We start from the raw sequence: 142,160 nt of genomic DNA, 5'->3' as shown, positions 1-142,160 counted from the left end.
CCTAGCCAGGTCCTCCAGATCTTTGGGTTACCACATCTAAAAAGCATTGAATTGAGGGATAATTGTTGATACTTGGGCAAATTTACTCTTGGCAGGTAGATTACTCACGGGAGTCCCCATCTGCACCACTCCGGTGCTGTTTTCATCAAGCAGAGAATTTAAAACATCAAGAGCCAATTCATCTCTCTCATAGGCTCTCCTATTAGTCATGGTTGGTGTATTCATAAACTTATGTATTGCTAATTTACGGGCAAAGAGGTTAACATCTTTCACTGTCTCGAAAAGGTCAAAATTGGGGGTGGGGACAAAAGATAGTCCTTTCGTTAAAACTGAAATCTCAGCCTCATCTAGTGTCTGCTCGGTAAGATTGATGACTAACATTTTATCTTCATATACATTTTTGTCTACCATTCCTCCTCTCTTTCCCTCCTCGGGTTGGGCTTGTATCCCCATCTGTTCCTGCTCCTTAGAGTTCTGGGGGTATAGCCAGGGGTAAATCTTGTCCCTCGGTTTGCCCCTCCCCTTCGGTTTTTTGGGTTTTGCGACCGGCTCCCCTGATTCTGACCCTGTACTCTGTTCACCTTCCGACTCAGTACCTGTTTCTGTACCTGAGTTATTGGGATCATGTGGAGGATTTTTAGGTGGGTTTGGGATGCGTTTCCAATTGTAAACCTTCCCATATTTAAAATCATTTGTGTCACGTACATATTTCTTATGTTTTTTTGTTTTAATCATCTCTTTATGCGAGTGGACTTTATTTTGTAATTTTTGTTCAAGTTCATTGAACACAGGGTTGGTTTTGAAACTCATGATTTTTTTGTGTTCTTCTGCCAGATTTTTATTAATAGTTTCCAGGTATTTTATTTCAAAATCCCTGAGGTATGTCATGAGTTCCAACGTCTGTTTGGTTTTTAATTTGTTCCACCCCTTCATAAAGTCCTCATTCCCTGCATGTTTATGTGGTATTACAAGGTTGCGCAGGCCCCGTACCGTGATATTTTCCTTAAGGTACGTATTAAAACTAGAAATTTCCCACCAACTGCGATTATGGTCCTTATATATATTAAAGATCTTTTTGAAGGCTTCATTTATTTCAGGGTTAGGTGTTATAGTCGTGTCTGGGACCGGATCGCTTACTTCATTGTGATTCGAAAAAACCTCTTTTGCCTCTGCAATAAGTTTATTAATATCAGGTATAGAGTCCAAAAAACCCGCCATGTTGCTAAAACAGTAAATATTCCCCTACAGAGGTAAATGGTGTCAGGCCACCTAGCTAAATCGATATAACAACACAGATCCTGAGTTAAACAACTACTAACAAAATAGTTCCCTACCGGGGGAATAAAACTTAACATTTAATAGTCCAGTTAAAAATCGAGTAGGACTGTCATACTATTAGCTACAATCAAAGTTGATGCAGTAGGTAAGTAATATTTGGAGAAAACTCTCCCCCTACTTCAACTAGGAGTACTTGGTTACAAATTACAAAGACCCCCCACCATATAAAAACCCGACATGTTTCACTTCCTGATGGAAGCTTTCTCAAGGGACAAAGTGCAGTGCATTAGTGCATATAGTGAAAAGATAGATTACAGAGTAATTAAAACATTGTAGATAGTAGCAAAGCGTATAGGCCTATGACAGCAGCCTAGCCAACATGGCGAGAGAGCCCTCCTTTTATACTGTTCCAAGGTCACATGAGGTGGGTGTGGAGTAGGCGTCCATCCACTCCCCTTCATTCCCATTCCCTCATAGGTGCAGACACCTGTCAATCACAGCATTGTCCAATCAAGGGTGGGCTCTATACATCCCCATGGACCCCGAAAACAGCCCTTATAGAGAGATTTGGGCTCCTACGAAGATAGGGCGCACAGCACATTAGCTTACCTATCTGATATTTACTTGTGGTAACTTATATTTCCTTAGAAAGACGTGAAAACTTAAAAACTCTTCCAAGCCGCAAAAGCAGCGTGCCAATTGGTCCGCCTGAGTCACGTGGGCTGCTCCGAGGTCGGCCAATGGGCGCACAGCGTAGTGGTATCATCACCAGGCAGGCGGCGTGATTGGCCTCCGCACACGCGACCAATCAGCAGCATACTAGCGCGGACGTCCCTCCGCGTGCGTACCTGCCATTGGGCGGCGGCAGTGCGTGGAGACAGGGGGCGGGCCTCGTAACATAAACAATAGCAGCCTGTATACCATATCACATTGGACTACTCAGGTGACGCCCACCTCGCTGCCATTGGTGGATACGTGCGAAGGGAGGTGAGGTGGCAGTGTAAACACATCACGCCCACGACTCCACCGCATAAGCTAATATCACTGTATCACTTTGTTACCCCATAAAATCCAGGGCTATATGCATGCAGAGAAGGTTATTTCCTCCATGAACTAAGGGAGACGGACATAGACATATATAAATATAATACACCTTACCAACCCATCAAATTTACCATTCCAATGGCCAGAGACACAGAATATTAATAGAGAGTGACCTTTTATCCTCGGGGACTCATTTAGCAGCAGATCTAAAATTCCGCAACTCCGCACACAGGTAAGTATATACAGGGCATGGCCAAAGTGCACATGAAGCCTTTACAGAGACGGCGATGGAGTAAACTCAAGGGCACTGATAAATATGAAGCCATACAACTATAGAACGCACTACTAAGAGTGAATATTTCTACAGAAATGGTGTGTAGGTAAATCCTTCATTCAGACCTCCCGGAGACAGCGTGCCCATCCTATAAATCCATTGGGCCTCGATTTGCCTTAATTTCTGATCCAGATTTCCACCTCTTGGGCCCATTCTCCACTGTTGAACCACCCAATATCTTAACCCCTCAGGGTCGCCCCCATGATGTTCCAGGAAATGTCGTGCAACAGGTGTATTGCGTTTATGTTTAATGTCTCCAATGTGCTCCAGGATACGTGTTTTAACTGCTCTAGTTGTTTCTCCAATGTATATATATGAACAGGGGCACTTCAGTGCGTAAACAACCCCCCTCAGTATTGCAGTTGTAAAAATCCCAAATGTCAAACACCCTTCCATTTCTTGGTGCCCTAAATTGTTTGCACTTTTCTACATAATCGCAGGCCTTACATTTTCCACACCTGTGCATACCATTCATATCTGTGCTTAGCCATGTTTTCTTTTTCCCTCTTATGGTCTTCTGGGCCTGTGGTAAATAGGAGTGTGTCAATGAGTCCCCCAAGTTTCTACCCCTCCTATAGGTAAATTGTGGGAAATTTGGTAAGATCTCTTTTAGCTGTGAGTCCAGAAGTAACAAGGACCAGTGTCTCTCCATGATTTTTTTCACATTCTGGGATTGATTGGTAAAGGTGCTAATAATTCTCGTCTTACCCTTATCTGTCTTATCTCTAGTTCTTGGGACAAGGAGTTCACGCCTCTCTGTCTCTCTTGCTTTCTCCTCTGCTCTCAGCAAAACATTTTCTGGATACCCCCTTGCTTTAAACCTTCTCTTCAGGTTACAGCATTCATTTTTGAAATCTTCCTGCCTTGAACAATTTCTCTTGGCCCGTAGGAACTGTCCCTTTGGGATCCCCCTTTTCAACGGTACAGGGTGATAGCTCTCCCACGCTAACAGAGAGTTTGTGGATGTTGCCTTTCGGAATATTTTAGTATCCAGACCACCATCCTGGTTTTTCCATATTTGTACATCCAGGAAGTTTATTGTACTTTGGTCTATTTCATAGGTAAAAAACATTCCGATCTGGTTGTTGTTGAGCAGAGATACAAATTCAACAAACATGTCTCTGGGGCCGTCCCACAAGATGAAGACATCATCTATGAAACGGCCCCAGAAGACTATGTGGGAGGCATAAATTGCCAGGTCTTCCCCAAACACACAGGTATCCTCCCACCACCCAAGAAATAAATTTGCATAGGATGGGGCACAAGCTGTGCCCATGGCACAACCCCTCTCTTGTAAATAGAACTGGCCCTGGAACAGGAAATAATTATGTGTCAAAATGAATTGTAATAACTGCATAAGAAAGATGGAGTGTTCCCTCATGTGTATACTTCTAGTTTTAAGATAGTCGGAAGGTGAACAGAGTACAGGGTCAGAATCAGGGGAGCCGGTCGCAAAACCCAAAAAACCGAAGGGGAGGGGCAAACCGAGGGGACAAGATTTACCCCCTGGCTATACCCCCAGAACTCTAAGGAGCAGGAACAGATGGGGATACAAGCCCAACCCGAGGAGGGAAAGAGAGGAGGAATGGTAGACAAAAATGTATATGAAGATAAAATGTTAGTCATCAATCTTACCGAGCAGACACTAGATGAGGCTGAGATTTCAGTTTTAACGAAAGGACTATCTTTTGTCCCCACCCCCAATTTTGACCTTTTCGAGACAGTGAAAGATGTTAACCTCTTTGCCCGTAAATTAGCAATACATAAGTTTATGAATACACCAACCATGACTAATAGGAGAGCCTATGAGAGAGATGAATTGGCTCTTGATGTTTTAAATTCTCTGCTTGATGAAAACAGCACCGGAGTGGTGCAGATGGGGACTCCCGTGAGTAATCTACCTGCCAAGAGTAAATTTTGCCCAAGTATCAACAATTATCCCTCAATTCAATGCTTTTTAGATGTGGTAACCAAAGATCTGGAGGACCTGGCTAGGAGTTCTATAACACAATCCTGTAGAAAGATGTCAAATTTGAATAAAGAGGAGGAAGATGCCCTAGAAAGACTGATGAAGAATGACCAAATTGTAATTAAAAAATCAGACAAGGGGGGTAATATTGTGATTATGACCCGTGACAATTATGTACAAATGTGTCAAAAATTATTAAAGGACTGTAAGCAATATAAAAAACTCGATAATAACCCCACTGAGATCTTCCATAAAGAAATGGAGGATTTCCTTAAATTGGCAAAAACCAAAGGCATTCTCGACTGTACAGATTTTGACAAGATTCTTATTAAATTCCCTACCATACCTACATTTTACGCCCTCCCTAAAGTGCATAAAAATATTACATCACCCCCGGGACGTCCAATAGTTTCGGGGAATGGGAGTCTGACAGAAAATGCGAGTAGGTATGTCGATTACTTCTTGCGTCCGTTCGTGGAGGCCCTGCCATCGTATCTGAGGGACACAATGGACTTGCTTAATAAACTCAGTGACATCAAGATCACCAAGAATACGTGGCTGGCAAGCCTAGATGTAGAAGCCCTCTACAACAACATCGGGCATAATTTGGGCATACAGGCGGTCGACTATTATCTTTAAACTAGAAGTATACACATGAGGGAACACTCCATCTTTCTTATGCAGTTATTACAATTCATTTTGACACATAATTATTTCCTGTTCCAGGGCCAGTTCTATTTACAAGAGAGGGGTTGTGCCATGGGCACAGCTTGTGCCCCATCCTATGCAAATTTATTTCTTGGGTGGTGGGAGGATACCTGTGTGTTTGGGGAAGACCTGGCAATTTATGCCTCCCACATAGTCTTCTGGGGCCGTTTCATAGATGATGTCTTCATCTTGTGGGACGGCCCCAGAGACATGTTTGTTGAATTTGTATCTCTGCTCAACAACAACCAGATCGGAATGTTTTTTACCTATGAAATAGACCAAAGTACAATAAACTTCCTGGATGTACAAATATGGAAAAACCAGGATGGTGGTCTGGATACTAAAATATTCCGAAAGGCAACATCCACAAACTCTCTGTTAGCGTGGGAGAGCTATCACCCTGTACCGTTGAAAAGGGGGATCCCAAAGGGACAGTTCCTACGGGCCAAGAGAAATTGTTCAAGGCAGGAAGATTTCAAAAATGAATGCTGTAACCTGAAGAGAAGGTTTAAAGCAAGGGGGTATCCAGAAAATGTTTTGCTGAGAGCAGAGGAGAAAGCAAGAGAGACAGAGAGGCGTGAACTCCTTGTCCCAAGAACTAGAGATAAGACAGATAAGGGTAAGACGAGAATTATTAGCACCTTTACCAATCAATCCCAGAATGTGAAAAAAATCATGGAGAGACACTGGTCCTTGTTACTTCTGGACTCACAGCTAAAAGAGATCTTACCAAATTTCCCACAATTTACCTATAGGAGGGGTAGAAACTTGGGGGACTCATTGACACACTCCTATTTACCACAGGCCCAGAAGACCATAAGAGGGAAAAAGAAAACATGGCTAAGCACAGATATGAATGGTATGCACAGGTGTGGAAAATGTAAGGCCTGCGATTATGTAGAAAAGTGCAAACAATTTAGGGCACCAAGAAATGGAAGGGTGTTTGACATTTGGGATTTTTACAACTGCAATACTGAGGGGGTTGTTTACGCACTGAAGTGCCCCTGTTCATATATATACATTGGAGAAACAACTAGAGCAGTTAAAACACGTATCCTGGAGCACATTGGAGACATTAAACATAAACGCAATACACCTGTTGCACGACATTTCCTGGAACATCATGGGGGCGACCCTGAGGGGTTAAGATATTGGGTGGTTCAACAGTGGAGAATGGGCCCAAGAGGTGGAAATCTGGATCAGAAATTAAGGCAAATCGAGGCCCAATGGATTTATAGGATGGGCACGCTGTCTCCGGGAGGTCTGAATGAAGGATTTACCTACACACCATTTCTGTAGAAATATTCACTCTTAGTAGTGCGTTCTATAGTTGTATGGCTTCATATTTATCAGTGCCCTTGAGTTTACTCCATCGCCGTCTCTGTAAAGGCTTCATGTGCACTTTGGCCATGCCCTGTATATACTTACCTGTGTGCGGAGTTGCGGAATTTTAGATCTGCTGCTAAATGAGTCCCCGAGGATAAAAGGTCACTCTCTATTAATATTCTGTGTCTCTGGCCATTGGAATGGTAAATTTGATGGGTTGGTAAGGTGTATTATATTTATATATGTCTATGTCCGTCTCCCTTAGTTCATGGGAGGAAATAACCTTCTCTGCATGCATATAGCCCTGGATTTTATGGGGTAACAAAGTGATACAGTGATATTAGCTTATGCGGTGGAGTCGTGGGCGTGATGTGTTTACACTGCCACCTCACCTCCCTTCGCACGTATCCACCAATGGCAGCGAGGTGGGCGTCACCTGAGTAGTCCAATGTGATATGGTATACAGGCTGCTATTGTTTATGTTACGAGGCCCGCCCCCTGTCTCCACGCACTGCCGCCGCCCAATGGCAGGTACGCACGCGGAGGGACGTCCGCGCTAGTATGCTGCTGATTGGTCGCGTGTGCGGAGGCCAATCACGCCGCCTGCCTGGTGATGATACCACTACGCTGTGCGCCCATTGGCCGACCTCGGAGCAGCCCACGTGACTCAGGCGGACCAATTGGCACGCTGCTTTTGCGGCTTGGAAGAGTTTTTAAGTTTTCACGTCTTTCTAAGGAAATATAAGTTACCACAAGTAAATATCAGATAGGTAAGCTAATGTGCTGTGCGCCCTATCTTCGTAGGAGCCCAAATCTCTCTATAAGGGCTGTTTTCGGGGTCCATGGGGATGTATAGAGCCCACCCTTGATTGGACAATGCTGTGATTGACAGGTGTCTGCACCTATGAGGGAATGGGAATGAAGGGGAGTGGATGGACGCCTACTCCACACCCACCTCATGTGACCTTGGAACAGTATAAAAGGAGGGCTCTCTCGCCATGTTGGCTAGGCTGCTGTCATAGGCCTATACGCTTTGCTACTATCTACAATGTTTTAATTACTCTGTAATCTATCTTTTCACTATATGCACTAATGCACTGCACTTTGTCCCTTGAGAAAGCTTCCATCAGGAAGTGAAACATGTCGGGTTTTTTATATGGTGGGGGGTCTTTGTAATTTGTAACCAAGTACTCCTAGTTGAAGTAGGGGGAGAGTTTTCTCCAAATATTACTTACCTACTGCATCAACTTTGATTGTAGCTAATAGTATGACAGTCCTACTCGATTTTTAACTGGACTATTAAATGTTAAGTTTTATTCCCCCGGTAGGGAACTATTTTGTTAGTAGTTGTTTAACTCAGGATCTGTGTTGTTATATCGATTTAGCTAGGTGGCCTGACACCATTTACCTCTGTAGGGGAATATTTACTGTTTTAGCAACATGGCGGGTTTTTTGGACTCTATACCTGATATTAATAAACTTATTGCAGAGGCAAAAGAGGTTTTTTCGAATCACAATGAAGTAAGCGATCCGGTCCCAGACACGACTATAACACCTAACCCTGAAATAAATGAAGCCTTCAAAAAGATCTTTAATATATATAAGGACCATAATCGCAGTTGGTGGGAAATTTCTAGTTTTAATACGTACCTTAAGGAAAATATCACGGTACGGGGCCTGCGCAACCTTGTAATACCACATAAACATGCAGGGAATGAGGACTTTATGAAGGGGTGGAACAAATTAAAAACCAAACAGACGTTGGAACTCATGACATACCTCAGGGATTTTGAAATAAAATACCTGGAAACTATTAATAAAAATCTGGCAGAAGAACACAAAAAAATCATGAGTTTCAAAACCAACCCTGTGTTCAATGAACTTGAACAAAAATTACAAAATAAAGTCCACTCGCATAAAGAGATGATTAAAACAAAAAAACATAAGAAATATGTACGTGACACAAATGATTTTAAATATGGGAAGGTTTACAATTGGAAACGCATCCCAAACCCACCTAAAAATCCTCCACATGATCCCAATAACTCAGGTACAGAAACAGGTACTGAGTCGGAAGGTGAACAGAGTACAGGGTCAGAATCAGGGGAGCCGGTCGCAAAACCCAAAAAACCGAAGGGGAGGGGCAAACCGAGGGGACAAGATTTACCCCCTGGCTATACCCCCAGAACTCTAAGGAGCAGGAACAGATGGGGATACAAGCCCAACCCGAGGAGGGAAAGAGAGGAGGAATGGTAGACAAAAATGTATATGAAGATAAAATGTTAGTCATCAATCTTACCGAGCAGACACTAGATGAGGCTGAGATTTCAGTTTTAACGAAAGGACTATCTTTTGTCCCCACCCCCAATTTTGACCTTTTCGAGACAGTGAAAGATGTTAACCTCTTTGCCCGTAAATTAGCAATACATAAGTTTATGAATACACCAACCATGACTAATAGGAGAGCCTATGAGAGAGATGAATTGGCTCTTGATGTTTTAAATTCTCTGCTTGATGAAAACAGCACCGGAGTGGTGCAGATGGGGACTCCCGTGAGTAATCTACCTGCCAAGAGTAAATTTTGCCCAAGTATCAACAATTATCCCTCAATTCAATGCTTTTTAGATGTGGTAACCAAAGATCTGGAGGACCTGGCTAGGAGTTCTATAACACAATCCTGTAGAAAGATGTCAAATTTGAATAAAGAGGAGGAAGATGCCCTAGAAAGACTGATGAAGAATGACCAAATTGTAATTAAAAAATCAGACAAGGGGGGTAATATTGTGATTATGACCCGTGACAATTATGTACAAATGTGTCAAAAATTATTAAAGGACTGTAAGCAATATAAAAAACTCGATAATAACCCCACTGAGATCTTCCATAAAGAAATGGAGGATTTCCTTAAATTGGCAAAAACCAAAGGCATTCTCGACTGTACAGATTTTGACAAGATTCTTATTAAATTCCCTACCATACCTACATTTTACGCCCTCCCTAAAGTGCATAAAAATATTACATCACCCCCGGGACGTCCAATAGTTTCGGGGAATGGGAGTCTGACAGAAAATGCGAGTAGGTATGTCGATTACTTCTTGCGTCCGTTCGTGGAGGCCCTGCCATCGTATCTGAGGGACACAATGGACTTGCTTAATAAACTCAGTGACATCAAGATCACCAAGAATACGTGGCTGGCAAGCCTAGATGTAGAAGCCCTCTACAACAACATCGGGCATAATTTGGGCATACAGGCGGTCGACTATTATCTTTAAACTAGAAGTATACACATGAGGGAACACTCCATCTTTCTTATGCAGTTATTACAATTCATTTTGACACATAATTATTTCCTGTTCCAGGGCCAGTTCTATTTACAAGAGAGGGGTTGTGCCATGGGCACAGCTTGTGCCCCATCCTATGCAAATTTATTTCTTGGGTGGTGGGAGGATACCTGTGTGTTTGGGGAAGACCTGGCAATTTATGCCTCCCACATAGTCTTCTGGGGCCGTTTCATAGATGATGTCTTCATCTTGTGGGACGGCCCCAGAGACATGTTTGTTGAATTTGTATCTCTGCTCAACAACAACCAGATCGGAATGTTTTTTACCTATGAAATAGACCAAAGTACAATAAACTTCCTGGATGTACAAATATGGAAAAACCAGGATGGTGGTCTGGATACTAAAATATTCCGAAAGGCAACATCCACAAACTCTCTGTTAGCGTGGGAGAGCTATCACCCTGTACCGTTGAAAAGGGGGATCCCAAAGGGACAGTTCCTACGGGCCAAGAGAAATTGTTCAAGGCAGGAAGATTTCAAAAATGAATGCTGTAACCTGAAGAGAAGGTTTAAAGCAAGGGGGTATCCAGAAAATGTTTTGCTGAGAGCAGAGGAGAAAGCAAGAGAGACAGAGAGGCGTGAACTCCTTGTCCCAAGAACTAGAGATAAGACAGATAAGGGTAAGACGAGAATTATTAGCACCTTTACCAATCAATCCCAGAATGTGAAAAAAATCATGGAGAGACACTGGTCCTTGTTACTTCTGGACTCACAGCTAAAAGAGATCTTACCAAATTTCCCACAATTTACCTATAGGAGGGGTAGAAACTTGGGGGACTCATTGACACACTCCTATTTACCACAGGCCCAGAAGACCATAAGAGGGAAAAAGAAAACATGGCTAAGCACAGATATGAATGGTATGCACAGGTGTGGAAAATGTAAGGCCTGCGATTATGTAGAAAAGTGCAAACAATTTAGGGCACCAAGAAATGGAAGGGTGTTTGACATTTGGGATTTTTACAACTGCAATACTGAGGGGGTTGTTTACGCACTGAAGTGCCCCTGTTCATATATATACATTGGAGAAACAACTAGAGCAGTTAAAACACGTATCCTGGAGCACATTGGAGACATTAAACATAAACGCAATACACCTGTTGCACGACATTTCCTGGAACATCATGGGGGCGACCCTGAGGGGTTAAGATATTGGGTGGTTCAACAGTGGAGAATGGGCCCAAGAGGTGGAAATCTGGATCAGAAATTAAGGCAAATCGAGGCCCAATGGATTTATAGGATGGGCACGCTGTCTCCGGGAGGTCTGAATGAAGGATTTACCTACACACCATTTCTGTAGAAATATTCACTCTTAGTAGTGCGTTCTATAGTTGTATGGCTTCATATTTATCAGTGCCCTTGAGTTTACTCCATCGCCGTCTCTGTAAAGGCTTCATGTGCACTTTGGCCATGCCCTGTATATACTTACCTGTGTGCGGAGTTGCGGAATTTTAGATCTGCTGCTAAATGAGTCCCCGAGGATAAAAGGTCACTCTCTATTAATATTCTGTGTCTCTGGCCATTGGAATGGTAAATTTGATGGGTTGGTAAGGTGTATTATATTTATATATGTCTATGTCCGTCTCCCTTAGTTCATGGGAGGAAATAACCTTCTCTGCATGCATATAGCCCTGGATTTTATGGGGTAACAAAGTGATACAGTGATATTAGCTTATGCGGTGGAGTCGTGGGCGTGATGTGTTTACACTGCCACCTCACCTCCCTTCGCACGTATCCACCAATGGCAGCGAGGTGGGCGTCACCTGAGTAGTCCAATGTGATATGGTATACAGGCTGCTATTGTTTATGTTACGAGGCCCGCCCCCTGTCTCCACGCACTGCCGCCGCCCAATGGCAGGTACGCACGCGGAGGGACGTCCGCGCTAGTATGCTGCTGATTGGTCGCGTGTGCGGAGGCCAATCACGCCGCCTGCCTGGTGATGATACCACTACGCTGTGCGCCCATTGGCCGACCTCGGAGCAGCCCACGTGACTCAGGCGGACCAATTGGCACGCTGCTTTTGCGGCTTGGAAGAGTTTTTAAGTTTTCACGTCTTTCTAAGGAAATATAAGTTACCACAAGTAAATATCAGATAGGTAAGCTAATGTGCTGTGCGCCCTATCTTCGTAGGAGCCCAAATCTCTCTATAAGGGCTGTTTTCGGGGTCCATGGGGATGTATAGAGCCCACCCTTGATTGGACAATGCTGTGATTGACAGGTGTCTGCACCTATGAGGGAATGGGAATGAAGGGGAGTGGATGGACGCCTACTCCACACCCACCTCATGTGACCTTGGAACAGTATAAAAGGAGGGCTCTCTCGCCATGTTGGCTAGGCTGCTGTCATAGGCCTATACGCTTTGCTACTATCTACAATGTTTTAATTACTCTGTAATCTATCTTTTCACTATATGCACTAATGCACTGCACTTTGTCCCTTGAGAAAGCTTCCATCAGGAAGTGAAACATGTCGGGTTTTTTATATGGTGGGGGGTCTTTGTAATTTGTAACCAAGTACTCCTAGTTGAAGTAGGGGGAGAGTTTTCTCCAAATATTACTTACCTACTGCATCAACTTTGATTGTAGCTAATAGTATGACAGTCCTACTCGATTTTTAACTGGACTATTAAATGTTAAGTTTTATTCCCCCGGTAGGGAACTATTTTGTTAGTAGTTGTTTAACTCAGGATCTGTGTTGTTATATCGATTTAGCTAGGTGGCCTGACACCATTTACCTCTGTAGGGGAATATTTACTGTTTTAGCAACATGGCGGGTTTTTTGGACTCTATACCTGATATTAATAAACTTATTGCAGAGGCAAAAGAGGTTTTTTCGAATCACAATGAAGTAAGCGATCCGGTCCCAGACACGACTATAACACCTAACCCTGAAATAAATGAAGCCTTCAAAAAGATCTTTAATATATATAAGGACCATAATCGCAGTTGGTGGGAAATTTCTAGTTTTAATACGTACCTTAAGGAAAATATCACGGTACGGGGCCTGCGCAACCTTGTAATACCACATAAACATGCAGGGAATGAGGACTTTATGAAGGGGTGGAACAAATTAAAAACCAAACAGACGTTGGAACTCATGACATACCTCAGGGATTTTGAAATAAAATACCTGGAAACTATTAATAAAAATCTGGCAGAAGAACACAAAAAAATCATGAGTTTCAAAACCAACCCTGTGTTCAATGAACTTGAACAAAAATTACAAAATAAAGTCCACTCGCATAAAGAGATGATTAAAACAAAAAAACATAAGAAATATGTACGTGACACAAATGATTTTAAATATGGGAAGGTTTACAATTGGAAACGCATCCCAAACCCACCTAAAAATCCTCCACATGATCCCAATAACTCAGGTACAGAAACAGGTACTGAGTCGGAAGGTGAACAGAGTACAGGGTCAGAATCAGGGGAGCCGGTCGCAAAACCCAAAAAACCGAAGGGGAGGGGCAAACCGAGGGGACAAGATTTACCCCCTGGCTATACCCCCAGAACTCTAAGGAGCAGGAACAGATGGGGATACAAGCCCAACCCGAGGAGGGAAAGAGAGGAGGAATGGTAGACAAAAATGTATATGAAGATAAAATGTTAGTCATCAATCTTACCGAGCAGACACTAGATGAGGCTGAGATTTCAGTTTTAACGAAAGGACTATCTTTTGTCCCCACCCCCAATTTTGACCTTTTCGAGACAGTGAAAGATGTTAACCTCTTTGCCCGTAAATTAGCAATACATAAGTTTATGAATACACCAACCATGACTAATAGGAGAGCCTATGAGAGAGATGAATTGGCTCTTGATGTTTTAAATTCTCTGCTTGATGAAAACAGCACCGGAGTGGTGCAGATGGGGACTCCCGTGAGTAATCTACCTGCCAAGAGTAAATTTTGCCCAAGTATCAACAATTATCCCTCAATTCAATGCTTTTTAGATGTGGTAACCAAAGATCTGGAGGACCTGGCTAGGAGTTCTATAACACAATCCTGTAGAAAGATGTCAAATTTGAATAAAGAGGAGGAAGATGCCCTAGAAAGACTGATGAAGAATGACCAAATTGTAATTAAAAAATCAGACAAGGGGGGTAATATTGTGATTATGACCCGTGACAATTATGTACAAATGTGTCAAAAATTATTAAAGGACTGTAAGCAATATAAAAAACTCGATAATAACCCCACTGAGATCTTCCATAAAGAAATGGAGGATTTCCTTAAATTGGCAAAAACCAAAGGCATTCTCGACTGTACAGATTTTGACAAGATTCTTATTAAATTCCCTACCATACCTACATTTTACGCCCTCCCTAAAGTGCATAAAAATATTACATCACCCCCGGGACGTCCAATAGTTTCGGGGAATGGGAGTCTGACAGAAAATGCGAGTAGGTATGTCGATTACTTCTTGCGTCCGTTCGTGGAGGCCCTGCCATCGTATCTGAGGGACACAATGGACTTGCTTAATAAACTCAGTGACATCAAGATCACCAAGAATACGTGGCTGGCAAGCCTAGATGTAGAAGCCCTCTACAACAACATCGGGCATAATTTGGGCATACAGGCGGTCGACTATTATCTTAAAACTAGAAGTATACACATGAGGGAACACTCCATCTTTCTTATGCAGTTATTACAATTCATTTTGACACATAATTATTTCCTGTTCCAGGGCCAGTTCTATTTACAAGAGAGGGGTTGTGCCATGGGCACAGCTTGTGCCCCATCCTATGCAAATTTATTTCTTGGGTGGTGGGAGGATACCTGTGTGTTTGGGGAAGACCTGGCAATTTATGCCTCCCACATAGTCTTCTGGGGCCGTTTCATAGATGATGTCTTCATCTTGTGGGACGGCCCCAGAGACATGTTTGTTGAATTTGTATCTCTGCTCAACAACAACCAGATCGGAATGTTTTTTACCTATGAAATAGACCAAAGTACAATAAACTTCCTGGATGTACAAATATGGAAAAACCAGGATGGTGGTCTGGATACTAAAATATTCCGAAAGGCAACATCCACAAACTCTCTGTTAGCGTGGGAGAGCTATCACCCTGTACCGTTGAAAAGGGGGATCCCAAAGGGACAGTTCCTACGGGCCAAGAGAAATTGTTCAAGGCAGGAAGATTTCAAAAATGAATGCTGTAACCTGAAGAGAAGGTTTAAAGCAAGGGGGTATCCAGAAAATGTTTTGCTGAGAGCAGAGGAGAAAGCAAGAGAGACAGAGAGGCGTGAACTCCTTGTCCCAAGAACTAGAGATAAGACAGATAAGGGTAAGACGAGAATTATTAGCACCTTTACCAATCAATCCCAGAATGTGAAAAAAATCATGGAGAGACACTGGTCCTTGTTACTTCTGGACTCACAGCTAAAAGAGATCTTACCAAATTTCCCACAATTTACCTATAGGAGGGGTAGAAACTTGGGGGACTCATTGACACACTCCTATTTACCACAGGCCCAGAAGACCATAAGAGGGAAAAAGAAAACATGGCTAAGCACAGATATGAATGGTATGCACAGGTGTGGAAAATGTAAGGCCTGCGATTATGTAGAAAAGTGCAAACAATTTAGGGCACCAAGAAATGGAAGGGTGTTTGACATTTGGGATTTTTACAACTGCAATACTGAGGGGGTTGTTTACGCACTGAAGTGCCCCTGTTCATATATATACATTGGAGAAACAACTAGAGCAGTTAAAACACGTATCCTGGAGCACATTGGAGACATTAAACATAAACGCAATACACCTGTTGCACGACATTTCCTGGAACATCATGGGGGCGACCCTGAGGGGTTAAGATATTGGGTGGTTCAACAGTGGAGAATGGGCCCAAGAGGTGGAAATCTGGATCAGAAATTAAGGCAAATCGAGGCCCAATGGATTTATAGGATGGGCACGCTGTCTCCGGGAGGTCTGAATGAAGGATTTACCTACACACCATTTCTGTAGAAATATTCACTCTTAGTAGTGCGTTCTATAGTTGTATGGCTTCATATTTATCAGTGCCCTTGAGTTTACTCCATCGCCGTCTCTGTAAAGGCTTCATGTGCACTTTGGCCATGCCCTGTATATACTTACCTGTGTGCGGAGTTGCGGAATTTTAGATCTGCTGCTAAATGAGTCCCCGAGGATAAAAGGTCACTCTCTATTAATATTCTGTGTCTCTGGCCATTGGAATGGTAAATTTGATGGGTTGGTAAGGTGTATTATATTTATATATGTCTATGTCCGTCTCCCTTAGTTCATGGGAGGAAATAACCTTCTCTGCATGCATATAGCCCTGGATTTTATGGGGTAACAAAGTGATACAGTGATATTAGCTTATGCGGTGGAGTCGTGGGCGTGATGTGTTTACACTGCCACCTCACCTCCCTTCGCACGTATCCACCAATGGCAGCGAGGTGGGCGTCACCTGAGTAGTCCAATGTGATATGGTATACAGGCTGCTATTGTTTATGTTACGAGGCCCGCCCCCTGTCTCCACGCACTGCCGCCGCCCAATGGCAGGTACGCACGCGGAGGGACGTCCGCGCTAGTATGCTGCTGATTGGTCGCGTGTGCGGAGGCCAATCACGCCGCCTGCCTGGTGATGATACCACTACGCTGTGCGCCCATTGGCCGACCTCGGAGCAGCCCACGTGACTCAGGCGGACCAATTGGCACGCTGCTTTTGCGGCTTGGAAGAGTTTTTAAGTTTTCACGTCTTTCTAAGGAAATATAAGTTACCACAAGTAAATATCAGATAGGTAAGCTAATGTGCTGTGCGCCCTATCTTCGTAGGAGCCCAAATCTCTCTATAAGGGCTGTTTTCGGGGTCCATGGGGATGTATAGAGCCCACCCTTGATTGGACAATGCTGTGATTGACAGGTGTCTGCACCTATGAGGGAATGGGAATGAAGGGGAGTGGATGGACGCCTACTCCACACCCACCTCATGTGACCTTGGAACAGTATAAAAGGAGGGCTCTCTCGCCATGTTGGCTAGGCTGCTGTCATAGGCCTATACGCTTTGCTACTATCTACAATGTTTTAATTACTCTGTAATCTATCTTTTCACTATATGCACTAATGCACTGCACTTTGTCCCTTGAGAAAGCTTCCATCAGGAAGTGAAACATGTCGGGTTTTTTATATGGTGGGGGGTCTTTGTAATTTGTAACCAAGTACTCCTAGTTGAAGTAGGGGGAGAGTTTTCTCCAAATATTACTTACCTACTGCATCAACTTTGATTGTAGCTAATAGTATGACAGTCCTACTCGATTTTTAACTGGACTATTAAATGTTAAGTTTTATTCCCCCGGTAGGGAACTATTTTGTTAGTACTTCTAGGCAGCTGCCAAGATGTGTTGCTCCTGCATTGTAGTGGATGAGTGGAATAATACAATTCCTTAAAAGCTGTTTAATATTCAATAAAAACATGTTTTCCTACTTTTTATATGCCATATGATTATCATATTTGCATTTGTGCATAAGTATTATTATTCATTTAGAAATTATAGGTTCCCAAAAGTACAGTTTTTTGCTTTGTGAGCTGACTTTGCATTTTATTAATAACTGGTTTTATTCATTATGTATTGAAGGCAGACATGCTTTGACTCTCTGTCTGTGTCGAGCTGCTTCTCCACAGTCAGAGAATGTCACATTCCTCACTTGATACATTTAAGTAAACACTAGATAACATAATCTACAACTTCGGATGCGTCCACATTTCACTGCACTGAACTTTCAAGCTCTGTGTGTAACCCTTCGAAATGCTGGTCTACTAAAAAAAAAAAAAAATCCGGGTTGCTGTAAATAATGTTTTAGAGCAAAGATGAAATGCTGGGCTATATTCCACAGGAAACCAGAGCTGATAAAAGATTAGTAGTGGGATGTGGGTGTCAAAAACACCCTCTAGTTAAAAGATACAGGAGACAAAAGTGGGAGCCCAATGGTGTAGTATGTCAAAAACAATGGAACGTAATAAAGGTAAGACACTACTCACAAAGGTGGGTTGCAGAGGGGCAATCGACCGCAGGAAGCAGGTGGAGACAACAAACCCGACTCCACTCGGGGTGGTCTCTAGGGACCTGGATGCGGTCGCTCTCCTTGGTAAAAGAAAGGGGACAGATATCCGCCGTGGTCGAAGCCACGTGTGGTCTGTACCCACCCCTCAGACGGGTGAGGTAAGGGGGTATGATTGCACAATAAGGGTGTAAGAGGCGCCCTGGTGTAATAAAAGCATCTAAAAGCAGTTTAAAAACGGAAAATAAATTTGAGGTAGCTTACCTCAGTGACTCCCTTTGCTGAATCTGTCATTTAGTTTGGCACTGTTATTGGCCTGAGGAAGCGGGCTCTGAACCGCGAAACGCGTTGCCTGTGCTACTAATAAAAACCTTTGTAAAATACAAAGATTTTTTCGTCACTGAGGTAAGCTACCTCAAATTTATTTTCCGTTTTTAAACTGCTTTTAGATGCTTTTATTACACCAGGGCGCCTCTTATACCCTTATTGATAAAAGATAAGTTTTATTCATACCTGGGGCTTCCTCCAGCTTCATAAGCACAGATCACTCCCACACAGCCTTCAGCAGGTCCAGGACCGGGTCCCGTAGCTTCAGACGGTCACGGCCAGTCGGACATAAGAGAAGTGTGCTCTTTACGTATCTCTCCAGCAGTCGCTGGAGAGGTATGTAGAGGGTGCTCTTCCCTTGCGCAGACTGGCTGTGACTGGCTGAAATTACGGGACCCGGTACTGGAGCTGCAGAAGGCTGAGGATGGCGGCATGGAAGCGATCCGTGCTTGTGGGCTGGAGAAAGCCCCAGGTATGTATAAATCTTTTGTCAGCTCTGGTACACTTTAACCCCTCTGGGACCGCCTAACGCCGATGGGCATGGCTGCGGCGGCAGCCCCAGGACCGCCTAACGCCGATTGGTGTCAAGTCCTGGGGCTGCATGTTGCAGGAGATCGTGCGCAAGCTGCGCACGCATCTCCTGCTCGGGGGGTGGAGTTCCACCCCACCTTCAGTCTCCGAGCGAGACTGTTGGCGAAACTGCTGTCTACATATACAGCGCTGCGATCGGCAGCAGCGATGTACTGGGGACAGCCGTGTGACATGGCTGTCCCCTCCATATGCTGGGGATTGATCAGCTGTCATAGGCTGAAGCCTATGACAGCTGATCACGCTGATTGGCTGGCGGGAGGAGGGAGGGAGCAGGAAATAAATATTTAAAAAATTGTCATTTTTATTAAAAAAAAAACCCAAACATAAATATTGATAAAAAAAGAAATAAACATGGGGCGATCAGGCCCCACCAACAGAGAGCTCTGTTGGTGGGGGGAAATCACTCGTGTGCTGTGTTGTGCGGCCCTGCAGCTTGGCCTTAAAGCTGCAGTGGCCATTTTAGTAAAAATGTGCCTGGTCTTTAGGGGGGTTTACCACTGTGGTCCTCAAGTGGTTAAGCGCAGGTTCCCTCTTCACTTGCTTCTTACAAATCTTACTCAGGAGTTTGAAGACCTCATCCCAGAATTTACTAATTTGGAGGACAATCCCACATACAATGCTTTTTAGATCTGCATAATCTACTCCCATTATCTTTAGCTTGCTATTATTTTCCTCAAGGTATTTTTGCCCTCTATAATCTCTCCCCCAATTTGCATATCAGTGAACACTTTTTTTTTTACTTTTTCCTTGACATTAGCTTCTGCTTTAGCTTTGCCTCCATTATTGTTTTCTGAAGCTCTGAGAGTGATGGCCTTTCTTTACCTGGCTTCAGGAAGTGATCAAATAATGTTAACTGCAGTACAAGCAGTACATCCATCAAATTTCTGCTAACAAACGATTTAACCTGCACGTACATCAAGAACTGGTGTTTTGGTATCCCATAATTCCACTGGAAAATCCAGAAAACATAACCAAGTGTGTTCATGGAGATTCAGTAGATTGCTTAATTTAGTCATAGCGTATATTTTTTTTAACAATTTCTTGCACTGCCCTTAAATGTTCCTTCTTACATTGCCTTAGGGGTTATTCAAACCTACCCACACAGTAAAACTACATTGCCGAGACAAGTTTGAGAGACATATTCATAGTTCTTAAACAGCAAAATACTCCATGCACACCTTGGTAGAATGGTTCACCTTAAACGTGTAGAACACGCCTGTATGTAAACGTCAGATTTATACATTTTTTTTAATCACTTCATCCCGCGGATTGATTTCACCTTATGGACACAAACAATTTTTTACATTTCAGCGCTCCTCCCATTCATTACCCAATAGCTTTATCACTACTTATCACACCAAATGGTCTTCATCTTGTTTTTTCGCCACACATTTGGCCTAATGCAGGTAAGGTTTTTTAAGTCATTTTTTATTTTCTATGAATTTTAAAAGGGAAGAACGTGGGAAAAAATACATTAAATTTCTCAATTTCCATCAACTACAGTTTTAAAATAAATAATGCTATCGTAGATAAAACCCACACAATTTGCCCATTTGTCTTGGTAATCCCAGCATTTACATTATGTTCCTTGTGCAATGAATGGGGGTAATATATTTGGAATTAAAGGTGTATTTTTTCTGTATTGTATTCTTTTGTTTTCTCAGTATACTCCAGCGCACGCTACCACAATTTTTTATTTTTTTTTAGACTAACCAGTGTTACTCACTGTAATAGCAGTCGTTCTCACTAAATTAGCATGGATTGGCTCAGGGGACACATGTCCCCTTCAAACGATCCTCCATGCTCCGGGGGCCATTGGGAACGCGAACGTACACATCACCCAGCTGAGTGCATGTGCTAGTCATAGCTGTAGTAATTGCGGCTGCAGACGTGACTGTCAAGTCTGTATGTGGCGTAGTTAATATAATAAACTTATGCCCGCCTATTCTGTCACACTGAACTGGTTAAATTTGCCATCTGCAACAACAAATGTCTTTTGATGATTACAGGGAAACTAAAACTAGGAAAAATAAGTGATGTGAAACTTTCAACGATTGGCACATTGAGGAAGTTTCTTTTTTTTGTTTGGCTGACGCTGAAGAACCTGGACATGGCTTTTTTCATATCAACGCATTGAGGGCTGCTACAGTGACAGCATTTATCCTACAGTAAATGTCCTAGTGTTCTTCTGTAGAACACTACCTGTCTATTCCAGTTTATTCTGCTTTGTAATTTGCGCTCCGGCTGATGGTCTTGCGAAGTACTATCTTTCTTGAGGTTGGGTTGAAGCTTCTTGATACCATCATCCTAACATTGCCTGTTATGCTGGGAATACACAATGAGTTTTTTGGCAGATTTACTTCCCGATCGATTCACCAATTGTTTTTGTGATCGATTGATTACCATTCACTTCTATTAGAAAATCGATCAGAAAAACTATCAAAATCAGATTGGACCTGTCAGAAATGATCTATTGAGCCATCTATCTGCCCCCAAAAAACGCATAGTGTATCCCAGCAAAAATGCTGCATTTTGGAGTGTCACAGAGCTGCAGTGAGAACTTACTGGCACAGCTTTATGCCATAAATTTACAAATGATAAACATGTATGTACAGTCCTAAAGCTACTATATCTGGAGCACTAGATGAGTTAGGCCTCTTGCACACTACATGCGATTCCGATTTTTTTACCTGATCCGATTTTTGATTCCGATTAAAAAACGTACTGTATGCTGCTACGTTTTTTAATCCGAATCAAAAATTGGACGTATAAAAAATCAGAATCGCATGTAGTATGCAAGAGGCCTGAGGCTGGCCATACACTGGTCGGTTGACCCATCGGTTCTTAGAATCGATTCCACATAAATGAATTGATCGAACGTGAATTGATTTTTTTTTTGCCCATACACTAGTTTTGTTCAATTTTTCCACCTTTAATCGATTGGATGCTATCTTCAATCACAAAATAAGCACCCTGATGATTCAAATCGAGTAAAGGTCGATCAGACACATAATGAAAAGCTCTCCATTCTTGATCCATCGATTGAAATAACCTGACATATTTGATCGATTCATTTTAAGAATTCGATCGAATGTCGGTCGATAAGAATCTTTTCTACATCAAAATGACAATTCGATTCTTGATCTGTTCAATTACTTTATCGAGTATAATTGATTGTAGTAAAAAAATCAACCAGGGTATGGCCACCTTTACTCTGCAGTAGGTAACTTTCACTGATAAATAATTAGAAGTTGTAAAACTTCTTTGTGGCTGCGGAAAAGAAATCCGAAGCAGATAAAGATTGCAATAGTTAAAGATTTGTCTCTGTGGGAGCTGAATAACATAAAAAACTGCCTCAGCATGGTGGTGTTGTGGATAGCACTTTTGCAGTCCCTGGTTCAAATCCCAGCCAGGGCATTATCTGCACAGAGTTTGTATGTTCTCACCATGTCTGCGTGGATTTCCTCCAGGCACTCTGGTTTCCTCCCACACCTCAAAAATATACAGATAAGTTAATTGGCTTCCCTCTAAAAATGGCCCTATACTATTATGGCCATATGACTATGGCATGGATTAGATTGTGAGCCCCTCTGAGGGACAGTTAGTGACAAGACAATATACTCTACAGCGCTGCGGAAGATGTCAGCACTAGAGCTGCCCCATCCTGTGGAACTCTCTCCCACTGCCCATCAGGCTTGCCCCCTCCTTCAACACCTTCAAATAAGCACTCAAAACTCACTTCTTCAAGGAGGCCTACCTCACTTCGACAAAATATTCAAAAACCGGTGCACAGGTCCCTTTAAATAAGCTTAGTTCACCTCAGAACACTTCCGAGGGAAGGCAGGTTGACATTCTCAACATATGCAAAAATTCCAAAAAACAACCGTAACTCACTGAACTGTATGCAAAAAATGGGTAATGGGTTGGTTGCAATGATTTTCCTACAATAAAGTGATTTTTTGCATACAGTTCAGTACCTCACTTCGACGCTGCCCTAACTCTCTCTGCCAAGAACTTCTTGATGCACCCCACCTCCTTTCGTGCCACCACCTCTCCCTCTAGATTGTAAGCCTTTGGCAGGGCCCTCTCCACTTGTGTATCATACTTGATCGTACACCCTACCCAGAATAATGTGAACCTGTATTATTAGCACTACCACTCCAGTGTATGATTTGGCATTATACTACCTGTATTGTATTGTGTATCTTATTGCTTTTTATTACCTGTATTGTTGTATCTATTGTCTATTATCTGTGTTGTGCTGTCAGTCACCCCTGTTATCATTGTCTGTGATCTTATGTTATTTGTTGTTGTTGTTGTTATGTATTGTACAGTGCTGCATAATATGTTGGCGCTATATAAATCCAATTATATAAATCCAATAAATATTAATATATAATAAAAAAAAAATAACTACCCTCGAGTATCAGAAACAGTCAAAACTTGAAACACAGATTTAACCTTTAAATACAAAATAAGCCTATGGGGTTGGAGGGAAGTCCTGCTGTATTTAGGAGTAGGACGATAGATACAGTTGTTTAGCTCAACAGACGCCATGACTAACAGATTGTTCCTCAGTACAGAACAAAAAGCATGTCTTCTCCACTGACTACCATTTAAATTGTAATCTACTACAAAATGTTTAAATTTCTTAAAACACATTCGCAAAGACAGATTACACAATGACTACACAGCAGGAATAATATTTAGTGGTAAATGTAACTGGAAATGTTGCCTCTGAAGACGCATTTTAGTTTAATTTTGTACAGTCAGTAAACTTCTCTAGTTTTGTATGCTCCCGGTTTTTGGGTATTAACAACCATAACTGTGTGATATTACAGAACTGATGGCTTTGTTCAGCTGTGTCCTGTGACTAGATCATGAGAAACAGTATGGACTTTAATGATTCTAGTTATCAAACAGTCATAATCTTTCAAGAGTAATTAATTTGTGAGTGACAGACCTAGTACTGCAACAGATGTACAGCTGTCCCACACTGGTAAACTATGATTTGTGGTTTTCCTGTTGTCATCATTATGCCACTCTTTCCCTCTTCTTGTCTTATTTTCAATTTATGTAATGTTAGGCCTCTGATTATTCATATACAGACAGCCCCTACTTACAAACGACTTGAGTTGCTAGTCGTTTGTTAGTAGGGGCTGTCTATGAATAATCATAGAGGCCTTACATACATGGCATTTCTCAAAAATTTGAGCAAAGCCTGTGAATACTTATGTATATATTTTTTTTTTTTCATAAATTTCCAAAAATCTCAAGTAAGCATTTTTCATGTTGTCTGTAACGATCGGTGTCAGCACACAGAGAGAATCTGATTATTGGCGATCTGCAGTATCACCAAGAATACAGATATATAACCGATTATTGGCGATCTGCAGAATCACCGATAATACGGATATATCGCTAACCTCTGGACACCCAGCAAAGGGAACACAATAAATACAGTAATATCACAAAAGTGTGGAAATATCCACCTCACGGCAATTCCTCAGAGGTGTGGTTACCTCTGAATGGGAACCCCGTGAGTGAGATCCTCTAACCAGGCAGAGTGAGGAATCTCGACCCCTAGCAGTAATCGTCTGCTTGGGGCAGGCGTCTCGGAGAGGCAAGCCTCAAAGATAACCCTCCAGTGGGAGACGTTCCACTGAAGGGAGGAAGGTCAGACAGGCAAGGGTTCGGCAACAGAGATGACGGCAGCAGTACAGGAACGGAAGGCAGAAGAGTAATTGGTAATCAGGCAGAGGTCGGCAACAAGAATCAGATAGGCAGAGGTACAATAGCGTAGAGAGAGAGAGTAGCCAAGGATAGCCGGAGTCAAAACACAGATACAATATCAAATACAATCCTAACTAAGGTGTGAAATCCTTAGTATCAACACCAGGGTACTGAGCTAAGGTCTGAGCGCTAACACGAGTGTATTCACGACAGCAGACAACTTGCTACTGACAGGCAAGTTGTATTTGTAGCTAGAGAGCTACTCAGCGCCGCTCCCAGAGCCCAACCAATCAGGGACTCTCCTGATGTCAGCTGACAGGAGAATCAGCTGACCCTCCTACGTAGGAGGTAAGAGTCTTGTCTCCTTGCGCGCGCGCGTGTGACCCTCTGCCTCAGAACATCCGAGAGGCCAGGCCCCGAGTCCACGCGCGCCCGCGTCCCAAGCTCTGCTGGCCGCACTGTGGGACCCGCCGCCGTGTTGCTAGTGGCGGTGGCGCCCGCCCTGCTCTGTGCTGGCGGTTCCGTGAGCTAAACGGAAACCGCCGGCTGGGATGCGGAGGCCGCCGCCACGCTGCCCTGCGCGGCGGCGGCTCCGCTATTGTTTACAGTACCCCCCTTTGAGGAGTGGACTCCGGACACTTCCTACACGGTTTCTCAGGATGTAATTGATGAAACTTCTTTCTCAACCTCTCAGCATGCATGCGATCCTCTGGAACCCAGGACCTTTCCTCCACACCGTACCCTTTCCAATGGACCAGATACTGCACTGAATTCTGCACCAGGCGAGAATCCAAGATCTTTTCAACTTCATACTCCGTCTGGCCCTCTATTACCACGGGGGGGGGGGGGAGAGGAATCCACATACACTGCTAGTGAGACGTGGAATGATCTGCCACATCTCATGCTGACAGGAAGATCAATGATCAATGACATAAGAGAAAAAACCTAACCCAATCGGTTTGTGCATCCGCTACATAGCATCTCAGGAACTGCTCCAGGGCTTGATTAACCCTCTCGGTCTGCCCATTAGTTTGTGGGTGATACCCTGATGAAAAAGACAGGTTCATCCCTGTCAAAAGGCCCTCCAGAATTTTTATACAAATTGGACTCCTCTATCTGAAACCACATCATCCGGGATACCATGTAACCGGAAGATATGTTGTATGAAGAGGTCGGCCAATTCCTGGGCTGAGGGAAATCCTTTAAGTGGAACAAAGTGTGCCATTTTACTGAACCTGTCTACGATTACCCAAATGACTGTCATGCCCTCGGACCTGGGGAGCTCGCCAATGAAGTCCATGGAAAGATGGGTCCACGGTTCATTTGGCACTGGCAGAGCTGGCCCATCTTTCTTTTGGACGAAGAAAAAACCTGCCCCCGGCCGGTGACCGGGAAGGACGGATGAATCCTTTTGCCAGGTTGTCCTTAATGTATTCCCGCATTGCCAGCTTTTCTGGTCCTGACAAATTATAGAGATGACCTCTGGGGGGCATACAACCAGATCTTAAATCAATAGGGCAGTCAAAACTCTGATGTGGTGGGAGTTTATCGGCTGACCTGGGACAGAACACATCCGCAAACTCAGCGTACTGCACTGGTACCCCTTTAATCTCTATCTTGGCAGCACAACAGGCCATCTTCCCCAAACAATAATTGCGGCAGTAAGGTGACCAACTGAGTAGCTGACCTGATGCCCAGTCTATCTGTGGGGAGTGAAGCTGTAACCAGGGCATACCGAGGATTATGGTGGAGGTTGCCATGCGTAAAACAAGAAACTGTAAACTTTCTTTGTGTAAATCCCCAATCGTGCATGATAACCTGGGTGTTTGAGAAAGAGGTTGTCTGCACTGTAAAGGAGAGTCATCCACTGCGGTAACGACTACTTGTCTGTCTAAACGTTGTAAAGGTACACCCAGCCCCTTTACAAACTCGTAGTCTATAAAATTAGCCGCAGAGCCAGAATCTATGAAAGCCTCAGTGCAAACAGTCAAATTCCTCCAAGAAATGGAACACGGGAGAAGTAACCGATTATTCTGATTGAGAGGTAAGCTCTGTGTGTCTAGGGTATTACCTCTAACTACACCTAGACTGCAGCGTTTCCCGATTTCTTGGGGTAATTTTGAGCGATATGGCCTTCCTCTGCGCAATATGGACAAAGTCTTTCAGCCCTTCTGCGCTCTTTCTCGGCCTGAGTCAACCGAGAATGTCCGATTTGCATGGGCTCATCAGTGAGAGGGGTTGGTGACGAGGATGCAAAAGAGAGAGTTCTCACTGCATTCTTGCCCCTCGACTGACGCTGATAGCGTAACCTGCGGTCCGCCCGAATTGCCAAGGAAATGGCGTCATCGACGGACTTTTGTTCAGGATGCCCTAACAGAAGTTCAGAGACTGCATCTGATAGGCCTGACAGAAAACAATCTAATAGGGCGTAAGACCCCCACCTGGACGACACAGCCCACTTTCGGAACTCGGCTGCATAGACCTCGACCGTGTCTCGACCCTGCCTGAGAGTCTTGAGCTTCCTCTCGACAGTGATTGAAGCATCTGGATCATCATAAATTATGGCCATTGCTTTGAAAAATTCCTCAACTGTTGTCAGTGCCGTATCCTCGGGTGAAAGACCATATGCCCAGGTTTGTGAGTCTCCGGACAGTAAGGTCTTAATAAAGGTTACCCTTTGCTGCTCGGAACCTGACTGAGTAGGCCGTAACTCAAAATAAGATAAAACCCGATTGCGGAAGTTCTGGAAGTCAGATCTTTTGCCCTGAAAACTTTTCGGGCACTGGTATACGGAGATCTACGACCGGAGGGGATTGCACTGTGGCCACAGTCGTCTGCGAGACCCGTACAGACCCAGCCATTTGGTTGATCTGAGTCTGTTGCGAATTAACCACCTCAGTGAGGTTATTAAGTGAGGTGGTTAGAGTCTCGATCTGACTGCGTAGTGCTTCCATACTAGTGGTCTGCTGTTCTGTAACGATCGGTGTCAGCACACAGAGAGAATCTGATTATTGGCGATCTGCAGTATCGCCAAGAATACAGATATATAACCGATTATTGGCGATCTGCAGAATCACCGATAATACGGATATATCGCTAACCTCTGGACACCCTGCAAAGGGAACACAATAAATACAGTAATATCACAAAAGTGTGGAAATATCCACCTCACGGCAATTCCTCAGAGGTGTGGTTACCTCTGAATGGGAACCCTGTGAGTGAGATCCTCTAACCAGGCAGAGTGAGGAATCTCGACCCCTAGCAGTAATCGTCTGCTTGGGGCAGGCGTCTCGGAGAGGCAAGCCTCAAAGATAACCCTCCAGTGGGAGACGTTCCACTGAAGGGAGGAAGGTCAGACAGGCAAGGGTTCGGCAACAGAGATGACGGCAGCAGTACAGGAACAGAAGGCAGAACAGTAATCGGTAATCAAGCAGAGGTCGGCAACAAGAATCAGATAGGCAGAGGTACAATAGTGTAGAGAGAGAGAGTAGTCAAGGATAGCCGGAGTCAAAACACAGATACAATATCAAATACAATCCTAACTAAGGTGTGAAATCCTTAGTATCAACACCAGGGTACTGAGCTAAGGTCTGAGCGCTAACACGAGTGTATTCACGACAGCAGACAACTTGCTACTGACAGGCAAGTTGTATTTGTAGCTAGAGAGCTACTCAGCGCCGCCCCCAGAGCCCAACCAATCAGGGACTCTCCTGACAGGAGAATCAGCTGACCCTCCTACGTAGGAGGTAAGAGTCCTGTCTCCTTGCGCGCGCGCGTGTGACCCTCTGCCTCAGAACATCCGAGAGGCCAGGCCCCGAGTCCACGCGCGCCCACGTCCCAAACTCCGCTGGCCGCACTATGGGACCCGCCGCCGTGTTGCTAGTGGCGGCGGCGCCCGCCCTGCTCTGTGCCGGCGGTTCGGTGAGCTGAACGGAAACTGCCGGCTGGGATGCGGCGGCGGCTCCGCTATTGTTTACATTGTCATTATGGGATGTTGTGTGTAGAATTCTGAGGGAAAAAATGAATTTAACTGGAATAAGGCTGTGGCTAAGTTCACAGAAGGACATTGCTTTGTAAAGTTGCAACGCAACATTACAACGCAACGAAAAAGTGGCTACGCCGAGAAATGCCGCATTACAGTTGCATAAAGTAGGTACAGTAAAGCATACAATCAATGAAAAGCATGCTTTCCTGTACCTGGTAACATGTGCGTTTAGAGGTAACGCACTGCAGCAGTGCGTTACCATAACACGTTATAACACAGCACTGCAACGTCCTACTGTGAACCTAGTTTCAAACATAACAAAATATGGAAAAAGTGATGCGCTGTGAATACTTTCTGGATGCACTGTATGTAGTGTTTAGGGCATCTATTATATTTTGTGCCAACTATAAAATAAGCATGACACTGATACCGATATTGAATGGTAGTGTACGGGTTATGATGATGCTTACCTATTGTTTTATAATACATAGCGTATCTAAATTATATATACTGTTTGCAGCTCATACTGTATTTTATATTTTGTATTTACCGTACATAAAATTTCAACAAAAATATTGAAGCAGAAAACACTTGAAAACAACAACAAAAAATAGTTTATACTATATGTACAATCCAGAGTTGTCCGAAATTAATTCATTTATCTACTTTTCACCATGTTTAACACAAGACTCCATTTACAAACAATCTCCAGTATGATAAAATACAGAGAATGAGCACATACAATCACCTAAAAGATTATTAGGAACACCTGTTCAATTTCTCATTAATGCAATTATCTAATCAACCAATCACATGGCAGTTGCTTCAATGCATTTAGGGGTGTGGTCCTGGTGAGGTGATTTAAGCAATTTTGAGTGTGGCATGGTTGTTGGTGCCAGACGGGCCGATCTCTCACAATCTGCTCAGTTACTGAGATTTTCACGCACAACCATTTCTAGGGTTTACAAAGAATGGTGTGAAAAGGGAAAAATACCCAGTATGCGGCAGTCCTGTGGGCGAAAATGCCTTGTTGATGCTAGAGGTCAGAGGAGAATGGGCCGACTGATTCAAGCTGATAGAAGAGCAACGTTGACTGAAATAACCACTCGTTACAACCAAGGTATGCAGCAAAGCATTTGTGAAGCCACAACATGCACAACCTTGAGGCGGATGGGCTACAACAGCAGAAGACCCCACCGGGTACCACTCACCTCCACTACAAATAGGAAAAAGAGGCTAAAATTTGCACAAGCTCACCAAAATTGGACAGTTCAAGACTGGAAAAATGTTGCCTGGTCTGATGAGCCTCCACAGAGTCAGAATTTGGCGTAAACAGAATGAGAACATGGATCCATCATGCCTTGTTACCACTGTGCGTGCTGGTGGTGTAATGGTGTGGGGGATGTTTTCTTGGCACACTTTAGGCCCCTTAGTGCCAATTGGGCATCGTTTACATGCCACGGGCTACCTGAGCATTGTTTCTGAGCATGTCCATCCCTTCATGACCACCATGCACTTGATGGCTACTTCCAGCAGAATAATGCACCATGTCACAAAGCTCGAATAATTTCAAATTGATTTCTTGTACATGACAATGAGTTCACTGTACTAAAATGGCCCCCACAGTCACCAGATCTCAACCCAATAGAGCATCTTTGGGATGTGATGGAACGGGAGCTTCGTGCCCTGGATGTGCATCCCACAAATCTCCATCAACTGCAAGATGCTAACCTATCAATATGGGCCAACATTTCTAAAGAATGCTTTCAGCACCTTGTTGAATCAATGCCACGTAGAATTAAGGCAGTTCTGACGGCGAAAAGGGGGTCAAACACTGTATTAGTATGGTGTTCCTAATAATCCTTTAGGTGAGTGGATATGCACCATACATATTTTTAAACAGTGTAAATAATGTTGTTTAAATCTTTATGCACATCTTCCACAACACTTAAGTGTTGTGTAAACATTGTCAAGAATGGTTAGTTTAGTGGCAGATCATGTTACAGGACAAACACGCACATTAATGCAAATCATAGTACTACTTTAGGGGATAAGTATATATTGTATTAAGTGGCAGTTTAGTGTTTTCCCCCTATCTTAAAGGACAACTGACCTTAGAGGGATATGAAGGCTGCCATATTTATTTCCTTTTCAACAATACCCATTGCCAGGCATCCTACAGATCTTCCATGCATCAGTAGTGTTTAAATCACACATCTGAAACAAGCATGCGGCAAATGCAGTCCAACTTTGTCAAACATCTGATCTGTATGCTTGTTCAGGGTCTATGACTAAAAGTATTAGAGGATCATAAAGACAGCCAGGCAATGTGCATAGTTTAAAAGGAAACCAATTTGAAAGCCTCCATATCCCTCATAGGTCAGTTTGCCCTTAAAGGACAGCTGAAGTGAGATGGATATGTAGACTGCCATATTTATTTCCTTTTTAAACAATACCAGCTAGTCTATTTGGCTGCAGTGGTGCCTGAATCGCACCCCTGAAACAAGCATGCAGCTAATCTAATCAGATCTGACAATAATGTCAGAAACTCCTGATCTGCTGCATGCTTGTTCAGGGTCTAGGGCTTAAAGTATTAGAGGAAGAGGACCAGCAGGTTAGCCAGGTAACTGGTATTGTTTAAAAGGAAATAAATATGACAACCTCCATATCCCTAAGGTCAGTTGTCCTTTAACCCAGATACTGCAGAGAGAGGTAATCGGATGCCCCAGGAAAACTAATATTAAATTCCCTTAGGCCTCTTGCACACTGCACGTGATTCCGATTCAGATTCCGCTTTTTAATCAGTTTTTACATCCGATTCAGATTCCGATTTGCAGTGTGCAGGGAGCAAACTGCAAATCGGAATCTGAATCGGATGTAAAAACTGATAAAAAGCGGAATCTGAATCGGAATCACTTGCAGTGTGCAAGAGGCCTTAAAGTGGTTATCAAGATGCCCATATTGTAGAAAAAAACAGCATCGCAACAATGATTTTAGTTTGTTTCTCTGAAATTCAGGCTTTGAATAGCTTTGGCAAGTAAGCAGTATGTATCAGGTGAATGGCACAAATCTGACCTTCTCCCCGGCCACTCCTGTTCCCTGCTGGGCATCCCGGTATACTGTCCGAGTCACACTTCATCACAAATGCGCAGCCCCGTTCTGCTCCCAGCTGCGTGCAGGACAGGATACTGGATGGGGAACAGGAGCAGCTTGGGGAGACGGTGAGGGACCGAGCGGCCTCCAGAGGGCTGGAGGAAGCCACAGGTGAGTATAAAACCTGAGACGACTTTTGTCTCAGGTTCATTTTAACTCACCTTACAGCCCAAGTCCAGTGCTGTCTGTCTATTCACTCCACCTCCTAGTGCATGGCACCGCTTCCTGTATGTCATGTAACATATAAGAAGAAATGCAGTGCACAAGAGCAAGCAGGTGGTGGAGAGAGGTGGATGGACAGCGTTGAAAATCAGTTTGGAGGTGTGGCTTGCGCCGGTACATGGGGGAAGTTTAAAGCTGCTCCGTCACACTTCCCTCCCCCAGGCCCTCTCTCCGTGCCCTCGGTCTACTGCTATCCCTTAATTGAAGTGATTCAACCAACTGGTTGAATACACCTTTGGGAAACCTCGTGAAGGCTTTGTAAGGATTTGCATCCCTGAGTACTTCCAAAGATGAGTGGGTCCGTACTGCACAGAGACGCGAGTGCTTCCCAAAGCATTCTAAGGAGTGCGGAATACAGGGGAGGGCAGCGATGGAAGTTTTGGGGATTTTTTTTGCTTACCTTCAGATTTGCTTAAAAGGGAGTCTGAGGTCTTATTCACAGTGGGATGTTGCGTTGTGATGCCATGTTAAAGTCACAATGCAGCATTACAAAGCAACGCAAAAAAGAGGTAATAACGCACATTAATGCTGCATTACCGCTGCATACAGTAGATACAGTACAGCATAAAGGCAATGAAAAGTATGCTTTCCTGTGCCTAGTAATGTGTGCGTTCGGAGGTAACGCACTGCAAGCAGTGAGTTACTATAACGCTACACGTCACAATGCAACGTTAACGTCGCACTGTGAACGTCTCATAGGCTTATCATTGCAGTGCAGTAAGCTGCGTTACAAGAATTTATAATGCAGCTCGGCAACGTCCCACTGTGAATAAGGCCTGAAGGGAAATTAAAAACAAAAAACATACTTACATAAGAAGAGGGGAGGCTCTGGGTTTATAGAGCTTTCTCATTCTCCTCACGGTCCCGCATTTCCCCGAAGGCTCCCTCGTTAGCAGTCTACGACCGATGGGTCGTAGACTGCTTTCTTTGGCTTTGGCTGGCTTTGGAAGTCTTCAGAAGCACTCGGGCTCCCGAAGACGGGCTGCTGCGCATGCGTGAGCATCCTCTCGCTTGCACTCGCACATGCGCAGTACAAAGCCACCGGTCTTCAGGAGGACTTGGGCTCCTAAAGATTCCGAAAACTCCTGCGGCGGGAGATTTGAATGGAGAAGCCTGCGGGGGAACGAGGGGGCCATGAGGATAATGGGCCTTCCCTCTCCTTAGGTTAGTATCTGTGAATGTGTTTTAGTAAAAATCGAATCGCGGTAGTGGAAAGTACCTACCGCGATTCCTATGTTATTTAGCAAACCCTATCGATTTAAAAATCGCTAGCGATTTGCTATTCAGCATCGCAATCGCCGCAAGTGGAAAAGGGCCCTTAGGGCTCATACACATGCTTGACTAGAGGCGGCTGAGCCTCAGCCTATTATCAAGTGTGTACGGTGTGCCCCTGACTCCCAACTAATCAGCCAGGTGTATAAACTCAACCCCCCCCCCCCCCCCCCTTGTCCACGTCGCTCCCAAGCATGCCTTAGGCCTCTTTTCCATGAACTGTTTACAGGCAGTGAAATGCCTCTCAAACTCTCACAACTGCTTGCTGCTGCCTGGTAACTGCTCACTGCTGCCTGGCAACTGCTTGCTGAGCACAAAGCTCAACAGTTCGTGGAAAAGAGGCCTCACACACGCGCCGCTCCGTTGTCCCTCCACCTTCCCGTAATCATCATCTACACAGCTGGCTTGAGTCTGTGCAGCCTAGCCCAGTGATGTCGACAGGTGATATCCATCAAAGGTGTGTACACACATTTAGCATTACAGTCATCCAAGAACAATCAATAGAGATCATGTTGGGTGGCAGTTTCAGAACAAGAGCTAAGTAGACATGCTCCCAGCTGAGCTACATGTCTTGCTCTACTCCTCAGAAGAAACCTTAAAGCGGACCGCCAGATTAAAGATGAAAATCCTGCAGCCTGCAAGTAAAACAAAAGTTATATTTACCTGAGAAGCCTTGTCTTGAAGACCCCGTATCACTTGACTTCTGGCGCCTGGCCCCGACTTCCCTTCTGTCCCCGGAGAAAAACGCCAAGACATTGGTGGGACAAGGCTTCTCAGGTAAATATAACTTTTTTTTTTACTTGCAGGCTGCAGGATTTTCTTCTTTAATCTGGAGGTCCGCCTTAAGGCCGGGAGCAAACGTATTTGGGCTTAGCCAAAAAACGCTTGCGAATTTGCATCTGATGAAAGTCTTGGGGTTGGAGAGTAATTCGCATTAGTCTACGATTCGCAATACACATTTTAAAATCACTCAGCATGTTCCTGTTTTCACAAAAATGATGCTTTTTGGCGTAATACTGATCTAGCAGAGCAGGGACAAGGTCCTCCAGCACCCAAGGCTGAGACACCAAAGTGCGCCCCTCCATCCCTCCTACCCCAGCGGTCACACACTGATTGCTATTAGACTAAGAGGGCCACAGGGCCCACAACCTCCCCAACACCTTAATATCTAGTTATCTGGCTTGCAGTCACTGCTATGTATCCCCTTTTCTTATTTATTTCTGCTTCATACACAATTAGGAATGACAACTGAATGAATTGTGCGCCCCCTCCTACACTGCGCCCTGAGGCTGGAAAGTAATGTACTTTCTCTTCTGTTCTCTCTTGTTGAAAAGCGCATACCGGTATTAGTAAAAATGCAAAACACTAATTCATGAAAAACTATTGTTTTGGCATAAGAAAATGTAAAAGTGACTGTATAAATTAAAGGTATCTGAGATAGCATTTTTTTTAAATGGTGGGAGATGCTGCAAGGTATTGCCAGCTGTAAATGAAAGGGGGTTCCACAAACACAAACTAAATAGTACATAAATCTAGTTCAGAGGAGAAGATACAAATAGCCAGTAAATAATAAAAATAGTATGTTGAATAAAAAGTGAAACGACCCTTAGAAATAATACTATGAGTGGAAATAGTGTATACATCTACTGCTAGGGTGCTACTACCTGCCTATTGGTCGTAGCTTGTGATTCCCGCCCTTTAGGTGGGAGTGGGAAGAGCTACAAGCCTACCATGCTTCAAAGATACAAAACTATACGCATGCGCAGTACAACAGAGTGTATTAAATGCCCTGAACTGCAGCTGGCGGCGATCTGGAGTGAGGATATCGGGTTGCTGTCATGTCTGTAGATGGGGAGCACTCGCGGCGCCGGAGAAATACACATGACACATTCGGTAAGGGCGCTGGTTTCGTATGTCTTGTTTGAGGAATGTAATCTGTCATTATTGGCGGCATGCGTTTTGTTTTATCTGCTCGAGATTGAATGATACTGAATGATGCTATCAGTATACATGCCGTATTATAGGGATACTGTGTTCTCAGCGTCCATTTCCTTCTGTGGGTCAAACTGCGGTGACCGGAATGGCAAACGAATGATTAGCGCTGATGTGACTCTGTCTCCTCTAGCAGCCAATCGCGTGCAGATAATTGGTGGTTGTTTTTTGTGTTTTATGCTCCAGCTCTGTAAATTCTGTGATTATATTGGCATGCATGTTTACTGTGCATTACTATTTGTATAGTATATATTGCTTTACTTGGTTAATTGGCTGTAAACATTGGTAGCAATGTGAAGCCTGGTACACTCATCCAATTTTAGAGCTACTTACACAATCTGTTCATAGTATTCAAAATATGTTAGCCCTCATGCTACATGCAGATGGTAAAATTGGCCATTGACTAGCCAATCAAAGTTGGATGTGTACTGTAGGTTTCAACCATTTAGAGGATAAATACCATCTGAAATCTTTCCTGATCAATGTAGTTGGCATTTCCCCCATTCAGTGTACATATGGGCTGCTCATCTCTCTGCCAAGAAGCCACTTCTGCCCTATGGAGGAAGATGGGGAGATCAAGCAGGTGGTGTCCTTCTATAGCTCACAGTGGGAACTATTATGATAGTTGGTGAAATGTTGATGCAAATTTGGTGCTAATTTTGCCACTGCTGCAATGAATTCATTTCCAAGCTGGGAGGCATTTCAGCCTCCCATCTGCTGACTGCAAGTGCTTTTCTGCTGCAGTTCCATGCAGTGGCAGTGTTTGTAACCTCACCTGTGTCAGCATTTGACATGTGGTGGTTTTACGTGGCAAAAAAAAGCATGTCATATCTGAAAACAGCCACCACCAGGCTGATACGCCTTTACTCAGGGCTGGATTTACCATAAGGCACTGTAGGCACGTGCCTATAGGCGCATGATGGAAACAGGCGCATGATGATGGAAAGGTGGCTCACTCCCCTCCCAGAGTGTTTCTTTCCCTCCTTCCCTATACAGAGTCCTGATGAGTGTAATGGAGAGGTTACTCACCCAGCTCTTGGCATTCCACTGATGATCTCAGGGGCACCTCTAGCTACCTAATACTTGAGGGCACTTCTAGCTACTTAATATTGATGGTACTAAGAGGCACCTGTAGCTACCTATGATTGGTAAGGGAGAAGTAAAAGCTGGGACAGCCAACACACTTGCGCTGCAGTTCAGAGGGGGTCTGTAGGTTCAAGGAGGGTGCAGTGTAGGGTGCCAGGACATCTGTGCCTATAGGCTCCTGTGATGTAAATCCAGGTCCTGCCTGTACGAAGCACCTGGCTGGTGCACAGTAGCAGCTTACTCAGAACACGATATGATTTGAAAAATTATACATACCTGGGGCTTCCTACCCACAATGCAAAAGCGCCAAGAAACTTCCAGTGGCATGCTAACTAATGCATAGAATCAACTGACATGTAGAAATGTACATCTGTTCCTTGTCATAGATTTGCATTGTGCATGTCAACATGTGCTTCTAGCAGCGCTCTGTTCTGCATTGTGACAACAGAAGCATTGCATCACAGAGCAACTGATGAGGTGTGAACTGGTCAATGACATTGAATTGCATCTTGCCACAGTCTGCAAAAGGGTGTCTGTCACAATGCAACATGTGTTTGAACCCTATCGCACCAACTGAACCCTATCGCACCAACAGTTTTCCCAACAGATTTTCAGAATGCTTATGTTTTGACAATCGCATGGTTGGCACCATTATCATGGGAATAGTGGGAACCTATTTACACTGAATACGTTCTGATTTTCCCAAAAAGTAATCGCTGACCCTTGAAACCAATGGAAGAAGAAAGTCCAAAAGAAAATTGCATGTTAGAGGGACCCTGAGCGGTGACAAAAAAAACCCAAACAAACTGGACTTACCTGGGGCTTCCTCCAGCCCATTGTAGCATGCGAGGTCCCCCTGGCCCCTTCCGCGATCCCGCTGGCGGAAGACGTGGGGGAGGCACGGACGTGTGACTTTACTCAAAGTTGCCGCATTACCGGAGTCGCCAGCGGGACCCCGCAAGGGGCCAGTAGGATGCAGACGGACCTCGTGGGTTACGGTGGGCTGGAAGAAGTCCCAGGTAAGTCCAGTTTTCCTATTTTTGCAGCTGCTCAGGGTCTTTTTAAAATGCCAATCGATTTGAAGCAAAATTGTGTTGTGATTGCAATACAAGTAATGATAGCAGAAAAATGGGAGAGATCATAGGTATATGCAAAAATAGAAAATTAGCTTTATTGTGACACCAAATCCACAAATCCATACATATGTAACCAAATTAAAATCAATTAAAAGTAACCTGTATTGAGCACACCACCTTCCGCACCTTCATCACGCACCACACACTCAGACACCCCTAACGGTACCGGTACCAATATAGCAGTGTCTTCAGAGAGGGGGAGAGAGCTGTACGTGCACAATAATGAAGGGCAAATGGAATCCTCTTCAGCTTGCAAGCTAGTTGTAACAAAGTCCAAGTAGTCTCACCACAAGTAGTCCAATCGTTCAGTTACCGTCACTGCGATGTCACCTGAACAGTTCACCACCAAGGTACAGATCATCGAACAGCATAGGCTCTCAGGCATCTGCTCTACCCGCTCTGCTGTATTGCAGTACAGCGGGGAACGCGCACTGATGCCATGTCCTGCTAGCGTGGTAATGCAGCCGTGAGGAGCGCTCCAGGTCTCGTGATTCAGACCCGCCCACCGACGCGTTGCGCCCGCCCACTTGCGAGCTTCGTCAGGGTGTACGTGGTTTGCCATTGGTTACACAGTCTGTCTTTTCTACCCATTAGCTACGGGGCGGGGAGTCCTTCAGTATGTCGTCATTCCGCGTAACATGCGGAAGTCTATGCGCACCACCTCAACACCGTCACACGCTACTGATGGTATCCATGGCAACTCTTATATACCAATATAGCTTCAGATCCGCGTTCAGGCGGCATCTTTTCCGCGTTTGAGCTCACGTATTGCTCCTTTCTTCAACGCATTCATATGCACCCATAGATAGGTGAGTTCAAGGAAGGAATTTTATGTGTCTCGTTTCCCACAATTAGGTTATGTAGGATTCCATGCTTAGATTGTTTGGGTTATATTTCCTCTGCTTACTAAAAAGGTCAACAATTAGAGTGTCTCATCCCCCTCTCCCTTTTCCAGTCACAAGTGGCTTCCCAAAACCTCAATGTGGAGGTCGCCGCCAGTTAGGGCAGGAATGGAGCATAACTAAGTTCACTATTGAGTCCTGCTGGTCCCATAGCCCCCAGAAGGTAAATCCACCGGCTTTCTTGCTGCTTCAATAGTTTCTGTCTCCCCCTCTCCTATTCATGGGGATTAAAGCAATCCCCATTGCTTTCAGACCTCTTGGATCGCCATCATGTTCCTGGCAGGAATGTTCCGCAACGGAACTCTTATATTGTCCGTTGTCCTGGAGACGTGATTGAAATACAAACCTAATGGCAGTGATCTTACTGCTGCGATTGCCGCCGATCGCGGGTGATTCGCAATTGGTGGAAAACGCAATGCTTGCAGCATTTTTCCGCAGTTCTGGAGAGATTGTGATACAGTGCTTAAATAGTTGATGGCAAGAGTTTACAGCAATTTTACCATGCTAATCACGCTAGAAATTATCAGTGTAAAACTAGTGTGAATGGGCCCTTAGTCTACACTCACAGTGTGTATTGCGTTTCCGGTCCTGTGCGGTTTTCTACCAATTTTACCTGACTGGACCAGATATGTTATGTACACCTTTTATGTGTGAACACAGCCATAGAAACGCATACAAAACTGACAGGACTGGAATTGTACAGATTTATGTGTGAAACTCATGCCAACTATCAAACACCTTTTTTATTTGTGAACCAAGCCTTAGTAGTGTTTTTTTTCAAGCACAAACTTTTCAAGTCTTGTGCATTTCTGTTTGACTTCTGTTTGTTTTCATAATAGTAGAAGCTGGTTCTGCTAATGTGAGACAGTGCTCAAACTGGCTTTATGCTCGCCTCTTCCAGTTCTTTTATTTACAAAATATACTTGTGTTTCAACTTGAGCTGGCTGTGCGCTTGAGAAGGCAGCTGGGATATGTAGACACAATCCACAAAAAATGTATGTATTATGTACTGACATTTTCTAACCGTAATCATCATTTTATTGTTGTTGTTTGCCTTTCATCAGAGTAGGCTGTACAGCGTTGCAATGCAAGGAAACTCTCTAATGCTGGATACACACCATGCGTTTCCGCGTCTAATGCGTCCGTCGATATGCGTCGATTCGATTATTTCCGAACGCATTTCGATGATTTTTAGGTCGATTGCCATGTAAAGTATGGCAAATCGACCTAACGATCCATCGAAGCTTGAATCGGACATGTCGGAAATAATCGATTCGATGCGCATCGACTGACGCATCGAACGCGGAAACGCATGGTGTGTATCCACCATAAGACCTCTCTGAATTGGATCAAAAGTGATCTTTGTAAACTTTCCTGTCTTTAAAAACTTGGCCATGCAGATCCTAAAAGGGAAACTAAAGTGAGAGGGATATGGAAGCTGACATATTTTGTTTTTAATAATACATATGGCCTGGCTGTCCTTCTGAACCTCTGCCTTGAAGACTTTTAGCATTAGACCCCAAACAAGCATGCATATCAGATGTTTCAAAAATCTTGACAAGATTTTGCTTCAGGTGTCTGCTTCAGGCATTACTGTTGCCAGAATGATTAGCAGGATTGTCGGGCAACCGGTATTGAATAAAAGATATTGAATATGGCAGCCTCCATATACCTTTTGCTTCTTTTTAAAGAGAATCTGTATTGTTAAAATCGCACAAAAGTAAACATACCAGTGCGTTAGGGGACATCTCCTATTACCCGCTGTCACAATTTCGCTGCTCCCCGCCGCATTAAAAGTGGTTAAAAACAGTTTTTAAAAGTTTGTTTATAAACAAACAAAATGGCCACCAAAACAGGAAGTAGGTTGATGTACAGTATGTCCACACATAGAAAATACATCCATACACAAGCAGGCTGTATACACCCTTCCTTTTGAATCTCAAGAGATCATTTGTGTGTTTCTTTCCCCCTGCAGCTATCTTCCACTGAAGTGTCAGGCTGTTTCTTCCTGCAGAGTACAGACAGCTCTGCCTGTATGTAATTCCTCAGTATGTGAAAGCCCAGCCAGCTCAGAGGAGGATTTATTCAGCTTGTTAAAGATAATAGAGCAGAGAGAAGCTGCACTAATCTAAATAACACACAGGCAGTGTGCAGAGAGGGGCCTGGAGGGGGGAGATGCATCACAGAACCACAACACTGAAGAACTTGGCAGCCTTCCAGACACAGGCCGACAAGTCTGACAAGAGAGAGATAAGTTGATTTATTACAGAGATGGTGATAGTAGAACGTGCTGCAGTAAGCCAAAACACCTTAGAATAGCTTTTGGAACGTGTAGGATGGAAGAAAACCGGATGAAATTTTTGTTACGGAGTCTCTTTAAGGTTACTTTCACAATGACCCATTGAGGTACGTAGCCTCTAAAAAACTGAATCGCATACATACCTCCCAACTTTTTGAGTTGAGAAAAAGGGACACTTAGGCCACGCCCCTGGCACACCCCTTGTCACGCCCTCACCACGCCCCTCATCACGCATACCATAAAAATTTCATAAGCAAAATATGTTGCTTTATAATTCAAACCACACTGGTCCTTTCTATCCTGGTTAATTTTCCTTCATAGTAACATTTTAAAATTATTAATATATCAATTTTAAGGATGGAAATAAAGTTTCGAGTCAATTAAACACGTTTTTAGCATATTAATATACATATTTATATAGAAAGAAGGACAAAGTCCTGAAAGAGGGACAAATGAGGGTGAAAAAGGGACAGAGGGACAGGGCTCCCAAAAAGGGACTGTCCCTCCGAAAAAGGGACAGTTGGGAGCTATGCGCATACAGTGCATACATACCGGTAGTATGCTTCACTGCAACTGATCATGTGCATACTATGTGGTACTGCACTGCATTATGTCTAGAGATTCCATTGCACTGCTGTGTACCATTACAATATAATTGCATTGCATTAGCAATGCATCTATATTATTCAATGCACTACAATGTGCCACTGTGAACGTAGCCTAAAGAGCAGATGCTCATGTTAAAAAGGGGCTCTGCAAAAGCTTGTGGGCTTGGTCAAAAAGTTGGTGGAGCTAAACTAATGTGTGCATTTCCCTCACAAAGACCATTCCATACATGCCCATATTCTGTACATCTTGCTGTTTAAGTTGTTAAGCACTCCTAGCCTTAGTGCTGTTTGCATGGACTTTCTCTGCCCTTGTAAGCATGTTAACTCTCAGGGCAATGTAGAGACAGAAACTAACTCACTGGTGTCAATGTTTACTACCAAGGCTGATGGTGGCGAGAGAAGGAGGGGTATTTCTAAATAAGAACTTCTGTCCTTCAAGAGGACAGCCTGCACCAACTAGCTGATGGAACAGTTAAATTCATATACCTCAGTTCCAGTGAACACAGGGATCTGCCTTTGACAGTATACTATGTAGCTGAATTTAGGGTTGTGAATAAGGACCTTGATACAGATTGTTGGAAACGAATGTCAGGCTGGCATATGGCTTAAAAATTAAGATTATTGAAGGTTCTTTTTGAAACTGCAAAGTTAATGCAGATTGTGATATTTCTGTGTAGTAGTTGTGATCACAATTTTATAACTTAGTAACTAGATTTGCAAGCTAATAGCACATGACTAGATTTTCTACATGGGCAAAAGCAAATCCAATTGGTTACTCGGTGTGTAACGTTAAATTTGTTTTGCTTTTGACGTAAGAGATTCTGACGTAAGAGCCAATCTTTGAAGGTAAAGTTGTTTTGGTTTTGTGTTTTTTGTACGACTGTACCTTAAGAGGTTTTATTTAATTTGTCAGATGCCTTTCATGAAGGTTGAAAAATAATCTGATGTCATACCAAATACCTTTTCAGCACCTGGCAACTGAAAGAACCCAAGGTATAAATAAACTGAGATCCAATGGAAGCCTATAGGATTGTCATGGAGTCCCACATTCATTATTTGGTTTTAATGGCCCATACTCACGGGCAACTTTTTGGTGCTGTCTCTAGCACACAGGAGCGTGTGCGCGACAGTTCGGCGACAGCTCGTCGCCAGGTCCCTCCGCGTACACACGCGGAAGAGGGATTAGTGCAGCAACGGAAGCTGTCGCCGACGCTCCTCCCCCCCACCCCCCGCCGGAAGCGATGTGGATCTTCTATTATGTTGCTGTCGCTAGTCCGCATACTCACGCGGACTAGCGACAGTTGTGGCGAAGATGCGGCGGCATCACCTGGCGACAGCAGCGACGAGCGACGGTTCGGGGTGCGCGCCAGTGTTGCGCCTCATACTCATGGGCGACCTGTCGCCGCAACACGCGCGTGCCGCGTGTTGTGGCGACAGTTGTAGCCCGTGAGTATGGGCCATAAGAGTTAAAGTTAAAAATGTGGGTTTGAAGATTTAAAGTGTGCCACAGCATTTTAATTGTTAATCTTGCATACAGGCTAAATGACCCTTTTAACTTCTTATATTGGCCTCAATTCACTAAGATCATGCTAGAGATAATAAAGCAAGAGAAAACTTACCTCCACATGTGAGAGAGTTATCTTACCTCTTCATTCCTTAAGTTACCTCTCCTGTAGTTAATTTACCTCCTCTGTAGTTATTTTCACATGCAGCTAATTAACAGCCTGTCTTTAACTCTGGAGTTATTTTAAGGATTGGAGAGTTAATTTAAAGACAGAAGAGTTAACTTTAGGCTTGCCTGAGGTAAAATGTTTCCTGAATACTACATGCCTTATCACCATGGTAACAACTCTAGAAGAGTTAATAAAGACAGGAGATAAGCTTAGTGAATGGAGGCCATTGTCTGCTTTCAGCAGTGTTTGCACAACAACCAAAAAAACTTTGGAACTCTTATTAGTCAGACAAATGCAGAGAAACTGCGATTTACAGCCCTGGATTAGTAACTGTTACAATGGAGAAGGGGGAACATGGGCAGGTTATAAGTAGGATTGGTACTGTTTATATACATAGCTTATCTGCATGTTACCGTATGTACACTGATGTAAAATTTGGGACAGCTACAGTATTTTGTATTTTTCATTCGCTGGAGGCTGAAAAACATACGAGAAGCTTATTTAATTCAGAAATGATACAGCAAATGATTATAAAGTTCAAAGCCGACACACACAAGCAATAGAACACAGCAATACATGCATGCAGCTTTTACTGCAACAGTCAGTGTATGGCCAGATTACCCCACTGATTTTAGTCATATGCGGAGATCTTTCTAGTATTAATTAAAGCCAATGATGGAAGATGGAACCGGATATTTCTATTTCCTGGGGCTCGTGGTAGAACAAATAGAAACTTATTTAGTGAGGCTACTGCTCTGAATCACAGTGCAGCCCAGGAAATTAAGAACTGGAGTTCATACAGCAGTTACCTCAAAAAATGTTCTGGCTTTGAACTTTTAAAAACACGCGATTGGTTCGCACGATGGCCAGGGGCCCCGGACCTCTCTCACTGGCCGGGGCCCCAAGGCCAATGCGCCCCGGCCAGTGAGAGAGGTCCGGGGCCCCTGGCCATCGTGCGAACCAATTGCGTGTTTTTAAACTTTTTTTTCAGCTCTAGGACATGGCGGACAGGTGAGCGGTTAGGGAGGGACCCCTGTGGGAGGGATGCCTGCACGGGGCGGTCCTGCTAGCGACGCAATCTTGCGATTTGCGTCCAACTGAAGCCTCCCACCTGAATGCTAATGGCTGCTAGATGTGGTATGGCAGGTAAAGGGTGTATGACAGTGCATCCTGATTGGCTGACGAGCACCTGCTAACGACTCAAATGTAGCTGCATGCATGTATTGCTGTGTTCTATTGCTTGTGTGTGTCGAATTTAGCATTCAGTATGGAGGCAGTGTTGGTGGGTTTGCTGGATGTGAGAGGTCCAGAGCCTGGGTGTGAGAGGTCCAGGCCCACCTGCACTCCCCTCCAGGTATCGCGCATTGGCCTTGGGGCCCCGGCCAGTGAGAGAGGTCCGGGGCCCCTGGCCATCGTGCGAACCAATCGCGTGTTTTTAAACGTTTTTTTTTCAGCTCTAGGACATGGCGGACAGGTGAGCGGTTAGGGAGGGACCCCTGTGGGAGGGATGCCTGCACGGGGCGGTCCTGCTAGCGACGCAATCTTGCGATTTGCGTCCAACTGAAGCCTCCCACCTGAATGCTAATGGCTGCTAGATGTGGTATGGCAGGTAAAGGGTGTATGACAGTGCATCCTGATTGGCTGACGAGCACCTGCTAACGACTCAAATGTAGCTGCATGCATGTATTGCTGTGTTCTATTGCTTGTGTGTGTCGAATTTAGCATTCAGTATGGAGGCAGTGTTGGTGGGTTTGCTGGATGTGAGAGGTCCAGAGCCTGGGTGTGAGAGGTCCAGGCCCACCTGCACTCCCCTCCAGGTATCGCGCATTGGCCTTGGGGCCCCGGCCAGTGAGAGAGGTCCGGGGCCCCTGGCCATCGTGCGAACCAATCGCGTGTTTTTAAACGTTTTTTTTTCAGCTCTAGGACATGGCGGACAGGTGAGCGGTTAGGGAGGGACCCCTGTGGGAGGGATGCCTGCACGGGGCGGTCCTGCTAGCGACGCAATCTTGCGATTTGCGTCCAACTGAAGCCTCCCACCTGAATGCTAATGGCTGCTAGATGTGGTATGGCAGGTAAAGGGTGTATGACAGTGCATCCTGATTGGCTGACGAGCACCTGCTAACGACTCAAATGTAGCTGCATGCATGTATTGCTGTGTTCTATTGCTTGTGTGTGTCGAATTTAGCATTCAGTATGGAGGCAGTGTTGGTGGGTTTGCTGGATGTGAGAGGTCCAGAGCCTGGGTGTGAGAGGTCCAGGCCCACCTGCACTCCCCTCCAGGTATCGCGCATTGGCCTTGGGGCCCCGGCCAGTGAGAGAGGTCCGGGGCCCCTGGCCATCGTGCGAACCAATCGCGTGTTTTTAAAAGTTCAAAGCCAGAACATTTTTTGAGGTAACTGCTGTATGAACTCCAGTTCTTAATTTCCTGGGCTGCACTGTGATTCAGAGCAGTAGCCTCACTAAATAAGTTTCTATTTGTTCTACCACGAGCCCCAGGAAATAGAAATATCCGGTTCCATCTTCCATCATTGGCTTTAATTAATACTAGAAAGATCTCCGCATATGACCAAAATCAGTGGGGTAATCTGGCCATACACTGACTGTTGCAGTAAAAGCTATAGATCCCTCTCAGATCATTATCTGATCAGAGAGCAATCTTTCTGGTTGAATCCCTGAACACGTAAATTATATATGATCAGCGCAGAGTCCAAAAACAAAAGACAAGTCTTCAACAAAGAATAAGAGCAGGTAAATCTCCACCGCAATAAGTATGGGGGTCACGGCACAGCTCTGCAATCATGGATCCCCCCAAAAAAGAAGAGGCTTACCAGCTGGTGACAACCCACATTCTAAGGTTGTATCAACGATTTGGTAGGACATCAGGAAGCAACAGTCTGTCCAGGATCCACCAATTCAGCAATGATTCATCTCACTAATGGATATCAGTAAAAATCATAAAAAAAACAAACGGCAACTCTAAATGTAAAGTTGCATGTTGTAAAGACACTGGAGCTGCTCCGAGGGACTGCCAGGGGCTGGAGGAAGCCCCGGGTATATATATATATATATATATATATATATATATATATATATATATATATATATATATATATATATATATATATATATATATATATATATATATATATATATATATATATATATATATATATATATATATATATATATATATATATATATATATATATATATATATATATATATATATATATTATATTTACCAGTGTCTTTACAATACATTCAGTTCCAGGTTAGAGTGTACTTCCTGTAGTCTTCACACAGAAAATCGCAAAAGCGCTTACAAAATCGCTTGCCAAAAACGCAAATCACACAAAAAAGCCTCTAAAATCGCAAATGACAATCGCTCACGATTGCACTTGAGATTTATAATGTGATATGCCCATATATTTGCCAGTGAGTTAAGGTTAGTCAGGTCATTCCTAGAACAACTTATTGGCTTCAGTAAGGTAAAGTTCCTTTCTGAGTTAAAAATGAGTCTACACTCGAACACCACATATCATGGGAAGAATGGTCATGATGTAGTATCAATTTTCTAATGTTTCTGTTTGCATTACATGTTATGTAAGGGTTTGTTGCTGGGTTATTTATTTTTACTCTTGAATATGTTTCACTGCAGACTTTCCTCGTGACTTTGAACATCGTGGTGAAGTACAACACAGGCGGGGATCCCTCTGCGACCGACATTGTAGTGTAAATCTCCACAATGATTTACTGGACACCCATTCTGGTTCCCATCAGCATAGTCTGCTCACACCAAGACTGCTGCCTAGTAGGTTATAGGGGTCACTGCCACTCCAATTCTTATTCTGTTAGGTATTGTTCTATAAGTGGTCATTTCTAATGCCAACATTTTGGCCCTTTTTTGACAGCAGTTTAATTTCTTAAAGGGAAAAAACCCAGGCCTACCTTATCTGGTGCTTCCTCCAGCCCATGGCATCTTATTATTATTATTATTATTATTATTGATTTATAAAGCGCCAACATATTCCATCCTATCTGTCTCGTGCTGCAGCTCCGGTCTCCCAGGATCCCCTCTGTTGCAGATCCCGACCTTGCCAGGGGATTCCGGGAGACGGGAGCTGCAGCGAGACACATGGGCTGCCAGGGGCTGGAGGAAGCCCCAGATAAGTAGATCGTGGTTTCTTTGGAGCTTGCACCTTCCCTTTTGAAAATGATGTACTTTTTTTTTTTTTTTTTTTTGCAACCTCACAATAAATGTACTGTACCTGTAGCTCCTTTTTCCTGTTTCTGAAACCTGGCACCATGGTAAGTAGTTTTCTTTATGCTCATCCTGGTTGAGCATCCAGCTTAGGCAGGGGACACATGCACCTTTTCCTGCATGCGTTTTCTGAAAACTGTGTGCACATTTTTTTTCACACCATCTACTTCAATTGATAGAGAAAACTGATAAAATGTGCAGAATTATCCTACACAATGTCATTTTTTTTCCCTGTGCGCATGAAAAAACATTAAGGTCTCGTTCACATCATACACGGTTCCATGTGCATTTCGGCAGACGTCTGAACCAACCACCCGGCATCTCACTTCAGATCCTTTTCTGCAAACGAGCTGAAAAGCATTTTGTAACTTCTGACAGCTCTCCCTCTCATTTGATTTTTTTTTTTGCGTAGCATCTTTGACCCATACTGGTTTACATGGGACCCTTGAGAACCCCTCACGATCACAAAACCTCTCAAAAAATGGAGGAATGGCTCCATACTTCATGTGGATCCCTGTTAGACTATCCCTTCGACCAGTGTCTTCACATGATGTGCCTTATACCCAGAGTGGTTTGTGGCAGAGGATTAGTTCTGGAACTTTGCTGAGCGGTGCCATTTCTTTCTCCTCTTATTTTTTTTTTTTTTTTATATGTTTTGTTTGTATGGGTTTCTCTTAATTGTTTGTTATTTTTTTAGGGTATTATACCAGTATGGCTGATTTTGTATTTGTGTGCTCACTAATCTGGTTTTGGGAATCTCAACATTTTGATACTAATAAAAGTATTGTAACTTTTTCCTTTTTTTTATAGTCACATGTAGAGGTGTTTAGGGTTTGCTACAGGCATCAAGAGATTTGATTAGATATGCAATCATTGCCCAGTCTGATTGTAAACCATAAATCTAACACTAGCCCTTTGTGTACAATGAAGTACTGTATTGCTTTTTAGTGTTGCATTCAGACTTTGATGCCTTTCTGCTACTGATGAATGTTGTTTACAAAGCTTGTGTTCTGTATATAATTGTCTTATTTTGTCTGAGCTAATATGTATTTTATTTTTATTTTTTTTAAGCCGCATCCACTCCATCCTGTTGCCCTCACCACTCAGAGGAGATTGAGCCTTGTAATATTTGTCTTGTTAAAACAACTATAACAGCCGAGAATGAAGTGGAGGCTCTAAAACTGTCTAACAATTACAAGGTAAGCCCCTGAGTATTGGGTGTAACCTTCTATTTCAAAGCGTACACACTCTCCAGGTTTGGATTTGAGTCTCCAATTAGCTTCATGCACACTTGCAATGAAGATGGGACCAACAGCCAGCAACTTCCATCCAGAAAAAGATGCATCAGATCTTCTTCTTCTCTTTTTTGTAAAATTGTCATTTATCATTCCCATTGATGGTTATGGGTTAGGACTTTTCCTGAGTGGCTTTCTTGGTGAGATCATTGGTGTCAAACAACTTTTGTCGCATGTGAGTAGATATTTGTTGCAGTTCCTTCCTGAAATCTGATGTTCCTCCTATATAGTACAGACAAAAGTATTTTAGGGGTCCATGGAGAAAATGGCTGAGACAGACTAGAAAAGGAAAATACATGCCCTTGCCCATTTAAAAAAAACAGATTAAAAAATACAAGTCATTAGAACTAGAACTACTATGATTATTGAGCAGGAAAATGTTTTTTTCTTTTGGGGGGGGGGGGGGGAGGGGGTATTGGTTCGAAACGAAATGTATGCTGCACAAATAATGTTACGGACTTGAATATTCCCATCCAGTGTAATCAATGGGTCATAGGGTCTACAGTTGCCATGATTTTGAGATCAAAAAAAAAAAATTCGAATTCTACACGAACAAGCCTTTGTTTGCAGAGTACTGCTCGCCGGCTCTACCTTTTACCAGTGATAGGTGGTTATAGCAGCAGCAGACTGAAACAGGATCAGTTTTAACAAAATGTATTTACAAAATGTGTAGGAGTATACCGTACATTTAAATTATTTAACAAGGATTTGGGGATGTTTTTAAAGGGGGTTGGGGTGGGCAAATGGCTACACCCACCTAGGTAAATTAGTAAAGGGGGTCATTTTTTCTCATCTCTTGACATGAGGGTCAAGAGGTTGTTCAAAATAAAAATTCACACCATGCAGTGGTTCTGAGAGGATGTTATTAAAATCCTGTGTTGTCATCCATGTGTTACACATTCTCTATTATCTTGGCTTTGAGTTCTTGTCTTAGGACGCTGGACTAGTGGGATCCTCAGTCTAGCACAGTGATAGGCAAACTTGTCTCTGCAGCTGTTAAGGAACTACAAGTCCCACAATGCATTTGCCTTTATGAATCAGGACTGTGGCTGTTAGACTCCTGCAATGCATTGTGGGACTTGTTCCTTAACAGCTGGAGAGCCAAGTTTGCCTATCACTGGGCTAGCAGGAGAATTGCAAAAGTACAGAACAGATGAGAACTGGTTTTTAAAGTCCACCTGAGGTTTAATATTTGTAAAGCTATGACTAGGTACGGAGTCATAAAAGTACCCCAATTTACCCTTTTCACCTGGCGGGACTGCTATTAAAGAGACACTGTAACAAGAAAAACGTCCCCTGGCGGGTATTCGCCTCGGGAGGGGGAAGCCTCAGAATTCTAATGAGGCTACCCGTCCTCCTCTGTCCCACGGGGGTCTCGCTGCAGCCTTTCAAATCCGACAGCCTGTTAAATATTTGCCTTTCCAGGCTCCAGTGGGGGCGCTGTTTCGGCTCTTCTGACGGAGAATAGGCGGAAATGGCCAATCTCCGTCGGATCCGCTCTACTGGGCAGGCGGAGGAGACTTGCGCCTGCGCAGTAGAGCGGCCCGACGGAAGTCGGCTATTTCCGCCTATCTCCGTGGGAAGAGTGGATACTGCCCCTCCGCTGGAGCCACAAAGGTAAATATTTACATTGCCGCCACCATGGGACCGAGGACGGGGGAAGCCTCAATTGGCTTCCAGGAGAGTATTTTGTTACAGATTTTCTTTAAACAAATTTAAAGGATACCCGATGTAGAAAATTAATGAAATAAACAATTGTATCTATGCTCCTTCTCCTAAAAATGACTTTTTTAAGATAATCATTTTTTGTAATTGTGTTCTACTTTTTTAAGTTTTTGTTTTATTGTTTTTGCTCAATGACACATTCATTGATGTGTGCCAGAGCTAAAATCTATGAACAATTGACCCTTTTATCGCTTTCCTGCTCTCAGAAGCCATTTTCTGCTAGGAAAGTTTTTTTTGTTTGTTTGTTTTTTTGTTTTTTTTACACAGTTGTAATTTATTATCATTGAGGGTCACACTGTAGTCTGACTCAGGCAGGAACTGCCACTTACATACCTGATTAACTCTTTTAGGCAGAGAAAGGAACACAGCATAGTTGCGTGTGCTAGGCGCTGTACATACACATGTCTATCTCATGTCACATCACCTCAGATATCCTTTAAGGAGTTGACCATATTACACCATAAGCTCATGCGCGCGCATATTTTTTCCCTCATAATTGGACAAGGCTTTGTGGAGGGTGGGATAGTAAGGTGTTGTTTCTCCTCCCTCATTTTGATCAAGCTTTGAGTTATATTTTAATACTTAAAATCTTTATTTTTTTTTTTTTCATTCATTTTTATCTTATCAGTTTGGCTTTAAAAAATGGAAAAGCCATATAACAGAACGTCCATGGGAAGATCGGTCTGAAATTGTGAGGGAATTGTACTCTGATCTGAATGTGGTGAAAGCTACACGTGGTAAGAGCCTCTCCTGACCTTAATTGCTCTGTAAAAGCATGATTGATTTTATAATCCAGAATGACAACAAACCACTAATGAAAATGCTGCAAATGCATTTTAAGATGTGTACCTAGCCTCCCTTTATGGACTTGGAGTTAAGCATTCATGAAGTAAAACAGTGTCCCAGTTTATAGCCAGGTACCTGTAAGTATAATATACTGTAGCATTTTAATATAATCCTACTATAATCAAAACTATTTTTATCTGCAAGATTAAATTATGATTTAAAGTAACCCTAGTCAAAGTAGGGCCAGGATTGTGCATTATGCTGGGAACACACAATGAGATTTTCAGTCTATTTACTGTCCGATCTTATTTCCGATCCATTTTCTGATTTTTCTTATCAATTTTATATTCACTTCTATGAGAAATCAATCAGAAAAACGATCAAAAATAAGATCGGACAGGTCGGAAATTATCTATCGAACCATCTATCTGCTGAAAAAGTGTCCCAGCATTAGCGTTTGCTGTAGCACAGTTTGCTTTTTTTGTTTTGTTTTTTTGTTTGTTTTTTAAGCATTGTTGTAGATTGCATACTAGTCTCTCAGAGCCACAATGTTAATGTTTGTTCTGTCATTTATGTTTTTGGTATGATCACCATTTCTGTATTTTCCTAGCTTCTCATATAACATTTGGGAACATCGTTTATCTGATTCTCTTTGGATGGTGGATCAGTTTGTTTTACCTCCTTGTATCAGTCCTAATGTTTCTCTCCATACTTTGCGTTCCATATGGTAAGTTTTTTTTTTACCTGCAGTTTTGTGTAAACTTGATTGACCTATTTCTGCAGAATCCGTTCTTTACCTAGTTTAAGGCCTCTCTATTTCTGAATGCGTATGACTTCATGTGGACTTCTTGCTGAGAGATTATGAAATCTGCTATTACTGTCCTGGTTCTAAAATGCAAATTGCGGAGTTATCGCACTGATCCCTTGGCTTCAGTAACTTCAGTCAAACACTGATTTCAGTCGCTTACCTGCAACAAGCTTCACTCTAATGTAGGTACACGTTGCTGCTGTAAACAGGATCAGTACTAAACCTGGATAGCAACTTTTTTTTTTAGATCAAAGTCAGAAAGGGCAGCTTCCAGAATCTCTCAATATAGGCCCACTATAATGCAAAAGGAGCAAAGACAAAATATCTTTAGGCTGATGAAATGCTTCGTAATTTGCAATGCAGCCAATCCTCTTCTACAAATATAGCAACTGTTTGGCATTTCTATACGCAGTAATTTTGTGTTGGGCTCTTTATGTTATCAGGTACAAATATGACAGTATGGGAAAACCTCTACAACTAAGGGCCTGAGCCTACGGACGCAGTTACACATTAGTGTTACAGATGCTGAAAAGCAGACACAACTGCGTCAGTAGGCTCAGGCCCTAAGCAGTTATTAATTAGATGGTAATAGGAGCAAAAATAAGAGGTGGTGTATGGTACGTCTTATTCTGTTGCGTTAATTGAGCAGCACTGCTGTTGTAGTTCTGATTGTAACGTGGTGATCTTGTTTTGTACTGGGCAGTGTGGTAGATAGACCATTCTCTCCTAGTGGATTTTAATGTAGGTATTCTGCTATATAGACTACAGAATTGCATAGTTGAGGATATGTTTACTCAGTGATGCTTTTTTTACGCCTGTGTGCTTGGTGTTTAGGCGTCCTGTGTTGGAACCTTGCAAGATACTTTATTTGGCCATTTGGAAAAGTAATCTTAAAGGTAAGCTATAGCAATAAACTGTGAGTTGTGCTAAGCTCCTGAAGACTGGGGTTTATCCTACTGTGTGATTACTTCCAAAGCATTTAGGTTTCTTGTGTTCCCGGAATGCTTACTATATAAAGGTATTGGACTCTAAGTGAAGTAAATCAATGTCCCAAGGTGATATCAAAGCTTGTTTTAATGCTGAAGCATTAACAAGTGAGTGGCATCAGTCATGGATCTGAACTCTGGTGTATCCTGCAACTGATATTTGAGGACTTTATCAAAACCACTGGCCCAGATTAAGAGCCTACATTGTTCAATAACTTATTTGTAGATCAATAATTTAGGTGCAATAAGTAAAGCAAATCTTAACCGAAATTAATTTTGAGATCATGAATTTGTAGTATCTGAAAGTGTAGTTCAGATAATAAATAGAAAATTAATGGCAAAGAAAAGTCTCGTATTTTCCACTACAGAAAGAGTTAAAAAAAATTATTTGCAAAATAATTTCTCTGAGCTGGTCAACTCTGTTCTGTTTTCTAAAAAACAGAATTTTACCTTCTTAAAACAGAAGGTATTTGCAATTTGAGGTTGGAGTGAGTATTTGATGTGTCCCACAGTCAGTGCATTACTGCCAAATATGCAAATCATCCTTTTGCTGTCCCTGATAGCTAAACACATCTCCAGAACTGCTGTAATGCAAGGATGTGTCGGCTTAATACAGAGCTAAACTAATACAACATGCATACAGACTGCTTTGAATTGGTTGATCCTCGTCAGTGCATGGAATTAATATGGTTCTATGGGATAGGACCCCTGCATTTAAGTGGTAGGAATGTTTTACACAGCACATAGGGCTATACTTGTGTACATGCCAATTTTGAATAAAAACATGGATAACCAGTGGGTCCAGCTTTTATTGACTGGCTTCTTGGAACCTCTGTTCTCGTAAACATTTTTATAAATTGATAGGTCTGTGTGGACTGAAGCTAAGAATTTTGCATTAGTTGGCTCTGAGGTATTTATCGACTTTGAAGCTACCTGTCTCCTAGTATAAAACTGGAGTAGCCTAGCTAGGAACGCCTTTCGTTCTGCATTTGGCACGTCATTAAAAAGCAGCATGACTCTGGGAGCGAAAGGTATGGCGGTGCTGAATTTGGCAAGTAGAGCATGTATATCTTACCAAAACACCTGTCTTTTGGGACAAGAAATAAATAACTATATGGAAAACCTTAGTGTTTGTTTGAGGCCCCACATCTCCAACATCTATTCTGAGATTTCTGTTTTCCTTCTGTCCAGTGCAAGAGTTCAGGTCCACTTTAAGGGCTCTTTCACAGTGCGACGTTAAAGTCGCAAGTTAGAAAATTTTATAACGCAGACTAACGCACAGCAATACGAAGTCTGTGTGACATTCACAGTGCACACGTTGCGTTTGTGTGTAACGTGAGGCGTTATTAGAAAGTGCTGCATGCTGTGCGTTTAGCAATGAATCTGCTGTGTTGTGTTGCACATGCTCAGTAATGTGGTTTTTTTTTTTGTTATATGTAACGAATGCGCCGTTTTCGTTCCATCACTGTGCGACGAAAACGGCGCACTAAATGCAGGACTAAAGAATGCACTATAATGTCCAAGTTATAGTGCACAATGCGTTGCATTAGGGGTACGTTGTGCGACCTTAACGTAGCATCAAACGCAATGTCCTGATGTGAAAGCAGCCTAAGACATTGTGGCTCCCCTGTGCAGAACAAATGAAGGTACCCAGTGTGTTGCACTAGGGAAAATGGTGTGTGATCACAACAGCTCAGGAAACAAAATGTAAAGAAAAATGTGTGTGTGCTTATTTGTCCACAGGTATCCGTGAAGCAATCCATTTAAATCACTCAATTAATTCTAAGGCACTGGTTTTCAAAACTTCAGTTTCTCGGCCTCTCAAAGATAGATATAGGGGTGAAAGCATTTCATCTAAAATGGATCTTCTAAAATCTACTCTTCTCATCTTAAAATATACTTCTCTTCCAAGATCAGGGAAAAACCATAGAATTAGGAAGCACACAATAGTTAAAGGGAATCTGAAGTGAAAATACAATTCATTATATCATAAATGTATGTGTAGTACAGCTAAGAAATAGAACATTAATAGCAAAGAAACTGTTTCCAGTACAGGAAGAGTTAAGAAACTTCAGTTATCTATGCAAAAGAGCTTCTCTGAGCTTTCCATCTCAACTTGGGTCTGAGACAGTCCTATTTTCTGAGACACACGTCTCCATGAAAGAAACCGTGAAAAAACGGCTTAAGATTTTGCTGCAGGGTCATAAGCTCTGCTGTGTTTCAAAGTTTAAAATACAGAATTTGTTTTTCTTTGCTACTAATGTTCTATTAATTATCCATGCTGCACATACAATTCATGATCTCAAACGTCTCATACGTTTTTTTGTTTGTGTTGCAAATTTTAACAACACAGACAACTCCTCTGTGCTAGTGAATAAAGCTGTGCTCTGTCCTTCCACCAGACATGCAATGGTAACTGATTATGCTCACCAGAGAGTACAGCTGACCGAATCAGGCCAGCAAACCAAGCTTATGTTTGTATAGCATCCACTCCATCTGCCTTGTTCCTCCCTGTACTGGGGTTTCCTCAAAGAAAACTTGGGGGAAATAAGACATATAACGTGATCGTTTTCACACCACCTAAATGTTTTGCACCATGGTGTTCAGTGGGTCATCCTTCACTTGTGTTCTCACATCAACATGTACACTAGCCAGATATGCCTCAAGTGTTTAGCGATTTCCCCCCCCCTGTATTTGGGTAGCCCCCCTCCCAGTGTAGGTAGCTAGTTGTGCCTGGAGTATTTAGTACCCTGCCTCCCCAGCATACATAGCAGATAGCAGATGCCCGCCCCCCCAGTATTTGGCAGCCCCCCTTGTCAGTGTAGATAGCCAGATGTGCCCCCAGTATTGGGTAACTTAACATGTATAACCAAAAATTAAAAAAACAGCGACAAGGATTGAACTTCATCCCAATCAGCAGCTGATACCCCCTTTCCCATGAGAAATCTTTCCTTTTCTCAAACAGATCATCAGGGGGGCTCTGTATGGCTGATATTGTGTTGAAACCCTTCCCAAAGTGTGATGTCAGGACCATGGGGCTGACATCACACTGTGGGAGCCTTGTTGCATTGTGGGAAATAACAGCTGTTTCCAACTGCCAAAAAAAAAAGCAAGCAGCAGCTTCTTCCACTGACATCACCTGCCAGCAATAAAAATGTCACCATATGATAAATGACAGAATGTAATTCAGGGAGAGGAAAGATCTTACAATGGGCAAACATTGACTAAATCTTTTATACAGAATTATTGTAAAAATTAAGCATTTTTGTTATGTTATTTTCACTGGAATTCCTCTTTAAATTAATTTAGCTTTATAGTTTATATTGTATAGGAATTGGTGTCAAAGCAGAATATCACATTTCAATGCAAGACTGGCTATAAAACGTGAGCCCTTGGCAAGCCAAAGTAAGAAGTTTTTAATGTATGGGACACTGTTTTCAGAATATTTTGTTCCTTAATTTGGTATTTGATTTCCTCCAGAATGGTAAAACACATCACAGAAACTGTGTGAAATTCACTAAGTGTGAAGCCATCCAAGAAGTGGATGAAGGGGAGAAAACTCCTCTTCTAGAGAAATGTGTAAGGATCCATCCAGACCACTGTGGTTTTGAAGTCAGCTACTGGGTAAGTGTGATGGTTTTGTTTTCTTTTTTGTGTTTACATCCTTACATTTTATAACTTAAATAATCCAACGCAAAAGATTTAAAGCGAACCTGAAGTCAGAACAAATTGTGAAACAATTGTATTTATAGTCCAAGTGAAATATACTTTGGGCATAATTCAGATTTTGACATGGCTCTATTTTCTAAAAAGTCATTAAAAACCGTTAGTCTGTGCATGGTAAAATGTTTGATACTTTTCATGGTCTAAGGTTGGAATTTTTTGCTTGCTTGTTTGTTCCATTAGAAACACAGCAAAATTTAAAGCAAGCTTGATGTCAAAATAAACTGATAGGATAGGACATACCTGGAATACTGCAGCATTTAAAGCGGTTTAAAACCCTGGCATAATATTCAATAACAGGTTTTCCTACTTTGTATATGCCATACGGTTATCAGATTTGCTTTTGTGCTTAAAGAGACTCCGTAACAAAAATTGCATCCTGTTTTTTATCATCCTACAAGTTCCAAAAGCTATTCCAATGTGTTCTGGCTTACTGCAGCACTTTGTACTATCACAGTCTCTGTAATAAATCAATGTATCTTTCCCTTGTCAGACTTGTCAGCCTGTGTCTGGAAGGCTGCCAAGTTCTTCAGTGTTGTGGTTCTGCTATGAACTCCCCCCTCAGGGGGGAAAGAAACACACAAATGATCTCTTGAGATTCAAAAGGAAGGCTGTATACAGCCTGCTTGTGTATGGATGTATTTTCTATGTGTGGACATGCTGTACATCAACCTACTTCCTGTTTTGGTGGCCATTTTGTTTGTTTATAAACAAACTTTTTAAAACAGTTTTTAACCACTTTTAATGCGGCGGGGAGCGGTGAAATTGTGATAGAGGGGAATAGGAGATGTCCCCTAACACACTGGTATGTTTAGTTTTGTGCGATTTTAACAATACAGATTCTCTTTAAAGAGAATCTGTATTGTTAAAATCGCACAAAAGTAAACATACCAGTGTGTTAGGGGACATCTCCTATTACCCTCTGTCACAATTTCGCTGCTCCCCGCCGCATTAAAAGTGGTTAACCGTTTTAAAAAGTTTGTTTATAAACAAACAAAATGGCCACCAAAACAGGAAGTAGGTTGATGTACAGCATGTCCACACATAGAAAATACATCCATACACAAGCAGGCTGTATACAGCCTTCCTTTTTAATCTCAAGAGATCATTTGTGTGTTTCTTTCCCCCTTCAGCTATCTTCCACTGAAGTGTCAGGCTGTTTCTTCCTGCAGAGTGCAGACAGCTCTGCCTGTATGTAATTCCTCAGTATGTGAAAGCCCAGCCAGCTCAGAGGAGGATTTATCCAGCTTGTAAAAGATAATAGAGCAGAGAGAAGCTGCACTAATCTAAATAACACACAGGCAGTGTGCAGAGAGGGGCCTGGAGGGGGGAGATGCATCACAGAACCACAACACTGAAGAACTTGGCAGCCTTCCAGACACAGGCTGACAAGTCTGACAAGAGAGACATAAGTTGATTTATTACAGAGATGGTGATAGTAGAACGTGCTGCAGTAAGCCAGAACACATTAGAATAGATTTTGGAACGTGTAGGATGGAAGAAAACCGGATGAAATTTTTGTTACGGAGTCTCTTTAACCACTTCCCGACCGCCCACTACACAGGGGCGGCGGGGAAGTGGAGCCCTTCAGGACGGCCTCACCCACAGAGGCGGCGGTCCATTTAAGGGCATGGGCGGAGCGATCGCGTCATCCGTGACGCGATCCTCCGCCGGCGCCTGTCACCGCTCGCTCGCCGCAACATCCCGCCGGCTATACGGAAGCGCCGGCGGGATGTTAACCCCGCGATCGCCGCATACAAAGTGTATAATACACTTTGTAATGTTTACAAAGTGTATTATACAGGCTGCCTCCTGCCCTGGTGGTCCCAGTGTCCGAGGGACCACCAGGGCAGGCTGCAGCCACCCTAGTCTGCACCCAAGCACACTGATTTCTCCCCCCCCTGCCCCAGATCGCCCACAGCACCCATCAGACCCCCCCCCTGCCCACCCCCCAGACCCCTGTTTGCACCCAATCACCCCCCTAATCACCCATCAATCACTCCCTGTCACTATCTGTCAACGCTATTTTTTTTTTATCCCCCCCCCCCCTGCTCCCTGCCCCCTCCTGATCACCCCCCACCCCTCAGATTCTCCCCAGACCCCCCCCCCCCCTGTTTACTGTATGCATCTATCCCCCTGATCACCTGTCAATCACCCGTCAATCACCCGTCAATCACCCCCTGTCACTGCCACCCATCAATCAGCCCCTAACCTGCCCCTTGCGGGCAATCTGATCACCCCCCCACACCAATAGATCGCCCACAGATCCGACATCAGATCACCTCCCAAATCCATTGTTTACATCTATTCTCTCCTCTAAACACCCACTAATTACCCATCAATCACCCATCAATCACCCCCTATCACCACCTGTCACTTTTACCTATCAGATCAGACCCTAATCTGCCCCTTGCGGGCACCCAATCACCCGCCCACACGCTCAGATTGCCCTCTGACCCCCCCTTATCAATTCACCAGTGCATTAATTACATCTGTTCTTCCCTGTAATAACCCACTGATCACCTGTCAATCACCTGCCAATCACCTATCACCCATCAATCACCCCCTGTCACTGCCACCCATCAATCAGCCCCTAACCTGCCCCTTGCGGGCAATCTGATCACCCACCCACACCAATAGATCGCCCGCAGATCCGACATCAGATCACCACCCAAGCGCAGTGTTTCCATCTATTCTCTCCTCTAAACACCCACTAATTACCCATCAATCACCCATCAATCACTCCCTATCACCACCTGTCACTGTTACCTATCAGATCAGACCCTAATCTGCCCCTTGCGGGCACCCAATCGCCCGCCTACACGCTCAGATTGCCCTCAGACCCCCCCTTATCAATTCGCCAGTGCAATATTTACATCTGTTCTCCCCTGTAATAACCCACTGATTACCTGTCAATCACCTATCAATCACCCATCAATCACCCCCTGTCACTGCCACCCATCAATCACCCCCTGTCACTGCCACCCATCAATCACCCGCTGTCACTGCCACCCATCAATCAGCCCCTAACCTGCCCCTTGCGGGCAAACTGATCACCCACCCACACCAATAGATCGCCCGCAGATCCGACATCAGATCACCACCCAAGCGCAGTGTTTCCATCTATTCTCTACCCTAAACACCCACTAATTACCCATCAATCACCCCCTGTCACTGCTACCTATCAGATTAGACCCCTATCTGCCCCTAGGGCACTCAATCACCCGCCCACACCCTCAGAATGCCCTCAGACCCCAGCCCTGATCACCTCGCCAGTGCATTGCTTGCATCTATTCCCCCCTCTAATCACACCTTGAGACACCCATCAATCACCTCCTGTCACCCCCTAGCACACCTACCCATCAGATCAGGCCCCAATTTGCCCCGTGTGGGCTCCTGATCACTCGGCCAAACCCTCAGACCCCCTTCCGATCACCTCCCCAGTGCATGGATTGCATCTATTTTCCCCTCTAACCACCCCCTGAGACACCCATCAATCACCTCCTGTCACCCCCCCTAGCACTCCTATCCATCAGATCAGGCCCAATACAACCTGTCATCTAAAAGGCCACCCTGCTTATGACCGGTTCCACAAAATTCGCCCCCTCATAGACCACCTGTCATCAAAATTTGCAGATGCTTATACCCCTGAACAGTCATTTTGAGACATTTGGTTTCCAGACTACTCACGGTTTTGGGCCTGTAAAATGCCAGGGCGGTATAGGAACCCCACAAGTGACCCCATTTTAGAAAAAAGACACCCCAAGGTATTATGTTAGGTGTATGACGAGTTCATAGAATTTATTTTTTGTCAAAAGTTAGCGGAAATTAATTTTTATTGTTTTTTTTTCACAAAGTGTCATTTTTCACTAACTTGTGACAAAAAATAAAATCTTCTATGAACTCGCCATATACCTAACGGAATACCTTGGGGTGTCTTCTTTCTAAAATGGGGTCACTTGTGGGGTTCCTATACTGCCCTGGCATTTTAGGGGCCCTAAACCGCAAGGAGTAGTCTAGAAAACAAATGCTTCAAAATTACCTGTGAATAGGACGTTGGGCCCCTTAGCGCACCTAGGCTGCAAAAAAGTGTCACACATGTGGTACCGCCGTACTCAGGAAAAGTAGTATAATGTGTTTTGGGGTGTATTTTTACACATACCCATGCTGGGTGGGAGAAATTTCTATGTAAATGGACAATTGTGTGTAAAAAAATCAAACAATTGTCATTTACAGAGATATTTCTCCCACTTAGCATGGGTATGTGTAAAAATACACCCCAAAACGCATTATACTACTTCTCCTGAGTACAGCGGTACCACATGTGTGGCACTTTTTTACACCCTAAGTACGCTAAGGGGCCCAAAGTCCAATGAGTACCTTTAGGATTTCACAGGTCATTTTGCGACATTTGGTTTCAAGACTACTCTTCACGGTTTAGGGCCCCTAAAATGCCAGGGCAGTATAGGAACCCCACAAATGACCCCATTCTAGAAAGAAGACACCCAAAGGTATTCCGTACGGAGTATGGTGAGTTCATAGAAGATTTTATTTTTTGTCACAAGTTAGCGGAAAATGACACTTTGTGAAAAAAAACTATTAAAATCAATTTCCGCTAACTTGTGACAAAAAAATAAACTTCTATGAACTCACCATACTCCTAACGGAATACCTTGGGGTGTCTTCTTTCTAAAATGCGGTCATTAGTGGGGTTCCTATACTGCCCTGGCATTTTAGGGGCCCTAAACCGTGAGGAGTAGTCTTGAAACAAAAATGACCTGTGAAATCCTAAAGGTACTCATTGGACTTTGGGCCCCTTAGTGCAGTTAGGGTGCAAAAAAGTGCCACACATGTGGTATCGCCGTACTCGGGAGAAGTAGTACAATGTGTTTTGGGGTGTATTTTTACACATACCCATGCTGGGTGGGAGAAATACCTCTGTAAATGACAATCTTTTGATTTTTTTACACACAATTGTCCATTTACAGAGGTATTTCTCCCACCCAGCATGGGTATGTGTAAAAATACACCCCAAAACACATTGTACTACTTCTCCCGAGTATGGCGATACCACATGTGTGGCACTTTTTTGCACCCTAACTGCGCTAAAGGGCCCAAAGTCCAATGAGTACCTTTAGGATTTCACAGGTCATTTTGAGAAATTTCGTTTCAAGACTACTCCTCACGGTTTAGGGCCCCTAAAATGCCAGGGCAGTATAGGAACCCCACAAATGACCCCATTTTAGAAAGAAGACACCCCAAGGTATTCCGTTAGGAGTATGGTGAGTTCATAGAAGATTTTATTTTTTGTCAAAAGTTAGCGGAAATTGATTTTAATTGTGTTTTTTCACAAAGTGTCATTTTCCGCTAACTTGTGACAAAAAATAAAATCTTCTATGAACTCGCCATACTCCTAACGGAATACCTTGGGGTGTCTTCTTTCTAAAATGGGGTCATTTGTGGGGTTCCTATACTGCTCTGGAATTTTAGGGGCCCTAAACCGTGAGGAGTAGTCTTGAAACGAAATTTCTCAAAATGACCTGTGAAATCCTAAAGGTACTCATTGGACTTTGGGCCCTTTAGCGCAGTTAGGGTGCAATAAAGTGCCACACATGTGGTATCGCCGTACTCAGGAGAAGTAGTATAATGTGTTTTGTGGTGTATTTTTACACATACCCATGCTGAGTGGGAGAAATATCTCTGTAAATGGACAATTGTGTGTAAAAAAAATTAACAAATTGTCATTTACAGAGATATTTCTCCCACCCAGCATGGGTATGTGTAAAAATACACCCCAAAACACATTACACTACTTCTCCTGAGTACGGCAATACCACATGTGTGGCACTTTTTTGCAGCCTAACTGCGCTAAGGGGTCCAAAGTCCAATGAGCACCTTTAGGCTTTACAGGGGTGCTTACAATTTAGCACCCCCCAAAATGTCAGGACAGTAAACACACCCCACAAATGACCCCATTTTGGAAAGTAGACCCTTCAAGGTATTCAGAGAGGGGTATGGTGAGTCTGTGGCAGATTTCATTTTTTTTTGGTGCAAGTTAGAAGAAATGGAAACTTTTTTTTTTTTTTTTTTTTTTTTTCCTCACAAAGTGTCATTTTCCGCTTACTTGTGACAAAAAATAATATCTTCTATGAACTCACTATGCCTCTCAGTGAATACTTTGGGATGTCTTCTTTCCAAAATGGGGTCATTTGGGGGGTATTTATACTATCCTGGAATTCTAGCCCCTCATGAAACATGACAGGGGGTCAGAAAAGTCATAGATGCTTGAAAATGGGAAAATTCACTTTTTGCACCATAGTTTGTAAACGCTATAACTTTTACCCAAACCAATAAATATACGCTGAATGGGGTTTTTTTTATCAAAAACATGTTTGTCCACATTTTTCGCGCTGCATGTATACAGAAATGTTACTTTATTTGAAAACTGTCAGCACAGAAAGTTAAAAAAATCATTTTTTTGCCAAAATTCATGTCTTTTTTGCTGAATATAATAAAAAGTAAAAATCGCAGGAGCAATTAAATAGCACCAAAAGAAAGCTTTATTAGTGACAAGAAAAGGAGCCAAAATTCATTTAGGTGGTAGGTTGTATGAGCGAGCAATAAACCGTGAAAGCTGCAGTGGTCTGAATGGAAAAAAAGTGGCCGGTCCTTAAGGGGTAGAAAGCCCTAGGTCCTCAAGTGGTTAAGTAGTGTTATCCATTTAGAAATTATACGTTCCCAAAGTACTTATTTTTCTCTGAGAGCTGACTTTGCATTTTATTTATAACTGCTTTATTTATCCTCTAACTTAATCAGAAAGCATTTATGCTTGTCTGACTTTGTTCAGGGGACCCAGCAGTGTGAGAGAAGGCTTTGTTTACATTTCTCACTTGATACAATTAAACTCAAGATATCATTATGTAAACTTTGGAAGTGGCCAGCTCTGCTGGAAGGGAAGCTTCGAACGCTTGTGTTAACCCTTTGAATGCAGTTCTAGTAAAAAAAAAAAAAATGCTGGTTGTATATAATATGCTGTAAATAATCTATTACAGCAAAGTAGAAATACTGGGTTTCATTCAGCTTTAAACATATTTTGCATTAACATGTATGTTATAATGCACATAATATCCATTGCAGTTTACACACATTATAATGTTCAGCGCGCAGTGTGGATCCACCCTACTTCAGGTAGCTTTAAATCTGATCCTGCCAGGAACCCTGAACACACAAACTAAACGGGATCTGGACTTACCTGCGGCTTCCTCCAATTCTCTCGAACATGCGTGATTTTTATCGGAGCCACCAGCGGGACCACAGAGGGAATCAAGAGAACGCCGAGGGAACTTGCAGGCTACCGAGAGGTGGAGGAGGGGGGGGTTTAAGCCCAGATCCCGTTTATTTTTTGTGTTCAGGGTTCCTTTAACTGAATGGACCAGACTTCAGCAGCTTGGTTAAAGGGAACCCGAGGTGCGAGCGATATGGAGGCTGCCATATTTTTTTTTTTTTTTTTTTTTTTTTTAAACTGTGCCAGTTGCCTGTAGTCAAAACCCTGGAACAAACTTATAGCTAAGCCATTAAGACCTCATTTGCATATGCTTGTTCAGGGTCTATGGCTAAAAGCATTAGAGGCAGAGGATCAGGACTGCCAGGCAACTGGTATTGTGTAAAATGAAATAATTATGGCAGCCTCTGTATCATTCTCACCTTGGGTAGCCTCATTCTATGTCTGAACGTATCCCTAATTAGCGGCCTGACTTGTCTGATAACCTATTGTATATGGCTACTGGTCAGACAATTGCTGGTGAGTGACACCTTCCCAACTTCCATTCCATTTACTAGCATTGATTTTTCTGTTCTATTTTCAGTGGCGTATAAACACATATATCTGGCTGTTGGTTGGATTTCCTGTGCTTGCTATAGTCCATGGGGTGGCTTGCTTTATATCATGGATTTTAGTCTTCTTCATCCCTGTCTCCAAATTGAATGCAAGGATTCTCTCCACCGTGCTGTTGATGCCTCCAGAGCACGTTCACATCCGTTACCCAAAGAAGGTATCAATCCATATATTCCAACTTTCCCAACTTTTTAAGATGAGTATCCTTTGCAACTCTCTTCTACTCATGCCCCCTTAGCACCCCTAGTCACACATACCATAATTTATGAGCAAAATGCATACTTTCATTATTCTAAACCGCCTGTGTGTGCGGGACATTTGTCACTCATCGGGGATCTCTAGAGGATATTGGTGTGGAATCCTTTCTAAGGGTATAGGTGTGGGGACATTTTAAAGGGAAACTGAAGAGGAATATGGAGGCTGCCATATTTATTTCCTTTTAATCCATACCAGTTGCCTGGCAGCCCTGCTGGTCTATTTCTCTGCAGTAGTATCTGAATAACACCAGAAACAAGCATGCAGCTAGTCTTGTCAGATTTGACTTTAAAGTCTGAAACACCTGATTTGCTGCATGCTTGTTCAGGGGCTATGGCTATGGCTATTAGTATTAGAGGCAGAGGATCAGCAGGGCTGCCATGCAACTGGTATTGCTTAAAAGGAAATAAATATGGCAGCTTCCGTATACCTCTTACTTCAGTTCCCCTTTAAAGGGATACTGTAGGGGGACGGGGGAAAATGAGCTGAACTTACCCAGGGCTTCTAATGGTCCCCCGCAGACATCCTGTGCCCACGCAGCCGCTCACTGATGCTCCGGCCCGCCTTCGGTTCACTTCTGGAATTTCTGACTTTAAAGTCAGAAAACCACTGCGCCTGCATTGCCGTGTCCTCGCTCCCGCTGATGTCATCAAGAGCGCACAGCGCAGGCCCAGTATGCTCTGTGTCTGCGCAGTACACTCCTGGTGACATCAGCGGGAGCGAGGACACGGCAACGCAGGCGCAGTGGTTTTCTGACTTTAAAGTCAGAAATTCCAGAAGTGACCCGGAGGCGGGGCCGAAGCATTGGGGAGTGGCTGCGCCAACACAGGATGTCTGCGGGGGACTGTTAGAAGCCCCGGGTAAGTTCAGCTCATTTTCCCCCGACCCCCCTACAGTATCCCTTTAAGGTAAGTATTTATGGTTCATCAAGAAAATTTAGACCTTTTTATCATTGTTGGGTTTTTGTTTCTTTAACTCTTTGTGGAAATGGATTAGGGCAATGATCCTCAAACTAAGGCCCGCAGGGCGAATGCGGCCCCCAAGGCTTTTTCACTGGCCCTCAAACACATAATGTATAACTTATAGATGTGGCCCGCTGCACTTTTAAATATTTAATATAGAATAGCAGTGCTGGCACCACCCATCCACATACTGTAGGAGCCAGCGAGCAGTCATTCACTGGCTTCCAATCCAGTTCTGCATCAGGTGACACTGCTGTCCCAACTTGTCACCTAGGTATGCTTCACTGTCTGGTGCACACAGACGTGTTTCGGGCGCCGCATGACTGAATGCCTGCTGCTGGGAGTTCTCCTCCAGGCATGATTGGGGGAATCAATACCTAAATACAATGTAATGTTTTTCAACATTTTATGTATGTTCCGGCCCCCGAGCAGTCTGAACTATATTGACCCCGCCCTTGACCGAAAAAGTTTGGGGACCCCTGGGTTAGGGGTACTTCAGTACTCCTACACTAATTTTCATTGGGTTGCAGGTAGGGTTACAACGGTATGAAATTCCACGGTATACCGTCTAAAAAACAAAACACAATATGACAGTATTATGGTATACGGTATTATACAATTATTTGGAACCGGGGCCCCCTTACATAATGTGCCCCACTCCCTTGGCATACATATGATTAAGGCGTCGAGATTTGGGGCACCGTTTAAAACTGTTAAAGGTTCAACCTGCTGCTGCAAAAGTCCTGATGGCGTTAGAGATAGGGGTAGCCAGTAACAGGTGGCCGCAGCATAGGTAGCCAGGGATGGGTGTAGCCAGTAGAAGGTGGCCACAGCATGTGTAGCCAGGATAGGTGCCCGCAGTGTAGAGAACCGGGGGGTACAAATACTCGCCGGCGGGTCCTGCACGCGTGTACTGGCTTCATTCTTCTTCCTTTTCTTGCGTTCCATCTCCTTGTAACAGTGCCAGGGAGCGCTGTTTCAGGGAAATGGGACGCAAGAACAAGGAGGAAGAAGACAGTACGCGTGTGCAGGACCCACCGACAAGTGAATATTTTTTTTATTTATCCCCACCGATACGCCGCATCCCTGCCGCTATGTCACTGCCACCCAAAAACCGTGAAAACGCGATTGTGCATGTTATGATTACCATGCACAATCGAAACAGCAGTATATGTCATACCGGTATACCACGGCAACCCTAGTTGCAGGCATCTTGGGGGGTCCCCTTGTGCATGGGCGGCAGGTATCCCCGACATATATATAATTTCTTTAGTGGAGCCCTAGCCTAAGGCCCCGTTCACACTTGCGGTTCTCTGCCAAACGGACCGGATGACCTGACCGGATCCGATCCGTATCGGAACCGTACGGTTCTGATCCGGATCCGGTCAGGTTGCATCAGGTGTACATCAGGATGCGATCCGGATCCGTTTGGCAAAAGATAGTAGAAATAAAATAAAAATGTTGGGGTCTGGGAGGTCAGCAGAAGGTGGACCTGTGGAATCAGGCCCTCTGCTGTTTAGAACTCACTTCCACCTCCGACATACTGCCAACATCTCCAGCACGTTTAAAGTCACTGCTGCTCCACTCCAATATGCTTGCCCATGTGTCCCCATCCAAAATCGCTGCTACAATACGCATAGGAAGTGGGGTAGAACGTCCGGTTTTTATAGCCAGTGTGTTGTGCGCTCTCCGTTTCTCATTGGTTTCTATTGGCCGGATGCAACAGTCTGGCTCCGCTCCGGATACGTCAGCCGGAGGAGCCGGACCAAAAAATAGCGCATGTTGGGTCTTACGCCGGAGTCCGGATCCGGTCCGGGTCCGGACGGAACGGACGCATGTGAACGGACGCATAGACTTTCATTGCTATGCTGTGCGTCCGTTCCGCATGCGGTCCGGCTCCGGCACGGCGATTCCGGACGGCGACCGCCAATGTGAACCGGGCCTAAGTGTATGTTCCAGCCATATGTGATAGTGCCTGTAATTGTTTTGTTTGTTCTACTTTTTAGACGGATGAATCCAATCATACAGATGTTGTTCTCTGCTGTTATCACGCAGTTAATGTTTATTACTACAAGTATGCTGTTGATGGACTTAACGTGTTTGCAGTCAGTATCCTTTATACAAATAAGTAAAATAAAATATCAAATCTTGATAAACGATAAGTAGATAATTGAGCTTCCCACAGCCACATAGATTACGGGATGAAGTGTGGGGCTTGCACATGCATTTGTTCTAGACTTCTGATGCCTAATTGGGTTTGTTTTGCTTTTTAATTCTGCATTATTCTTTCTTTGGAGTTCATATGTATCTTATTAGTATGGAGACATTTTATGGTTATTTTAGTACTTTTCAATAAGCGCGGCAATGTAGGTTTCAGTTGAATGCTTGTTAAATATACATGCTGACAACCTACTTACACAATAGCATATTTTTTATACATTTAACTTTATTCCTCTGAGACCCCCAAGAGCTAAAAACCGTGCTCCACTATGGCCTCAATTCACTGAGCAGTTTAGACTAGTCTACTGATGGTTTGGACAGTTGCATCAAAGGGGAATTCACTATTACCAAATGTTTTAGACCTGTTTTTAGACCTGGTCTAAAACATTTGGTAATTAGGTGGATAAAGCAGGGGAAATGATCAAAAGATGCAATTCACAAACTAGTAGCTATGACTGACATCCTTCTCCTCTGATGAGCTTTCCTCTGCATACAATTAAACTCCTGCATAATTAATGAAAAAGGTTCCATCCTCACATTTAAAATACCTCACAGAATTATTTTACTGACAGAAATCAGCTGGTCTAATCTGTCAGAAAAAGTGGGCGTGGTTACTCATTTGCCTTTGTGAATTGTGTAATTACTGAATGTTAGACCAGATCTAAAAACGGGTCTAATGCTGGGTACACACTGAGATTTTATGGTAGATTTACTGTCAGATCGATTATTTCCAACATGTCCGATTTGCGTTCCGATCGATTTCCGAGCATTTTCCGATCGATTTCCTATTAAAGTTAACGGAAATTGATCGGAAAGCAAATCGGACATGTTGGAAATAATCGATCTGACAGTAAATCGACCATAAAATCTCACTGTATACCCAACATTAAAGTGAACCGAGCACCTTTTTAGCACTCGGGACATTTCTATAGCATATGAAAAATACATGCCAACAATCTTTCATTATTAAAATAATCTTTCATTTTACCTTGTATTTTACAATCAAAGTAGTTTTATTAGCCTGTTTCAGCAGACCTGACCGTCCGCAGAGCTCTCAGGAGGCCAATTGTTTTATTGAGCTAATTACCCAGAAGTAAACAATATCTTTTCATCAACAAAGGGGGTGGGTAATTAGGACTGTTTGACACACACACACACAATGTCTTTGAAGAAACAGTCCTAACAAAGGTATTGTTTACATTATTTATACATTTGGGATGGAGGGTATATTCATATTTACTGATTGGTGTGACTAATTTGGTCTATTTAGAAGCATTGGACTTTAGCCCAGAGTTTGACCTATAGGCCTGTTTAAAGAGAACTTGAGGTGAGCAGAATATGGAGTCTCCATATTTTTCCTTGTAAACAATGCCAGTTGCCTTGCTGCCCTGTTGATCTTCTGGCATAAGTAGTGTCAGAGTCAAAACCCTGCAATGAGCATATGGCTAATCCAGTAAAAGCGGAGTCCAGCCTGGAACCCACTAAAAGTCCTAAATCGCAATCGGCAGCGTTTTTTGATTAGCGTTTTCTAAACTATTTCATGAGCGTTTTCTGGTGATTTTGGTAGCGATTTGCTAATGCAATGCTGTGCAGGATCTCTATAAAATCACATTGCTCAAGTGTGATCACACCCATAGCAATGCATTAGTGAGAGCTTTTCAAATCACAACTGCTTAGTAACGGGTTAGTAACGTACTGCTAGTAGCAAATATATCAGCGCCAAGGGACAATGGAACCGCCGCTGAGAAGAACAATGTCCAAAAGTTCAGAAGTCAGGCATACATCAAAGGTCAGCGCAGGTTTAGAAAGTCATTGTATGTAGGGAATGGTAAATTCTTCACCACAAAATATCCAATGCTCAGAGGTAGGTATCCGCCAAACATCAAAACTAGAAAAGGCTTACCAGCTCCCAACAACCCACATTATAAGGTTGTAAAATGGCTCAGGTCACAGATAACGTCCAGGGAACATCAGACGTCGTGAAGATCCAGTGGACATCCGTATGGAGGTAAAGTTTCAGGAATTTATATAGGAAAACAAAAACGGCAATATCTAAGCGTAACCCGTTTATTTAGATAAAATTTCTTTAAAAGGCAGTAGACATAAAAACGATAACTCACATACGGAGCCCATAAACGGGGAACCCCAGAAGATTAGCGCGCATGTAATGGTCAATCGAAGATCAATAGACAATGGTGCCGCCTGTTACCTTCCCGACCGGTTTCGCAGTCTTGCGTCATCAGGGGAGAAAAGGCGAACAGGCGGCAGGCACCAAATTTATAGCTTTTAGTCTGGGAAAAGAGGGTGGGGTGAAAAAACTTCCTCAGAAGGGCATCACTAATCAAAGTAGGAAAGAGTCACCCAAATGTGTAAATAAAGTGAAAAACAGAACAATATGTAATAGCAAATAATAATATATTAATAGCAAATAATGGTGTAAAAAAATATATCAATAGTAAAAACAAGATTACAAACAAAAAACACCTAGACTTTTGAAGATCAATAGGCAGCTTGATTACTCTAGTCTGCACAGGAAGCAGAGCAAGGGAGGGGGAAAAAAAAGGGAATATTGGAACATACACTTCCTCTCTACACACAATAAGGAAGTGTCTATTAGGACATACAGGCACCCCTGCATATCAGCAGAAGAGGCATAGAGAACACATAAAAAAAGATTAATTTCCCCACAGTGGTAAAATAGTGCAATGGTCAAGGGCTCAGACTCCTGTGTCGTAGTGATATGCAGGGGTACATACAATGACTTTCTAAACCTGCGCTGACCTTTGATGTATAGTAACGTACTGCTAGTGGGTTCCATGCCTTACAGACTGCAGAATAGATGTCTGAATATGTCCATGTTCAAGTGAATATTTTTCTAGATTTTATGCACACCTGCCTCCACCATTCACAACAGTTAAATGGGCCACTTTTTTGGAAATATTGTAGAAACTTTTTGTTGCCTTTTTTTCTGTTATGTAGTCTGTGTGTTTCAGTGAGGAGGGAAGTAAAGCCAGCTGAGACTGATCTCTCTCTCCTTAAAGTGGATCCAAACCTTAAACTTGCTCTCTGCCTAAAAGATTAGCCACAGCATAACATTTAGGGGGAAAAATGTCATTACAATTAATGGAAAGCCTAAAAAAAACCCTGAAGTTTAACCTCCCTGGTGTTTAATTTCCCCAGGATTTCTGTGCAAAAATTGATGCAATTAATGTTCATAACTTTTTTTTTTTTTTTTTTTTTTTTTTTCCCTGTAACTTGCCAAAATGTGTCAAGCAAGGGTCTAGTATACAATGCAGGAGAATATTAACATGTATGCACGTCAATACTGTTCACAGCATGTTTTGTATTGACATGTATAACCTGCATAACCATCAATACCGCTAGGGAGGTTAAATTGGTTTCTCATTCTTGGGAGCTTGAAAAGAGTTGAGCAATTACGGTTTGCATTAGCAGCAGAGAGCTGCAGAGGAGGCACCTCACAGCTCTGAATCACATGTGCTAGTTGGACACTGCTGTGCCTAATCAGACAGATTAGGTGAATTTTTTGAGCAACTGTGTGCTGAATAAAGACTTTTAATTGTGTGCTTTGCTAGAGTTCGGGTCCACTTTTTAAGACCGTTCTAGAGAACAGATGGGGAATAAGTCAGAGAAATCCCTTTTGTCATCTAGGCAAACTGTAGTTTGGTAATTCTGACGAGAGCTGGCAGGCCGCACTTGGGCTTAGCTGTATTAAACGAATGGGATAGCTCGCAAGGTAGGTGTTTGCCAACAGTAATATCACCCAGTAAAAACTATGTGCTCTAGACAAAAACCAAAGTCCATGCAGTAATCTCCAAAAGGCAGAAAAAAGTCTGGCTCTATAGTTTGATATTAGCAAAAGTACATACAAAAAATGCAGCTGTGCAGTGTAAAACGATGCATAGGAAGATCATGACATTGCAGATGAAGCTTGGCATTCCCCTCGCGAAACTGTCGAAAGGCTGTGCACCTACTGGCGCCCACAGCTTCCTCCCCCTCACCCAGGTACAAGCTTCACCAATATGCACTGATTATGATCAAATGCAATGTCATGATCTTCTTATGCATAGTTTCACACTGCGCATCTGCATTTTTTTGTATGTACTTTTGCTAATATCAAACTACAGTGCCAGACCTTTTTACTGCCTTTTTGGAGAAAACTGTAGTTTGGTTTCAGAACATAGCATGAGAGAGATCCACAGTAATTCTAGATATTTGCAACTTTTGTAATTTAAGAATCTTTTGATTGTGTGATCTACCGGTATATCTTTTGGCCACTTTTAATCAAAAGTTACAGAAATGAAAAGAAGTTTGTTGGCTTACCTCTTGGTAGAAAATATTTCAGTTTTGTTGCACAAAAACAAGGACAATGGGCATGATTCACAAAGCTTTTTAGGGCCTGAGCCCACTAACGCAGTTGTGTCCGCTTTTCAGCATCTGTAACATTGATGTGTTGCTAAAAAGCGGACACAGCTGTGCACAACTGCGCTAGTGGGCTCAGGCCCTTAATTTGTTTTTCCTCTGTTTTCACCTTATCTTTATTTTTATTTTTTTTAAGCACCAAAAGAGAAAAAATATTGAGGTAAGAAAAGTAATATTGAAATGAAATGAAGTTAATTAGGAAAAACTTACTTTGAGTGATTATTTTGCTTGTAAATGTGCTGAAAGGTTATTTTTATCAGTTAGGAGATAAATAAGTTATTTAAGACATTGTGTAAAAGCCCAATGCATATTTGCTTCTCCATGCCAATAAATGTAATAAAGTCGTTCCGCTGTCACACCGCTTAATTCTGGAGGAGTTAGCGAGGAAGGGGGAGCCCCAGGTGGGGGGGGGGGGGGGGGAATGTGTCTTCCCCACCGCTGTGTGCCCGCTGCTCCCCCTTCCAGGCTACCAAAACTGTGTGGGGACACCTATAGACCTGGCTACCTGTACTGGGGGCACCTATTTTGGGGGAACTGCTGCCAGATTATCTGTATTTTGGGGGAATAGCAGCTGCCAGATTAAGTGGATTTTGGCAAACCACTGCCAGAAAATGTATGTTGGGGGAACCACTGCTGCCAGATTACTGGGGATGATCCGAGATGCAAATTGTTCTGAAATTATGCAAATTGTTATGCAAATGTTTGCAGTTTGAAAATGGACAATCAATTTAAACCCAGGTTTAAATTGATTGGTCCATTTTCAAGCTGCATACATTTGCATAAAAATATGCAAATTGTTCTGAGTTGATGAAGATTTATGCACATTTGTGATCATCCCTACAAATTACATGTATTTTGGGTGATCCGCTGCCAGATTACATATTTTGGGGTACCACTGCAAGATTGTGTATGTTGGGGAACCACTGCTGCCAGATTGCCTATTTTGGGGGAACCACTGCCGGATTACGTGTATTTTTGGTGAAATGCTGTCAGTTTACATGTATTTGGTGGGGAAAACACTATGGCAGAACTCAAACTTCCCTGGCAGACCTTTTACAACACTGCTAAGGTCATGTATATTTGGCCCCACCCATGACCACGCCTGTGCTCTGCTGCATGACACGCCCATTTTGCACGATTCGTGTGGTGCACAGGTTTTTGTCATAAAAATTTACTGACAAAGGATATGTTTTACTATCTTTGTCGGTAAAAAGGTTGGCAACGCTGAAGGTAATGCGCCGAACGGCTGGAAGACTTGTGTACCTCTGTGGCTGGTCGCCTGCCCCTTGCTCAAGTTTTACAGTAAAACTTTTGAAGAGTCGGACAGCAAAACAACTAGTACTGTTTAATAGGAAATAAATCCCCTCATATCCCTCTCAGATGTGAACAAGTAACTCTGGTGCCAAATTTCTGGTCAGGATGGTAAAGGAAAAGCACTTCTCAGATTTGTTTCTTCCAGATTGTGTTCACTTCCTGTTGCCCAGGACACAGAGTGAATCTCTCGTCGTAATCTGCTCAGTAGAGGTGCCTACTAATGATACAATCTTGATTGATTGTATAATACTGTGTTTACCCTTCTACTAAATAGATTTGTTAAAGTACCGTATACATTCAAAGTATATTTACTATGTAGTCCCTCATATTACATGGAAGTGGTAAGATTGTTTAATTAGTAGACACCTTACTATGTATTTATGTATGGTATCAGATGATGGATCTGGGATGCTTCTTTAAAAAAAATTTGATCTAAAAACTGAACATTTAGCTGGATTTCCGGAAAAGGAAACCATTCCCTTAACTTGGTCTTTCAGATCTCATACTGCTAGTGATCATATCGCTAGTTCTTGGCTATTGTGACAGCGAAAACCATTACACCAGTTCACCTGTGAAATTCACTCTCTCATTGATTTCCATAATGCCACTTTCCTACTATATTGGAATGGCGATTGCAAGGTAAATGTTTTTGGTTTTTTTTCCTTCTGTCCATGCATTACAGGATTCAAAACCTGTTGATTTTGTAAAAGTTCAAATACAAAGAGGGCTGTAGAAGAAAAAAAGCTTCTCTAAGCAAGTGGGCTCTCTGTAGATACCAACATGTTACATGTATTAGGAAATGTACAGATGACTGAACTATAATTTTGTAGTTGCCTATTTATATATTGCTGGTATAGTCTACAGTGCTTTATAGATTACATAGTCATGGCTCTGACTCAGAGGAGCTTGGCTCACAATGTAATCTCTCTACTACAGTCATAATCTTACAGAGATAACAGTGAGTGTCTCCACACCTGGTGTATATTTCATGTCAGTGGCACTTTTAGAAATATATTTACTGAGCACGAAGTAAATTTGTGTTTTCCTGCGGTATCTCCCTGTAGGCATAAGGACAGTTTTAGGTGGGGCCAGTTAACTTATTCAATGTGTTCTTTGTGGCATAAGGGCTTATTCACACTGGGGAACTTTTCAGGAATTTCCACCTCTTTTAGGGCTGGTGCACACCAAAACCCGCTAGCAGATCCGCAAAATGCTAGCAGATTTTTAAACGCTTTTTTTTATTTTTATGAGGCGTTTTGCTAGCGTTTTGCGGATTGCTGCTGCGGTTTTCAGTATAGTAGATTTCATATATTGTTACAGTAAAGCTGTTACTGAACAGCTTCTGTAACAAAAACGCCTGCAAAACCGCTCTGAAGTGCCGTTTTTCAGAGCGGTTTGCGTTTTTCCTATACTTAACATTGAGGCAGAAATGCACCCGCAATCCAAAAAATGCCTCACCCAGGCATTTTTCGTTTCTGCAAAACGCCCCCCGCTCTGGTGTGCACCACCCCATTGAGATACATTGACCAAGCAGATCCGCAGCCGCAAGCGGATCTGAAAACGCCCAAAAAGCCGCTCGGTGTGCACCAGCCCTAAGTTATTGCCGGCGATTAGCAAAGCATTGTATACTATGCATCCCCATGGGATCATTCGCACTGCAGCACTAGGGCTTTGCAGAAATCCCAAATGTGCTGCATGCAGCATTTTTGGAGTGATAGCAATGCAATTTAGATTGCCCAAGAAAAAGGACATACTGAATGAGGATAGCAATTGCTGCAAAGTTGCGGTCACAATTGCTAGGTGATTGCAATCAAGTGTGAATGGTAAAATACTTTTATTTTAAAAAAAAATTGTATAAAGGGGCTCTCCAATTTCAGAGAAGCCTAACCTTCACGTTTTTCGGTTTTAAAATGTTTGTTTTCATCAATAAACAAGTACAACTGTTCACAGGGTCACTGCTTTTATAGAGGTAAAACACAAACTTGAGAAAAGTAGACATACAGGGAACCTTGATATTGGAAACCTGATGCTTAATGCGAGAATACCTTCACCTTTTTTCGTGTGGACAAATTATCAGCACTTTTTAGGAAGTGCAGCTTTTCATTTAAAATGCACTTCTTCTTCCTGCTATCTCAAAAGTAATTCTACATTTCTGAGGGATGCTACCCCTTTCATGCTTCCACAAGTAAATGTACATGGAACTTCAGGTTTGGTAGGTCTTCAGTACCCAGTAATTGTCTATGGGCAAGATGGGGATTGTTGTCTAGTGACATTTTCAATCTCAATTGTCCTATGTTAGGAAGACACTCCTGATATCATATAGTTCACCCTCTCCATGACCTTTGAGCAGACCCTGTTCATGCCATGGTGAGCTTGCTAGAGACTGTTGTGTTTTTTTTTTTGGGGGGGGGGGGGGGGGGGGGGTTGTGCTTTTCTGTGTTTTTGTGTTTCCTGTGGCTTGCTGTCCTCATGTTTTCGTGTCTTCCTTACCCTACTCTGTGATTAAATATGAGAGGTGGAGAAAATGCGGTGATAGTCTGAAGCCAGCTGAGACAACACTGACAGAGTTGAGAGGCTCAAATTGGCTGGCCAAAAAGACACCCCTGGCGCCCCCTTTCATGGAATCTGTGTGACCATTTAGATTGCTCTAGAAAAAAGGTCATAGCATTGGCCCAGCTGATTCTATAGTAGACCCCCATACAGTTAAGTCTGTAAATTATATTTACAATAGTCCATATATTCTGTCTTTGGTTTTTACTTCAGAGTTTACAATACTGGTAAGCAGTTTTTTTGTCAAAGCTGTGATGGGGTTTACTCTGCAAAATTTCTGAAAGTTTACATTTTCTTTCTCTCCTTGTTGCACCATATAGTATCTCTGCTCAGAGTAACTTCGCACTGGGAGCTGTAGTGAATGCTACTTTTGGCTCCATCATTGAACTGACATTCTACATCACTGCGCTGATAAAGGGGGCGAGAGAAGATGACAAGTGCTACGAAGAAGTAGTGAAGTCTGCTCTGACTGGCACGCTGCTGGGATGTGTCCTCTTTGTTCCTGTAAGTCCTTACAGAGGGATCTTGGCTGGTGGTTTATCTATGACTTTATAGTTTATCTTTATTGCTGCATGCTTTATATAATGTTGTCCTTATCCTCTTCATCTTGTGCTAATTATTTTGTGTTTTTATGCAGGGACTGTGTATGGTGATTGGTGGAATAAAACATCAGGAGCAAAGGTTTAATAGCAGGTCAGCTGGGGTGAGCTCTGCCCTGCTCTTCATTTCTGTGGGAGGTGAGCATACCCAGGTCCCAATTGGGATCATTTTTGTCATGCGTCTTGAATTTGTTTACTTAGAACCGGGGTCAGGAACTTTTATTGCTGAGAGCTATGAACGCCACATTTTAAAATGTAATTCCACGAGAGCCATACAATATTTTTCAAACTAAACAGAAGTACAATTGGAGCGGCTGTTAGTGTTGGGGGGGAGCGTGAGTAAGCTAGTAGTGCACGCTACAGCAGTAGCATGCCTACTTTGAAAATTTTACTTGCGCTGTGTGAGCAGTGTCGCTTAGTGAATAAACCTCCTACTGATTTGTCTGCGAGCCAGATGCAGCCATCAAAAGGGCCACATCTGGCTTCCAAGCCATAGGTTTCCTACCCTTGACTTAGAAGAATGTCAAATCTTTCCAAATTTGCATCTGCTCTGTAAAGCAAATGTTCTCTCTTTGCACCACAGGATAGCTGGCACATGGGCTAAGGAAACTCATCACCAAACTGTTTAAAAGCCACATCCTTCCCCTGATCCACAGTTTTTGTTTCCCACTTAAGGAAGGCCGATTGCTTCCCCCCCCCCCCCCCCCCCCCCCTTCATTAACCTGAGCGGTATGCCCAAGTCCCCCAGGAAGAATCTAATAGATTTAATGACCCCCACAAACTTTAGTTATCACTAGGCTAGCTAGTATTGGTAGCCAGCACTCCCCGATCCAGCCACTTGATACATTACCCACCCTGGCTCCAGCGTTCGGCGCAGCCTCTCCGCACAGCTCCGGTCTCTCTATGGGGAGGATCGGGTCTGCGCATGACGTCATAACGTCGGTGATTTCATGAAGACATGTATGATCCTCCCCATAGAGAAGAGCAGAGCTGTGCGGGGAGGAAGCGCCGATCGCTGGATAGAGGCTGGGTAATGTATTAAGTGGCTGGATCGGGGGTGTTCGGGGGGAGCCGGCTACCTATACTAGCTAGCCTAGTGCAAGCTAAATCTTGTGGGGTCATTAAATCTATTAGAAACTTCATGGGGACTCTAAGGCTGCAAAACCTCCAGAGCGACATAACGCTCAGGAGGTAAACTAAAGATCAAGGGGAAGGGTGGGGCTTTCAAATTTTGTGATTCACTAGAGTGTTCTCATGTGCATGCCATCCTGGAGGGCTTGTAGAAATAACATTAATGGTAAGTATAAGTGGAATTATACTTTGTTAATGTTGGGTCTCAATGAGATCAGAGAACTAACTGTTTATTTGGTTATGCCAACTACGCACTATGCAGTCTATAGGTACAGTCAGCATCCAGTCTTACCATGTGTAGTAGTATAAGATAGTGTTTGGTTGTAGCTTGTATATAGTCTTTTTTCTAATTGTAATCAATATAGGGAATATACCAGGATTTTAAAACTGAGCTAAAATAAATCCTGTATTGAGTTGATTTTAAGAAATCTTAAGGGGCATTCTGCCATTTTGTGGTACAGGGACTTGAAGCTTAACTTTTGCTGCATTACACAACTCTTTTCTGGTATAATTAGGAATATGGGAACAATTTCGTTAATTTTAATCTCTTATCAAATCTGATGGGGTGAGGCATAGAGAATTATTTGGTAAACAAAAAAAACCTGAAGATTTTTCTGGCATCCATTTTTTTTTTTTTTTTTTTTTTTTTTTAACGGTATCCATATTTCTAAACCATGAGTATTTTTGACATGAGAACAGTTCAGTATGGGGCTTGTCATTGTTTACCTGTTTTGTTTTGTTTTTGGTTTTTTTAAATTCTAACCATTCTGTTCTCTTTTCCTTTGTCTTCAGTACTGCCTCATACAAAGAACAAATTTACAGCTGGAGCAGTCAAATCACATATTTAAAGGACAACTAAAGCGAGAGTTATATGGAGGCTGTCATATTTATTTCCTTTTAAACAAAACCAGTTCCCTGGCTATCCTGCTGATCCTAATCCTTTTATCCATAGACCCTGAACAAGCATATGCAGATCAGAGGTTTTTGACATTACTGTAAGATCTGACAAGATTACCTGCATGCTTGTTTCTGGTGTGATTTAGACCCTGCCAACAATTAGATCTGCAGGGCTGCCAGACAACTGGTATCGCTTAAAAGGAAATAAATATGGCAGCCTCCATATTCTTCTCCCTTCAGTTGTCATTTAAGTACATACTGTTAAGTGTTCAAGTCAAGAATGAGTTTGACAGATGTAAAAACTAGAAGTTTTGATCAGTTAATTGATAGCAGCCACCAAGTACAGGTAATCCTCGGGCTACGAATGCCTGACTTATGAACTTATGATCCCGTCGTGATGACGTAATTTTTCCGCGTGGGGGAAGTTTGAAGCAGCGACTTCAAACTTCCCCCAAGTGCCAGCGCATGCAGCAACAGCATTAGTCCCCTCCGAACGAGTCCAACGCTGTATGTCTCCTCTCGCCGCATCCAGCTTCCTCTAGCCGCGTACAGCACCGCTTCCTGTAGGTTGTGACATACAGGTTCCCGTATGTCACATGACAGTCAGGAAGCAAAGCGATGCTGTACCGATAGAGGGAGCAGGAGGCGGAGTGGCTAGACGGACAGCTTTGGACTCGTGCTGGAAGGTGAGTCCAGCTCTGCTGGGGGGTGGGGGGGGGGGCACAGAGGCACAGCAGGGGGCAAATAGAGGCACTAAGGGGGAGACAGAGGCACAGAGGGGGCATTGGAGGCAAAGGGGGCACAAAGGATGTAAAGGGGGCAGAAACAGCATAGCGTTCAGACTTAAGACCAGATTCAGGTTAAGAACAAGCCTACAGTCCCTATCTCGTTCGTTAACCGAGGACTACATGTACCATGTATTTTAAAGGACACCTGAATCGAGAGAAAGAGATGGGGGGGCTGTCCTATTTATTTCCTTTTAAACCATACCAGTTACCTGGTTACCTCATCTACTTGGTTGTGGTAGTGTCTGAATAACACCACAAACAAAGCATGCAGCAAAGCTTGTCAAATCTGACACTGTCAGAAACTCTTGATCTGCTGCATGCTTGTTCAGGGTCTATGGCTAAAAGTAATAGAGGCAGAGGATCAACAGGACAGCCAGGCAACTGGTATTGCTTAAAAGGAAATATGGCACCCTGCATATCTCTTCCCTTCAATTGTCCTTTAAAGTGTATTTTCTATTTGCTTCTTGCAGCAGGAGCTGGCATCACCTTAGCTGGACATTTTCTAGAACAAAATTTTATAACCGCTGCATAGATGGCACTGTTTACTTTTGGAAGTCAGGTAATGGTGACCTCCAGCACAACATGGGAGCCTCTGCTGTGCCTAGTATTAGCAATTGGCTGAAGATAAACTGCTACTTGCATATATACTTGTGTATTAGCTGACCTGCATATAAAGCCAAGGTACCCACTTTTCCCTCACAAACCAGGAAAAAGTGATTAATTCACATATAAGCCCTCTTCCCAGTATAGCCCCCTCCACAGTATAAATAGCCAGGTGTGCCCCCATGTATGCGGCATCCCCTCTACCCAGTATAAATAGCCAGATGTGTCCCCAGTACTAGCAGCCTCTCCCCATAGCTAGTGTCTGTTTAGGTGCATCTTGGGCTGCACATTGAATTGCAGGGTACACTATAGCTGAATTATGGTTTATTTGTTTTTTTGTTTTTAAAACTGCAAGAAAAAAAAAAGTTTTGGCTGTGGCATTTACTCATTAATCTTCTGCAGCTAGTGCCTCTGTCAGTCTGCAAAAAACTGCAGAGATTACACACACTCCTCAGTGTTAAATGGGAGCACAGATGCCATGAGGCAAGGTTATGAGGCAGGCTCAGGCAGGAAGTATCCTGATGCAAAGGGGGGCAGCAGTTTTAATAAGCTATTGCTGTTAGTGGGGCTGAGCGCAAAGGATTGCGCAGTGATGTACTCATGTGCTGTGTCCTGCGGCCGCACCCCCCTCAGCAACATGTTGTGGGGCGTGTAGCGATAGGTGGACTAAACGTTGCCCGTTACGGTGGCTTCAGTAGAGCGAGAGCCGCAGCATCACATCGACACATCGGGGATGCACAACTATGTCCATGCCCCTTTTTATCAACGTGGTGTACAGCAATAGGAAGACTCTGTCCCCATTATGATGGCTGGAGGGGAGAAAGCAGCAGCATCTCGCGCAGTGGCGGGGATCCCTCTGTAGCTTCTATGTGTGTGGTTGATATGCCTCAAGATGTCGCTAGATGGCATCATAGATAAACACAGCCAGTGCATCCAAGGGGCAAGGGGATCTGACAATGTAAATGACACTGTTACTCTCTGTGCTTCACTGTAGCCACCGCAACGGGAGCACAGGTCAGTCCTATTGCTGCACACCATGTTAAGGGGGAACACTGACAGCTGGGGGGTGCACAGCACATGACTCGCGTATATGCCCAGGGGTAACTTTTTCAGCTTTTTATTTATTTTTGCTGAAATTCTGCTTATATGCAAATATATACAGTAATCTTTTTATGCATATGTATCTGCAAGAATACTCTTTAGGTTATTGAAATTTCAGATCTCTGATAAATGTAAAAATTGCTGTAAGCCCCAGAAAAGCTGTTTTAGTTCCTTATTTTCCTAAATATTCCCCCCCCCCTTTGTATGTGTTTGTGTCCATTGCTACTTGTGCTTAGTCAGGTACCTTATGTAATTTCTGTGCCATTCAGGTGTATTTGCTCCCACGCTATTCTCCAAAGTTTATGGGAAGATGATCTGTGGAGACTGTGTGAATTTTGGCCTAAATGGTACAGCCAAGTACATCTGTCAGAACTGCCACACAGAACTTGTAAGTAATTCTATACATGAATGGCATGCTTCGGGAGAAGAATGTGATTGGTTTGCTCAGATGAGGCTTTGTAAACCTTCCACACGCGTGCGAGGACTGTCTCCAGAGAGGGATCCTGACTGCAGGGTTCAGGCTGTTCTATTGCTGTGCGGAGGGCCGATGGAGCTGTGCGCAAGAAGCATCACAGAGTGGGCGGGGTGAGTGGGAAGAACATGCCCTCAGCTCTCCAGCTGTTAAGGAACTAAAAGTCCCACAATGCATTTGCCTTTATAAGTCATGACTGTGGCTGCAAAGCATTGTGGGCCTTTGTAGTTCCTTAACAGCTGGAGAGCCAAGTTTGCAGATCACTGGCCTAATCAAATGTAATTGCTGGCTGAGGCATTGAGGAAGGTCTGGGGCCATTGTACACTTGCTAGATTCTCTGCAAGCTTGATGGAGCACCTGGTGCAGCACCATCTAGTGTGTATACAAGGCTTTAAAAGTGTGTGTGTGTGTGTGTGTGTGTGTGTGTGTGTGTGTGTGTGTGTGTGTGTGTGTGTGTGTGTGTGTGTGTGTGTGTGTGTGTGTGATGCCGCCTCCTTGTTTTACACAATACCAGCTCCTGGCAGGAAGGCTCTGCCTTTTCCTGGCCATTCAGGAGTTGCTGAATTATTGTGGATATGCTAGGCATATCACTGCATTATCATTAATCGTCACCTTTATGTTGTGTACTGATACAGGGGTCTGAAAATCAATCCACTTGTAAACCTGACTCATTGTGCAGCAAGTAATGACATTGGGGATGGTGGGCTGCTAGGCCTTTCTTTGTGGAAAGTCAGTCCTAATAGGATGGTGTATCTCTGTAATTTTGCAGAACGTAAATGTTTCGGTATTACAAACCTCATGCAATATGGGTGGTGAAGTACAGTGAATGTCTGTAAAGCTGTTCCTCAGCCCATGCATTGTCTGACATTTTATGTGTTCTGTTATTGTGTGTTTAGATTTTTCATCACAGTAAAATGTAACATTCCTTTTTTTTAGATTGGACAAAACCACTCACTCTTATACAGTGATGTGAGGTAAGGACACGGTCTTATATCCTGAAATAACTGAACATGTCCTAACCAGTAGGTAAAGGAGATGCAAATGATGAGCTAATTGTATTAATCTTGAAAACCGACCAAACAAATGCCACACTGACTGCATTCAGTTGTCCATTTTAAGCTGTATACATGTGCATAAAATTTGCATCTCATTGAAAATCCTTGCAGACGACCAACATTTTGAATGCACATCAGTGTACGTTACATAAGTACTTTTTATGTTAGAGTATGGAAATTTCTCCACCACAATCCACAAAAACTACCCACACTTAAAATAATTAACACTGAGGGTAGGAACACACTAGGCAGAATCACATATGCGTTTCCCATAGCACATAGTGGAACACGCATGTGCAATTCTGCCTAGTGTGTTCCTACCCAGTGGAGATAATCAGTGTGGGGGAGAAAAAAAAGCCCACTACTACTTTAAAACTAAATGCTGGACCGTTTGCCTGCAACCTACAATTGGGGCCCGAGCCTGTTTTTGTGTTGCATGCATTCTTGAATATTTTTTTTTAATGTCCGTTTTGTTATGGACTTTTGGCTCCAGTATGACATTTCTATTCTTAAGGTGCCATAAGACTGGCTTTGATGACCTTCGTAGTATCTACTGCTGCATGAGACAGAGATCACCCCACACCCAACCTTCTCTGGAGCTTGGGATACAGAAAAACATAAGTTGACCACTAATTCATAGAAAGTGAAGACTGCATGGAACAAGACTAACCTAACATAATTCAACTAATATCCTATTATAGTGCCATAATAGAGTACATATAATAAATACATGTTTATTCAGTGGAGGTATCTGGTGGGAATGGATTTCCCCCCCCCTGAGGGGGTATCAGATCATTACTTTGTAGCACTAGACAACAAGTAGCACCGTGTGGGTGGACATTTGACCCCAGCCCTACTCTACGCAACCACAGCTGTTGGATGAGTTTTTCTTTGCTTTGTGTAGAAATTCACTATTTACTCAGCCATACCAGAAATATTAAATGAAAACCTCTTGTTTTATGGATATTGACCTGGTTAGTGGTTATCTTTTTCAGGCCATTGGTGTATACAGTGTCCATCCTACTACCTGCTGCTTACGTTATTGGACTTATTTTCACACTGAAGACTCATTCTCATATTTATGATATTCATATCAGTGACTGCCATGGTAAGATGACACAAAATATTACTTTTCACAACGAAGACAAAAGCGTATTTGGCAAGGCATTGATATATATAAATGAATAATGCAGTGTTAGGCACTAAAACCAGCTTTTTCCCAACTGTTAATGTGGTTTAACCAGTGTAAAGATATGCTTTACAGTTCCAGTTTATGTAATAGATCATTTGACTGAATCTGAGACCCTACTTGAATAACACCATGCATATTGCATATTCTGTGATAACTTTAATAACGAAACCACAACCATGTGAAAGTTGTTTACGGCTCTTCAAAATTTGTATTTGAAGCGATAAAGCCAACATTTTCTATTCCAATGTAACAAGGGACTGTTTATTCCTACTAGAAATGCTGCATTGTCCAGTAACTGGGTCATCGGGATAGGGAGAGAGGAGGGGTCACATGGAGACCAGAATGCTATGATTTAATGCCCAGGTATTAGGATTGAGCTGTCCAGAGAAGGCTGTGCCTTAAAGTGGTCTGAAACGCTGAAATAACATTCAATAAAAAGGTCTTCCTACTTTTATTACCCATACAGTCACCATATTTGCTTTTGTGCACAAATAATATTGTCCATTTACCAATTACAAGTTCCCAAAGTATAGTTTATCTGCTCTGAAAGAAACCATTGCATTTTATTCAAGCTGCTTTTTATTATACACTCATTCAAAGGGTTATTAACACCATACTAATATGGTGTTTGACCCCCTTTCGCCTTCAGAACTGCCTTAATTCTACGTGGCATTGATTCAACAAGGTGCTGAAAGCATGCTTTAGAAATGTTGGCCCATATTGATAGGATAGCATCTTGCAGTTGATGGAAATTTGTGGGATGCACATCCAGGGCACGAAGCTCCCGTTCAATCACATACCAAAGATGCTCTATTTAGTTGAGATCTGGTGACTGTGGAGGCCATTTTAGTACAGTGAACTTATTGTCATGTACAAGAAATCAATTTGAAATGATTCGAGCTTTGTGACATCGTGCATTATCCTGCTGGAAGTAGCCATCAGAGGATGGGTACATGGTGGTCATAAATGGATGAACATGGTCAGAAACAATGCTCAGGTAGCCCCTGGCATTTAAACTATGCCCAATTGGCATGAAGGAGCCTAAAGTGTGCCAAGAAAACGTCCCCCACATCATTACACCGCCACAAACAAGGCATGATGGATCCATGTTCTCATTCTGTTTATGCCAAATTCTAACTCTATCGAGTCTTCAATTGTCCAATTTTGGTGAGCTCGTGTAAATTGTAGCCACTTTTTCCTATTTGTAGTGGAGGTGAGTGGTACCCGGTGGGGTCTTCTGCTGTTGTAGCCCATCCGCCTCAAGGTTGTGCATATTGTGGCTTCACAAATGCTTTGCTGCATACCTCGATTGTAACGAGTGGTTATTTCAGTCAACGTTTCTCTTCTATCAGCTTGAATCAGTCGGCCCATTCTCCTCTGACCTCTAGCATCAACAAGCCATTTTCACCCACAGGACTGCTGCATACTGGATGTTTTTCCCTTTTCACACCATTCTTTGTAAACCCTAGAAATGGTTGTGCGTGAAAATCCCAGTAACTGAGCAGACTCTGAAATACTCAGACCGGCCTGTCTGGCACCACCAACCATACCACGCTCAAAATTGCTTAAATCACCTTTCTTTCCCATTCTGACATTCAGTTTGGAGTTCAGGAGATTGACTTGACCAGGACCACACCCCTAAATGCATTGAAGCAACTGTCATGTGATTGGTTGATTAGATAATTGCATTAATGAGAAATTGAACAGGTGTTCCTAATAATCCTTTGGTTGAGTGTATATTAAAATCTTCTAGTGAGCTTTTCTGAACTGTATGCATGCTTGAAGCACATAGTGCTTCAGGGAGCTAGTTCTTAAGTTGTTACGTTGTGTTTACACACTATGTGACAACTAAGGAATATAAACAAAATACTGGTATCTCCACTTCTGATGGATCCTAAGCTGAAGGGGCTTTGCATGGCAGGACAAAGTGCTGTGTTTAACTGTCTGAATGCTGTTCTGCTACAAATTAATTTTTTGTGATGGTAGCTTTAAACCTGTATGTAATATTGTAGAGCAAAGAAGAAATGCTGAGTTTCAGACCACTTTAAGCTGGATGGCTAACTCACTTTCTACACAGTCAACAATGTGAGTGAGAGAACTATTGCTTTAGAATAGTTTTTAAGAATTTATTTGGAGGGCCTAAGCTTTGTGTAGTTCAAAATGGAATTTATTGGATTGTTTCTCTAGATCCAAAGACTTTAGATTTGTCACTTAAACTGATCTTTAAAGAAAACCTGTAACGAAGAAAACCTCCCCTGGGGGGTACTCTTATTGGGGGAAGCCTCCGGATCCTATTGAGGCTTCCCCTGTCCCCCTCGGTCCCACAGTGGCAGAGATAAAGCTCCCCGAACAGCGGGGATGTAAAGATTTACCTTCCCGACTCCAGCGCAGTATCGGCTCTCCGTCTCGGAGATAGGCAGAAATAGCCGATTGCTGTCAGGCCGCTCTTCTGCGCAGGTGCAAATCTCCTGCGCAGTAGAGCGGACCCGACGGAGATCGGCTATTTTCACCTATCTTTGTGTGGAAAGCCACAACAGCGCCCCCGCTGGAACCAAAGGTAAATAATTCAGCGCTTGTCAGGCTTGTCGAGGGAGGATTCCGGGACACTTTGGGGGAGACAGTGCTGGACTGCCTGCAGCTACAGTGGAGGGGGAAGCCTCATTGGGACCCTGAGGCTTCCCCCTCCCGAGGTGAGTACTCCTCAGGGGAACTTTTTTTGTTGCAGGGTCTCTAAGGATAATTGAAAGAGTGCGGAATAAATATGAAGGTGTTTGAAGGCAGGGTGGGAAGCTTTCATTATCTTGGCTTTTAGGGGCATAAATTAAAAATTCCCTCAGGATAGGTTCACAGTGGTCAGTTGCATAATGCACGCGTTAATGCGTTATGACCATGATCTCCGTGTCATTCCGCCGGGTCCCCACCGCTCAATAGCACCCCCCCCCCCCGGCCGGTCACGACCGCAGGGCCCGGGTCGGGCTCTCCTGCCTCTGCCAATATGGCCGCCGGAGCTGGCCACGGCTGCGCAGTCTTCACCTGCCGCGAGTGCGGCTGCGCAGCTCTAGGGCCAACCCCCCCCCCCCGATCCACGCTACTGTAACGTGGATTGGGGGTTGGCCCTAGAGCTGCGCAGCTGCACTCACGGCAGGTGTGGACTGCGCAGCCGCGGCCAGCTCCGGCGGCCATATTGGCAGAGGCAGGAGAGCCCCGACCCGGGCCCTGCGGTCGTGACCAGCCGGGGGGGAGGGCTATTGAGCGGCGGAGACCCGACGGAATGACACGGAGGGTGCGGATGGCGTCCTCTGTGTCTTTTAAAGAGATACAGGTACTTAACGTTAACTTTTTTTTTTGTGGTAGTTTGGCCTCGTAAGTCCTTTAATCACTTCCCCCTCCACTACAGTATATCTACGTCAGCTGTGGCATCCTCCAAGCCACAGCGACGTAGATATACTGACCTGGCTGCAGCCCTGCTGTGCACGGTCGGGTGCCCTTTAGAGTGCACCCTCCGGCACTGTCAGCTGCAATACTAATTGGTGGAAGGGAACATGTTCCCTTTTGGCCAATTAGTATACCCCCCTCCCATGAATAAGTGAGTAGTGAACTGCAGCGATCCTTCATCTGTCCCCCGCGGCGCACATATAGTTAATAAAAAGGCACAAGCAAGCAGCCACACTCGCCTACCTCGTTCCTGCGACTGTGCTGAAGCCTGACCCTCCGATCCCCGCTCTGCAGTCAGCCACATATTGCCGGAAACCCGGGTCCCGGCTTGATGACGTCATCAAGCCGGGACCCGGGTTACCGGCAATATGTGACTGACTGCAGAGCGGGGATCGGAGGATCAGGCTTCAGGATAGTCGCAGGACCGAGGTAGGTGAGTGTGGCTGCTTGCTTGTGCCTTTTTATTAACTATATGTGCACGGAGGGGGCTGCCTGATGGGGGGGGGGGGGGGGGGGGGGGACATCTGGCTATAGTTTCTTGAGGGGAGGGGGATATGCAAAGGGGGTATACATGTTTACTGGGGGGCATCTGAGGAACCAAGGGGAGGGGGGTTTACAAATTTTGCACATCTGGGCACCTGGGGGGGCCCATAACTTAATACTGGGGGCACGTTTGGCTATAATGGGGGGCAGCGCTAATCCTGGGGGTACATCTGGCCAAAATGGGGGTAATCCTGATCTGGGGACACATCTGGCTATAAAGAGGGGCACTATTCCTGGGGGTGCATCTGTCAATCTATTCTGGGGATGGCAAACACGGGACACATCTGGCTATGCTGGGGGGGCTAATATTGGGGACACATCTGGCTATACTGGGGGGGTGGGGTGATACTGGGGACACATCTGGATATCTATACTGGGGCGACTTTAACTGGTGGCACAGTTTTATGTCAATCGCACTTTTTATTTTTAAACAGAAATTGGTCAAAATTGAGAAATAGTGAATTTTTTTTATTCCCCCCCCCCCCCCTTTTTCCCATTAACATGCATAGAGAGGAACATTTTACTTGGGACCAAATACCCCCCAATGAAAGCTTAGTTTGTCTTGAAAAAAAAGATATATAAATCATTTATGTGGCACGAGTACAGATTAAGTTATTGGTGATTAAACAGGGACACCGCTAAAGCGTCAAAACTGCTCTGGTCAATAAGGGGAAAACAAGGTCTGGATGCGAAGTGGTTAATACAAATCCTGCATGCAGCGAGTTAGAATAATGTGATCAGTTACAAAACAGTAGTGTGAACAGGCCCATTGAATTGTATAGGCAGGGAGCCCTAATGCAGAATTATTCTGCAACACAACTGACCACTGTGAACAGGGCCAAAGTAATCAATTCTTTGTTTAAGCTATAATTTAAATTGTAATGCTTTATGGGTGGGTGTTCTTTAACCACTTCCCGACCGCCGTATATATAATTGGCGGCCGGGAAGTGCACCCCGCAAGGACCGCCGTATAGACAAATGGCGGCGGTCCTTGTAGGGGCATGGGCGGAGCGATCGCGTCATCAGTGACGCGATCCTCCGCCTGGTGCCGCAACATCCCGCCGGCCATACGGAAGCGCCGGCGGGATGTTAACCCGACGATCGCCGCATACAAAGTGTATAATACACTTTGTAATGTTTACAAAGTGTATTATACAGGCTGCCTCCTGCCCTGGTGGTCCCAGTGTCCGAGGGACCACCAGGGCAGGCTGCAGCCACCCTAGTCTGCACCAAGCACACTGATTTCTCCCCCCCCCCCCCCCCCCTGCCCCAGATCGCCCACAGCACCCATCAGACCCCCCCTGCCCACCCCCCAGACCCCTGTTTGCACCCAATCACCCCCCTAATCACCCATCAATCACTCCCTGTCACTATCTGTCAACGCTATTTTTTTTTTATCCCTGCCCCCTGCTCCCTCCTGATCACCCCGCCCACCCCTCAGATTCTCCCCAGACCCCCCCCCCCCATGTACTGTATGCATCTATCCCCCCTGATCACCTGTCAATCACCCCCTGTCACTGCCACTCATCAATCAGCCCCTAACCTGCCACTTGCGGGCAATCTGATCACCCACCCACACCAATAGATCGCCCGCAGATCCGACGTCCGATCACCTCCCAAGTGCAGTGTTTACATCTGTTCTCTACCCTAAACACCCACTAATTACCCATCAATCACCCCCTGTCACTGCTACCTATCAGATTAGACCCCTATCTGCCCCTAGGGCACTCAATCACCCGCCCACACCCTCAGAATGCCCTCAGACCCCAGCCCTGATCACCTCGCCAGTGCATTGCTTGCATCTATTCCCCCCTCTAATCACACCTTGACACCCATCAATCACCTCCTGTCACCCCCTAGCACACCTACCCATCAGATCAGGCCCTAATTTGCCCCGTGTGGGCTCCTGATCACTCGGCCAAACCCTCAGACCCCCTTCCGATCACCTCCCCAGTGCATTGATTGCATCTATTTTCCCCTCTAACCACCCCCTGAGACACCCATCAATCACCTCCTGTCACCCCCCTAGCACTCCTATCCATCAGATCAGGCCCAATACAACCTGTCATCTAAAAGGCCACCCTGCTTATGACCGGTTCCACAAAATTCGCCCCCTCATAGACCACCTGTCATCAAAATTTGCAGATGCTTATACCCCTGAACAGTCATTTTGAGACATTTGGTTTCCAGACTACTCACGGTTTTGGGCCCGTAAAATGCCAGGGCGGTATAGGAACCCCACAAGTGACCCCATTTTAGAAAGACACCCCAAGGTATTCTGTTAGGTGTATGACGAGTTCATAGAAGATTTTATTTTGTCAAAAGTTAGCGGAAATTGATTTTTATTGTTTTTTTTTTCACAAAGTGTCATTTTTCACTAACTTGTGACAAAAAATAAAATCTTCTATGAACTCGCCATACACCTAACGGAATACCTTGGGGTGTCTTCTTTCTAAAATGGGGTCACTTGTGGGGTTCCTATACTGCCCTGGCATTTTAGGGGCCCTAAACCACGAGGAGTAGTCCAGAAAACAAATGCCTCAAAATGACCTGTGAATAGGACGTTGGGCCCCTTAGCGCACCTAGGCTGCAAAAGTGTCACACATGTGGTACTGCCGTACTCAGGAGAAGTAGTATAATGTGTTTTGGGGTGTATTTTTACACATACCCATGCTGGGTGGGAGAAATTTCTATGTAAATGGACAATTGTGTGTAAAAAAAATCAAACAATTGTCATTTACAGAGATATTTCTCCCACTTAGCATGGGTATGTGTAAAAATACACCCCAAAACGCATTATAATACTTCTCCTGAGTACAGCGGTACCACATGTGTGGCACTTTTTTACACCCTAAGTACGCTAAAGGGCCCAAAGTCCAATGAGTACCTTTAGGATTTCACAGGTCATTTTTGTTTTCAAGACTACTCCTCACGGTTTAGGGCCCCTAAAATGCCAGGGCAGTATAGGAACCCCACAAATGACCCCATTCTAGAAAGAAGACACCCAAAGGTATTCCGTACGGAGTATGGTGAGTTCATAGAAGATTTTATTTTTTGTCACAAGTTAGCGGAAAATGACACTTTGTGAAAAAAAAACAATTAATCAATTTCCGCTAACTTGTGACAAAAAATAAAATCTTCTATGAACTCACCATACTCCTAACGGAATACCTTGGGGTGTCTTCTTTCTAAAATGGGGTCATTAGTGGGGCTCTTTTACTGCCCTGGCATATTTTAGGGGCCCTAAACCGTGAGGAGTAGTCTTGAAACAAAAATGACCTGTGAAATCCTAAAGGTACTCATTGGACTTTGGGCCCCTTAGTGCAGTTAGGGTGCAAAAAAGTGCCACACATGTGGTATCGCCGTACTCGGGAGAAGTAGTATGTGTTTTGGGGTGTATTTTTACACATACCCATGCTGGGTGGGAGAAATACCTCTGTGAGGGCTGGTGCACACCAAAACCCGCTAGCAGATTTTTAAACGCTTTTTTTTATTTTTATGAGGCGTTTTGCTAGCGTTTTGCGGATTGCTGCTGCGGTTTTCAGTATAGTAGATTTCATATATTGTTACAGTAAAGCTGTTACTGAACAGCTTCTGTAACAAAAACGCCTGCAAAACCGCTCTGAAGTGCCGTTTTTCAGAGCGGTTTGCGTTTTTCCTATACTTAACATTGAGGCAGAAACGCACCCGCAATCCAAAAAATGCCTCACCCAGGCATTTTTCGTTTCTGCAAAACGCCCCCCGCTCTGGTGTGCACCACCCCATTGAGATACATTGACCAAGCAGATCCGCAGCCGCAAGCGGATCTGAAAACGCCCAAAAAGCCGCCCGGTGTGCACCAGCCCTTAATGACAATCTTTTGATTTTTTTTTTTTTACACACAATTGTCCATTTACAGAGGTATTTCTCTCACCCAGCATGGGTATGTGTAAAAATACACCCCAAAACACATTGTACTACTTCTCCCGAGTACGGCGATACCACATGTGTGGCACTTTTTTGCACCCTAACTGCGCTAAAGGGTCCAAAGTCCAATGAGTACCTTTAGGATTTCACAGGTCATTTTGAGAAATTTCGTTTCAAGACTACTCCTCACGGTTTAGGGCCCCTAAAATGCCAGGGCAGTATAGGAACCCCACAAATGACCCCATTTTAGAAAGAAGACACCCCAAGGTATTCCGTTAGTAGTATAGCGAGTTCATAGAAGATTTTATTTTTTGTCACAAGTTAGCGGAAATTGATTTTAATTGTGTTTTTTCACAAAGTGTCATTTTCCGCTAACTTGTGACAAAAAATAAAATCTTCTATGAACTCACCATACTCCTAACAGAATACCTTGGGGTGTCTTCTTTCTAAAATGGGGTCATTTGTGGGGTTCCTATACTGCCCTGGCATTTTAGGGGCCCTAAACCGTGAGGAGTAGTCTTGAAACGAAATTTCTCAAAATGACCTGTGAAATCCTAAAGGTACTCATTGGACTTTGGACCCTTTAGCGCAGTTAGGGTGCAAAAAAGTGCCACACATGTGGTATCGCCGTACTCAGGAGAAGTAGTATAACGTGTTTTGGGGTGTATTTTTACACATACCCATGCTGAGTGGGAGAACGATCTCTGTAAATGGACAATTGTGTGTAAAAAAAATTAACAAATTGTCATTTACAGAGATATTTCTCCCACCCAGCATGGGTATGTGTAAAAATACACCCCAAAACACATTATACTACTTCTCCTGAGTATGGCAATACCACATGTGTGGCACTTTTTTGCAGCCTAACTGCGCTAAGGGGTCCAAAGTCCAATGAGCACCTTTAGGCTTTACAGGGGTGCTTACAATTTAGCACCCCCCAAAAGTCAGGACAGTAAACACACCCCACAAATGACCCATTTTGGAAAGTAGACCCTTCAAGGTATTCAGAGAGGGGCATGGTGAGTCCGTGGCAGATTTCATTTTTTTTTTGTCGCAAGTTAGAAGAAATGGAAATTTTTATTTTTTTTTTTTTTTTTTTTTTGTCACAAAGTGTCATTTTCCGCTTACTTGTGACAAAAAATATCTTCTATGAACTCATTATGCCTCTCAGTGAATACTTTGGGATGTCTTCTTTCCAAAATGGGGTCATTTGGGGGGTATTTATACTATCCTGGAATTCTAGCCCCTCATGAAACATGACAGGGGGTCAGAAAAGTCATAGATGCTTGAAAATGGGAAAATTCACTTTTTGCACCATAGTTTGTAAACGCTATAACTTTTACCCAAACCAATAAATATACACTGAATGGGTTTTTTTTAATCCAAAACATGTTTGTCCACATTTTTCGCGCTGCATGTATACAGAAATTTTACTTTATTTGAAAAATGTCAGCACAGAAAGTTAAAAACCTTTTTTTTTTTTTGCCAAAATTCATGTCTTTTTGATGAATATAATAAAAAGTAAAAATCGCAGGAGCAATCAAATAGCACCAAAAGAAAGCTTTATTAGTGACAAGAAAAGGAGCCAAAATTCATTTAGGTGGTAGGTTGTATGAGCGAGCAATAAACCGTGAAAGCTGCAGTGGTCTGAATGGGAAAAAAAGTGGCCGGTACTTAAGGGATAGAAAGCCCTAGGTCCTCAAGTGGTTAATAAAGGCCTTTTATTCATCACCAACACAGATGGAATACACAGCTGACCGGTTTTAGAGAAGCAAAAAGTCTACAGGTACAGTGGGTTGCAAAAGTGTTCAGCCCCCTTGAAGTTTTCCACATTTTATCATATTACTGCCACAAACATGAATCAATTTTTTGGGAATTCCACATGAAAGACCAACACAAAGTGGTGTACACATGAGAAGTGGAACCAAAATCATACATGATTCCAAACATTTTTTTTTACAAATAAATAACTGCAAAGTGGTATGGGCATAATTATTCGACCCCCTTTGATCTGAGTGCAGTCAGTTGCCTATAGACATTGCCTGACAAGTGCTAATGACTAGAGTGCACCTGTGTGTAATCTAATGTCAGTACAAATACAGATGCTCTGTGAGGGCCTCAGAGGTTGTCTAAGAGAATATTGGGAGCAACACTGTGAAGTCCAAACACACAAGACAGGTCAGGGATCAAGTTATTGAGAAATTTAAAGCGGGCTTAGGCTACAAAAAGTTTTCCAAAGCCTTGAACATCCCACGAAGCACTGTTCAATCGATCATTCAGAAATGGAAGGAGTATGGCACAACTGTAAACCTACCAAGATAAGGCCATCCACCTAAACTCACAGGCCGAACAAGGAGAGCGCTGATCAGAAATGCAGTCAAGAGGCCCATGGTGACTCTGGACGAGCTGCAGAGATCTACAGCTCAGGTGGAAGACTGTCCATAGGACAACTATTAGTCAGGCACTGTACAAAGTTGGCCTTTAAGGAAGAGTGGCAAGAACAAAGGCATTGTTAACAGAAAGCATAAGAAGTCCCGTTTGCAGTTTGCCACAAGCCATGTGGGGGGCACAGCAACCATGTGGAAGAAGGTGCTCTGGTCAGATGAGACTAAAATGGAACATTTGGCCAAAATGCAAAACGTAAATGTTTGGAATGATGTATGATTTTCGATCCACTTCTCACATGTACACCACTTTGTATTGGTCTTTCACATGGAATTCCAATAAAATTGATGCATGTTTGTGGCAGTAATGTGACAAAATGTGGAAAGCTTCAAGGGGGCCGAATACTTTTGCAACCCACTGTATATCCATAGCCATGTCTGATCAGGGTCAGAGAATTCTCTGAGGAGCTCTTATTGGGTTGATCAGTGGACAAATGAGAAGCACCAGTGGCAAACATAGCCTGGTGAGATGATTCTTGCCAAGCGTGTGTTGCTCATTTTGTCCATGCAAATATGGGTTTATTCATTATACTATCTTTAAATTTTAATGCTTGTGATAAATATAGGGCAGATGAGTTGTTTTTATGTATCGGATCTATAGATTAAGTAAGATGCATAAAGACAAACAAAATCTTGAAAATGAACTAGGTTTTTGTAGCGCTGTCTTGGTAACAAATTAGGTTTTAGATGTGTTCAGTAGGACCAGACTAGTTCTAGAAGAGCATTGTATTTTATTAAATGTAAATGGATTTTATAGTTTGTATCTACCAGCTATGGTTTGTAACTTTTTTTTTTTTGCATTTTCTCCTAGTACCCGGGCATCATCATAGCCCTGTTGTCCACTGGTCTCGCTGGCGGGCAATGGTCATTCTAATTGGCTCTACTTTATTAATGTCAGCATGTGCAGATCTGGCCACTGAGCACATCAGTCCTATTCTTAAAGGGGCCACAGTATCTCAGGTAAGTCCAGTATCTAATGTTCATGCCTTTTTTATACCGTGCTCTTGTAATACAGTAAACTTCACACTGATAAACTTAGTAAAGCTTTTAAACCAGGTGTTACCTTTAGCCATGCTTACCACTCTGTGCTTCCGTTTTGTTAAAAGGCTTCTCCCTGGTAGGTCCCACCAGAAGGCCTAGTCTTAGTTGTCCTGGCTCCATTTTTTTTTTTTTGGGGGGGGGAGGGATTGGGGTGTCCTGAACTTTTTATGCATCACAATTGGAACCTGCCAAGGCCTAGAACTAAAGCACAAGCATATTAACTACTTGCTGACTGCTCCACACCAATTGGCATGAACGCGGCGGCAGCCCCAGGACCACTCCACGCCAATTGGCGTGAATAGCTTTCAATGGGGCTATCAGGAGATCGTGCACCAATGCGATTGCCGCTTGGAGACTGTTAGACCGCAAAACCGCCGTCTAATTACCCTGTACAGCGCTGCGATCTAAGGCAGCGCTGTACTGGGGACAGCCGCGTGACACTGCTGTCCCCTCTTTAGGCGGGGAAGTGATCGGCTGTCGCAGGCCGAAGGTAAATTTCTTCAACACACACACACACACACACACACACACACACACACACACACACACACACACCACACACACCACACACACCACACACACCACACACACCACACACACCACACACACCACACACACCACACACACACACACACACACACCACACACACACACACACACCACACACCACACACACACACGCACACGCACACGCACACGCACACGCACACGCACACGCACACGCACACGCACACGCACACGCACACGCACACGCACACGCACACGCACACGCACACGCACACGCACACACACACACACACCTCATTCAAAGAGTTTTCTTTATTTTCATGACTATGAACATTGTAGATTCACACTGAAGGTATTCAAACTATGAATTTACAAATGTGGACGTATAGTACATAACCAAAAAGTGGGAAACAACTGAAAATATGTCATATTCTAGGTTCTTCAAAGTAGCAACCTTTTGCTTTGATTGCTTTGCACACTCTTGACATTCTCTTGATGAGCTTTAAGAGGTAGTCGCCTGAAATGGTTTTCACTTCACAGGTGTGCCCTGTCAGGTTTAGTAAGTAGGATTTCTTGCCTTATAAATGGTGGTTGGGACCATCAGTTGCGTTGTGGAGAAGTCAGGTGGATACACAGCTGATAGTCCTACTGAATAGACTGTTAGAATTTGTATTATGGCAAGAAAAAAAGCAGCTAAGTAAACAAAACGAGTGGCCATCATTACTTTAAGAAATGGAGGTCAGTCAGAAAAATTGAGAAAACTTTGAAAGTGTCCCCAAGTGCAGTTTCAAAAACCATCAAATGCTACAAAGAAACTAGCTCACATGCGGACTGCCCTAGGAAAGGAAAACCAAGAGTCACCTCTGCTGCGGAGGATAAGTTTATCCAGGTCACCAGCCTTAGAAATTGCAGGTTAAAGAGGAACTTCAGCCTAAACAAACATAGGGCTGGTTCACACGGGCGTCTGCTGAGCTTTTGCTTGGCATTGCGTTCAAACGCCAGCGTTTAAACGCCAGCGTTTAAAAGCTAGCTTTTGAAAGCTTTTGAAAAGCTTTCAAGGCTAGCAGTTCTGGTCTCTGCTATTGTTTCCTCGCGTTTACCGCCTCTGAAAGCATCATGTTGCTTTTGAGACTAGACGCAACGCTGGGATCTACTGCCAGGCTTTCATGAAAGCCTGCAAAAGCCAGCTCTAAACGCTCCCATTCACTTGCATTGGATGGCAGTAGATCCCAAAAAACGCTGCGTCTGAAACGCTGCGTTAAACGCCACAAAAACGCCCGTCTGAACCAGCCCATACTGTCATTTAGTTACATTAGTTATGTTAATTAAAATAGATAGTATAATCTCTTACCCACCCCGTTTTAAAAGAACAGGCAACTGTTTGATTTCATGATGGCATCCATCTTTTTGGTTGTAATGAGGTGACAGGGAGTATGATGCACAGTTCCAACTGTCCTGTGTGCTGATCCACCCCTCGCAGTTGCTAAGCAACGTGAATAACATAGCAAATCCCATCATGCTCTGCACAGCATCAGGGAAAAAAGCCCGGGCTTTTTTTCTTTGATGGGTGGAGCTTATATAAAAATACAGCAAAAAATGATGCTTTGGTAAGAAAAACAAAGTTCTGATGCTGTGAAACTGTTAAAGAAACACCAAGCCTTTTCAGTTCTGCTGAGTAGATTTTTAGTCCGGAGGTTCACTTTAACAGCAGCTCAGATTAGAGACCAGGTCAATGCCACACAGAGTTCTAGCAGCAGACACCTCTCTAGAACTGTTAAGAGGAGACTGTGAATCAGGCCTTTATGGTAGAATATCTGATAGGAAACCACTGCTCCAGGACAGGCAACAAGCAGAAGAGACTTGTTTGGGCTAAAGAACACAAGGAATGGACATTAGAACAGTGGAAATCTGTGCTTTGGTTGATGAGTCCAAATTTGATATTGTTGGTTCCAACCACCACGTCTTTGTGCAATGCAGAAAAGGTGAATGGATGGTCTCTACATACCTCCAGGCTGTGTAAGGGCTATTTGACCAGGAAGGAGAGTGATGGGGTACTGCGCCAGATGACCTGGCCTCCAGTCACCAGACCTGAACCCAATCGAGATGGTTTGGGGTGAGCTGGACCGCAGAGTGAAGGTAAAAGGGCCAACAAGTGCTAAGCATCTCCGGGAACTCCTTCAAGACTATTGGAAGACCATTTCAGGTGAACACCTTCAAGCAAGCCCTTAAAATGGCCTACCCCACATCTACCACACTCTCTGTCAGTCACCCTTTCCTCTGTCCTATCTTATGTGTCCCCCCAACCTTTAGATTGTAAGCCTTGGCAGGGCCTCCCTCCCCCCTCCCTTAGTGTGTCCTTAATTTTACTACCCCAGCAATTACACCCTTCTCATGGACTAACTCGTACTTGTTTTGCCGGGTCTCTGTAAACCGCATTTTATACCCCGATTGTATGTATAACAGTTTGCTACCTCTCTCTGTCACCCCTTGTTGCAATGTGTGTATCCCTATTTATTGTCCAGCGCTGCATAATATGTTGGCGCTTTAAAAATACTCTATCGATCTCTTAGATCAGAGTGCTCTGTTGGTAGGGGGAATGACTTGTGTGCTGAGTTGTGTGCCCCCATCAGGTAGGCCTCAAAGCTGCAGTGGCTCAATTAGTAAAAAATGGCCTGGTCACTAGGGGGGGGGAGGGGTTAACACCGCGATCCTCAAGTGGTTAACACAGGGGAGTTATAAGTAATTTTCCAGTAATCACAAATTTCTCTGTTCACTCAATAAAAAAAGGCTAACTCCAGTATGTAGCCACTTGAGGACCACAGTGGTACCCCCCCCCCCCCCTCCTAAAGACCAGGCCAATTTTAACTAAAATGGCCACTGCGGCTTTAAGGCCAAGCTGCAGGGCCACACAACACAGCACACGAGTGATTTCCCCCCCCACCAACAGAGCTCTCTGTTGGTGGGGTCTGATCGCCCCCTAGGCGTTTGTTAAAAAAAAAAAAAAATATTAAAAAAAAATATTAAAAAAAACAAGCAATGTACCTTTTTTTTTTTTTTTTCCTTTTTTTTCTTCTTCTCTTGTTACCCTCCCTTCCTGCAGCCAGACAATCACGCGATCGGATCGCTCTCTTGTCTCCCAGGGGGACAGCCATGTCACACGACTGTCCCCAGTACAGGGCTGCTGCTGATCGCAACGCTGTACTATGTGTTTAGCGGCGGTTGCCGCTCAGAGACTGAAGAGGGGGTGGAGCTCCACCCCCCCCCCCCCCCCCCCGAGCAGGAGACGTGCGTGCAGCCTGCGCACAATCGCCTGCAAAACAGAGCCCCAGGACTTGCCGCCAATTGACATTAGGCGGTCCTGGGGCTGCCGCCGCGGCCACACCCATTGGCGGTATTGAGCTGGTGGTCTTCTTAAACTACCTGCTGTTACCAACACTTAAAGGGTTTCCACCAGGCACAGGTCAGTCATTATGCTGTTTATAGTTACGATGACTCGCCTTGAGAAACCAACTCTGCCTCAGGACCTTCTTCTTTTTGTTAGCACAGAAAGTGGAATGAAGAATTTCTGGTAGGTCCATTTTTAACCATGATGCACTAACTTTTAAGGGGTAGGTAAAAGCTGATTTAAATGATCTTTCAAAAATAATTCTACATGGGAAAATGGTGTTTGTCACTTGACTAGTAAGTGTAATAAATTGGAATTCTTTTATATTGCTGCAAATTTTTTCTTTTAACCACCTGGGGACTGCTCCTAGTTGAATCCAAGGATATGAAATCTTGTGCTGCATGGGGTGATGTAAACGGTCAGCAGGTTAATGCACACCATAGCGGCTCATGTGGAATCCGGCTATCGGAAGACTTGGACAAGAGAAACAAGTTGAGAGGAGTAATCTGTAGTGTGATAGCGTTTTTATTAAGGAAAATGCACAATAAAAGATACATTTACTATGTGGTTGTAAAAACAAGCCTATAGCCCTTCAATATGCCCCGGGTGCAGCCTCAGACTGTCGTGGTCATTGGCAGTGGGTGGATTGGATTGAATCTGATCCTGGGTGCCCTGCTGTTGAACTTGTGCTGGCAATGTTGCGATGTTTCAGCTGGGTTTTTTTGTTTGTATGTTTATAGTTAATCATATAAATTGTAAACAATTTGAAGGATGTCCATTTACTGACCAATCCAATAATACTATTTGGAGTTCTCCTATAAAGCAAACCTGTAAATGGGGTTGGTGGGTAAAAGATAGATGCTTATGTCAGTAGTTGGAAGCTTCTAGATTGTCCAAAGGCTTCCTGACTCATTGAGATCACTGCTCCAGCGCAGTTTCCTTCTGCTCTGGCTAGGCATTTGGCCATGGATGAGCGCATCTAGACTATTCATGCATAAGTAAGGTCTGTGCATGCCCAGTAGAATGAAACAGCTCATGCGTGGCTTTTTTCCTCACATGAGTGCTTTGTTCTATGCATGGACTTTATGCTCATGTGCCCAGTTCAGATGCACTTGTCAATGGCGGGAGCACAGCCACAAGAAACCTATTTTGACAAACTTTTGTTGAATGTTTAGAGACCGTGCTCTGGAACGGTGGGCTGCAGAAAGGATGCAAAGCCTCTGGACTATCCATAGGCTTTCCCAGTAGAGGCAAGTATCTAACTTTGGGACTTTTTCCATTACAGGTATGGTTTAAGGTTTAGTTAACAGCTACTGGAGGATAAAATACAAAATGTCTCATTTATCTTTACCTGCAGACTGGCTGCAGTATTTGGATGGTAGTGGTTGCTGTTAATCTGTGTAATATATCAGCCAAGGGCCACAATTCTGAACGCATTCTGTATAGACGTTATGAAATGTTTGGCTATTGCATAATGAGGTTGGTATTTGGATCTTTCTTGGTCCTTCCTGAGTGAATGTTTAGCGTTTGATCAGAGACTAGGGTCATGGATAAGATTATGAATCTGGGATTTTGCGTTCTGTAGACAGGGTATCAGACATCCTAGTTCCATCCAAAACGCAACTTTTATTAATATATTTTTTTTTACCTATAAACCAAGGTGCGATTTCCTGTTGAGTCTGCTGGGTTTAAAACAAAACTTGGGCATTGCAGAATCTCCTCAGATGTCTACTTCCTTGTTTCATATAGTGTCTTATTTTCATTACAGTATTTTATTGGGGTGACTGTTTTAGCAATGATCCCTGAGCTTCCTGAACTTGTTAACGGGATACAGTTTGCTCTGCTCAACAACTTAAGTCTGAGGTAAGTAAAGATAAGACAATTTAACCGCTCTTGGTTCCTTTATATATATTTACTGTATTTTCTTTTGCAAGAACATAATTGTACTTGCAACACTCTTGCAAGTACATAATGATGTTTATTGTACGTTGGCTGTATTTTCAAGGGTAGATAGAACAGATGAGGGGAGTCTGAAGAATGCATTATGTATACTGAAAGCTCTGCATGTTTCATGTTAACCAATTAATGATACCACTTGACTGCCATGGAAAACAATCGAACAGAAGAAGTGCTTATCCATGCTGAGGCCAGAACTAGATAAACACAAGTGCTAGGGGAGCGAATTGCGGCGGGTGCAGAGTGGCGTGATAAGAGGTGACGCGCGATTCATTGCGACATTGAATCTATGTCCAGTCAGAGCTGCAGCACCCCCTGCTGGATGTAGATTCGTACTGTCGGTCCGGAACCAGTTAATGGAGGATATTTGTTACCAAAACACTGTAGTATCTTGCATTATGCCAGCTCACCAACTGACAAGGTCTCCTCCTTTAGAATTGGTCTCAACTCTAATGCCACTAAGCATGCAAGCGGACATTACAATATCCAAACTCTATCAAACTTTTAATTCTGAACTCTTAAATTATGAACAGTAACATTTCATGCATTTACCAAATAAGGCCAAAAAGTTCTTAAGAGGAAACCTTGTTCAGTGAACTGGCATATATATTATCCTGCAGTGTTTTATTAACGAATATCCTCAATTATTGCTCTATGCATATATATGCATATATTCTATTATATTTTTTGTGTGCAAGAAGTTGATACTGATATGTGCTTTCTTTGTCCACTCAACATTGCACCCTCCGTTGCCCATATAGGGTCTCTACTCAGAGTAAACAGGTGTGCAGAATGCGGGAACGCCTGTATACACTCTTTATTCTGGAGTTTAGTATGTGTATGCACCTTTAGGCTGGTTTCACAGTGGGACGTTAAAGTCCCACGTTATAGCAGCCAGTAACGCAGCCTAACTCGCAGCACTGTAAAATCAATGTGCTGTTCAGTGCACACATTGCGTTACATAGTAACGCAGCACGTTTAAACAAAGTGCTACATGCTGTACGTTATACTGGGCTAAGCCACGTTAGACTGTTTGCACATGCTCAGTAATGTTGGAGGAGGCGGTCTCCCCTCCTCCTCCGCGGCCAGCCACATGGCTAATTAATATTCACTGCACTGTGGAGACTGGTGGTGGGACTGTAGTGTTGTCCGGATCATGAACGAATCGTTTTTTATCCGGATCTTTTTTGTGAGTCAAATCATCCGGATCATCACAATTAAAGATTCAGTTCACAGGATGTCTGTCTGGAAGAAAGAGGAACATACAGAATGTACAGTGCAGGGAAAGTCCTGTCCTGCTAGTCATTTCCCCCAGTCTGCTTCCCTAGTAAAATGATTCAAATGATTCGGTTCGAAGATCCGGATCTTTTCAATGATCCGATTCAAATGATCCGAATTCTTAAAAAGATCCGGACTTCCTATCACTAACCTGGAGCGGCTGCTTTGAGAGCTGCATAACGCAGCTAAATCTGACGTCCAACTTCAACACCACCATGCGTTGCGTTAGGGCCATGTTATGCGACCATAAACGTCCCATAAACCGCAACGTCTTGGTGGGAAAGTAGCCTAAGTCTTTTGTGTAAACAGTAGCCATGTCAGTGTGATGTAAAATCTGGTTCATTCAGGCCCCTCACAAAAATGACCTTTTGAACTTCACTATATTATCAATATCACTAGTCCATTATCAGGAGTGGAACAGCCAGACAAAAGTTGTTTGTTTTTTGTTTGTTTTTTTGACTTGTCAGGAGAGATGCTAAATCCCCAACTACACAAACAAAGCACTGCTTTATTAACACTTGCCATGAGGAAAAAAAAGTTTTAAACTCTAAGCAGGACCGATAATGTTTCAGAAGTGTAATGCGTGTACTTCTATACTGCAATTAATTAAGAAATTCATCAGCTATATAAGTGTATTTTCTCTAACTCCTTACCCTTTTTTTATTCCCTTCTTTTTTTTTTTTTTTTTTTCCCCCTCAGCATAGAAATTGGTAGCTGCATTGCTGTTCAGGTGTGCATGTTGCAGATCCCTATACTGGTTCTTTTCACTGCATTCTACGTAAGTAAGGCTTTATTGTCATCCTGTTCACCCTTGCTGACAGTTCACATTATGATAGAAACATGAATACAGCTGTTGAAGTTTTTTCGAGGTACCAGACTAATATCGGCTACTGCCTCTAGTGCTGTATGTTTTCTCTGCATTCGTTGTGCGATATGCTACGTAATGCTACCATGTGGAATATAAGCAAGGGGAATAGTTACTATAAAAAGGCAAGTGAGCTCTTATTTTGACTGTAAATGGAAAATAAGAGTGTTAGACTCTAGGAAAGTTACATTTATCATTACTACTACATATTGCAATGAATTATTTCATAAGATTATTTTCAGTTTCTTTAAATTAAGCATGTGCGTGGTTTTCACATAGAAAGTAGTATACTAGCATTTATAGCTGCCTCAGATCAGGTAAATGTGATAAATGCTGCAATATTTTAGTACATGGGCTGAAGGGAACAGATGTGTGCACAACACTCCCACAGCCCATGTACACTTCTGCAGAATAGCCCTAGTTATATAAACCTATTTGCACAAATAGGGTGTTTATAAATGTCCACTTTTTAGACAGTGGTTAAGCCACTGTGTCCTGGTGGGTCACACCCCCACACACCCCAAAATTGGTAGACTATAAACATTGAAACATTTCTGCTTACCTGTGTCCATGATTACATTTAGTGGTCACACCTGCAGATTTGTGGCCCTTCAGGAAAAACTTTGCTTTAGACCAGGGTGCTCTTGCCTTCCCTGTTCACAAGGCTCTTAAGTGTACTATACAGGATTAGAAAAAAAAAAGTACCAGCTTGATCTCTGTATAAACTATGGAAACAGAAATGAGTAAGCTACACGGGTAGTGGAGCGAGGGATGTATCCAGTGCGGCTGTCCTGGAAGATTCTTAAACATTGGGATGGGTCTGTGAGTTGCAAATAAAATTTACTTGATGCAAACTTATGCAGCTTGAAAATAAACTACTCATATGCTGAGGCAGCAGCATTTGATTGGTCTGTTTTTTTTCCCAGCTGCAAAAATTCAGAGAGACATATTGGTACTTCTAGGTAAAAGGTGGTTCATGAGAAGCGAATAAGTTGATGTAAGAGTGGGGTGCTGGTTTAGAAACAGGCTTACAGTCTCTATCTGCCTTTTCTTCCAGTAACCTCCAGGACAGGTCCACCATGAGACGACATAGGCTCCTCCCAGGAACAGGAAACGTCCGACTAGAGCACTCTATAAATTTTAAACTAACCCCTCCCAACACCAGTTGATGTTTCCTGTTCCAGGGAAAGAGTACTCTGTCGCTCGCCGGTCTGTCTAGCCAGGTGTGCGTGTGCTGGGGACCTTGGTTGGCGACGCATGGGGACCTGCCTGGAGAGGATTGAGGGTCCTGTGGGAGAAGAGGTTATCTACCTTCTCCAGAAGCGTCTTGGCTGCCCGGGTCCTGGTAGTTCTGATGGACGCGAGCGGCGTCCATGATTCCCTCATGGCGGAGGCTGTTGCGCGCCGGAAGTGACGTGAGGCGATCCAGGGCCTCCGGAGGGTTGGCGGATGTATTGCCCTCAATGACGGCGCTCGTAGAGCGTACTTCCGCCCATACGTGATGTCACTTCCGGTCGTGTGGGTGAAGACGCCGGAAACCTGCATGGCTCGGCATTTTGTTGTGCGAGTGGAGCAGGATGGACGCTAAGCAGGAGTCGGGAAAGGTAAGATGGGTGGAAGGCTTGGAGACCTTTAGGGTATGAGCCAAGAGCCCTACACCGCGTGTATGCTGAGGTCTGTCTTTACTTTTTTGATACCTAAGGCAAATGGCAAAATTTATATTATATTATATTACGTCTGTCTGAGGTCTGTGTTCCTATAAGACAGATATACGTGTGTGTGTGTGTGTGTGTGTGTGTGTGTGTGTGTGTGTGTGTATGTCTTATAGGAACACAGACCTCAGTCAGACGTAATATAATCTAATATAAATTTTGCCATTTGCCTCAGGGTAATCTATATAAACATACACAAGTATCAAAGATTCCTTATACCCAGTATATATTGGCATGCTAACTGAATCAAATGCACTATATATATATATCTATATCTATATATATCTATATATATCTATATATATATATATATATATATATATATATATATATATATATATATATATATATATATATATATATATATATATATATATATATATATATATATATATATATATATATATATATATATATATATATATATATATATATATATATATATATATATATATATATATATATATATATTATGATACTTGTGTATGTTTTATATAGATTACCCTGAAATATGTAGTTTAGTTTTCTCTTCCTTACATATTTAACCAGTGAAATCTCGTTTAAAGGTCTGTTTGTATATGTGGATGTTGATGTACAAGTGCCTTTTATTTTTCCAGTCTGGTGTAGGGAGTCTTTCTTTGGTCACATTCTGACATTTGTTCACGAAGGTGTTCTTTATGATAACTTTGTCAGACAGGTGAAACTTTGTTGTTTATTATGTTTTATTACAGGGCACAGTCTACTGACCCTTCAAGGCCTAGGAGGCGTTGCCCGCTCTGTGACACAAAACTTGCCCATACTTATACTAAGCAGTTTTGCCAACCTTGTTTTGTAAAGTTAATTCAGGAACAATCAGGGGGATTAAAAGAGATTATGTCAGCTGTTAAACAGGAGATGTCTGATACAATTAAATCCCTAAGAGGGTTTTTTTCTGCTGCCATGACCCCTGCTACAGATACTGCTAATGCTGGCACTAGTAGGGCGGCACTGGCAACTCCTGTACCTAATAGTGATGTAGCAAAACCCGTACAGCCGGAAAAGAGTAAAAATAAATCCTCCACTAAAAGACCTATTATTTCTTCCTCTGAGGAAGAAGAAATGGAAGGAGAAGGGGAGGAGGATGATAACGATGAATCTGATGCATCTTCAGTTAAGAGTATGCAGAGTCAGTCAGAGCTAAAAAAGGTTTCTAGGTTCAGATTTCCTGCTGATGAAACTGATCAACTTATTTTGGCAATTAATAATACTTTGAAGATTGAGACAAAGAAATCTGAGGAAGTATCACTACATGATAGATTGTACCAGGGAATGGAACCGGATGAGCCCCTTACATTTCCTGTACATAAGTCTACAAAGAATACTATTCTTCGTCAATGGAAATATCCAGATAGAAAGTTATTCATGTCTAAGGGGTTTATTAAGAGATTTCTATTTACAGAGACAGATGCCAAGATATGGGATCGGTGTCCTAGGCTTGACGCAGCATTTTCTCAAGTTAATAAAGATAATGAATTAGCTTTTGAGGATCTTGGATATCTTAAGGATCCACAGGATAAAAAGGTGGAATTTGCTCTGAAGAAGGCATGGACTTCAGCAGGGGGCAAATTTTCAACCAGCAGCTGCAACAACATGTGTAGCAAGAGTATTATCATTATGGGTTAAAGTGGAAGAAAAGGTGGAGAAAGGGGCATCTAAGGAAGAGATCTTAGTCACTTGATGTAGTTTCAAAGGCCACAGACTACATAACTGATGCGGCAGCAGAGAACATAAGAGTAAATGCAAGAACTACTGCCCTAATTAATTCCGCCAGCCGTAATCTATGGATAAAAAATTGGGATGGCAGTCAGGCTTCTAAAGCTAGAGTATGTAACATACCTTTTGATGGGGAGCTGTTATTTGGGGCCCAACTAGATGAAATATTAGAGAGGACAAGTGATAGAAAGAAGGGGTTCCCAAAGAAGAAGAAATATATACAGAATAAGATATTCTTTAGAAGGAATAGACAAGTGAATAGGGATAAACCTCAGCAGAGGAGGAAACCCTGTGCCATCAACAGAGGGAACGAAAAGGAATTTTCTTTTTCGGAACCCAGAGAACCAAGAGAAGAAGTGACGCCAAAGAAAAAGTTGGGGGTCATCTAACAGGATTTTTATTCCCAATGGACGGACATAACCAGAAACTATTTCATCCTCAATCTTGTAAGTCAAGGGTACAAAATTCATTTTCATTCTCTTTCAGGAAACAGGTTTATTTCCACTCCTCTTCCAAGAGACAGACAAGTGTCAGGCTTTGCAAAGCATCATAAAGAATATGATAGAGAAAAAAGTGGTAGTTCCGGTACCTTGCGAACAGGTTCGCAAGGTATTTTACTCGACCACATTTATGGTAAAGAAACAGACGGGAAAATTCAGGTTAATTCTGAACCTAAAACCATTAAATCCTTTTGTGACTTATCAAAGATTCAGGATGGAATCAATCTTCTCTGTGAGAAACTTACGAACCCCCAACTGTGTAATGACGAATATAGCTCTAAGAGATACCTATTGGCACATCCCAATAAGAGAATCCTCACAAAGATTTGAGATTTGCGATAAAAGAAAAGGAATCAGTTCAACACTTCCAGTTCAGGGTCCTGCCCTTCGGAATTTCGTCAGCACCTCGCATTTTCATGAAAGTGATGGGGGAAGTGATAAAAGACTTTCAGACGACTTATTAGTAGTAGCAGACTCCTATCAACAAGCAGAAAAGGACACAAGGAGAGTACTAGATCAACTACAAACTCTCGGATGGATTATAAATTGGGAAAAGTCGGTGCTGGAACCGACGTCAAGGATACAGTTTCTAGGAGTTGTGATAGACTCGGAGAAAGGAAGCCTGTACTTAACAGAAGGAATGATGACGAAACTAAAGAATATAATACAGGACTGCATAAGAAACCCAGTTATGACAATAAGAGAAGTCATGAGAATACTAGGATTTCTGACATCGACATCTCCTGCCATCCAATGGGCACTGTTACACACAAGACAGCTCCAGTGTTGGATGATGAAGGTCTGGAGCAAGAAACAGGAAGACTTAGAAAGGGAAGTAAGATGTCCAGAGACAATACTAAACTCAGAGTGGTGGATGTCGGAAAAAATCCTAACCAAAGGAAGATTATGGACGATCCCAGCACAAAAGTGCATTACCACAGATGCAAGTCTCCTAGGATGGGGAGCCCATCTAGAAGGGAAGATGTTTCAGGGTCTCTGGTCAAAACTAATAAGGGATCAATCGTCGAATTACAGAGAGCTAAGAGCAGTAAGGGAAGTACTAGTACAGGCGGTACAGTTACTGAAGGGACAACATGTGCAAGTAAGAACAGACAATACCACAACCGTGGCCTACATAAATCATCAGGGGGGAACAAGATCAAGAAAGCTTCTAGACCTGGCGATGGAAATTCTAATGATAGCGGAAGTAAACTTCCTCTCGTTAACAGCAGTCCACTTGAAAGGATCTTTGAACAGCATGGCGGATTTCCTGAGCAGACACCGGCTATCAAATTCAGAGATGGAGATATCCAACAAAGTCTTCAGGAGTCTAGTCAAAAGATGGGGCCGACCTCAGCTGGACATCTTTGCGAACAAAGGAAATACGAAATGCAAAAGGTTCTATTCCCTAAATCCAAGGGAGGGAGCAGAGGCGGTGGATGCGCTCAGTCAAAATTGGACATTCAGGAAAGCATATGCGTTCCCACCAATTCAGTTAATACCTCGAGTATTAAAGAAGTTAATGCAGGCCAGAGTAACATTGATCATGATAGCCCCAGATTGGCCAGGGAGAAGCTGGTATCCGGTTCTTCTGAAGATGAGACTAGAGGGTCCGGTAAGACTTCCTCAGAGGGGTTCTATCCCAGGTTAAGAGAGGAAGTATAAGTTACATACCAAATCTAAACCTGTGTGCCTGGCTTCTGAGGTCTCCTTTAAGGAAGAAAGGAATCTCAGAAAGAGTTATCAGTACGCTCCTCGACTGTAGGAAGTAGATAACTAGAAAAATATATTTAAAATACTGGAAGACTTTCAATTTGTGGAAGGAAGAGTCAGGATTTTCTGGAGAAATAATACCAACAGTATTAGAATTTTTACAGGACGGTGTGGATAAGAACATCGCTCTCAGTACCTTGAAGGTACAGGTTACAGCGATATCTACTTATTTGGATGTAAAGTTAGCAAATGCCCCACTTATCATCCAGTTCTTTAGATCCATAGAAAGGAGACCTATATTAAATAGGAAGGTTCCTAGTTGGGATCTGTCCTTAGTATTAAGGATCTTGAAAGGAGACCAGTTTGAACCAATATCAGAAATTCCATTGAGACAATTAACAATGAAGGTTATTTTCCTAGTAGCAATTACTTCAGCCAGGAGAGTGAGCGAGCTGGAGGCATTATGTTGTGATGAACCCTTTTGTCTTATGTTTAATGATAGCGTGATCTTAAAGACATGTGAAGAGTTTCTTCCTAAAGTAGCTACAAAGTTTCATAGATCACAAGAGATTGTATTACCCTCCTTCAATGAAGAACCAACCTTGGATGTCAGAAGGTGTCTTATAGCTTATTTGGATAAAGTAGCAGACTTTAGGAAATCAAGAGCTCTATTTGTCAATTCCTCAGGAGCCACTAAAGGCATGAGGATGTCAAAGAGAACAATAAGCAAGTGGATAAGACTGTGTATAGAAGAAGCCTATAGGTTGACAGGATCTACTTTATTGGGTGCAGTTAGGGCTCATTCAACTAGGGCAGCTGCCACATCATAGGCCTACAGAGCGGGTGCTACGCCAGAAGAAATTTGTATAGCCGCTACGTGGACAAGTATGAGCACCCTTTAAAGACATTACAGGGTGAATCTGATGACTGCAAGACAACAATCCTTTGGGAGAAAAGATCTGCAGGCAGTCGGCCCACCCTAAAATTGGTAAGATTTCTTGCTCATCTTCTCATGGTGGACCTGTCCTGGAGGTTACTGGAAAAACCAGTGTTAGTTACCTAGTAACATCCTTTTTAGTAACCTCCAGGACAGGTCCGTAACCCACCCGGATAACGGGATATATGTATATAGATTGATGTATACAATAGTATGGTGACGCCTCTTTACGGTTAAGTTCTTGTGGTTGACTGGTGTTGGAGGGGTAAGTTTAAAATTTATAGAGTGCTCTAGTCGGACGTTTCCTGTTCCTGGGAGGAGCCCATGTCGTCTCGTGGTGGACCTGTCCTGGAGGTTACTAAAAAGGATGTTACCAGGTAACTAACACTGGTATCAAGCTGAAGTGTGGGTACAAAATTACATACTTGCCTAAGAGGGAAGCCACTGGATCCTAATGAGGCTTCCCTCGCTGTCCTCTGGCTTCCTGTCACTAAACGCAGATCCTCCAGAGATTACCGATAAGAGCTAATCAGTAATCTGATCAGGACGCTCTCCTCTTTAAAGAGAACCCGAGGTGGGATTTAATTATATTACTGGGGCACAGAGGCTGGTTGTGCACACTAAGACCAGCCTCCGTTGCCCCATGGTATGCCTCCATGTCCCCCCTGCGCGCCGCTATACCCCCGCAGTGCTGGCGACAAGCGTGTCGCCAGCACAATGTTTACCTAAGTGCTGTCTGTCAGCGCCGCTCCCCCGCCTCCTCCGCATCGGCGCTACCCGCCCGCGTCCCTTCCCTCCCGCTGGTAGGAGGGAAGTGACGCGGGCGGGTAGCGCCGATGCGGAGGAGCGGCGCTGACTGACAGCGCAGAGGTAAACATTGTGCTGGCGATGTGCTGCGTGTCGCCAGCACTGCGGGGGTATAGCGGCGCGCAGGAGGGACGTGGAGGCACACCACGGGGCAACAGAGGCTGGTGTTAGTGTGCACAACAAGCCTCTGTGCCCCAGTAACATAATTAAATCCCACCTCGGGTTCTCTTTAAGCAAGCTTGTGCAGCTCCATGCTACTGCACAGGCCCAGCTGCACTTGTCAGTAGAGGAGTGTTTTCCCCGATCAAATAAGGGGTCTATGAGCTGCAATGGGGGACCAGAGGACAGCGAGGAAACCCAGATGCTTCACTTTTCCCTTTCCTTAGGCAAGTATGTGTTTCTAAACCCCGAGCTTTGGCTCTGGTTCTCTTTAACCTCCTTGGCGGTCTGATTCTTTCCAGATTTTAGGGTCTAAAAGCGGTGCAATTTTTTTCCACTCTTTCAGACCCTAAAACCTGAAAAAAATCATTCTGGCAGGGAGATCTGCAGCAAAATAAAAAAAAATGTACCTTCCTGGGCTCCTGTGCTGCAGTTTTCTCTTTGCCCACAAGATGGCGCTAATATACATATAAACGAACTTCTCTATATTTCTCTAATATAGAGAAGTTCGTTTTCAATATTAGCCCCGCCCCGATGACGTCACGCTGCCATCACCGCTCTGCTGCCACCACCACGGCTCCGCTGCTCCAACTGGCTGCCGGGTCCCCGGAAGAATAGCGGGGACATGGGAGATCCCGGCGGCCAGGGAAAGACCCCACACTGCCGGGGAGAGAGGCTGGAGTCCCGCTGCGCAGCGAGATCGCGTGCGGGACTCCACAACTACAAGTAAAGCTCTGCAATGCCTACCCCGACCTGAGCTCGGGATCACCGCTAATAGCTTATTTTTTTTCTACCCCGAGCTCAGGTCGGGAAAACCGGCAAGGAGGTTAAAGGGAACCAGAGAGGATGAAGAAAAGCTTTTATACATACCTGGGGCTTCCTCCAGCCCCATATGCCTGGATCGCTCCCACTCCGCCGTCCTCCGCTGCCTGGTTCCACCGGGTCCCGTCATTGCCGCGAGTCGGCCAGTCGGCTGGTGGGCGTGGCCAATTCTCCGCATCACAAGGGGCTCCCTCTATACAGGTACGCGTGTGGCTGCTTACTGCGCAGCCGCATGCGTACGGGTATGAAGCCCCTGTGATGCGGACAATTGGCCGCGTCCGACGGAAGGAAGCACAATGGCGGCGTGGGAGCGATCCAGGCTTATGGGGCTGGAAGAAGCCCCAGGTATGTAGAAAATCTTTTTTCTATTTTACCAAAGCATTCCTTTCTGGTTCCCTTTAACTCCTTCTGTATAATCAACATTCTTAAAGAGACTCTGTAACAAAATGTTCAGCCTTATTTCTTCTATCCTATAAGTTCCTATACCTGTTCTAATGTGGTCTGGATTACTGCAGCCTTTTCTAGTTGCAATGTCTCTGTAATATATTATCTTTCCTTTGCCAGGCTTTGTCGACAGAGAGGAATGCACTGCTCTACTGTGATAGGGAGAAGTTATGCATGCTCTCTGCATGGCTCTGTGTGTGTGCTTTGTTTATCTTTCACAGGTCTCAGTTTCTCAGCATGACAAGCTGAAACTGAGAGCAGTGTGAATCTCTGCCAGGAGTGCAGATAATTCATTTTGTAATAAAAACTTGTAGTATAATGTAACATTATAGATATAGATAGATATAGAGGGATCCAGGAGATCACAGTGACTCAATTGGTTTTTTTATTGTAAAAATCGGACTGTACAGATTCTCTTTAAGAGGAACTTTTAAAATTCAGATTTGTTTTTATTTTTTTACAGCCAACAGGATTTACTTTGATATTTAGTGATCTGCACTTGTGGGCAAGCATGTTTAGTGTGATATTGATGAATTACATCTTCATGGATGGGAAGTGTGATTATTTTCAAGGTAAGCAAGCTGCTATTTATTCTACAGTTTCTACAAAAACCTTAGTGTGGGACACGAATTACTCTAAATAGCTAGCCGTTATGAAATAGAACACTGCAAATGCCAGTTAAAATTTTAAATTCATCTTCGCAATAGATCTCCTGCAAAAGGACAGGGCCTCCTCAATTAGCGGTCATGTAATATTACTCCTTTAGAATATTCCTTCAGGAGTCCATTAGACTCCTGAAAAACAAAAATCCTTTCACTGCAATTTATAAAGTGGTCTTCCTGAGAAGTCCAGTAAATACTTAAATCTTAATCTTAGAATGGACAACTACTTCGCACCTAGACTTGCATATTAACGAGTGAAAAAAGGAAACATTATAGTTTTTTAAAATACAAAAGACTTGTAGATAAAAACACAAATTAAATTCAGCTGTTTATCCAGTTTATAATAAAACATAAATTGTGTTGCTGCTACAATAGTGATTGTGATATTGGATCCCCCCCTCCCCTTTTCCTCCTAGATCTGCAATGATTAAAACATTTCTAAATGTAAGGGGAAGCTAAAGTTTTTAGTTATTAGTTTCCTTATCACACAAGGGGAGGGGTCTAAAAGTGGGCATGTTTATAGGTGGTTTCATTGTAATAGCCTCATGTTTTTTATTTGTTGCACCCCCTATATTACACTGCTATTGTGTGCCCCCTTTACATGGGACTCTTTAGCGACACATTAAAGTGTCCTCCCATTTAGAGCCTACCACAAAACATCCCCAACATAGTGCTTCCTTACAAAGGCCTGTTCTGTACAACCTTTTTAGGAGCTCTGTGCTATGCCCTCTTATTTTCCATAGTAGCTTAGAGGTCCCCCTCTCCTTCCATATAGGTTTTTTTTTCTTTCCAGGTAGTCCAGTGGTCCCTCCCTTCACCCTTATAGCCTTTATTGGTAAGTCAGTGGTTCCACGCCCCCTTCATACTAGTAGTCTAGTGCCCCCACCTCATAAAGATCAGCAGCAGGATGCTCCTCCTTGCTCCTGCAGCAATCGCAGAACTCTTCTGATTTGTACTGATGCCAGCCTAATGACATAATTACGCTTGGCCCTAGTGCATGCAAGTACAGGAAGCCAGGTGCAGTACAAGTCATCAGAGATCCATGGCTGCTGTAGGAATTGGGAGAGGTGATGTATACCATCGGCTGTTGCTGCTGAAGGGAGAGTAAAATCGAACACTGGTTGGGATACCATAGTTAAGACCACAAATGTTGCTAGTCTGTGGTGACAATGAGCACAGCACACATGCTAATCTTTACAGCCTTCTGCCAAAACTGGTGGCAGAGAGGTTGTAAATATACTTTTGGCAACAAATGGCTAAAGAACAAATCTGAGCCGTGTTAGTGCAAGTATGCATATATGTATGTTTAGAATCTTGCTGGGCTATGAACTGTACTGTGACCACACACATGTCAGAAATGTTATTGTATAATCTCCTATATAATAGGCAAGTGTCCATGCGTACAGCAGGGACAGTTGTGTCTGTGTAGCTGGGTCCGTGCACATTGCTATTGCACATGTGCGCAGCACGGACCCAGCCTCACACAATCAGGATGACAGGGACGGAGCCAGGCGGGTGTGTGAGTGGGCAGCCGGGTGCGCGCAGGAGCGAGTAGACAGACCTAGCCCGTTTTTAAACTGGCTAAGGTCACTAGTTGTATAATATAAAGTTAGAGCTGTGCTGAGACATTCTCTAATGTAGAATGGTGCAAGGTGGCAGGCAGGTAAACCATAGATGCTTAATGTAAGTCTAATGATGTGTAATGGTCTCTGTGCGGCCTGAGATGACCACATTCTTTCATAGCAGTATCTCGGCTATTGTTTAAACGGCTTGCTTGCAAAAATGTAACAGGTTCAAAGTGCTGGACTTAAATATAACATGTTTTCTTTACAGGCAGTGTTCTGGTCATTGTTTACTTCATTCTATTAGCCATGTATTTCTTTGCACCTTCTCCTATTGGCTGCTAAATGGGAACCTTTGAGCCTGGACCACACGACAGCTGGAGAAAAACAATCTGGACTTCTTGTGCACTTGGTACCAGAGAGGATTCAGCTGGATCCAGCTACAAAATGAGATGCAGCCTTCCAGTTAATGGTCTCGTTACTGAACTAATACAACGTGATCACTAAACTGAAAGTGGCTCTCAAATGGAAACTGCTTTGCTGTTATGTGGAGAAGTTTGTGTTTTGAATACAGGTATTCTAAGTCACTAAGCATGTCTTGTGAATTCCTTATCTTGGAGCTACAAAATAGAATTTTTACTCCAGGAAGTTTTGAAAAGGTGACAGAATGCAATACATGGAAATCTGAGCTCAATGAGTACATCAATGCATTATTTTTCTCAGCCTAAATCTCAGCAGATGTCTATTCAGAGACAAATGCTTACATGAAATGCAGAATTTGAGAATCTAAGCAGCAACATCTCAGTTGTTAATGAAAGCCTAAATTCTGTTCATTTACATTTGATCCATTGTGTTTAATAGAGGATAGGTGAAATAGTAAGAGGCCAGATAAAGCCACATAGTTTGCACGGTTAGGTTGTCAGTTACTGTCATAATAGGCCAGAGGAGCTGAGAGACGTCATTCTTTTCCCAAAGCAGCCAGATGTGGCATTTTCAAATGAGACAATAAATCTGAATCGGTCTTCTACTTCCATTTTCATAAATAAATTCTGCATCTTTGATCTCTGCAAATCTTTGTTATATAATGTAGGAAGCAGGATGAAAAGCTCCCAGTGCAATAGTCAAACATGGATGAGCTCAATGGTTGATGGACTAATGTACAGAAGATATTGGCCTACCATGCATTGCCAGTATGTTTTACATCTTATGGTGACTGGAAATTTGGAACATAAAATAAAAAAATCACATTTTCCAATGCATTCCTTCAATATGTAAGTTTGCAGTTTTTAATGTAACTTCACTTTTTTTGTAGCAAGAGTAATGAAATTAAATATTCACTTGTAACTGTAAATATTGCCTGTATATAGCACTAATAGTATTAAAGCGCTTTCTATACATTTGTCTGAGGTATTTGTAGTATAGTAGTTGAGCTTTGCCTCCAAGTCCTTTCTTGTATAATGTGTAACAAAGCTATGAGATATGGTGTTGACTCATCACTTTTCACCTATATGTATACCACTTGCGTGCATCCAATGGAGAGCTAAGCTCAGGAACTGAACAACACTACTACAAGTATAGAGCTGTAGTTCCATGCATACTGTTATGCATGGGACTTTACACATGCTATTGTGTCTCCAATGGGCTGAGAAACTACCAATACATTCAAGGAAAGAAGCCCAGTAACAAGACCTCTATCATGCTAAGTCATAACTCACACCATCTCAATATGGTGCAAAAAAAGGGTGTCTTTTATTAAGGACTTATCCAAAAACACGACAAATAATTAAACAATAATTAAAACCACCACCTTGATCCAAATGTAATTGGAAGTCTCTATAGCAGCAGAACAAAGTAAAGTGTCAGTGTCTGTAAAGTGAATATTGTGCAAAACGAATTGCACAGCCCTCCAGTAATTGTGCAAAATCTCAGTGATAAAAATGAAACTATTCAACTATGTAAAGTACAAAAATACATAAAATACTCCAATTCATGTACTACCACTTAGGGTAGCTATGTGCAAAAATTTGTAAATGCATAAAGTGCTAGTAAAGGGAACTATGTGCTGTAGGTTATATACCACAGATGCTGCTACAAAACAGAATGAATTTACAAAGTGCACGCTAGTGCTGGTGCTTACCAAGTTAAGATGACTGCTGCATATGGAGAGAAGGGGGAAGACACCTTGCGCGTTCGCAGCGTGCGGCTGCTTCTATGGAGCTCAACAACTGACTGCATGCAGCCTATTTTACTTATGCTTTTACTGTAAATATACAATACAATATTTCCATAGTGCTTTTCTCCCATAGGACTCAAAGCGCTTAGGCTCTCTCAGATTCAGTAGTTGGTAGTAGGATGAAGTATTCACACAACAAAAGTTATATTTCTGCAAATGCCAAACTGAACAGGTGGGTTTTCAGTCTGGATTTAAACACGTCTAGGGATGGAGCTGTCCTGATCTGTCGAGGTAAGGAATTCCAAAACGTAGGAGTAGCATGACGGAAGGCTTTGGGGCCAAAAGTTTCCAAGTGGACTCTGGGTATGACTACGTTATTAGAACCTGTGGATCTGAGATTGCAGGGATTGCTACGCAGCTGTAACATTTCTTTCACGTATCCAGGGCCCAGATTATTTAGTGATTTAAATGTCAGGAGGCCGATCTTGAATAGGACCCTCCATTTTATAGGTAGCCAGTGAAGGGAATGCAGGACTGGCATTATGTGGCAGTGACTTGGTTGGTTAACAGTCTGGCAGCAGTATTCTCTTTCAGTGCTAGGCGGTACAAGTCCTTTTTTGGAAGGCCAGTGTAAAGAGCATTGCAGTAGTCCAGTCGGGATGTAATTAAGGCATGAACTAAGGTTGGTAGATCTTCTGTCAGGGTGAGGTGCTTGATTTTTGCGATGTTCTTCAGGTGAAAATGGGATGATTTCACCACAGCAGAGATGTGAGTTCTGAAGTTTAAATCCCCATCAATTATAACTCCCAGGCTACACACATGATCAGAGCTGTGTAGATCCGTGCCTCCTATTCCCAATAGTGAAGACTGCAAGTTAAGCTGTTTTGTTGTCATGCGCTGCCCTTTGATCAGAAGGACTTTAGTTTTGTCTGCATTTAGTTTCAGCCAGTTGTCACTCATCCATTGCTGTAGTTCGCCTAAGAAGGCGTTTATAGTTAGTTGGGTCTGTCACACCAGGCTTGAAGGAAATGTATAGTTGGGTGTCATCAGCATAGCAGTGGTATGTCAGGCCATGTTTTTGGATTAGGTTTTCAAGCGGTAACATGTAAATTGTGAAAAGCAAGGGAGAGAGGATTCAGCCCTGGGGCACCCCATACTTAAGTGGTAAAGAGGTGGACAGGAAGGGCCTCATAGACACTTTTTTTGGGTTCTGCCACTAAAGGATTGAAACCACTGAAGAACTATGCCATCAATGTCACAGTATTCCTGTAGCCTGCTTATGAAAATGTCATGGTCAACTGTATCAAAGGCTGCAGAAAGGACTAACAGTTATCAGGATGGATCACTCTCCTCTGTCTCTTGCCATGAGCAGGTGGTTTCATATTTGGATGAGGGCAGTTTCAGTGCTGTAATGTTTCCTGAAGCCAGACTAGAATGGATAAGAACAGTTTTGTAGGATGTTGGCTTCTAGCTGGAGGTATACAGGTTTTTCAATTAGCTTACCCAGAAATGGAAGGTTAGAGACAGGTCTGTAGCTGGTCATTGCATCTGGGTCCAGGGAAGGTTTTTTGAGGAGAGGCCTGATTGCTACCTTCAGTAAAGCCAGAAATATACCTGATTGTACTGGTATTCCTCAAAATTGTAAACTGTTCCTTACAATCAGGTCGGGGCAGTTCTACATGCACTGTGTTGGGCCAGGATCCAGGTCACGGGTAGTTTGGCAGAGGTGAAGGAGGATGTTTGATGTGACTTATTCATCAATTTCTTTGACGTTTGACCAAGGTGTTATGTTGTCTCTGCTAATGGTCTTTGGCGCTATGTTAGGTTCAGATACTGTAAGTTGGATGGTGGACCTTATAGCAGAGACTTTGTCATAGAAGAAATGGGCAAATTGGTCACAGTTTTTCTACTGTGTGAAACAGTTGGGCTGGTTTGTTAACTGCATTTGCTATCTCATGTGATAGAAAGGATGAGTTTTTTCTCGGTGATTACTTTTTGGTAGTTTGAATGGTTTTTAGTGCCACTGATCTTATACCACCTTATTGGCCAACAGCTAAACACAATGTTTTATTTTAAGAAACGTGTTCGACATCTGGGAGTGAAAGTGGGGCAACATTCTTGTCCACATCTAATAGCAACCATAAAGTGAAATGTACGGAAATAGTTTATAGTGGACTAATCTCCATGCTTAGTTTGTGTTTAATGTTTGTCAGTGCTGTCCAGATCCAGTCCTCTAGGTCCAAGGTGCTCACATTTTTGGCACAGCTTGAATTAGTTGATGAGACTGAATCAGGAAAGGAGTGGTTCATCAAATAGAACACATTTCTCCATTTCCCTGCCCATCCTAAACACTGGCATGGATATGGCCCTTAAGGATTAGAGTTGGCCATCCCTGATTTATGTGATCAGGTAGTGAGATGCACAATACACCTACAATGTGGTGAAGAGTGCTACAAGTAAATCTAGCTTCCATTCTGGTACAAAGTTTCTGATCAGTTTGGCTGCAGTAGTGTCCGAATCACGCTAGAAATAAGCATGCAGCTAATCTTGTCAGATCTGACTGTCAAACACATGATCTGCCGCATGCTTGTTCAGGGTCTATGGCTAAAAGTATTATAGGCAGAGGATCAACAGGATGGCCAGGCAACTGGTATTGCTAAAATGAAATAAATATAGCAGCTTGAAATGTCTCTTGCTTCAGGTGTCTTATCATCCTAGGAGTCTGATGACCGTTTACAAATATACAATACTCCCTGGGTAGAGATGGCAAATATATGCTAGTGGCTTCTATGCAAATTGTACAGTCCTGGCCAAACGTTTTAAGACTGTCAAATATTGGAAATGAGAAAAGTTAGTGCTTAAATTTTATAATCGCAATTTGCATATACTCCAGAAGAAAACCCTTCCACTGCTTTACATTGCTGTCATTAACCACTTGAGGACCCACCCTTTACCCCCCCTTAAGGACCAGCGCTGTTTGTTGTGATCTGTGCTGGGTGGGCTCTGCAGCCCCCAGCACAGATCAGGGTGCACGCAGAGCGATCAGATCGCCCCCCCTTTTTTCCCCCCTATGGGGATGATGTGCAGGGGGGGTCTGATCTCTTCTGCCTGCTGGGTGTTGCGGGGGGGGCACCTCAAAGCCCCCCTCCGCGGCGACATTCACCCCCCTCCCTCTCCCCCCGGTGATCCGGGCTGCACAGGACGCTATCCGTCCTGTGCAGCCAGTGACAGGACGTCCCCTGTCACATGGCGGCGATCCCCGGCCGCTGATTGGCCGGGGATCGCCGATCTGCCTTACGGCGCTGCTGCGCAGCAGCGCCGTACAATGTAAACAAAGCGAATTATTTCCGCTTGTGTTAACATTTAGCCTGCGAGCCGCCATCGGCGGCCCGCAGGCTATTCACGGAGCCCCCCGCCGTGAATTGACAGGAAGCAGCCGCTCGTGCGAGCGGCTGCTTCCTGATTAATCAGCCTGCAGCTGGCGACGCAGAACTGCGTCGCTGGTCCTGCAGCTGACACTTTGCCGACGCACGGTATAAGCGTGCGGTCGGCAAGTGGTTAAAGGACCTGCTGAGATCTTTTCAGTAATAGTCTTGTTAACTCAGGTGAGAATGTTAACGAGCACAAGGCTGGAGATCATGGTCAGGCTGATTGGGTTAGAATGGCAGACTTTAAGGCCTCGTTCACATTACAAACGCGGACGGGCACGCATGCGAAACGCAACTTGTACAAACGCACGCCATCCGTGTTTGTATGCGTTGCGTGGCTGATCCCATCACTGAAAAGTGAATGGGACAGCCACGCGTTTTTGCAAAAAATGCGTGCAGCATGCGTTCCCGGACCGCACAGGTCCGGAACGCATGCAGTGTGAACATCAGACATTGCACTCTATGCAATGTCTGATGTCGTGCGTGTCGGCCACCTGCACGCGTTTCCAAAACGCGGCTGGAAACGCGTGCAGTGTGAATGGGGCCTAAGAGGGTGATGCTTGAAATCATTGATCTTCCATTGTTAACCATGGTGACCAGCAAATAAATGCATGCAGCCATCATTGCATTGCATAAAAATGGCTTAACAGGCAAGAATATTGTGGCTACTAAGATTGCACCTAAATCAACAATTTATAGGATCATCAAGAACTTCAATGAGAGGTTCAATTGTTTGTCCAAGAAAGTCCAGCAATCACAAGGATAGTCTCCTAAAGAGGATTCAGCTGCAGGATCGGAGTACAACCAGTGCAGAGGTTGCTCAGGAATGTCAGCAGGCATATGTGAGTGCATCTGTATGCACAGTGAAGCAAAGACTTTTGTAAGATGGCCTGGTGTCAAGAAGGGCAGCAAAGAAGCCACTTCCCCCCCCCCCCCCCCCCCCCCAAAAAAAAAAAAATTCTTCTGCAGAAAGTATGGTGAGTGGACTGGTGTAAAGTCATATTTTCTGATGAAGCCCCTTTCTGATTGTTTGGGGCATGTGGAAAAAGGCTTGTCAGGAGAAGAAAAGATGAGCGCTACCATCAGTCCTGTGTCATGCCAACAGCAAAGCATCCTGAGACCATTCATGTGTGGGGTTGCTTCTCATCCAATGGAGTGGGCTCACTCACAATTTTGCCAAAAAACACAGCCATGAATAAAGAATGGTACCAAAACACCCTCCAACAGCAATTTCTTCCAATAACCGTTTGGTGAAGAACAATGCATTTTCCAGCACAATGGAGCACCGTGTCATAAGGTAAAAGTGATAACTAAGTGGCTCGGGGACCAAAACGTTGACATTTTGGGTCCATGGCTTGAAAACTCCCCAGAGCTTAATCTCATTGAGAACTTGTGGTCATTCCTCAAGAGGCAAGTGGACAAATAAAAACCAACTAATTCTGCGAAACTCAAAGAAGTGATTATGAAACAATGGGTTGCTATCAGTCAGGATTTGGCACAGAAGTTGATTGAGAGCATGCCCAGTCTAATTGCAGAGGTCCCAAAAAGAAGGGCCAACACTGCAAATACTGACTCTTTGCATAAATCTCATGTAATTGTCAAAATCCTTTGAAACTTATGAAGTTCTTATAATTTATATTTCAGTAAATTGCATAAACAACTGAAACAAAGATCTAAAAGCAGTTTGTCAAAAATATTTTCACAAAGTTTGCTGCTAGTCTCAAAACTTTTGGCCAGGACGGTATACAGCTTAGTTTCCCATCCAAAATGGGCAAATAGTGCATTTGATTACCGTATATACTCGCATATAGGCCGAATTTTTCAAAAAACATGCTGAAAAGTTACCCCCTCGGCCTATATGCGAGACACCAACTTGATCTGACCTGATCCACATCGGATGCCTGCGGGGAGAGAACTGCGGGAGCGATCGGAAGCCCGCATAAAGAAGACCAGTAGCCGTCACATGCCCTGGGGGAAGAGCAGAGAAGGAGAGATGATGGATGGCCAGATCACAGCAGGAGCGCTTCTCCGTGCACATTATCTCGTGCTTTTTGCTGTGTCTGCAGCTTCTGAACCCATTGGCTATTTACCCTGCCTGCTCAGACAGTTAGCCAATAAGAGAACTGACAAGCACAGCTCCTCCAGCGTGTCATTTGAAATGGCAGAAGGCATCCGAGATCTGCTGCCTCTGCCTGTTCAGCACTGAGTTCTCTCTCCCAGCCATCTGCCTGTAGAAGATATACAGGGACACTTCGCAGATAAGACTACTCTGCTGGGTAAGACGACACCTCCTCCCCTCTTCATTTATCACTTCTGCTTTGAACTGGCCAGGAATGTTTACACTAGCCGGCATCTCTCTGCATCTCCAGTGTAACCCTTTCACTGCTGTTATGCTCTGATTCAGCTTGGCTTGCAGCACTGGGACTTTGTGTATAATATGCATATATGCACATTTTTGCTTCCTCTTGGTGCTGCCCAGTACTATGTTGACTACCCTTTGGATGTAACCCTTTCACTGCTGGTGTACACAGCTGGTGTTAGCTGATTTAGCTTAGCTTGCAGCACTAGCGCTTTATGAGTAATATGCACAGTAATATGTTCCCTACCCCCTGGATGCAACCCTTCCACTGCTGGTGTTAGCTGATTTAACTTGGCTTGCAGCACTGGCACTTTGTAGGTAACTGTCATGCATATATGCAAATTTTTGCTTCCACTTTGTGCTGCACTCTTATTTGTTGACTACCTTTCTGAGACCAGCTTATGCACTTTGGGTCCTATGTGAGAAAGGCTCTTTACAAATGTTCTGTTATTTGTTGTAATGATTACTGGTTAAATGGTGCAATCTGTTCAATATAGGGGTGATTTTTGATGCATTTCATATGGGGGTTATTGCTGGTGGGAGGGGAAGCCTCAGGAGCCGCTGCATCACCTACCCTCGGCCTATATGCGAGTCAATCATTTTTTTCCCTGGTTTCTGAGGTAAATGTTGGGGGGTCGGCTTATACGGGGGACGGCTTATACGCGAGTATATACGGTAGTTCTTTTCCAAGCTGGTAAAAAATAGTATGTTACTTGCCTTCTCTAGTCAGCATTTGCACACCAGTACTTAAACCCAGCAGGGCTTTGCAAACAGGGAAAAAAGTGCACATGTGATCTATATTATGTACCATTGCAACTTTTATTACATACGCCAAACAGTACAGTACATGACCACTATTTTAATGAATACAAGAGGTGGTGCGATGGGTGGGAGAAATACCTCTGTAAATGACAATCTTTTAAATTTTTTTTTTTTTTTACACACAATTGTCCATTTACAGAGTTATTTCTCCCACCCAGCATAGGTATGTGTAAAAATACACCCCAAAACACATTGTACTACTTCTCCCGAGTACAGCGATACCACATGTGTGGCACTTTTTTGCACCCTAACTGCGCTAAGGGGCCCAAAGTCCAATGAGTACCTTTAGGATTTCACAGGTCATTTTTGTTTCAAGACTACTCCTCACGGTTTAGGGCCCCTAAAATGCCAGGGCAGTATAGGAACCCCACTAATGACCCCATTTTAGAAAGAAGACACCCCAAGGTATTCCGTTAGGAGTATGGTGAGCTCATAGAAGTTTTTATTTTTTTGTCACAAGTTAGCGGAAATTGATTTTAATTGATTTTTTTCACAAAGTGTCATTTTCCGCTAACTTGTGACAAAAAAAAAAATCTTCTATGAACTCACCATACTCCTAACGGAATACGTTTAGGTGTCTTCTTTCTAGAATGGAGTCATTTGTGGGGTTCCTATACTGCCCTGGCATTTTAAGGGCCCTAAACCGTGAGGAGTAGTCTTGAAACCAAATGTCGCAAAATGACCTGTGAAATCCTAAAGGTACTCATTGGACTTTGGGCCCCTTAGCGTACTTAAGGTGTAAAAAATGCCAGGACAGTATAGGAACCCCACAAATGACTCAATTTTAGAAAGAAGACACCCCAAGGTATTCTGTTAGTAGTACGGTGAGTTCATAGATTTTATTTTTTGTCACAAGTTTGTGAAAAAACCAATAATCATTTTCCGCTAACTTGTGACAAAAAATAAAATCTATGAACTCACCGTACTACTAACGGAATACCTTGGGGTGTCTTCTTTCTAAAATGGGGTCATTTGTGGGGTTCCTATACTGTCCTGGCATTTTAGGGGCCCTAAACCGTGAGTAGTCTTGAAACGAAATTTCTCAAAATGACCTGTGAAATCCTAAAGGTACTCATTGGACTTTGGGCCCCTTAGCGCAGTTAGGGTGCAAAAAAGTGCCACACATGTGGCATCGCCATACTCAGGAGTAGTAGTATAATGTAATTTGGGGTGTATTTTTACACATACCCATGCTGAGTGGGAGAAAGATCTCTGTAAATGGACAATTGTGTGTGTAAAAAAAAAAAAAAAAGTAAAAAAATTGTCATTTACAGAGAGATTTCTCCCACCCAGCATCGGTATGTGTAAAAATACACCCCAAAACACATTATACTACTTCTCCTGAGTACGGCAATACCACATGTGTGGCACTTTTTTGCAGCCTAACTGCGCTAAGGGGCCCAAAGTCCAATGAGCACCTTTAGGCTTTACAGGGGTGCTTACAAATTAGCACCCCCCCAAAATGTGAGGACAGTAAACACCCCACAAATGACCCCATTTTGGAAAGTAGACACTTCAAGGTATTCAGAGAGGGGCATGGTGAGTCTGTGGCAGATTTCATTTTTTTTGTTGCAAGTTAGAAGAAATGGAAACTTTTTTTTGTCACAAAGTGTCATTTTCCGCTTACTTGTGACAAAAATTAATATCTTCTATGAACTCGCCATGCCTCTCAGTGAATACTTTGGGATGTCTTCTTTCCAAAATGGGGTCATTTGGGGAATATTTATACTATCCTGGAATTCTAGCCCCTCATGAAACATGTCAGAAAAGTCATAGATGCTTGAAAATGAGAAAATTCACTTTTTGCACCATAGTTTGTGAACGCTATAACTTTTACCCAAACCAATAAATATACACTGAATGGGTTTTTTTAATCAAAAACATGTTTGTCCACATTTTTCGCGCTGCATGGATGCAGAAATTTTACTTTATTTGAAAAATGTCAGCACAGAAAGTTAAAAAAATCATTTTTTTTCCAAAATTCATGTCTATTTTGATGAATATAATAAAAAGTAAAAATCGCAGGAGCAATCAAATAGCACCAAAAGAAAGCTTTATTAGTGACAAGAAAAGGAGCCAAAATTCATTTAGGTGGTAGGTTGTATGAGCGAGCAATAAACCGTGAAAGCTGCAGTGGTCTGAATGGGAAAAAAAGTGGCCGGTCCTTAAGGGGGGTAAAGCCCACGGTCCTCAAGTGGTTAAAGTGCTGATGGTTAAAAAGTGCTCAGAAAGGCACTTAAGTGTGTGAGCCCTTATTGAGATATGTATCATTCTTCAAACTGAGGTAATGGGACCTCTTGTCTAATATGGCAAAATTGAACTAGCCTGCATGCTAGAACCTTGAGCTGATGTTTGACTTTTAACCTCTTGACGACCAGCTAACGCCAATCTGCGTAAACTGGTTGTCTGCGGGTTTCCATGGAAATGGCCGATCGTTCGAGCGGCCGTTCCATGTCAGTTCATGCAGGCGTGAACTGCCTGCGAGCCTCTGATCGCGGTTCGCAGGCGAAATGTAAACACATGGGGAAGAAATCCCCGTTTTTACACTGTACGGAGCTGCAGCAGCGCCGTTAAAGAGATCGGTGATCCCCGCCCTCTGATAGGCCGGGTATCGCCGTCGTCTGATAGGCTGAAGCCTATCAGAGGCGGTACAGGACGTATCGCCGTCCTGTACCGCCCACAGAGCCAAGGAGAGGGAGGGGGAATAGCGCTGTGGTGGGGGCTTTGAGGAGCCCCCCCCCGCAAGGCACAGCAGAGCGGCGGCTATCAGACCCTCTCCAGCAGGACATCCCCCAGTGGGGGAAAAAAGGGGGTGGGGGGGGGGGGGGAAGTCTGATGGCCCTGCCTGCAATACGATCTGTGCTGGGGGCTGAAGAGCCCACCCAGCGCAGATCAATGGGAAATCACTTGGTCGGCAAGTGGTTAAAAAATGTATTTTCTAGTAGTCTGTTTAACCACTTCACCCTACAGGGTTGAGAATTTTTTTTACATCTGAGCAACTTTCACCTCCCATTCATTTGCCAATAATTTTATCACTACTCATCACAATGAATTGATCTATATCTTGTTTTTTCCGCCAACAATTAGGCTTTCTGTGGGTGGTACATTTTGCTAAGAGCCACTTTACTGTAAATGCATTTTAACAGGAAGAATAAGAAAAAAATGGAAAAAATTGTCTCAGTTTTTAGCCATTATAGTTTTAAAATAATACATGCCTCCATAATTAAAACTCACGTATTGTATTTGCCCATATGTCCCGGGTATTATACCGTTAAAATATTGTTGCCATACATTGTGATAGGGACATAATTTTATTTGGAAATGTGCATTTTTTTCAATTTGTGTCCATCACTATTTAGAAGCCCATAATTTAATAAATCATTTTGATATACTCCTTTGACATGAATATTTAAAAAGTTTAGACCCTTTAGTAACTTTGTTTTTTTTTATTATTGTAATTTTATTTTTTATTAAAACTTGTATGTGGGTATTTTTTGGTGTGGGAGGTAAACGGGGGATTTTACATGGGTAAAAATGTATTTATTGAATGTAAAGTGAATTTTGGTGTAGTTTGCTATTTGGCCACAAGATAGTCAAAGTCCTTGGAATGATCGATCTCGCTCCTAGGAAGAAGATAGAAGCAGGGGAACTTTTTGATCTCAGAAAAGCTGCATCGTCTGAAGAGACGCTGTCGGCTTTTCTCCGGGGGGGGGTCTGAATCAGTGAAAGGGATTTGTAATCCCTTTGATCGCTGGGCTAATTAATGGCCCCCAGCGGGAGCATGCGTGAGGGGGGGGGGGGGTCCGCGGGAGTGCACGCAGCCTAACTGGATGAAAGTTTTTGTCCAATTAGGCTGAAGTGGTTAAAGGGGAACTGAAGTAAGAGGTATATGGAGGCTGCCATATTTATTTCCTTTTAATCAATACCAGTTGCCTGGCAGCCCTGCTGATCCTCTGCCTCTTATACTAGTATTAGCCATAGCCCCTGAACAAGCATGCAGCAGATCAGGTGTTTCAGACTTTAAAGTCAGATCTGACAAGACTAGCTGCATGCTTGTTTCTGGTGTTATTCAGATACTACTGCAGAGAAATAGACCAGCAGGGCTGCCAGGCAACTGGTATTGATTAAAAGGAAATAAATATGGCAGCCTCCGTATACCTCTTACTTCAGTTCCCCTTTAATGACTTAATTTATATGAAATGTTCTACACTATTTTTGTATTGGGGGGGGGGGTTAATGTTGTTAGGTGATTCCAATTAAATATGAAGAGCTTTAATTAAAAAAAATTGCATATAACCTAATAGGCTTTAAAAACCTTATGGTTTCTTTCTTGCATGTTCACTGCCCCTTAACCACTTGCCGACCGCACGCTTATACCGTGCGTCGGCAAAGTGGCAGCTGCAGGACCAGCGACGCAGTACTGCGTCGCCGGCTGCAGCCTAATTAACGAGCGATCGCGCGGCTGTAGCCGCGCGATCGCTACGTCACACTCTTCGGCCCCCATGTGACTTCAGCCCGCCGGCCAATCAGCAGCGCCGGCGGGCTGTAAAAATTCAAATCGGCCAATAGAACAGGTATAATACAGTTTGTTTACGTAACAAACTGTATTATACTGCCTGCCTCCCGCTGGTGGTCACACTTAGCGATCGACCACCAGCGAGGAGAGCAGGCACAGTAAGCACACACACACGCACACATTAGGAGCCCCACAGACGCCCCCGATCACCCGCAGCACCCATCAGACACCCCCCTGTACCCCCCTGCAGCCCGCAGATCAGACCCAACCAACCCCCATATCACCCATCAATCAATCCCTGTCACCACCTGTCACTCCTATCCATCAGAGCAGACCCCCAACTACCCCTTAGGGGTATCTGATCACCCCCCACACCTCCAGATCTCCCCCCGACCCCCCCCCCCCCCCCCCCCTGTATACTGAACCTATCTATCTCCCCTGCATCTGTCTATCTCCCCAGTGATCAGCTGCCAATCACCTATCAGTCACCTGTCAATCATCCCTTGTCACCACCTGTCACTGCCCCCCATTAGATCAGACCCCCAACTGCCCCTTAGGGGTATCTGATCACCCCCCACCCCTTCAGATCCCCCCCCCCCTCCCCCCGTATACTGCATCTATCTTCCCTGTAATTGCCCGCTGATCAGCTGTCAATCACCTATCCGTCACCTGTCAATCATCCCTTGTCACCACCTGCCACTGCCCCCCATCAGATCAGACCCCCAACTGCCCATTAGGGGCTTCTGATCACCCACCCACCCTTTCAGATCCCTCCGAGACACCCCCCCCCTGATCACATCAGCAGTCCATTGTTTACATCTGTTTTTCCCTGTAAACACCCACTTATCACCCGTCAATAACCCATCTATCACCACCTGTCACTCCTATCCATCAGATTAGACCCCCAACTACCCCTTAGGGGTATCTGATCACCCCCCACCCCTTCCGATCCTCCCCACACCGTCCTAGTTCATTGATTGCGTATATTCTCCCCCCTGCCATTGTGTATCTTATCTCCTGTCTGTAAGGCTTGATTGTGCTTTGTTTGGCTACAATTGTCTCAATTGCACTGTGATTGGCATCGATTGTCGTGTGATTGGCTTCGATTGTCACGTAATTGGGCTTCGATTGTCGCGTGATTGGCTTCAATTGCCCGTAATTGGTTTTGATTGTGCCAATTGCCCACTGATTGGCTGTTTTGCCCTGTGATTAGCATCGATTGTCGTGTGATTGGCTTCAATTGTCACGTAATTGGTTTTTGATTGTCACGTTATTGGATTCAATTGGTCCGTGATTGGCTTTGATTGCGCCGATTGCTGTAATTGTGTTGTAATTGTCTCGTGATTGTTTTTGATTATTTGTGATTGCTCTCTGATCCCCAAACCCCCCCCCCCCCCCCCCCCTCACCATCACTATCCTAGTGATCTAAAAACTTTTTTAGTATCACTAGTGGTAACAAACAGTTAGGCCAGTTATCTAAGCAAAAGGGTTGTTAGTGTCAGTTAGTGCTCAGCCCACTGCACCACAGTCACTAATTAGCGTCATCACTGTCGCTAATCAGCATTGGTACTATATAGTATCTGTAAGTGATTATTAGTGATCACAGTCAGATCTATATTAGGGTCTCTAGGATCCACAAAAAAACGCAGTGTTTGCCCGATCAGACCTGATCGTTCGCCTGCACTGCGTTCAGCCCGCCCCACCGCAGTGACAGAAATTTCTTTTTTCTGATCACTGCAAAAAACACTACACAAGCTGTGGCACTGTAAACATCAGTTTTGATTTTTTTTATCTAAACTCAGTGACCACAGCTTTCTACCTCTCAAGTACTCCCTTTCGCTAGGTAGGTGCTCTTTTCCTGGGTAGTCTCAGAGGAATACCTCCTAAATTTAGCAGGCCACCATGGCAAAAAAGAGGTTTTCCAATGAAGACATCTACAGGTACATGGACCAGTCGGATGAGGATGATTGGGTCGACTTATTCGACGAATCTTCGGGTTCAGAGTACGATCCTGTAGACAGCAGTGGCTCTCAGACCGATAGTTCCGATGACGAGGTTGAGGTCCCGGCTAGAGCCAGGCGTACCACACCCCATGTCACTGGACTGCAGGTGGCGGAAGATCAGTCTCAAGGGCAGCAGAGTGGCGCTGATCTGATTTTTCTTGGTGAGGCATGCACCAGCAGCGCAGCATCTCCTGGGCCTATCAACACCAGTACTTCCGCAGAAGACCCTGATGAAGTGGCGGACACCATCCTGGAAGTAGAAACTGGTTCGGTGGTACGTGAATTAAGATCCGATCCGCAGCCACCAAGTAGACGGGCCCGTACTCCCATTGGTTTTCCAGAGGTGCTGGCAAACCCTGATTGGCATTCCCCTGATCCCGCCGCACCCATACTGCCCCCTTTCACCGCCCAGTCTGGAGTCCAGGTGGAGACAGTTGAACTAGGATCGGCCCTAGACTTTTTTGAACTGTTCCTCACCCAGGATCTCCTTGACTTAATTGTGGCTGAGACCAACCTATATGCCACACAATTTATAACCGCCCATCCGAAAAGCTGCCACGCCCAGCCTTTTCGGTGGAAACCACTCCCAAGTTTCCGAACTTAAAATTTTTTTGGGCCTTCTCCTCAACATGGGTATTACTAAAAAAAATGTATTGCGCTCTTATTGGTCTACACGCCAAATACATAACATGCCCGTGTTCTCTGCTGCCATGTCCAGGACGCGATTTGAGATCATCCTGCGCTTCCTGCATTTCAATGACAACGACACCTGTCATGAAAGAGACCACCCAGCTTATGACCGGCTCCACAAAATTCGGCCCCTCATAGACCACCTGTCATCCACATTTGCAGATGCTTATACCCCTGAACAGAACATCTGTGTAGATGAGTCCCTCGTACATTTTACCGGGCGCCTTGGCATCAAACAGTACATCCCAAGCAAGCGCGCCCGGTATGGGGTGAAACTGTATAAGCTCTGTGATAGGGCCACAGGCTATACATCTCGTTTTAGGGTCTATGAGGGAAAAGACTCAAAATTGGAGCCGGTCGGATGTCCTGACTACCTGGGGAGCAGTGGAAAGATTGTGTGGGACTTGGTGTCACCCTTGTTCCAGAAGGGGTACCATCTTTATGTGGACAACTTTTACACAAGTGTGGCCCTCTTTCAGCACTTAAAGTTAGAAGGAATCCGATGCTGTGGCACCGTGCGGCCTAGTCGCCGGGGCTTCCCCCAACAGCTCGTTAACACCAGACTTCAACGGGGGGAGAGGGCCGCCTTGTGTACCGATGACTTGCTCTCGGTGAAAAGAGGGCCGCCTTGTGTACCGATGACTTGCTCTCGGTGAAATGGAAGGACAAGAGGGACGTTTACCTTCTGTCTACCATTCACACAGACACGACAGTACAAATTACACGGGCAACAGAGGTCATTGAAAAGCCCCTCGCCGTCCACAGCTATAATGCCAACATGGGAGGGGTGGACTTCAATGACCAGATGTTAGGGCCCTATTTAATTTCCCGGAAAACCAGACGCTGGTATAAGAAAGTGTCTGTGTATTTAATTCAATTGGCGATGTACAACAGCTTTGTTCTCTACAGTAAGGCTGGGAGAACTGGATCTTTCCTTCAATTCCAGGAAGACATTGTTTCGGCACTCCTCTATCCAGAAGGTGACAGAGCCCAACCCCCAAATGCAACTAGCCGGCTGCATGGAAGGCATTACGCCTACCCGATTCCCAGTACCCCAACTCAACGCAACCCCAGAAAAAGATGTCGTGTCTGCAGCAAGGCTGGAATAAGGCATGACACCCCCGTTTACTGTCCCCGCTGTCCTGACCAGCCTGGCCTATGCCTAGGGGAGTGTTATGAGAGGTACCATGAGAAGGCACACTTTTAGAACCTAGGGAACTACAGACACAGCAGTAGGCACACAAGGGTCTCTCAGTGCTATTTCACACTGGCGCGATGCGTTAGGGCAAATTGCCTAGCAAAAGTCACACTTTGCGGTCCCCCCCTACGCCGGAAGTGCTTGACTTAACGCTAGTGCATGCCTACGTTACTGCGTGGCTTCTGCGGCAATTTGGGTCGGCCCGGAAGTCATGTTAGTCTACGGCGACGCAGTTAATTACTAGGCCGAATGCTACTCTTGTGGTATTCCCTGAAGATCTATTTTGGGCGAGACGGTGCAGCGGGCTCGACCGACCGGATAGGCCAGTATGCAGTGTGAACCCAAACATCAGGTTTTGAGAGATCCAAATACACTGGCCTGCCAGAAACCTCTCCTTTCACTTGGGACAGAATGCATAATGTACTTCGCCACATATCTGTGCGATTTGCACTTTGCACATTGACCCATGGGGGAGGAGAAGTTTATCCTCAGCTCGCAGGTAAAAAAAAACAAAAAAAAAAAACAGGTAAGCAAAAAAGTTAATATTTGGTTACCAATGTTATTGTTTGGTTTGAACATATTTAATAAAGTTTAAAAAGTTAATGTTATTGAAGTGCTTTGCTGCTTGCTTGCTTTTTTTTTTTTTTTTTTTTTTTTTTTCTTCTTCTCTCTTTTTTTCCAACCGACCAATCAGCTGCAGCACTGATGATGCATCCTGACAGAAGCATTGCGCTTCTGTCAGGTTACACAAAATCGGTGCATGCAGCGCTGTAGGACGAGATTTCTCCTCCACAGTAAAAAAGATACGTTTGCCGAGGCATATGGGCCAAGGTGTGGTGTTGGGGATTCATATGCTTTGGCAAGCACTTTGTATCAAAAAAGAACTCAAGCAATGATTTCTCCATTCACATCGATCAATGTGGATGAATAAATCAGGATTGCCTGGGCATACGAGCTGGTGGGTTTGGATTTTTGGGGTGGCAGCTCCTATGTCCAGGCGGACGCCTTCCCCTCCTTTTTGTTTTGTTTTTTTCGTTTTTCTTCTCTCTTTTTTCTATCCAGACCGACCGACCGACCGACCGACCAATCAGCTGCAGCACTGATGGTGCATCCTGACAGAAGCATTGCGCTTCTGTCAGGTTACACAAAATCGGTGCATGCAGCGCTGTAGGACGAGATTTCTCCTCCACAGTAAAAAAGATACGTTTGCCGAGGCATATGGGCCAAGGTGTGGTGTTGGGGATTCATATGCTTTGGCAAGCACTTTGTATCAAAAAAGAACTCAAGCAATGATTTCTCCATTCACATCGATCAATGTGGATGAATAAATCAGGATTGCCTGGGCATACGAGCTGGTGGGTTTGGATTTTTGGGGTGGCAGCTCCTATGTCCAGGCGGACGCCTTCCCCTCCTTTTGTTTTGTTTTTTTCGTTTTTCTTCTCTCTTTTTTTCTATCCAGACCGACCGACCGACCGACCAATCAGCTGCAGCACTGATGGTGCATCCTGACAGAAGCATTGCGCTTCTGTCAGGTTACACAAAATCGGTGCATGCAGCGCTGTAGGACGAGATTTCTCCTCCACAGTAAAAAAGATACGTTTGCCGAGGCATATGGGCCAAGGTGTGGTGTTGGGGATTCATATGCTTTGGCAAGCACTTTGTATCAAAAAAGAACTCAAGCAATGATTTCTCCATTCACATCGATCAATGTGGATGAATAAATCAGGATTGCCTGGGCATACGAGCTGGTGGGTTTGGATTTTTGGGGTGGCAGCTCCTATGTCTCTCTTTCTTTTCTTTTTGTTTCACATTTTTTGGCAGATATTTGTTCATCCACATTGATCGATGCGAATGAAGGGATGTTTGCCGTTCATTTTTCCTTTCAGCCCAGAATGCACTACCTGTATGCCCAATATAAGGAGTATAGCAGAAATACTGGCCATACATGTAATGATTGCAGAGGCCCTAAAATGCCAGGACAGACCCCACAAATGACCCCATTTTGGAAAGAGGACACCCCAAAGTATTCCGTGAGGTGCATGGTGAGTTCATAGAAGATTTTGTTTTTTGTCACAAGTTAGCATAAATTGTTGTTTTTTGTTTTTTTTCACAAAGTATCCTTTTCTGCTAACTTGTGACAAAAAAGAATTTTTTTTATAAACTCACCATGCCCCTCATGGAATACTTTGTGGTGTCTTATTTTTAAAATGGGGTCATTTGTGGGGTTTGTTAACTGTCCTGTCATGTGGGGGGGGGGGGCTAAATTGTGAGCACCCCTGTAAAGCCCAAAGGTAGTCATTGCACGTTGGGCCCCTTAGCGCAGTTAGGCTGCAAAAAAGTGCCACACGTGCTATCGCCGTACCCGGGAGAAGTAGACCAATGTGTTTTAGGGTGTATTTTTACACATACCCATGATGGGTAGAAGAAATCACTCTGTAAATGACAATTTTTTGATTTTTTTTACACACATTTGTCCATTTACAGAGATATTTCTCCCACCCAATATGGGTATGTGTAAAAATACACCCCAAAACACATTGTACTACTTCTCCCGAGTACGGCAATACCACATGTGTGGCCCTTTTTTGCACCCTAACTGCGCTAAGGGGCCCAGAGTCCAATGAGTACCGTTAGCATTTCACAGGTCATTTTGAGAAATTTGGTTTCAAGACTACTCCTCACGGTTTAGGGCCCCTAAAATGCCAGAGCAGTATAGGAACCCCACAAATGACCCCATTTTAGAAAGAAGACACCCCAAGGTACTCAATTAGGAGTATGGTGAGTTCATAGAAGATTTTACTTTTTGTCACAAGTTAGCGGAAAATGATTGTTAATGGGTTTTTTTACCAAGTGTCATTTTCCGCTAACTTGTGACAAAAAATAAAATCTTCTATGAACTCACCATACTCCTAACGGAATACCTTGGGATGTCCTCTTTGTAAAATGGGGTCATTTGTGGGGTTCCTATACTGCTCTGGCATTTTAGGGGCCCTAAACCGTGAGGAGTAGTCTTGAAACCAAATTTCTCAAAATGACCTGTGAAATGCTAACGGTACTCATTGGACTCTGGGCCCCTTAGCGCAGTTAGGGTGCAAAAAAGTGCCACATATGTGGTATCGCTGTACTCGGGAGAAGTAGTACAATGTGTTTTGGGGTGTATTTTTACACATACCCATATTGGGTGGGAGAAATATCTCTGTAAATGGACAATTGTGTGTAAAGAAATCAAAAAATTGTCATTTACAGAGATATTTCTCCCACCCAATATGGGTATGTGTAAAAATACACCCCAAAACACATTGTACTACTTCTCCCGAGTACGGCGATACCACATGTGTGGCCCTTTTTTGCACCCTAACTGCGCTAAGGGGCCCAGAGTCCAATGAGTACCTTTAGCATTTCACAGGTCATTTTGAAACATTTGGTTTCAAGACTACTCCTCACGGTTTAGGGCCCCTAAAATGCCAGAGCAGTATAGGAACCCCACAAATGACCCCATTTTACAAAGAGGACATCCCAAGGTATTCCGTTAGGAGTATGGTGAGTTCATAGAAGATTTTATTTTTTGTCACAAGTTAGCGGAAAATGACACTTGGTAAAAAAAACCAATAACAATCATTTTCCGCTAACTTGTGACAAAAAGTAAAATCTTCTATGAACTCACCATACTCCTAATTGAGTACCTTGGGGTGTCTTCTTTCTAAAATGGGGTCATTTGTGGGGTTCCTATACTGCCCTGGCATTTTAGGGGCCCTAAACCGTGAGGAGTAGTCTTGAAACCAAATTTCTCAAAATGATCTGTGAAATGCTAACGGTACTCATTGGACTCTGGGCCCCTTAGCGCAGTTAGGATGCAAAAAAGTGCCACACATGTGGTACCGCCGTACTCAGGAGAAGTAGTATTATGTGTTTTGGGGTGTATTTTTACACATACCCATATTGGGTGGGAGAAATATCTCTGTAAATTGACAATTGTGTGTAAAGAAATCAAAAAAATGTCATTTACAGAGAGATTTCTCCCACCCAATATGGGTATGTGTAAAAATACACCCCAAAACACATTGTACTACTTCTCCCGAGTACGGCGATACCACATGTGTGGCACTTTTTTGCACCCTAACTGCGCTAAGGGGCCCAGAGTCCAATGAGTACCTTTAGCATTTCACAGGTCATTTTGAAACATTTGGTTTCAAGACTACTCCTCACGGTTTAGGGCCCCTAAAATGCCAGAGCAGTATAGGAACCCCACAAATGACCCCATTTTACAAAGAGGACATCCCAAGGTATTCCGTTAGGAGTATGGTGAGTTCATAGAAGATTTTATTTTTTGTCACAAGTTAGCGGAAAATGACACTTGGTAAAAAAAACCCAATAACAATCATTTTCCGCTAACTTGTGACAAAAAGTAAAATCTTCTATGAACTCACCATACTCCTAATTGAGTACCTTGGGGTGTCTTCTTTGTAAAATGGGGTCATTTGTGGGGTTCCTATACTGCCCTGGCATTTTAGGGGCCCTAAACCGTGAGGAGTAGTCTTGAAACCAAATGTCTCAAAATGACCTGTGAAATCCTAAAGGTACTCATTGGACTTTGGGCCCCTTAGCGCAGTTAGGGTGCAAAAAAGTGCCACACATGTGGTATCGCCGTACTCAGGAGAAGTAGTACAATGTGTTTTGGGGTGTATTTTTATACATACCCATGCTGAGTGGGAGAAATAACTCTGTAAATGGACAATTGTGTGTAAAAAAATCAAAAAATTGTCATTTGCAGAGATATTTCTCCCACCCAGCATGGGTATGTGTAAAAATACACCCCAAAACACATTGTACTACTTCTCCCGAGTATAGCGATACCATATGTGTGACACTTTTTTGCAGCCAAACTGCGCTAAGAGGCCCACAGTGCAATGACTACTTTTAGGCTTTACAGGGGTGCTTACAATTCCGCACCCCCCAAAATGCCAGGACAGTAAACACACCCCATAAATGACCCCATTTGAAAATAGACACTTCAAGGTATTCATTGAGGGGCATGTTGAGTCCATGGCAGATTTCATTTTTTTTTGTTACAAGTTAGCAGAAATGGAAACCTTTTTTTTTTTTTTTTTTTTGTGACAAACTGTCATTTTCCGCTAACTTGTGACAAAAAATAAAATCTTCTATGAACTCACTATGCCTCTCAGTGAATACTTTGGGATGTCTTCTTTCCAAAATGGGGTTATTTGTGGGGTATTTATACTATCCTGGAATTTATGCACCTCATGAAACATGACAGGTAGTCAGGAAAGTCAGAGATGCTTAAAAATGGGAAAATTCACTTTTTGCACCATAGTTTGTAAACGCTATAACTTTTACCCAAACCAATAAATATACACTGAATGGGTTTTTTTTCATCAAAAACATGTTTGTCCACATTTTTCGCGCTGCATGTATACAGAAATTTTACTTTATTTGAAAAATGTCAGCACAGAAAGTTAAAAAAATCATTTTTTTGCCAAAATTCATGTCTTTTTTGATGAATATAATAAAAAGTAAAACTCGCAGCAGCAATCAAATAGCATCAAAAGAAAGCTGTATTAGTGAGAAGAAAAGGAGCCAAAATTCATTTAGGTGGTAGGTTGTATGAGCGAGCAATAAACCGTTAAAGCTGCAGTGGTCTGAATGGAAAAAACAGCGCTGGTCCTTAAGGGGGGGTAAAGGCTGAGTCCTCAAGTGGTTAAGGTGGTTGCAAGTTCTGTCCCTAATGATTGCATTCAAGTTTTTCCCACATAACTAAACCACCTTGCAATGGAGACTCCAACCACTGCTTGTATCATGGTTTCCTGCTTAAACTTTAATCAAGTCAGTGTTACGCTTTTGAGGGATTATGAAGATCTCACTAAATTCATCAGTTTATCACTGATAAGTTCCCCCATTTAGACCACAGCTGCCAGCCTGTACTAGCTTCAGAGGGTGGATGGTTACCTTGCACTAGAAAAATAACAGGTGCAAACAGTTAGTGATAAGAATCCTTCTACATCAAATGCAGTATCAATCGCAAAGTCTCAGTCCCAAAAAGTTTCTTCCAACGTGCAGCTGATCAATTTTGGGTAGGAATTTCCCCTCTAGATATATGCACATTCACATCATTTTTAAACAATTCCCATTGCCTGGCCACCCTGCTTCTCCTCTGCCTCTAATACTTTTAGCCATATACCCTGAAAAAGCATGCAGCAGATCAGGCGTTTCTGACCATATTGTCAGATATGACAAGATTAGCTGCATGCTTATTTCTGGTGTTATTTAGACACTACTGTGGCCAAAGACCAGCAGGGGCTGCCAGGCAACTTGTATAGGTTAGGAGGAATTAAATGTGGCAATCTCAATATACCTCAGGTTCACTTTAAAATGGAACACAACTCTGCCTGTTGGTGCAGGTCCAATGTCTGTACACAAATGGCAGCTGGTTTTTTGTGATGAATTTTTGTGGGAATGGGTGCAGCCATCAGCTATAGAGCCCACTTGGAGCAGCGTTTGCTACACTTGTTCATACACATCAAGCAGTTCCCTGGTTTACTGCAGGTCTTTCTTCTCATGAACTTACTGCTTTACTGTACTCATGACCAATCACTGAAATGTAGTATTCTGACAAGCTGGAACCACATCACAGCTTTTTGGTACAATATGATCTGTGCTGAAAGACATACAGTAGCTGATCACTTCCTTTATTCACTTAATGTAACACTTTAGTGTACTGTAACATTTCCCAAGATGCAAATGTAAAAAGATGCATGTTAAATTGGCAAAAATGTATTAGAAAATTACAGGTGACCATCTTCCCTCCCGAATAGGGTTGGCAATGCTTTAGGAGAACTCATGGAGAAGCATGTGATCAGGTGATACCTTTGTAAGGTTCTGAATTCTGTGACAACTTCCTGGTTTAATAATCAGGGCCAGCAAATCAAAATCTTACAAATCCATCAGCTGATCAAATGCTTCTCATGAGTTCTAAGCATTATCATTCCTTCCAACCTCTGTAACTGAGGAGTCATGTAGTATTCATAGTGTAATTTGCATACTTAAAAAGACTCTGAAGTCTCCTAAAATACAGCTTTTTGTTGCAAAAATCTGATCAATATTCTTGCTTTAAAATGCTGCATCCCCACACCTGAAATAAAACTAAATCCCCTCAAGCTTCCTAGGCCACACTGAGGGGAGTGCTTCCATAAGAGACAGAGCTTTCAGCTGCAGCTCTGCCTCTACATGCATCTGTCAGCGTGTGCCTCCACCTGCCCCTCTGCCTCTCCCTCACCCCTCTCAGTGAAGGAAGACAGAGATACATGCCGATTGATGCGTGTAGAGGCAGAGCTGCAGCTGTAAGATCTGCCTCTCACGGAAGCGCACAGGGCAGCAAAATCCATGACAAAGAAAGTTGTGGATTTTGTGAGTGGAGTTTGGGAAAATTTCATTATATTTTAGCCATAGGGATGCTGCGTTTTAGTTAGGGCAGTAATATTGAACAGATTTTTGCACTTAAAAGCTGTATTTTAGGAGGTGTTTCTTTAAAAACAGAAGCAAATTACACTAAGCATTGCTTTTTAACCTCCTTAGCGGTATGTCTGACACTGTTGGGTATACCACTGGCTGGCCCCAGGAATTCCCTAGTGTAATTTTAACTGATCTCAGGCCTGTAAAAGCTTCAGCTAGCACTAGGCTAGCTAGTACAGGTGGCTGGCATCCCCAGTTAATGCATTACCCAGCAATAACGCAGCCTCCCTGCACATCTCTGCTCCTCTATATGGGGAGGATTGGGTCTGCGCATGAAGTCAGGTGTGATTCTCCCCATAGAGAAGAGTGGAGCTGTCCGGGGAGGCTGTGCTGACCGCTGAATCCATGGTGGGTAATGTATTAGCGGAGGATTGGGGGGGGGGGGGGGGGGGGGATGGGGAAAGATTATCAGCAATCGTGGGCGGACGTTGGCCACATGTACTAGCTAGCTGAAGCTTTTACAGTCATGGGATTAGTTAAAATTATATTGGGGACTCTAGGCTGCAAAACCTCCTGAGTGGCATAATGCTCAGGTTAATGGAAGGGATTTTTGTGTTGTTTTTTTTTAATAATCCTATACTTTCCTAGTGGTTCTAAGTCACCCTGAGCTGCTTGGGTATTCTGTTCTAATAGTCCAAGTCCTATCCCATAGAGCCATATCAACCCCTGCCATCCACTGTTGAGGACCAAAAGTCAAACAAGTTGTCTGCATGTTAGGTTGATGTGGCTCTGCAGAATTTAGAAGGTACAGGTTTGCTGGATGTACCGTAAGCCTGGCTTCAGGAGAGAGAAAAATGATTTGCATATTCAGGAGTAATGCATCATGGGAATCCACAGTTGCTTGCTTAAATCTGAATTATCACAAATCCCTTCTATTAAAGTGAACCTCTGGACTAAAAATCGACTCAGCAGCACTGGAAAGGCCTGGTGTTTCTTTAACAGTTTCACAGCATCCGAACTTTGTTTCTTTCATACAAGCCTCATTTTTAGCTGCACAGAAGAAAACTGCCCAGGCTTTTTTTCCCCCCCTGATGCTGTGCAAAGCATGATGGGATTTCTGATGGTTTTTTCTCTTTCTGCTGTTTTAGTGCAATTTTTTTTTTTTTTTTTACATTTTGAATTTGACATTTGAAGCCTAGTGTATGCAGCTGGGAGGGGTAATCAGGACACAGGACAGTTGAAACTGTGTCTCCTGCTCCCTGTCACCTCCTTTCAACCAAAAAGATGGCTGCCCCCATGAATCACAAACATTTGCCTGTTCTTTTAAAACAGGGTTGGTAAGCGATTATATTACCTATCTATTCTAATTAACATATCTAATGTGACTTGATGACAGTATGTTTGTTTAGGCTGAAGTTCCCCTTTAACCTCCTTAGCGGTAACCCCGTGCTGGACAAGGGATAAGCCACCTCGGAGGATATCTCAGCCCCTGGTGGGGCGATTTAAATTCTGTAAAGTGCTGTACGCGCAGTTAGCAGTTTGCTAGGCCCCCCCCCCCCCCACAGCCAGCCAGAGCCCTGCTCAGCCCGGACCAATCACGCCCGGGCAGCGCAAAGGGCTGGATCGGGTGTGCCTGACATCGGCTGATGTCATTCCGATCATAGCCATGGCGACAAGAGAAGCCAAACAGGAGATCGCGCTCTCTACGCAATCTCTTGTTTGCTGTTGCCGGTGGTGATCGGACTAGAGGGACACATGCACCCTCTAGTGGTGTTTCATGTAGCTACCACTCTGGTAGCTACATGAAACAAAAAAAAAATAACAAAATGTGTAATGCAGCCTCTTTGGCAGAAAAATTGAACTGCCAAGGAGGTTAAAGTGAACTTAAAGTCACTAAAAAAAACGAGATTAACTCACCTGGGGCTTCCCTCAGCCCCCTGCAGACGATCAGTGCCCTCGCAGCTCCGCTCCGATGTCCCAGGACCCGCCGGCGAGCACTTCCAGTTTCGCCGTCACCGGCCGACAGGCATGGGAACGCGAGTGATTGTTCGCGTTCCCAGCCTGTATATCGCCCCCTATGCTGCTATTGTGACCTCCTGGCTGCAATAGCAGCATAGGGGGCGATATACAGGCTGGGAACGCGAACAATCACTTGCAATCCCATGCCTGTCGGCCGGTGATGGCCAAACCGGAAATGCTCGCCGGCGGGTCCTGGGACATCGGAGCGGAGCTGCGAGGGCACCGATCGGCAGCAGGGGGCTGAGGGAAGCCCCAGGTGAGTTCATCTCATTTTTTTTTTTTTTTTTAACTTAAGGTTATCTTTAAGAAAGCAAATTACACTTAGCATTGCTTTTTAGTTAAAGATGGCTTGAATCTCTGATTTTCGGTTCGCAAACTTCCGCAAAAAGTTTGGTTCGCAGGAACTTTTGCGGGGAGGTGAACTTTGAAAACTAGAAACATTGATGCTGGCCACAAAAGTGATTGAAAAAACTCAGGTGTTAGGACACCTTGAAACATCTTTTCTGTGACAAGAGGAAATTTTTTTTTTTTTTCAAAAAGACCTTCTAGTTTTTGAGAAAATTGAATTTAAATATTTCCTTCTCACCGTGGGAAAAATTAATCTCCTGCTGACTTTAGTGGTTAATAGCCAAGCCCCTTTAAAAGTTAGAAACCCCAAAATTGCTGGGATTGTTAAATATAATAGTGGGAACAAGAGGGAAACATTTTTTTCAAAAAGACCTTATACTTTGAGAAAATCCATTTTAAAGTTTCAAAGGAAAAAAAAAAAGAACAAATTCATTAAAAAAAAAGAGGCGTTTGATTAAAAAAAAAAAAAAAAAAAATGGATCATTTATGAACCGTTAGTATAGCTGCAGGCTCCTGCTGTCTCTCCCCACCTGCCTTCACCTGTCACCCTCACAAATCTTCAATCAACTTAATTGAAGATCGCAAGATAAGAGGATACTGTTACTGCAAGATAAGAGTATATGTTGGATCGTTTACTGAGGATATTGGTG

The 142,160-nt window shown here is 43.5% G+C and overlaps 1 protein-coding gene across 2 annotated transcripts; it reads left to right on the top strand.

Moving 5' to 3' along the window:
- The first annotated feature begins 35,079 nt into the window (after positions 1-35,079).
- On the top strand, positions 35,080-115,746 carry LOC137561348 (uncharacterized). Of its 2 annotated transcripts, XM_068272629.1 has the most exons (20): positions 35,080-35,197; positions 46,659-46,811; positions 48,333-48,460; positions 50,910-51,018; positions 51,678-51,794; positions 52,710-52,771; positions 56,342-56,485; positions 64,450-64,635; positions 67,702-67,804; positions 74,167-74,308; positions 76,540-76,723; positions 76,857-76,956; positions 81,608-81,726; positions 82,747-82,784; positions 83,861-83,973; positions 95,197-95,345; positions 101,087-101,181; positions 103,252-103,330; positions 112,727-112,835; positions 114,759-115,746. In XM_068272629.1, exons 1-20 carry the CDS (start codon positions 35,143-35,145, stop codon positions 114,830-114,832), a joined length of 2,259 nt encoding a protein of 752 aa, XP_068128730.1. In that variant the 5' UTR covers positions 35,080-35,142; the 3' UTR covers positions 114,833-115,746. The 2 variants fall into 2 exon arrangements, with proteins under 2 accessions (XP_068128730.1, XP_068128731.1); XM_068272630.1 differs by lacking the exon at positions 64,450-64,635.
- The last annotated feature ends 26,414 nt before the right edge of the window (positions 115,747-142,160 follow it).

The sequence above is a fragment of the Hyperolius riggenbachi genome, chromosome 3 (genome assembly GCF_040937935.1).
Source record: "Hyperolius riggenbachi isolate aHypRig1 chromosome 3, aHypRig1.pri, whole genome shotgun sequence".
NCBI lineage: Eukaryota > Metazoa > Chordata > Amphibia > Anura > Hyperoliidae > Hyperolius > Hyperolius riggenbachi.
Note: the sequence above shows the minus strand (reverse complement) of the source record. Positions and strands in the feature narration are given on the sequence as shown.

Coding starts and splice junctions, on each gene's coding strand:
- LOC137561348 (XM_068272629.1), top strand. CDS start 35,143: ATGTCTGTAGATGGGGAGCACTCGCGGCGCCGGAGAAATACACATGAC. Junction 46,812..48,332: donor CACACCAAGACTGCTGCCTA/GTAGGTTATAGG, acceptor ATTTTTTTTAAG/CCGCATCCACTCCATCCTGT. Junction 76,724..76,856: donor GATGTGTCCTCTTTGTTCCT/GTAAGTCCTTAC, acceptor GTTTTTATGCAG/GGACTGTGTATGGTGATTGG.